At 47.0% G+C, this 124,217-nt stretch overlaps 5 protein-coding genes and 1 non-coding gene across 18 annotated transcripts; 3 read left to right on the top strand and 3 right to left on the bottom strand.

Moving 5' to 3' along the window:
* The first annotated feature begins 1,552 nt into the window (after positions 1-1,552).
* Positions 1,553-49,254, top strand: INPP5B (inositol polyphosphate-5-phosphatase B). 9 transcript variants are annotated; one of them, XM_032361646.1, is made up of 24 exons: positions 1,656-1,665; positions 2,381-2,463; positions 2,855-2,949; positions 4,047-4,144; positions 4,261-4,290; positions 5,116-5,226; positions 9,766-9,906; positions 28,497-28,593; positions 30,380-30,547; positions 31,424-31,525; positions 32,909-33,023; positions 33,364-33,480; positions 34,465-34,652; positions 36,146-36,257; positions 38,678-38,787; positions 39,936-40,071; positions 41,562-41,672; positions 42,598-42,760; positions 43,597-43,832; positions 44,804-44,917; positions 46,388-46,472; positions 46,834-46,961; positions 48,043-48,154; positions 48,403-49,254. In XM_032361646.1, exons 2-24 carry the CDS (start codon positions 2,407-2,409, stop codon positions 48,516-48,518), a joined length of 2,742 nt encoding a protein of 913 aa, XP_032217537.1. In that variant the 5' UTR covers positions 1,656-1,665; positions 2,381-2,406; the 3' UTR covers positions 48,519-49,254. The 9 variants fall into 9 exon arrangements, with proteins under 9 accessions (XP_032217532.1, XP_032217533.1, XP_032217529.1 ...); XM_032361641.1 differs by lacking the exon at positions 4,047-4,144 and having other exon boundaries at positions 1,553-1,665; positions 2,859-2,949; XM_032361642.1 differs by lacking the exon at positions 4,047-4,144 and having other exon boundaries at positions 1,553-1,665; positions 2,862-2,949.
* On the bottom strand, positions 45,658-45,764 carry LOC116568370. Its single transcript, XR_004276581.1, has one exon. It is a non-coding gene; the product is annotated as a U6 spliceosomal RNA (small nuclear RNA).
* Positions 49,255-50,931: 1,677 nt separating the features above from the next.
* MTF1 (metal regulatory transcription factor 1) lies at positions 50,932-93,070 on the top strand. Of its 2 annotated transcripts, none has more exons than XM_032361214.1 (11): positions 50,932-51,017; positions 52,631-53,089; positions 67,787-68,025; positions 69,151-69,282; positions 71,879-71,952; positions 72,405-72,541; positions 77,212-77,286; positions 81,610-81,706; positions 82,427-83,016; positions 85,942-86,005; positions 87,251-93,070. In XM_032361214.1, the coding sequence occupies exons 2-11, from the start codon at positions 52,682-52,684 to the stop codon at positions 87,676-87,678; spliced, it is 2,244 nt and encodes a 747-aa protein (XP_032217105.1). In that variant the 5' UTR covers positions 50,932-51,017; positions 52,631-52,681; the 3' UTR covers positions 87,679-93,070. The 2 variants fall into 2 exon arrangements, with proteins under 2 accessions (XP_032217105.1, XP_032217106.1); XM_032361215.1 differs by having other exon boundaries at positions 85,945-86,005.
* A 122-nt stretch (positions 93,071-93,192) lies between these two features.
* On the bottom strand, positions 93,193-94,437 carry C10H1orf122 (chromosome 10 C1orf122 homolog). Of its 2 annotated transcripts, none has more exons than XM_032361221.1 (3): positions 94,341-94,437; positions 93,914-94,115; positions 93,193-93,666 (listed from the first exon to the last, which is right to left on the bottom strand). In XM_032361221.1, exons 2-3 carry the CDS (start codon positions 93,959-93,961, stop codon positions 93,571-93,573), a joined length of 144 nt encoding a protein of 47 aa, XP_032217112.1. In that variant the 5' UTR covers positions 93,962-94,115; positions 94,341-94,437; the 3' UTR covers positions 93,193-93,570. The 2 variants fall into 2 exon arrangements, with proteins under 2 accessions (XP_032217112.1, XP_032217111.1); XM_032361220.1 differs by having other exon boundaries at positions 94,208-94,347.
* An 8-nt stretch (positions 94,438-94,445) lies between these two features.
* Positions 94,446-98,634, top strand: YRDC (yrdC N6-threonylcarbamoyltransferase domain containing). The gene is made up of 5 exons (XM_032361219.1): positions 94,446-94,858; positions 95,415-95,529; positions 95,653-95,772; positions 97,369-97,511; positions 97,822-98,634. Exons 1-5 carry the CDS (start codon positions 94,467-94,469, stop codon positions 97,880-97,882), a joined length of 831 nt encoding a protein of 276 aa, XP_032217110.1. The 5' UTR covers positions 94,446-94,466; the 3' UTR covers positions 97,883-98,634.
* A 777-nt stretch (positions 98,635-99,411) lies between these two features.
* Positions 99,412-105,019, bottom strand: MANEAL (mannosidase endo-alpha like). Of its 3 annotated transcripts, XM_032361217.1 has the most exons (5): positions 104,293-105,019; positions 102,949-103,058; positions 102,018-102,094; positions 100,919-100,962; positions 100,546-100,685 (listed from the first exon to the last, which is right to left on the bottom strand). In XM_032361217.1, the coding sequence occupies exons 1-5, from the start codon at positions 104,840-104,842 to the stop codon at positions 100,657-100,659; spliced, it is 810 nt and encodes a 269-aa protein (XP_032217108.1). In that variant the 5' UTR covers positions 104,843-105,019; the 3' UTR covers positions 100,546-100,656. The 3 variants fall into 3 exon arrangements, with proteins under 3 accessions (XP_032217107.1, XP_032217109.1, XP_032217108.1); XM_032361216.1 differs by having other exon boundaries at positions 99,412-100,962; positions 104,293-104,980; XM_032361218.1 differs by lacking the exons at positions 102,018-102,094; positions 104,293-105,019 and having other exon boundaries at positions 99,412-100,962; positions 102,949-103,019.
* Between the last annotated feature and the right edge of the window lie 19,198 nt (positions 105,020-124,217).

Raw genomic sequence — 124,217 nt, forward strand, 5'->3', positions numbered from 1 at the left:
CCAAGGGGGCAGGGCCTCAGCACCAGTTCCAGGGAGAGGCTGGGGTTCGTCTGGAAAAACAGAACCTCTCTCCTGACCCCCATCAAATGGGAGGACACCAAAGTCTGGCCCCATCCACCTTTCCCAGACCTTCCTCCCTAGCTTTTGTCATTAAGAGTGGGGACGAATTGGGGTTCCCCTACTTTCCTGGTGACCCCACCCACTTTATCCCTAAGGGTCTGAATCAATTCACTTTCTCCTCATCCCCCACATAACTTTGAAATCAAATTCAAATAAACCTGAGGTCCATTTGAGTTGTGGATTTCTGGCAAAAGGAGACTGGGAAGAAGGCACCATCTGTTTCTGGAAGCTGTTTCCATGTGTAGAATTGGACTGGCCATTAGGGCAGCAACTCCCAGCTTAGTAAAAGAGAAGGGGCACTGGTTGGAGGTCACAGTGGCCACTCCTTCCCCAGGACTGACCGTTTCGTTTGGGTCAAAGCTTAAGAGAAGATGTATTCATTAGGACAGTTCATTAATTCCCTGACTCAGTAAACACAGTCTGCGGACCAACTGTGCCAGAAACCGCACTGGGTGATATGGATAAGACATAACCCTCTCCTCAGGGAGCTTTCAGCTTACAGGGACATAGCCAACAGGGTGAGAGACTCGTCCTGGACTCCCATATCGGAGCTGGCCCCTTTTTTCCATCTGGGGGAAACTCCTTATCCTAGATGCAGAAATCAAGGCCCAAAAGGAGAAAGTGCATACATCAGGGGAGGAGGCTTGAGAGTAATAGGCTGTTTTGAGAGCTGAGGGACTCCCTTCCAAGTCCTCTCTCCTCCCAGAGGTGGGGGAGAGGGAGAAGGAGGAGGATTGGGTCTCTGGGTCTCTTCCTGGCAGGGCCCAGGAACAGGGTAACCCCTTTACAAAGCACACTCACATCCATGGTCTTCCAGCAGTCCCACGAGGCAGGCAGGACCAGGTGCTCCCGTCACGCACACAGAGAGAAAGGAGGAAAGGTGGCAGTGTGTGGCAGGGTCAATGCATGGAAGCTGGAGCGAGACTTTAGCTGAGCCCAGTTTTGCCACTTGCTAGCTGCAGGGCTTTGGTCACGCTGTTTAACCTCTCTGATCTTCAGTTTCTCCACCTGGGAAACTGAGGCGATGGTTCTTCAACAGTGCTGTTCTTCAAGCTAGGACAAGGGAGTTCTGTGGGGAGAAAGCGTTCCAGTCGAGGCCCTGGCCAGCGGGGAAGAGAGGAATTAAGGACGTAATAGAGGAGAAAGAGAAAATGCATTCTTTTTTTCCCTTAAGGAAGATGTGGCTGTCTTCCTTCCCGGCCCTGGGCGGAGAGCTCTGGCCCCAAGACTTAGAGGGCCGGGGTAGAGGTTGGAGCAGTCATTAAGAAAACCTTCCGGAACCGGGAACCCAGCATAGCCCAGGACCTAAGGAGTTAATGGGGGTGGGGAGTGGAGGCGGGGGGGGGGGGGGAAAGGACAAGGTGGGGTGGGGAGGTGGGGGGGAGCTCTCCCCCCAACCAGCACCCCTGTGATTGGTGCGGGCATGCTGGGACTTGCAGGCTGGCTGACCATCTTGTGGCGCAAAGGCTACTGGGAAACGTAGTCCCTCGCCAGCCAGGGCCGCAGTGTCCCACGTACCCAGCCCCAGCGGTGACAACTCAGGAGGTAGGTGACAATTGTTGGGGGCTGGGAGCAGGTGCGGAGCAGGGAAGCCAGGGCAGAGCGGGGCAGGAGGGAGTGGGCAAACTGAGGGCTGAGACCCTTGTCCTGTGGCTGTCACTACTGGACACCCCCCTGGCCTGTGGCTGATGCAATGAGGCCTGCTGGGCGGGCGGGAGGACCAAGGAGCAATGGGATGTTTTTTCCTGTCTCCAACAAAAGAGGAATAGGACTGGGGTCCTTGTCCAGGATGAGACACCTCCCTTCCTGGGAATAGGACATTTCCCCCAAACCCATGCAGACACACCATGGACACCTCCCAGAGAGGTGCCTCCCAGAGAGGACCACTACTGCTCCCCACAAAGGGAGACAGAGCCCTATCCACAGGGGCAGTGGGACTGTGTCTTCCTCTCCAGTAAGGGGACAAGGTGCCCACCTTCCAACTAGTTGACAGGACCCCACTCAGAAACAACTGGATGCCCTTCCAGACAAAGGGTGGTACAACAAATTGTACATCCCTCCAGGGCCAAAGAGATGGCCCCTCCTCCTGGCAACTAAAAGGCCCATCTAAGAAGGAGGAAGAGGATGGTCAGGCCTCCTCTATTCTTTCCCTTTACAAGGGCACCTCTTAGGGAAGGCTGCCCCCCAGCCTTCTGCAGCAGCTCCATCACCTCCTGGATAACATGTTGACCAAAGGGGGCTCCTATCTGCTGCTCTCCAGGGTGTGTCTGCCCAGCAGGGCCCAGCATGGACCAGTCTGTGGCGATCCAGGAGACCCTGGCTGAGGGGGAATACTGCATCATCATATCCTTCCCAGCATGGAGCTCCCAGCCCCAGCACCCACCCTGACCCTGGGCAGTGGAACGGACCTGTCTATGTATCTGTCTGCTCTCCTCCCTCTCTCTGCCATCCGGGAGAAGGAAACCAGTATTTACTAAGTACTTGCTCAGTCCTGGACTCTGCCCTATGCTTTAAATACTCTGTTATCCTCCCAACCTACTATTAATTGGGGGTTATCAGTCCCCATGTCACAGATGAGGAAGAATCAGAGAAGTGAAGTGACTCACCCAAGGTCACACAGCGAATCTGGGTGAGCGATGGAAAGGCAGGGAAGGTGGGCTGGGCTGGGCTGGGCTGGGCTGGCAGAGGCCTGGCCTCGGGTTTTGTTTTGGTTTCCCTTGACCCTACGCAGCAGGCACTACAAGGTGTGCTGTGTGAGGGAGACAGCAGACAGAGCCGCCTCCTGGGACTCGTGCGTCACCGCCCGAAACAAGGTGGCCAGGAACATGCGTAAGTGAGGGGTTTCGTCCTTGCCTGTCAGGCCTCAGGGTTATCCTTCACCATACCCTCCAGCTGGACTTCAGCCATCCCTCTGGGGCCCAGTGTTAAGTCTTAGAGATTAATTATACTAATGATATTTAAATACTTTGAACGTTATACTCTAAGCCCTTCATGTGTATTAGCTTATAAAATCCTCGACAGTCTGATGAAGGAACGCCTCACGCACAGATGACTTTGTGTACTTGCCCGGATCTTGAGCTGCATGGTCTTTCTGCCTGGATTCAAATCCAGGTTTTATTACTTCTGAGCCACATGACTTTTTTCTCTTTTTGTTTTAGGGAGAGAGCATGCGAGCCAGTGGGGTGGGAGAGGGGCAGAGGGAGAGGGCAAGAGAGCATCTCAAACAGGCTCCACAACGTGGAGCCCCACTCAGGGTTCTATCTCTGAGAGTGTGACCTGAGTGTGGCTCAGGGTCACAACATCAAGAGTCGGACGCTTAATCGAATGAGCCACCCACGCCCCTGAGCCCTATGATCTGGAGCAAGCAAACTCTGTCCCTCAGTTTGTCCAGATTAAAGATTAGAGTGGGTTAGTACACGTAACATGTCTCAGACCCTGTGAAGGACACAGAAAGTACCCAGTAAATGTTGCTACTAATGCCTACATATTACACAGAAGCAGAGAGAGAATGAAGACTTCTTATCAAAGGTCTCAGAGCCAGAAAGTGAGCCTCACGGTCTCAGAGCCAGGAGGGAGAGGCATGAGACATTTTCTAATCTACCACCCTCACTTTGCAGATAGCAAAATTGTGGTCAGAGAGGGAAGGGGGCGGCTGAAGTTGTACTGTTGCTGTCACAGGCAATGGCTAGATCACGCATGTGTTTTACACACAAAGCAGGGATGTCCCCCAGATGAGACATGTTCAGCTTCGAGGACCTATCCATAGAATGGTGGTCTCTGATGGGTACCATGGACAGAGAGGCATGAGGACTATGCATCGGTGGGCACCACCGGCACGACCCTAGGGACCAAGGAGGGAATGTGAGCACGTAAGGCTTAAGGGACAGCTAGGGAGCCCTGTCTTCACTGCTGCTTCCTGCCCTCAGTCTCTTCCTGTATACGCACCGGAGGATGGCCATTACGGGGGACGATGTCTCTTTGGACCAGATAGTGCCAGTCTCACGGGATTTTACGCTGGAAGAAGGTGCTACAGGGGCTGGGCGGTATGAGTCCCTCTCCTCTGGGTCCTTGGGTCATGTCTGCCCTTGCAGGGGCTAGGGTGCTCCATGGCTAAGGGCTTTTGCCTTTCCCTCCCCACAGTGTCCCCAGATGGCGAACTCTACATTCTTGGTGAGTGGTCCTTTCAGCGTGAGTCCCAGCTGGGACAGGGGGTAGAGGAGCTGCAGAGAGAAGAGTGGTGTAAAGTAAGAGCATGGTGATGTCCTTCCTGTGGCAAGCAGGACGCTGCAGGATCAGGCCCGCCCACCTCTCTGGCCCGGGTTCCACCATTTCCCTCCTCCTTGCTGTGCTTGGAATCCTCTGGATGGCTTCCATCACCTCGAACATGACACGCTCCCCGCCCCCTCCACCCCCCACCCCACCCCCACCAAGCCCCTGCCCATGCTGTTCCCTCCTCCTGAAAGACCCCACACCTGCTTTCACTTAGCCTACTCATCCTTCGGGGCTTCAGTCCACACTGGGCTTTTTCCAGGAAGGTTGAGTTGAGCCCCCTGAAATTGTCTGAGCTTCACGCATACCCATTCCTTTTTCTCATCTTCGCCGGTCTGTGGCACTCACGGTGATTTAATTATCGCTGGTGAATCTGTTTAATGCTCATCTCCTTGGCTAGACTGCAGTAGTGGGGGCAGTGGTAAGAACAACAGGAATGAACATCTAATCCCTGGTTTTCTTGTGCCAGGCACTGTGCTAGGAGCTTCACAGGCCTCATAGGCTGCTTTCCTCACAACTCTGTGAGGTTATTACTGTTGTCATCCCTAGTTTATGGACGAGGTAATGGAGGCCGAGAGAAATTAAGTAACTTCATATGGGTGAACTGCTTACAGGCCAAAGGAGATTTGGGATCTTGGGGGACTGATTCTCTTCCATTTTGGGACCTCCAGCCTTAGCCCTTGGTTCCTGGAGGCCAAGGGCTCAATTCCCACCTCCCCTGTGTAGGCTCAGATGTGACTGTCCAGCTGGACACGGCGGAGCTCAGCCTCGTGTTCCTGCTGCCCTTCGGTTCGCACACCAGGATGTTTCTCCAAGAAGTTGCCAGGGCCTGTCCAGGTAGGTAAGACCCCAGGTTCTCTGGGGGCGGGGGGTGGGGGCGTTGGCTGGGCACTGACCTACTTGCTGCCAGTTGACTTTCCACCCTTTGGCCACACACTCCACAGTTTCTGTGCCTTCTCAAAGCTGCTGGCAGGAGGCTAGAGTGCCCTCAGGCCACGAACCAAACATGTGTTTGCATTTCTGGTTTCCCATTTCTAGACCCATGTTTTACATCCAGCACAGTCCTCTTTGTCCTCCTGGCTCTGGGCAGGGCTGCACAGGGAAGGCTGTGATTCTGATGCAGAATCTCTTACAAGTTGGCAGTTCAGAAGCTTCTAGAGACCCATCTTCCCTCTCTCTGGCAACCACAGCTGGAACCAAGAGAGGTTGGGTATGTGGGCTCTTCTGCCCTTGAACCCTGCTCTCTCTCCCACTGCAGCTGAGGAACGAGTCTAGCTTTGGCTTAGCAGTGAGACGTTCATGGCTTCTGGGGAAAAATTTGTTTAGAGCAGGATTTCAGCCAGGCAGGGAAAGGAGAGTTTGTACAGAACAGAGGATTAGCCACAGAACATGCAAATCCCAGCCACCAGGTGCTGGCCTTAGGTGTTACCCAATATTGTTACTTGTTTCCTTTCCAGCCAACACCTTGTCTCTGTGGGAATGGGGTGGGGGGCGCCTTCCTTTCATCATGGTCTCACCACAGACACTGACCGTCCAGGGGGTTCCAACTTAGCTACATGGTAGGCCAGGAAGGAGACTGGCTTTTATTTATTTATTTATTTAAAAAGATTTTATTTATTTATTTGACAGAGAGAGAGATCACAAGTAGGCAGAGAGGCAGGCAGGGGCCGGGGGTAGGGGAAGCAGGTTCCCTGCTGAGCAGAGAGCCCAATGCAGAGCTCTATCCCAGGACCGTGAGATCATGACCTGAGCAGAAGGCAGAGGCTCAACCCACTGAGCCACCCAGGCGCCCCAGGAGACTGGCTTTGGGTGCAACCTGGCATACGTGGGAAAAGGAAGTGGAAACAAAATTACGAGCCTTGAATGCCTGGTTAAGGGTTTTGTTGTTGTTGTTGTTGTTGTTGTTGTTGTTTTAAAGATTTTATTTACTTATTTGACAGACAGAGACCACAAGTAGGCAGAGAGGCAGGCACAGAGGGAGGAGGAAGCAGGCTCCCCACTGAGCAGAGAGCCCAATGTGGGGCTCAATCCCAGGACCCTGGGACCATGACCCAACCCGAAGGCAGAGGCCTCAACCCACTGAGCCACCCAGGCGCCCCCCTGGTTAAGGGGTTTAAAGTTTACCCTATGAGCAGGGGGAAATTTGTCTCCAAAGCTTCAACTAATATGGATAACTCATGGTTATCAGTAGTAGATGTAGGAGAGGTAATAGAAGTCCAGTCCGCTATCTGTTGTGCTATGGAGCCTGTAGGAGGGGTCATAATAGTTAATAGCAAAAAGCACGGACCTTGAAGCTACAGAGCCCCTTGCCTTTGAAACCTATCTTTGCGGATCCCTAGCTGTGTGTGACTTGGGGCAAACCACCTTACCTGTCTGAACCTTGACTTGTAGACTTGTGTATGTCAAGAATAGCTCCCTCATGAAGTATGAGAATTAAATAGCATAACACACGTGAGAGTGCCCAGCACACAGTAGGCCTCAGAAACCGGTTCATCCTTCTGTACGAGAGGGTCCATAACTTAGCCAACATTCACTGTTGACGCATGTGTTCGAAACTTTTCATGCATTACACCATTTTCCTTACCACCGCTTCCAAGGTAGGGGTTAGCAATGCCTCCATTTTATAGATTGGGCACCTGAGGCTCAGAGAGGTGTCTTAGGTCACAGCTGGTAAACCATGGAGCCAGGATTAGACAGGACTAGATAGTCTTCTCCAGAGCTTGAGCTCTTTATGGGTTTTGTTTGCTTGTTTTCAATATTTTATTTATTTGAGAGAGAGAGACAGAAAGAGAACACGAGCAGGGGGAAAGGAGGAGCAGAGGTAGAGACACAGGGGGCAGCTGACTCCCCATTGAGCACAAAGCCTGATGCAGGGCTCCACGTGGGGCTCAATCCCATGGCCCTGACATCATGACCCAAGTCAGATACTTAACGTACTGAGCCACCCAGGTGCCCCGAGCTCTTGTGATTTGATGCAGAATCTTTCACGAGTACTTCCTAAGCTCACGCCACTGTATCCCATATGAACGGCTCCATGAAGAAAAACTTTGTTGGGGGAGGTGATGTGTAAGCCGAGAGTGGAAAGATGAATGAGGTTTTTCCAGGCAGGCAACAAGGGGGAAAGGGCTGTCTGAGGGAAGAGAAGGTTGTTGGGTGGGATCCAATGTGGGGTAGGAGGGTGTGGAGGAAGCTGAGCCAGGAGAGGCCAGCACAGACAGCTCAGGGAAGGGTTTTAACTAACCAGCAAAGACCTTGGACTTTGCCCTACAGCTTGTGGGGATCTGTAGGAGTTTGAAACAAAGGAATGGCAAGGTAGGATTTGCGTGTAGGAAAATGTGCCCATTTCCTGGAAAACTGGTGCTGAAGGGGAGAGCAGGGAGGTCAACGGAAGTGTATTGCAGGGGTTCAGGAGTAAAAAACTTAGGCTGGGAGGGGCGCTTGATAGCTCGGTCACTTGGTTTCAACTCTGGTCATGATCTCGGGGCTGGGGAATCAAGCCCCATGTTGGGCTCCACGCTCAGCAGGGAGACTGCTTAAGATTCTCTCTCCCTCTTTCCCTCCTCCCCCCCATAAATAAATCTTAAAAGAAAAAAACCCAAACAAACAAAACTGAGGCTTCGGCTAGGGCCTGGTAATGGGGACAGGGAGCAAAGTGTGCACCGGAGAGTTCAAACTGAAAGGAATGAAGGTTCCCCCCAGGGGGAGTGAGTTCGAGTTGTGTTCACAAATTTACCCCCAGTGTTTGGAACAGTGCTTGGCACTTGGTAGATCCTTCATGGATATATGTTGAATGCAAGAACAGAAATTGAGGCCGGCGTGAAGATGGAGAGAGAGGAGTCGAGGACGACTTCCCTCTTTAAGGCTTAAGTGTGTGTCTATCCACTGTCTTCCCTGTTCGGCCTTCTGGGGCCCACACTTGGGACAACCAGCAGGAACCTGCACTGAATCAATTTCTTCTCTGAGCGGTCATCCCATGTGGACTTCCTCAGGGAGGGGCCCAGAGAAGAGGGGACTCTCACTGCTGAAAGCTCTTGGGTGTCTGTCTACAAGCCCAACCCTTGCATTTTACAGATAACGGGACTGGAGTCCAGGATGAGGTCTGAGGTGAAAGGTGAAAGGAGATAGGTTTTCTCCACCCAGTCCTCGGTGGATAATGGAGAGCACAAAAGGCCAGGGAGTGGAACTACCTTGGTCAAGAAACCACAGCTAGGGAAAAGAAGCAGCTGATGAAATGAACACCTACTATGTCCCGGATATTTTCCTAGACATCTAGACAACCAACCAACCATGTTCTCCTGTTCTTTCTTTTGAGCAATGCTGAAGAGTAGATACCCTGTTTTACAGATGAGTAAACGGACATAGAGAAGGTAAATAACTTACCTAAGCTCATTAATCCATGGAAGTACTATGATGAGATTTGCAACCCCAGGTTCTAACTCATGCCCACGGGGTCCAGAAATTTAGTTCGGATCCCAGCTCCGCTACTTCCGAGTCATGAATGTGAACAGTATGTTTTCTTTCTTTAGGCCTTGACTTTATCATTTGTACAGGGGAGATATGAACCTCCCTTCCCTACTATTCCAAGAGTTTTGTGAGGATCAGATGAGGCGCAGGATGGGTTAACAGTATGTAAATGCTGAAAAGAATTTAAAAGCTGTGTCTGGCAGTGCCACACTGGGACCTGGAACCCAAATGTCTTCAATTATGATGCTCTTGCAAATCCAATTCAGTTCGGTCAGGTATGTGCAGTTTTACAAGACCAGGCAAAAGCGCATAGGAGACCAAAAGCATTTGGGGCTGAGACAGAACTGGGTTTGAGTGAGAGGCAGAACCATTCAAGACTTTCTAGGAAGGAGTGGCAGTCTGATTAAGCAGGAACCAGAAGGCTTGTCATTGAGAGGCCTTGTCTTGAAGGCATGTCCCAGAGCAAGCTCGCTGCTTCCACTTAGAGTGTGTGTTTATTTGGAGTCGTTTACAAGTCGCTGAGGGAGATTATGGGCCATTAAAGCACCCTACCCGCTCCCTACTACTGACCGCTATTTGAATTCCCACTGCCTGACCATAGACTTAAGGTCTCCGAGTTCAGCTGCCATGGCGTAATAGTTCCCTACCTCCTGAAGTTAGTTGTGAGGATAAGGAGTAACACAAAGGGAAGCGCAGGCATTGGCACATAGTGGTGCGGGTCTAGCCTGGAAGGTTTCTTTTGTTTTCACATTTATTATTGCATTTGAATCTGAAACGCCCCGAGTGCGCCGGGAAGCGGGCTTAGAGACCCTCCCGGGAGGCTGAGCGACTTGCTCACCGGCATAGTCATGCAGAGGTGGAACAGGCCCTTCAAGCCCATGGCTCAGCATTCCCTCCATATTCCCGCCACAGGTTTCGACCCTGCGACTCCAGATCCTGAGTTCCTGTGGCTGTCTGGATACAGGTGCACCCGGCCGGAGCTTGAGCCGCCCACGCCATTCGGTTGGAACTCGCCTCCAGGTACCGCGCCGCGGTTCGCCGGAATTGGCGGAGGCAGGTATCCGTCTCGAAACGGCTGGTAGGGATTGGAGGAGATGCGGCTACGGGGGCGGGCACTTTTTCTGTTTAGGGGCGGGGCTATGGAAAAGATCGGCCTTCGATTGGCGGAGGTGACAAGCGGGGTGGGCCCCTCTGAGGGCGGAGCGGGTGGGGCGGTGCGGGCGGCGTGATGAAGAGCTTGAAGAAGCAGGCAGGGAAATGTCCGCCGCCGCCGGCTCTCGAGACTGCGACTCTGCAGGTCTTTGGCGGGCTGTGGGTAGCTGGGCTGGGGCTCGGGGCGGGGAGGGGCGACGGGCCCGGGCCTCGCGCCTCGGGCGCGCACGGTCTGCGGTTTGGCCGGTGGACGCACGGGGCAAAGACCAAGGTCCTGGCCCTTCGGAGGCGGGGACGCTGGGACTGAAGTTCCGTGGGGATAGTATTCTTCGCCGGCGTGGTTGAGGGCAGGCGGATGGCTGTGTGGTGCTCAGGGATCCGGAGGCTGGGGTTGTAGTAAAGCTCCGTTCCTGACTCGCTGTGTGACCTGGGGCCGGTCGCTGCCTCTCTCTGAGCCTCAGTTTCTCCATTCTGACCTTGCGTGTTTGGCTTGTGTTGGTGGTGCGCTCGCCATGACGGAGCTTTCCTTTGGGCGAGGAAGGGTATGTGTATTGGGGCTTCCCGGCTCTCCTGTCGGTCTTCGGCTCGCCCGAAGATAGATGGGGGTGATCGATGGGGGTGTGCACAGATCTGGAGTCCGAGAGAGCCCTGCCTACCCTGGGACTGGAGGCCAGGATGAGATTACAGGTGAAAGGGACTAGATTCTTTAAACCGAGCCCTTACTGGGGAATGTTGTGCAGCACAAAAGGCCAATTGTTGAGCAGGAGGTAGTCTTTTGGAAAGCGAGAGGCCCGGGGCTGAAGTGTGGGTCAATCTGGTGCTTTGGGAGGACCTGCAGACCTGGATTTTCTGTCCAGCTCCTGGATTTTCAGCAAGGGCCCTCTGGTATGTTTTTCTCCTGGGTGTGCCCATGCGCCACCAGTTACGTGTGAGCTCTGGCATGACCACTGGTACCCATTCGTGCCCCTTTTCTCAGCCATTTGCGAAAGATGAAGAGCCTGTCAAGTAGCTGTGTAAGTGTGGCCAGCACTCCACTTGCTCTTATAAGGCTTGGAAACTATGAGGGGCTGGGTGGGGATAGCATGTTGCACAAAGTTTGTAAAATGAGAGGAAATTGGGTGAGCAAAGGACTTCCTTAGTGCTTATGCTTTTCCTTCATTGCAGCTGCTACCAGGCGCAGTTGAGGCACCTGAGGGTGCCGACAGTTTGCATCTTTCTTGGGCTTATCTTGCTTGAACTACTGCTCTTGAGAGGGCTGTTGCTTCAGTTCCCATGACATTCTGGGCTGTGGTGCTGGGGCTGGTGAGAGCCTACAACTGAGAACAGGCCCAGTGGCCACGGAAGGGGGTGGGTCGTGTGTTCTTGGCCAGCACCAGGTTGCTGGAGTTCTTCATTCCCTAAGTGGAGAGAGGTCTTCCAGAAGTCCGGACAGCTCTGAAGGCAGCTTGTCCGCCCATGGGTGATAAATGTGCAGGGATCTCAGAATCTTTCGTTTCCATTCACAGAACAAAACCTAGTCACATGCTGGTGAGGAATTATTGTCAAGGTTTTGGTTTTATTTTTGGTTTAAAATGACTTGGCCCCATCTTTGTACCTACAGTAAGTGGGGTTATGCGATTAATTGCTAAGTTGCTCATGGTAAGATTGGTAAGAGAACACCAAGCCCCTAGTTCTATCTCTCGTCTCTGTTTCCAGAGTTGCTCTGGCCTCAGAGGAGAGTGCCTCTTTGGGCCTCCTCTGGATGTTCTGGATAGCCGGGGGCCCCAAGGGAAACAGGTAGTGGATTGGATTCTTCCGATATGCATATGATCAAAATATCCACTTCCTGATAGTCTGAGGAACCAACCCGAAGCAAAAGGCTGCTTTAAAAATGTTACTCAGGGGCGCCTGGGTGGCTCAGTGGGTTAAGCCGCTGCCTTCGGCTCACGTCATGATCTCAGGGTCCTGGGATGGAGGCCCGCATCGGGCTCTCTGCTCAGCGGGGAGCCTGCTTCCCTCTCTCTCTCTCTGCCTGCCTCTCTGTCTACTTGTGATCTCTCTCTGTCAAATAAATAAATAAAATCTATTAAAAAAAAATGCTACTCAGGAGGCACTTCAGAAGAAACAGGGCTCCCTCAAGGAGCTGACGGTCTAACCGAGGGGTCTGACAGATGTGTTGCTGAAATGTGGGCTGCAGGTGGAGTGGTAGCCTGTTCATCTGATTCTCTTGGGCTAAGAAATTGCACTGGCCTCAGACAAGTAGCCATCACAGGTGGGGACTTTTCTGCTTCACTTATTTGTTCTTCTTGATGAAGCTTTTTCATAAAAAGGAATAAGGACAAATGCCTTCTTAGTCCTATCCAGCAAGTGAAGGTGCTTTTATCCAGAAAGCTCCTTGGGGTATCCTGCATAGGCCTCTGCACTCATCACTGTCCTTCTGTAAAACATTCACCTGCATTTCATCCTGGGCACATGCAAAGACCTGGAGCTGTGTTCTGGAAGATTCTAAGGTATGCACTAGAAAGGGAAAGAACTACTCAGAAGTGCCATAGGGGCTCTTCTGGGCTGATTTAACAAAGTGGTAATAACAAACAAATTTTGGTCTTTTGAAGTGGTTTTCTTATTTCCCTGGTTGATTCAAAATGAGGCAGCTTTGTAGTAACTCAGATTGCAAATGAGATGTGCTGTGAGTATTTTTTCCCCTGGACCCAGGAAACAAAGCATTAAAGTCTGTCTGGCCTGAGAAAGGAAATGAATGCTATTTATATCTCAGGGCAAGCCTAAAGGGTAACCTAGATCACTAGGGTAGAAGCCAGAGAGAATGTTGGAAAAATAACCCCTGGGATGGTCAGTTCCCTCACCCCATCCCCTCTCAGTAAGTAAAATCTCTGTGACCAACATATCCTTTTAGCGTGGAGAAAAGGAATTCTCTTAGATGTTTCTGCAGGTGGGAATATCGCCCATCCTCTCTCTCTGTCTGTGCCTTTGTGGGAAGCTCCACTGGCTTCTAAGCAAATGAGTTTGAATCACCTTGTTTCTTTAAACAAAGAGAACTCTGCTCTTTTTTCTTCCTTCTTTTGTTGATCCCTTCTCTATTTTCCCTCTTTGTCCCATTTAACCTCATGTTCCTTTCCAGAACAGGAGAGCCCCCCCCCACCCCTACTTTTCTTTCCCTCAGAAAACAGTTTCTGTTGGAATTCTACAGTGGGAGTCTAGAGCAAGAGAAGTGACCCACAAACATTCACTTAGAAGTAGAGCTCTGCACAGAAAATTCCTCAGGGACTGAAGGTTCAGGAAGAGAGGCATCAATATTTATTAGAGGGAAGACAGTGTTGGAACATAAAAGTTAGCTGACTTGCATGTTTTCTTTGCTGCTTAAAATATACTGTAACAAATTTGTAGGCTTTACCAGCGATGATGCTTAGGCTAGCCGAAGCTGGCAGAAGCTGGAAGAATGATGAGGATTTGAACAAAGTGTGTGGCTAAGTGGCCTGGATATTTTAATTTTTATTTTCCTTATTTCACCTTGGTATAATATTAGCTGTGTCTCTTGATTTTCCTTTCTTCCATCTATACAAGGAGAGTAAATATTTGTCTCTTAAAAGGTTACCTCTGAATTATTTAGTTAATTTATTTAAAGATTTTGTTTATTTATTTGACCCAGAGAGAGCATGAGCAGGGGAGCAGCAGGCAGAGGGAGAGGGAGAAGCAGACTCCCTGTTGAGTAGGGAGCCCGATGCAGGGCTCAATCCCGGGACCCCGAGATCATGACCTGAGCCAAAGTTAGATGCTTTACCGACTGAGACACTCAGGCGTCCCTTTGTTTATTTACTTATAAATATTTATTTATTTGAGGAGAGGGTCAGAGGAAGAGGGAGGGAGAGAAACTCTGAATTATTTAGAGGTGCTTCCTTTTGGGAAGCACATTCAGGAATTGCAAATGCGCACTTCCCAGAGCTTAGAAACTGGCTGCTCTCTTCAGGGCCTATCCTAGGCTGGTTTCTTCCAGGTAACCCCTCATTATCTTTCTTCTGCTCTCCCTCCTGTTTCCTTCCTGTTAATACAGTCACTAAAAACCTCAGTCATCCTGGACTCTTCCCTCTCCTCTCCTAATAACCACATTCTATCCATTCTTTTTCTGCAATTAAAAATTTTTGGAAAATTAAAAAAAAAATTTTAATCCCATAGTTCATATAAGTAGCCTCTTACCTGAATGAACCCAGTGGCTTCCCTACAAGCCTTCCTAACCTTAAGCCTTCTCCGTAGGGATCTCCTTAGACTCTAACTTTTATCTTACCCTACTATTTTGTATGTGAACTTGAGTGTTTTGCCACTTCCTCGTGTCCACATGGCTGTTCAAGTCCTGCACAGCCTGGCTTCAGCCCCCTGTTATCTTATCTCGTCTTATCTGCCCCAGCTCACCTTCATTTCCTCTTCTTCAAACTTGACTGCTTGTAATTTTTGGATAAAGCCCTATGCGTTTTCATCTTTGTTGACTGATTGTTCAGCTACATTTTTACAAGCTTGAACTTGCTGTCTTAGCATTTTTGCATCCTCTCCCCCTCTCCCCCAAATGCCAGCCAGACTCAGCCTTGCACATCAGTAGGTACTCAAAAAATGTCTGTGACTTTGAGCTATAGCGACCCAGGCAGTTCATCCCCTGAAGTGCTTAGTCACGTGAGCAGCTCCTGCCCCCTTCCTCTCTGAGCATGCTCTGAACTCCTCTTCCCTCCCTTCCTGGTTTGGTCTTGCCACTTCTCTTTTAGCTGTATGGCCAGATGCAGACAGTTCACAGAAGGTCCAGCGAAGGGAGAGTCTGGAGGGAAAAAGTTACGTCATCTGTCCAGTGGTCTGTTACCACTATAACCTATTGCTGTGAAGTGGTTGCACTGGAGTCTTCCTCCTTGAAAGCTGAACTGGGGGGCGCCTGGGTGGCTCAGTCGGTTAGGCATCTGCCTTTGGCTCAGGTCACGATCCTAAGGTCTTGGGATCGAGCTCCCTGCTCAGTGGGAAGCCTGCTTCTCTCTCTCCCTCTGCCTGTGGCTCTGTCTACTTGTGCTATCTCTCTGTCAAATAAATAAATAAAATATTTTAAAAAAAAGAAAAAGAAAGAAAGCTGAACTGGTCATGGTTAGCCCTTGCCAACCCAAGTCGGATTTGCACAGGGTACAGGTTGGAACTTGAATCCAGGGCTTATCGGTTTGTAGGACACAGGATATGTTTTTAGAGATCTCTAAAGGAAGAAAAGAAAAGAAGAGAAAATGAAGAAGCATAGGTATTCAACTTTTTTTTTTTTTCCTAAAGATTTTATTTATTTATTTGACAGACAGAGATCACAAGTAGGCAGAGAGGCAGGCAGACAGCCTGATGCGGGGCTCTATCCCAGGACCGCAGGATCATGACCTGAGCTGAAGACTCACTGAGCCACCCAGGCGCCCCTAGTTATTCAACTTTTAATAAAGTAACCGAACTGTTTGGGTGGCGGTTAGGCTGAAATAGGAAAAATTGATTCTTTCCATTGTTTGTAATGCTGGGTGCCTGTGTTACAGGCTTTTCTCCAGGATTTCCTGCTTTGTGTGCTATTTACATAGCTCCTCCCACTTTTTTTTTTTTTTTTTAATAGACTCCATGCCCCACATGAGGCTCAAACTCAGGACCCCAAGATCAGGAGTCGCTTGCTCTTCCTACAGCCAGCCAGGCGTCCCCTAGCTCCCATTTATCATAGAGTAAAATCCAAGCTCTATATGGCATTCAAAGTCTTAACACCTTGGCTATATATTACTCGTATATATGTATTACTAACAAATCCTTTAAAATAAAAATTTGTTAATAAAAATGTATATGAACTATTATTATTTTCAGTTACCACTTATTAAGTGATTACTGTGGGTCTGTGGGTCTCACATGTGCCATAAAAGTACAGTAAGAGGATATTCATTTCTCAGATGGATAGATTGAGGCTCAGAGAGGATAGGTAACATGCCTGTGATCACTCACTGGTCAGTGACAGACTTGAGAACAGAACTCCAGCTGTCAGTTTGAATATAATGCTTGAGCCCTCATCCTTTCATCTCCCCTAATGCTTCTGAAACAAAATTTTTCCTTCCTACTTATTTATCCTACTTATTATTCCTTTTTTCTGAGGATACCATAATGCCATATCATTGTACTGAAATTGTTTCTTTTGCCAGAAATGTTTTCTGAACTTCACGTTTTTCTGATAGTTAATATAGTTTACTGGTTAAAAGCACAAGCCCTGGACCCAGATTCCCTGGGTTTGACTCCTGGCTGTGCCATTTATTATTTCTGTGTTCTGGGGCAAGTTACTGAAGATCTTTGTATTTACTTTCTGGTCTGTAAAGTGCAGATAATAATAGCACTTACTGCTGGAGTAGCTGTGAAGATTAAATAAATGGAGAGCATTTAAAGCCATGCCTGGCATGTAGTAAGCCCTGAGTACTTGCTATTAATATCATTCACGATAGTGGTTCTATCACTGTCATCATTAACACAGCCTTGACTTGGATTCTGGGTAGTTGGATCTGGATCTGTTTATCTTCCTGTCAGTTGAGGGTATCTCTCTCTCTCTCTCTCTCTCTCTCTTTTAAGATTTTATTTATTTATTAGACAGGAGAGAGATCACAAGTAGGCAGCGAGGCAGGCGGGGGACACAGGCTCCCTGCTCAGCAGGGCTCAATCCAGGACCCTGAGACCACCACCTGAGCCGAATGCAGAGGCTTAACCTACTGAGCCACCCAGGCACCCCAGCTGAGTGTATCCCTTGCCACTATGTGTTGCTGTTGTAGGCTGCGACAGTGCACAGTGTGGCCCCCTGTGTACGCAGTGCAGTGTCACTGATAAGCACTGAACCAGCTCACTCACTGCTGACAGTTTGAATTGTGAGGTATTTTTCTCCCATGGTTTTGCCGGTTCTTCTAGTGTGCTGGAAAAGGAATGCGAAGGCCAGTAGCTAAGAAGATAGGAAGGGTCCTCCCAGACCTGTCTGGTAGATGTTCAGCAAGGGTAGGGCATGGCCTCCACCCAGCACTAACAGCCACACACCCACACACCCGGTGGACGGTGGACACCATAGTAGTACTTTTGCTTTGTTATCCAGACAGACTCATATAGAACTCACCTCTGCAAGTTGACAGTTTGATCGAAGATGTTGTGCTCGTGCTTGCAGAGGGGGAGACTGTGGAGGCAGGCAGATCTGGGCTTTAATGTCACTTGTGCCATTTACTGGCTTTGTTCTGTGTCCTTGGGTGCGTCTGCTCTCTGCTGTGGGCCTCAGTATCCTTATTTGCAAAAAGAAGCCAATAATTGGAAATAACAGAGAAGCACTTAGGAGAATCCATGGCAATTAGAGGGTACTTGATAAATGGTAGGCTTTATGATCAGGGCAGTGGGGGGTGAGGAGTGTCATGGGGGCAAGTGGGAGAGGGAAAAGCACTAACTGTTTCTGCTCATCTGCTGTGTACCAAGCATTGTGCTAGGCTCTTGACCCAGTTAGATTTCATTTGGTTATTCCTTTGGCTTCTCTGTAAGTTCGGTGGTCTCATCTACATTTTGCAAATAAGGAAACAAATTAAGTAACTTGCTTGAGGTTTCATACAAGGTAATGAATGGAGTCAGTGACAAAGCCAGGGCTGTTTTATTCTAAAGCCCAAGACTTCTTTCCCCAAACACTCTAATTTCTCTTAGAAGGCCACACAAGTTCTATGGACAAGAAGGTCTCAAGATGTCAGAGAAATGAGACCAGGGACTAGGGGAGTGGGCCTTGTGAGGGAGAGGGGCTTCCCCCAGAGGCAGGTGTGAGGGTGGCTTACACAATGAACCTGGCCGTATAACCTGGCCGTTGTGGCTGTTTTGATGGGGCTATTTCTTTTTTTTTTTTTTTAAGATTTTATTTATTTATTTGACAGAGAGAAATCACAAGTAGATGGAGAGGCAGGCAGAGAGAGAGAGAGGGAAGCAGGCTCCCTGATGAGCAGAGAGCCCGACGCGGGGCTCGATCCCAGGGTCCTGGGATCATGACCTGAGCCGAAGGCAGAGGCTCAACCCACTGAGCCACCCAGGCGCCCCTGATGGGGCTATTTCTAAGTGGTGGAGCTGTGAGCTGGGGAGGAGGGCCAGTTTGCAAAGGGCCTCATCTGCTAGTCCAGCCAGTTTGTATCTTAACCTGCAGGCAGCAGAGCAGCGCTGAAAGCTTTGGAGCAGGGAGATAGGAAACCAGAATTCAGTCTGGCCACCTCCAGACACAAAGCTGGGTAGGGAGAAGGGAGAAGATCCTGTAGTGGGAGACTCTTGCGGTGACAAGTTGAGGAGAGGTTGGCCTGGGAGAAGGCAGCCTTAGGAACGAGGCCATCAGCTCTGGGGGCCCAGTGAGAGGGTTGAGCGAGGGGGTTGAGTGGATGGCAGGATTGTATCCCCACCAGGCTGGCGGGGACAGGGCAGGTGCAGGTGACAAGGGATAGCTCAGGCAGAGAGGGTCGAGCAGTCCAATGACTGCTTTCCCTGGGACGGATCAACATAGGACGTCGAGTGGAGGTGTAGACGGTGACAGGACTGCGCTCAGGCAGGGCCGGGCAGCTCCGTTTGGAGTGGACTGTGATGATTGAGGATTCTCGTGGAAGAGAAGGAGCGCGACCGTCTGCACGACTTTCTCTGGCAGCCACTCGTGGCTATTTACATTTCATTTAGGTAAATAAGATAAAAATCCAGTTTCTCATTCGCTCTCTGAACATTTCAAATGTTTCAGTGTGGCTAGTGGCTATTGTTTCAGGCAGTGAAGTTGCAGAACATTCCTGCCATCACGGGAAGTTCTGTCGGACTGTGCTGGTCTAGATCTTGGGGAGTTGCTGCTGGTCTAGATCTTGGGGAGTACCTCCAGATAACTAGGGGACTTGTAAGAGGAAATGGAGCAAGAGGGGGAGATAGAAGGGGCAACCGAATTAAGAAATAATGTTGCTGGGGAAAAGAAAAAAGAAAGAATGTTGCTGCCTCACAGACAATTCTGGAAAGAAGTCTGGTACTTGGATTTGGGTTTGAATTTACTGTTTTTTCCTCCTGTGATGTCCTGTTTGAGAAAAAAGCCCCCTCTCCAGGTCAGTGATAGGCCTGGCCACAAGACATTGGCATTGAGACCTTGCCTCCTGTCTTGGTTTTGAAGATTGGGCCTTCAGTAGGTCTGGTTTGGCTTCTAGAGCTCCTTTTGGCCTTGCAGGGAGGGAGAGGCTCTAGTTAACCATAGGAAGAGAAGATGGCAACCATAGAGGGCAGATTCACTGTTATCTCTGGTCAGTGGAGGAGCCTAAGCTTAGAGAAATTAGTGACTAGAAATTAGTGACTTGCCCATAGTCATAGAGCTAATGACTGGCAGAGTCCAAAATGGAATCTGGGTCTTCGATTTCAAAGCCTGTGATAGATGTATATAAATAAAATACACATTGTAGCTAACTTTGAAAGTGCCTATAAGCAAAAAGCAAACGAAGTCCTACCTCTGAGAAATGACAACTCTCGACCCTTTGGTTTCTCCCCTTCCAGGCTCTCCAATGTGTGTACGTATATGTCTGTAAAATGTATAGGTATATTTATAAGCCTGTTTTATATGTGCACATACATATACTCTATTCCTTTCTGATGTGTGTAGCTTTGTCAGGCCATGCCCTTAACTACCATCTTCATTCCCTTATCAGCAGTTCTGAAGTCCTGAGAGCTTCAAAGACTGAAAATTTTTTTTTGCAAGTTTGGCTCAAGCTCATTTTGGCAATAAGACTTGCTTGGACTGACATGAGGCTATTTATAGGCTTTCTTTATCCCACCTCCTATGACTACTCCTGGGTTGCATTGTGGAATTAAAGTGCTCTATTCCTTGGTGTCGCCTCAGACTCTGCTGGGGGTGTTGTATTATAGGCAGCGTAGGTAACATATTAGCTTTCCAAAGTCCCCCAAATGATGGTGCACCTGGCTGGCTCAGTCGGTTGAGCATCTGCCTTCGGCTCAGGTCATGATCCCAGGGTCCTGGGATCGCATCCTGCATTGGGTTCCCTGCTCCATGAGGAACCTGCTTCTCCTTCTCCCTGCCCCCAACTAGTGCACTCTCTCTGTCTCTCTCTCTCTCTGTGTCAAATAAATAAGTAAAAAATCTAAAATAAATAAATTAATAAAATCCCCCGAGTTATGAATTCCAAGGTCACCTGGAATTTGGGTTTCAGATGAGGAATTGGGGGATCTGTTTTAGGCTCTGTTGCTGCTTGGGCTAAGGAAGGGGCCTCCAGGGGCATTGTCATCTGTTTAGCCACGCATGGGAGAGGGGGTGTGGTCTCTAAGCTGTGCAGTGCAATGCACAGAATTTGCAAGAACAACACTTCTGCAGTTTTATACACCAGATCAAGCTGTTACTATGGTTGACCTACTTCTCTGTAGGCTCTTCAGGGACATGGTGTCACTTGTAGGTGTGAAAGATGGTCATCAGGAAAGCACCCAGGGGGCACCTGGGTGGCTCGGTTAAGCGTCTGCTGCCTTTGGCTCAGGTCACGATCCCAGGGTCCTGGGATTGAGACCCAGTCGGGCTCCCTGCTCAGGGGGGAGTCTGCTTCTCCCTCTCCCTCTGCCTGCCACTCCCCTTGCTTGTGTTCTCTCTCTCACTCTGCTCTCTCTCTCAAACAAATAGAAATCTTTAATTAAAAACAAAATTGAATTTAAATAAAAATAAATAAATAAACAAATAACCAGAAATAATGCTGAACTTGCTCTCTGCCCTGTGGCTGTTTGTTCAACGTGTGTCTACTGGCTGCCTGATATGTTCCATAAATTGTGGTGAGCCGAGGGCCACAGAGAAAAAGCAACTCCTGCTCCCGGGAAGCTTGTGGTCTAGCTAAAGAAGGGAGGCAGAAGGAGTTAAACAGTTTTGGTTCCGTTATGACAAATCCCTTGCCAGGGCAAACCCTGGGTGTGTGAAGATACGAGGGCCAGAGAAGACCTTTTGAAGGAGGTGACTCCCGAGCCGAGTCTGCAAGGATGGCTGAAACTCACCCCATGGAGGTGGGATTGGGGGGTGGTTAGGGTCGGGGGTGTGGGTGAGGAGGCAGTGTGCAAAGAGAGAAGTTGTTTTGCTGTGACTCGTTTTGGGGAGGGTGGCAGGAGATGGGGCTGGAAAGGGAGTCTGGGCTGATTACAAAGGTCTTTGTATGTAATACCCTGAGGTTTGGGGTTTATTGCACAGGTGATAGAAGTTATTGTGGGATTTGAGGCACAGGAATGACCTGCTCAGATTTGGGTTTTCTTCAAGATGGTGGCAGAATGGACTGGAGAGGGGGAGATAATGGAGGCGGGGAAGTCACTGAATGTGCTTTCCAGAAACAGTAAGAGCCTAACCTAAGGCATGGCCGTAGGGATAGGGAAGAGGGTCAGATATAAAAATATTCAAGGGAGAGGATTTATAGAACTTGAAGGACAAACATGGGAAGAAAGGAAAAACCCAGATGTCAGCTGTTAGATTGGCTGACAAAGAAATGGAGGTCTGAGGTCGGAAAAAGGGCAGAGTGGGAGTAGGGAAGCAGGAGAGGAGGAAGGACAGGAAGCTGTGGTCAAGAAGGAACCATGGGGCTACATGATGGTAAATTTGGCAAAGAGCCGCTGACAGCCAGCTTCCGTGCTAGATTCAGGGGAGAAGAGATTCCGAGAAGACTGCCTTGTGGCTGGAAATCCCCCAAATCATGCCTTAAAGTTTCCATGCACGGAGTGAGGAATGAAGATGTTCTTGTTCTTGCTGGACTGGGTCCTGCGGCAGACACAGCGATGTAGATCTGCAGAGCGATTTTCAAGTCCCCTTATGGACAGCAGCTGAATCCATCGGGACACGCCACTTGTCCCCAGGAGATGTCCTTTCAATCTGGCTGTTGGTAGGAACCTCCCCCTCAAAACAAGATCCTTAGGAAGCACTGATGCAGGAACAGAGCTCTAACCCTTAGTCCTTAATTTGCCTTGGCCCATCATAAAGCCCCTGAAGTTCCTACTTTGTAGACGAAGAAACTGAGACCCAAAGAAGGAACTTGTCACACAGAAAGATAATGCCACAGCTAGGCTTCAGCTTACGTTTCCTGATACTTGTTCGCATTTAACACTGTAGTAGTTACTAAGCCAGGCGCTGATCAAGATACCTGGGAAAGAGCATGAGGACAAGGCCCCTGCCTTCCAGAGCTTACCTTTCAGGGGGCATAGCCTCCAATAAGCTGAGGAATACTTGCGAGATATGATATCAAATGGTATTAGTACTAAGAGGAATGAGGTAACAGGATTGTGGTTCCCAGATAGTATGCTGTGGCTCCCCGGCGCTGTGCAGGGAATTCACGGTGCGACACGTCAGAGTTGGGACACGGTGTGGGACACATCCCACCGTGGGACATGACAGAGATACCTGTCGTGTCTGCCGTGTCGTGACCTTCTAGCTCAAAGTAGTTCACAGCTTCAACATTAGATGATGCTGTGTTTCTTTTGGTATCTTTGCGAAGCTGGGTTGGGTGGTTGCTGGGATCACAGGCAAGTACCAGGCACAAATCAGTGTGGCACATCATAAGCGGTGTCCCCTTGGATTCCAAGGTTTGAGAGGGTATGCAGTGCCCAACCTGCATAGCCACCTCCTTAGTCGGTAATTCTGATTATTTCAAAGGAAATAGAAATAGTATCTTTTCCTCCTATTTATGGGTATTCATTTTCAAAGTGCTACTTAAGTTGTTAGAGAAGTTAAATAATCAGCGATTTTATTTTGGTCCTAACTACTTGAACAGCACTGGTCAGTACTTCTTTTGGCCTCTAGGCTCTTTGAAAAAAATCTTTGTGGCAGTAAGGGTGCTGTGGACAGAGGAATCTGGAAGCTCTGGAGTAAGGGGATAGAGTGTCGTGGGGTTGGTAGGGTGCTGTTTAGATAGGGTGGCATGGCCTCTGAGATCTGAGCAGAGCCCTGAATGAAATGCAGAGTCACACAGAGATCTGAAGGAAAAGCATTCCAGGCAGAGGGATCCGCAAGCGCAAAGTCTCTGAGTTAGGAGTGAGCTCAGCATGCCCAGGAACAGCAGGAAAGGAGATGTGGCCAGAGAAGACTTGAGTGAGGGAGAGCGCAGTGGATGGGGCCAGCGGGGTGTGGGGGCCAGCTTCGGGAGGGCCTTCTCAACTCTCTCAGGGGACCAGATTTTATTCCGAGGTGTGGGAAGTGTCTTGAAAGTCGTAAGCACCTTCTTTTCACTCTGGCCGCTGTCTAGAAAACTAACGGCAGGAGTGTGTAAGGGTGGAAGTCAAGAACAGTTAGGAAGCTGCTGTGGTGAGAGATTGCAGGTATGTTTCTGAAGGTAGACCTTGGCTGAATTGCTGATGAATTAGCTGTGGGAATCAGGTGAAGAAAGAGGAGTCTCAAGCAAGTCTCAGGTTTCTGTTCCGCGCAGCTGGTCCGGTGATGGTTCTGTCTACCGAGGTGAAGAAGCCTAAGGGGGGCAGCAGCGCAGAACAGTCTGGAGCTCAGGTGAAAGGCTGGAGCATGGGGACTGGGAGTGGTCAGCATGGAGGTGGTGTTTAAAACTGTGAGACTGGGGCGCCTGGGTGGCTCAGTGGGTTAAAGCCTCTGCCTTTGGCTCAGGTCATGATCTCAGGGTCCTGGGATCGAGTCCCCCATCGGGCTCTCTGCTCAGCGGGGAGCCTGCTTCCCCCCACCCGCCCCCAGCGGCGCCTGCCTCTCTACCTACTTGTGATCTCTGTCAAATAATAAAATCTTTAAAACTGTGAGACTAAGTGAGATCACCTAGCCGGGAAAGAGTGTAGCTGGAGAAGCCGTCTCCGGCCAGGGCTTTGCTGGACCATTGGAGTTCTTACGGTTGGCTCTTATGTCCCTTTGACATACCTTATCCTTGTGGGTGTTTTTATTTTTGGAGTTTTTTAAAGTACTTTCTTGTTTTCTGACACTGGAAGATGCTCCGTCTTGTATATTGCCTACCCCAGTCCTAAAATAACCATATCTCAAGGAGCCGCTATTCCTTTTACTGGAGAATGGTATTGGAAACTAAGATTGGGCATTAAAGATTGGTTCTTGCTACTGGTGTGTTCTTGCTTCTAGGCCGTCTTAGCAGATGGCACAAGGAAATGTACATGTGTATACTTAAATATGTGTATCTCTATATTTCTACATGTAACCGTATGTATCTATATTAGGTAGATATGAACTCATGCTGATATCTCCAATTTTAACCCATTACCACATTCTAGCCTCTTCCCCTTGTTTATCTGGAACCTCCCACTCCAGCAATGAGGAACCTGGCTCCCACAATCCACTCTCCATTTTTTTTTTAAGATTTTTTTATTTGACAGAGAGAGATCCCAAGTAGGCAGACAAGCAGGCTCCCCACCGAGCAGAGAGCCCAATATGGGGCTTGGTCCCAGGACCCTGGGATCATGACCTGGGCTGAGGGAAGAGGCTTTAACCCACTGAGCCACCCAGGCGCCCCAACTCGCTCCATTTTCTTTCTTTCTTTTTTTTTTTTTAAAGATTTTATTTATTTATTTGACAGAGAGAGATCACAGTAGGAGAGAGGAAGGGAAGAGATCACAGAGAGAGAGGAAGGGAAGCAGGCCCCCTGCTGAGCAGAGAGCCCGATGTGGGACTCGATCCCAGGACCCTGAGATCATGACCTGAGCCGAAGGCAGCGGCTTAACCCACTGAGCCACCCAGGCGCCCCTCGCTCCATTTTCTTAAGTGTTAAATTCCAGGATCCATGTATAGCGCCGCTTTAGAATTGTTAACCCACGTCTCTGTGGGAGACAGCGTTATCACTTAGAGTAGAGTGCTTAGGAACAGTTCATTTTGCCTTTAGTCTTACAGATTCCACTCATTTCCAAAGCTATTAAAGTCAGCACTTTTTTCCTCTGTCCCCCCTCAGTGAGGCTGTTTCATACATTTGTAATATAGTTAGATTCTTTTGTCATTTTCCACATATCACTCCAGTATCCTTTGATTTTCAAAATGGTTTTTTAAGAATTTGCATACATTACTGTGTGCTATAAAGTTCTGTGGGTTTTGAAGCCTATGGATAGTGTCATGTATCCACCCTTACAGCTTCTCACAGAATAGTTTCACCGCCCTAAAAAGTCCCCTGTGTGTCACTTACTTAATCCTTACCCACCCACTGCTTACCATCTCTAGAGTTTTGCTTTACCGTAGGTTGTGTGATTGGAGTCCTGCAGCGTGGAGCCTCTTCACAATGACTTCTTTCACCTCACATGATGCATTTAAGATTCATTCATGCCTTTTTGTGACTTGGTGGCTCATTTTTTATTGCTGAATAATATTTCATTGTATAGATAAACCATAGTTTGTTTATCCAGTCATTTATTGAAGGACATCTTGGTTGCTTTCAGTTTTTGTGAGTATGAATAAAGCCACTGTAGGGGCGCCTGAGTGGCTCAGTCAGTTAAGCATCTAACTCAGGTTGTCATGTCAGGGTCCTGGGATCCAGCCCTGCACTGGGCTGTGCGCTTAGTGGGGAGTCTGCTTGTTCCTCTCCCTCTTCCTTTGCCCTTCTCCCCCCCTCATGCTCACTCTCTCTCTCAAATAAATAAAATATTTTTTAAAAAATATTTTATTTATTTGACAGAGATCACAAGTAGGCAGAGAGGTAGGCATAGAGAGGAAGGGAAGCAGGCTCCCCCCTGAGCAGAGAGCCTGACTTGGGGCTCGATCCCAGGACTCTGGGATCATGACCTGAGCTGAAGGCAGAGACTTTAACCCACTGAGCCACTCAGGCGCCCCATAAAATCTTTTTTTTTTTAAGTTATGTGCTGGTTTTTATATGGACATAAACCTTCAAATAAAATATCTAGCAGTGTGATTGCTGGATCCTATGGTAAGGCTGTGTTTAGCTTTGTAAGAAACTACTAAACTGCTTGCAAAGTGGCCATTTTCCATTCTTACAGTCAATAAATGAGAATTACTGTTGCTTCACATCCTTGCCAGCAATAGGTATTGTCATCTTTTTGGATTTCAGCCATTTTTAAAGATTTCCCAGTATGCCATACATTAACTCCGGTCCCTTGGTTCTCTAAGCTTTAGAGTTCAGTGAGAGTAAAGCAAGAGAGGTAGAATACAGCTGGGGATTTAGTTCTCAGAAATCATTTGGTGAACCATGGAGTTGTAGAATTCCAGAAACCCTGCCTTTCTTATTTTTGTTGTATGCTGAAGACAATGGGAAGATGCCCTGAGACATTCCAAAAGAAGGCTACAGACTTGAGCTTAGATGTTACATATTTATATAAGACACATAAGGAATCCGTGTGCATCTAATATTTTCCTTTTTTTTTTAAAGATTTTATTCATTTATTTGACAGAACACAAGTAGGCAGAGAGGCAGGGAGTGGGAGAAACAGGCTCTCCACTGAGCTGAGAGCCCAACGTGGGGCTCGATCCCAGGACCCTAGGATCATGACCTGAGCTGAAGGCAGCCACTTAACCGACTGAGCCACCCAGGTGCCCCGCATCCAGTATTTTCTGTTGAATTGTTGAATGATTGAACTGCTTTTTATGTGCTGGGTAACGGAGATGCAGTGATGAATAAATCAGACATAGTTTGTCCTCAGTGAGCTTCCAGTCTAACTGGGGATGAACATGATAATACACAGCAGTTGAGGCTCTAATGAGACGTGCAGGGAGCTGTGGGACACCAGTGGCAGGGTATCTGGCCTGATCTAGGGGGAGTTAGAGATGGCATCTTCGAAGACATGACCCCCGACATGTGGTCTATAGCAGGACTCGGCTAAGTACAGTCCATGAGCCAAGTCCAGCTCACTGCCTTTTTTTTTTTTTTTTTTTTTTTTTTTTTTTTTACAGCCTGGGAGCTAAGAATAGTTTTATAGTTTTCAATGTTTGAAAAGAATTAAAAGAGATTCATATTTTGTGACATGTAAAAATTATGTAATCTTCAGATTTCAGTGTCCATAAATATTTTCCTGGAACAAAGCCATGCTCGTGGCTTCTTTTCGCTGTGACAACAGGGTCAGATCGTTGTGATGGAGACGGTTTGGCCTGCAGAGCCTCAGACATTTATGCTCTGGCCTTTTGCAGAGAAGTTTGCTCACCCCTGGCCCCGGGATGGGTAGGAGTTAGCCGTGTAAAGCAAAATGAAAGAAGGAAGTGGGTTTCTGATGGGATTGTGGTGTAACTGCAGTAACTTTAATAGACTATGGCATTCAAGGGGATGGGAGGCAGAGGACTATGGTGAGACATGCAAGAGGGCAGGTGGGATCCGGACTGAAGGGAGACTTGGCAGCCATACTGGGAGGTTTAAGTTTATTCAATGGGAGGCTTTTAAAAGGTCTTAAGTGATGTGATTAGCCTTCCTTTTTCAAAAAATCCTTTGGCCTCAGTGTAGAAATTGGGTCAGAGATGGTGGGGTAAGAAGGGAGGCCTGGAGATTAGTTTGAAGTCATTCCAGGGAGATGTTGGTAACATGGGTCATAGGGTCACATTGGCCTGTATTGATTTGAGTGGCATTCAGGAAACAAAATTGAAAGGCCTTGGTGATTGGCATTTTGAAATGTCATTATTTTCACATTTCAAATTTGTGTGTGTGTGTGTGTGTGTGTGTTCTAGTTCCTGTGAATGCATGGTCAAAAAATCCATGTTTAGTAATAGTCTTCAGGGCAGAATTCTTTCGTGATGGCTCATGCCTGCAGTGCTCCTTTTAACTTGTATGTTGAAGCAGCCCGGTTCTGTGGCCTCTCCATTCTGTTTTCTGTGGACAAGAGATTTGGCTTTTAAGGAGCAAAGAAGCTATTGGCAGATTACTTTTCCTTTTCAGGTTTATCTTGGTTTAACAACTGTGCCAAAGTATTTATATATTAAAAGTCCTTGGTTTGCTCTTTTGTTTTTGAGGCAATTTATTAACAATGATAGGCTATTCTCTAACACTTAGACCCTCCCTTTCCAGCGTCAGATCTCTGACCATTGGCTCTCTTCTCCTTGAACTTGAAGTTCCACTTGGAGTAAATGGAAATGAGATCACTATCTTATATTTCATAATATGCCATGTTGCCTCCAAAATGCTTACTCACGTGTCAACTATTTGATCCCAGCAATAAACCTGTGAGAAGGGCAGGGCATGTCAAGTCACTGAGACAGAGAGAGGTTGGATGACTTGCTTGAAGTCAGAAGGTCAGTAAATAGTAGAGCCAGTAAAGGAACTTAGGTCTGCAGCTTGCATAGTTTTTATCCTTTCTGTAAGGCATTCCGTCTCTAGGAAAAGGGAGTCGGACCAGCTGAGAGTTACATTTTCAGAAGTTAAGATCTCTGGATGAAATGCTTGTTTTTTTCACCCTCTCTCTTGTGCTCCACAAGGTACCACCATCCACCTTACCTATGCTTTCAAGCATTATGTGTACAACCAGTGATTCGTAGACAACAATTAGAGAAGCTGTGGTCTCTATGTTCAAGTCTGTGTAAGCCTGTTTTCATTCCTTCCCCTTCCCCTTAGGTGCTTCTGACTTTGATGATTCACGGTCAGATAAGAGAGGCCTGCTTGTGCACCCAAGCTCTTGCGCTCAGGATACACCAGACAGCTCACTCACAAGGTAATGCAGCTGTCCATTCATTTGTACGTCCTAGGGCTGCAGTTCTCCTCAACAGAGAACTGAGACCATCGCTGTGCGTGATGTAAGTTGTCCCAGGGTAGCTGGTTTAAGAAATGTTGGATATTCATTGAGCATTTACTGTGTACGCAGGCTCCATGTCTTACCTGGATTATCTTATTTTGACCTAAAAGATAAGTACTATTGTCTACTATGTTCTACCGCTGCAGGTGAAAAGACTTTATATCATTTACACAAGATCCAGAACTAGCAAGTAGCCCATCTAGGATTTGAAACTGGCAATCTAACTCTACCTTAGACATCTAGAAGATTAGAAACATTTTTATTTCTCCCTCACATTCTCTTAGGAGTTTCCTGACTCTGAAGATAATTCTTCTTTTTTTAAAAAATTTTTTAAAAAAATATTTTATTTATTTGAGAGAGAGACAGTGAGAGAGAGCGCGAGAGGGGAGAAGGTCAGAAGTAGAAGCAAGCTCCCTGTGGAGCTGGGAGCCCAATACGGGACTGGATCCCAGGACTCCAGGACCATGACCCAAGCGGAAGGCGGTTGTCCAACCAACTGAGCCACCCAGGCGCCCGATACTTCTTTTTTTCTGTTTTTATTTATTTTTCTTTTTCCTGATGTGCTCTTATATTTAGTCTGTACACCAGTGCCCCCTGCTGCTCATAGCTAGAAACAGCTGGTCAAGATAAAAAAAACTTGATTGTGTCCGTATTTTTATGCACTTAAGCAGAAAGGAACAATCCCTGAACTTTAAGTGTAGCTGGATCTGTCCTGCTCAGTTCACTTGGAGCCTTTTTGGTTACATAGATACATTTTTACATGGCCGTAATTAGTATGGACTTGATAATATGATATCAGATACTTCTGTGGCCAGAAGTTGTTGCAAGTGCTCTATATCTCAATTCATTAAATAATGTTCGGCAAAAGTTTCTTGCACTTTTATTGGGCTTCTGTTAGATAAATATGCCAATTTTAAAATTTTGCTTGACTTTAAATGTTGGCATTTGAATAATTGTCAGTTTGGTTATTAAAACTACATAAATAATCGTGAAATACGAACTTTCATTGCTCCTCTTTTATTCTGGATTATTCCTGTGTGAAAGAGTTACAGTAGAATTTTCAAGTCAAAGGATCTGGGTAGTTTTATAGACTCGTTACATGAGGCAGTAGGGTCTAGAAAGAGTACTGTCACATCTGGTTTCTAGTCCATACTCTGCTGCCATCCAGCTGGGTGGATGGTGCTAGATATTATTTTTCCTATTTGGGAAAGGAAGGGATTAGATCAGAATGTCTTTAAGGCCCCTCTGATCTGAGATCTCTATCAGAAAATCTCCAGATCAGGGGCACCTGGGTGACTCAATGGGTTGAGCCTCTGCCTTCAGCTCAGGTCATGATCTCAGGGTCCTGGGATCAAGCCCCGCTTCGGGCTCTCTGCTCAGCGGGGAGCCTGCTTACCAACCTCTCTCTGCCTGCCTCTCTGCCTACTCTGTCAAATAAATAAATAAAATCTTAAAAAAAAAAAGAAAATCTCTGGACCAATGTGCTATACATTCAACAACACACAAATTTATTTAATTACATACAGATGTAGTGAGTTTGTTTTTGTTTGTTTGTTTGTTTTAGTAAATACATTTGACTTTGGCCTCTGTTCGTCTTCTGTGACTCAGACAATTTGTGTGTGGAAACTTCTAGCTTCATGTTCATGTATTTTGTCATGGGGAATTCATCAGAATGTGATAAAGTTTTGGCTGTTTGTTTTTCTAGACAGAATAAATCCAAGAGTGAAATCACCAACCTGGTCCGCTCCTCCACTATCATGGTATCAGACAAGGCTCACATGTTATCCATGCAGAAGTTCGGGCTACGAGATACAATAGTGAAATCACGTCTCGTGCAGAAAGAAGAGGATTATACCTATATCCAGAACTTCAGGTAGATAACTGGGCAGACTGTTTTCAAAGCAAAATGATCATTCAGCTCTGAAATTTCAGGACTTCACTCCCTACGCTGGATTTGGAAACAGAGCCTTCTGCAGAATCTCACCCGGCATTCTCAAAATGATCATTTCCTTTCACTCTTCATGAGCAGCCATTTATTCTGTCTTTTCTGGCCAGGCATGGTGGTAGGTGTGGTATAGCGGAGTCATACAGCTTACAGATAATTATGGCAGTATTTGAAGAGGTATAAAGGACAGAAGAAGGAACGATATCCTGATATTTGTGTATCTCTTGGTCATTCCGGGCCTTTGAAGGAAGTCATTTAAACTGAAGTTAGTGAAATGAAATTGGTGTTTGGTAATCTTTTTAGACAGGACTACCAAAAGTTAAATGAATAGAGGCTGCAGGATTCTGCTAAATCTTTTTAAATCCGTGCCCGGGGCCTGTAATACCAAGGGACATTGCTTCCAGGCATACAAACAATCCCTTACGGTGAACACTGCAGTTGCTTTCCTTCTGAAGATAATCACCAAGGTACTTTTCCTTTTTCTTTCATTTCCCCAGCACACACAGGCTGAGGAATCATTCTGTGGATTATGGGTCTAATGGCTGCCAAGGCTAAATAGCAATGTTCACAGTAGGCCCATACTATTCGAAGTTACCACAAAAGCAACAACTATCATGATAGACTGCAAGTCACCCTTCAGTGTCACAGTCCTTGGTCGATGTCTGGGGTGACATTGCTCAATGTCTGGAAACGTCTTAAAATTTGTTTCCAGAGAGCCTGAAACTGGGCGGAGTCAGTGTAGGATGCTTTCCCCGTCACATCCATTGTCCTCCCAAGGGACTGATCCGTTCTCTTTGCTGACAGGTTTTTTGTGGGAACATACAACGTGAATGGCCAGTCCCCCAAAGAAGGCCTCCGGCCCTGGCTAAGCCACAGCATTCCGGCCCCAGATGTATACTGTGTGGGGTGAGTGCTTCTCTTCTCAGTTCTGCCTCTCCAGCTCCAGAAAATATAGCTGAGGGGAAGGGACAAGGACATGAATGTATAACTGAGTTCTCACAGCAGGTAAAGGAATTGAAAAATGACCATGTGCTTAGTAACAGCTGCTTCTCTGTTTGATGTTCTTCCTGGAATTAAACAAATTTCTGGCACCATTAAAGCGATGTGCTTGGCATTTAAATGCTGTTATTTTGTGCAGCCCTCTGTTAAAATCGCTACACTCAGACTGACTTATATCACTTAGATGTTCGGGACTTTATTGGTCACAAGGCAAAAATAGCTTTTGCCAGGGAAGTAAGGTTAGCTTTGTTTATTTATTTATTTATTAAAGATTTTTATTTATTTATTTGACAGAGAGAGATCACAAGTAGGCAGAGAGGCAGGCAGAGAGAGAGGAAGGGAAGCAGGCTCCCTGCTGAGCAGAGAGCCTGATGTGGGACTCGATCCCAGGACCCTGAGATCATGACCTGAGCCGAAGGCAGCGGCTTAACCCACTGAGCCACCCAGGCGCCCCTATTTATTTATTTTTAAGATCTTATTTATTTATTTGACAGAGAGAAAGAGCAGAAACAGAAGGGAGGGGCAGAGGGAGAGGGAGAAACAGGCTCCCCGCTGAGCAGGGAGCCTGATGTGGGGCTCCATCTCAGGATCCCGGGATCGTGACCAGAACTGAAGGCAGATGCTTAACCGACTGAGCCACCCAGGCGCCCAAGCTTTATTTATTTTTTTGTTTCAATTTTGTTGAGAGAGAGAGAGAGTGCACAAGTAGGGAGAGGCAGAGGGAGAGAGAGAACCCTAAGCAGGTTCCATGCCTAGCGTGGAGTCTGATGCGAGGCTTGATCTCAGGATCATGACCTGAGGCGAAATCAAGAGTCAGACACTTAACTGACTGGCTTTTTTTTTTTTTAAGGCTCCATCAGTCAGTCATTTTTTTCTTCGGTACATATTATCCTGCTAGCCCTGTCCTGGGCACTGTGAATGGGGAGGGGGGCAACTAAGGAGCCTATATAGTAAAGTGAGAAGGGCCTAGAATTTGGAATTGATCTAGATGTAGGCATGGCCCCCAGTTTGTCATTTGCTGCTTTTGTGAATCAGGGGTCTCAGGGGTACAATGGAGACACTTCTGACCGCTTCCCAGGCTGGTTATGGAGAGGAAGTGGGTGACAGCTCGTCAAAGCGCTGGTAGCTCCTTAGCATTTAGTCCCTTGGTTCCACATATTTATTTCTCTCCCCTCGAGGGCCCTGCGGTTTAGCTGGAAAGTGAGGACACACATAGCTAACCCAATCTGAGGACGTGCTGTCTTGCACATGACTCTTCTCGACTGTCTGACTGCTTGCTGCTTATTATAGGTTCCAGGAGCTTGATCTGAGTAAGGAAGCCTTTTTCTTCCATGATACCCCGAAGGAGGAAGAGTGGTTTAAAGCTGTGTCAGAAGGTCTTCACCCAGATGCCAAGTATGCGAAGGTAAGCGAGGGGTCAGTGACCCTTAATTGTATGTTGCTATGCAAGGAAATTCTGAGACCTGTGACTGTTATCATAAGCCCATCCTAATTCTTCAATTCCAAGTCCCCCAGAAGAGGCGCTCTAGGTAGGAGAGATGCAGGTCTGGGCAGCGGTAGGCTATTTGGGTTATCACAGAGCATGCTTGGTGAGCTGCATAGGTGAGTTCCCTGTGTCCTGCTGTGGAGAAGGAAAACATCGGCGTCATCGGCCGGCTTCGAGACCACTTTTCCTCTGGGATGTATCTTCCTGTTTTCGGTTTCGGGTTCATGCTGTGACGGGAATGTCTGGCTCTGTTGTCCAGGTGAAGCTCGTCCGACTGGTGGGGATTATGCTGCTGTTGTATGTCAAACAGGAACATGCAGCGCACATCTCCGAGGTGGAAGCCGAGACCGTGGGGACCGGAATCATGGGCAGGATGGTGAGTTTGGGGGGTATGCTTGATCCCTAAGGTTTCGATCCTGCCTCTCACGACACTGTGACTGGTGTTTCCCAGTTCGAGGGGACTGGTGTGACAAGATGAATGGTGCCCTTACACAGGGTGAGACAGAGCAGACCACTTAGAAGTAGTAATTTTGTGAGCTGCTGGCTAGTTTGGCACACATCCCTGTCTGTGCCACACCAGAGCCTCCAGCTGATCATGAAATGGTCATTTCACCCATGAAATACATTCCAGAAAACCAAGATAAAGAATGCCGATAATAGGTTTGCAATTTCCTATTCTCGAGGCTCCTGAAGTCCTGCTTTTTTTTTTTTTTTTTTTTTTTTTAAGATTTTGTTTACTTATTTGACAGATAGAGATCACAAGTAGGCAGAGAGGCAGGCAGAGAGAGAGGAAGGGAAGCAGGCTCCCTGCTGAGCAGAGAGCCCGATGTGGGGCTCAATCCCACGACCCTAGGATCATGACCTGAGCCAAAGGCAGAGGCTTTAACCCACTGAGCCACCCAGGCACCCTGAAGTCCTGCTTTTAGGTTCTCCTGCAAGAACTTAGTTTCCTGCAGAGAAGGCCAAGCATGTGGTTTGCCTGTGATATAGTGAAAAGTGGACTCAGCTTTGCCACTGGCTGGTCACTCTGCTTTCTTGGATTTGTTTACCTAGCTGTTAAAATAGACAGTAGGGGTCCTTGGGTGGCTCCATTGCTTAAGCGTCCAATTTTCTATTTCAGCTCCGGTCACAACCCAGGGTCGTGAGATCCAGCGCTGTGTTGGGTTCTGCACTCAGCGGGGAGTCTGCTGGAGATAGTCTCTCTCCCTCTCCCCCTCTAAAAAAAAATTAAATGAAAATACAAACTGCTTCACTTAGCTGTCAGGATGATATTAAAGAGAAAATATGTTGAAAGCATGCAGATTTAAATGGCAGCTATGTTGACGTTGTGAATTGCGTTCTTCCGGGCTCTTTCCCGTAGGGTAACAAAGGAGGCGTGGCCATCAGATTCCAGTTCCACAACACCAGCATCTGCGTAGTGAATTCTCACTTGGCAGCCCACACAGAAGAGTATGAGAGGAGGAACCAGGACTATAAAGACATCTGTTCTCGAATGCAGTTTTGTCAGATTGACCCAGGCCTTCCCCCTCTCACCATCAGCAAACACGAGTGAGTCTGGGCTCAGACCCCAAGTAGTTCACTGCTCCGATGTTGCGGAATTGGGGCCTCTCTGTTTTGTCATGGAGGTGCTTGGGGGAGGCTTTCCACTCCCAGAGTGGGGACTCTAGCCATCGCTAGCTTACATGTGGGTTATGTCTCGTGGAAATGTTCCGTGTCCTAACATACCATCAGGCAGACCTCTAGACTCTTCTTACACATCATTTGTCCCCAGAACACGTATAAGATTTATTTTAATGTGTGTCTGCCTTGGATTAAACCCCACGAGGAAAGCCACCAGACAGCGAGCGTCTCAAGTCCGGGTTTCAGAAGTAGGCTTCAGGATAGTATGGGTCTTTTCTTTCCAAAAGCACATGTAATTGAGATTTGCACTGCAGTGGTCTGCCTTCCCTCTCGAGCCAGCTTTACAAAGCTGCCGTGATAGCTGCTTAGAGCATCTTGTGCTAATCTTTGTTTTCTTTATCTCTAAGATGTTCTATATGTCTCAAGTCAAGGCATGTTAGAATTTCAGACTTGACAGTAACACTCGAAGCGTGTGCCACTTCTTTTAGACAAAGGAAGAAGCCCCTGAGGCCATGGTGTCGGCCGGGGAGTCCCCAGATGCAAGCCTCGCATCCCGCCTGCTGCGGTGGTGGAACGGTCTTGGGCTCACTGGTGTTCTGGAAGCTGACAGGATGGCTTTCCTTCTCCAGGGAACCTAGCAGGGAGTGTGTCTTCCGTTCTGCTGGACTCCCAGCGCCCTAGTTTGGGAGGTGGCCACTCGCATGTCAGTTTGTCCGCTTTGAGCTTGTGGATGCTTTTGTTTTGGTGCGTGTGTCCTGCTGCGCGGGTTCTTTAATGACCTGGCTGCTGGCTTCGGATGGCGTGGTATTGGACCTGGCAGGCTGTGCACTGTCATTCGGGGATGTCCGGGTTACCCTTCTCCCGAAGCAGCGGCTGTGACAAACCACCTGTCCCACTCTGCAGAAAGAGCCAACCAATGATACAGTGGGGGTTAAACCCAGACTCCACTGTACAGGTTGAACTTTGTTTCAGAGGACCTCAGTTCTAGAAACAAAGGCTGAGAGTGTATTTGTGGACTGTCATGTGCATGGAGGCGACATCATGGCATCCTCTGGTTTGGAGTCCCCGAGCAACTGACCTGACTCCCAATATTTGATCTTTTGTGCCTCTTCCCAGGAATGAGGTAAATGGTTGTCTTGCTTTTAGATCTTATTAGGCTATCTTTCCAACCACACAGCGTAAAACGGTCCAGGACAACTCAAGGCTGTTTCTGATGAACCTGGAACAAAAGGTCCCTGAGTAAGCAGCATGTTAGCCGTGACGTGAAATGGGGTGGCAAGAGAAAAGATTTCCCGAACAGCAGAGTCAGTGCCCTCCCAGCTCCCAAGAAGCTGGCCTCAAAGGCCTTCCTTCAGAAGCACGCCGGCTAGGATGGGTAAAGTCCCTCCCCAACCTGTGACCTTTGTGTTCTGTTCTCACAGTGTGATCTTGTGGCTGGGGGACCTCAACTACAGGATAGAAGAGCTGGACGTGGAGACGGTGAAGAACCTCATCGAAGAGAAGGACTTTCAAACCCTGTATGCGTATGATCAGGTACACGTGGCCTCCTGGGCCTTCTTTGGCAGCTGTCCCCCCACTGTGAGCTCGCAGGAAGGCCTGGCTTCCCCACCCTCAGCCTCTTCTTCCTTGATGGGGTTGGCTTCCCCAAGGAGTTACTGACCAGCCTTGTCCCTGGCTGTTCCCCCACCTTCCCCGCCCCCCCACCCCACTGGCTCTTCTCTCCAGGTGCCTCGTCCCCCCTGGGGGTGGCAAGAGCATGTGTGTTCTCTGTCTCAGTCTCTCTCTCTCTCTCTCAACCCCTTTCCCCAGTGCCCATTTATTGATTCATTCCGGTAGGGGCGAAGGGGTACCAAGCTTCTCCTAAAGACACTTGGGATGTTTAAGACAATTTAATTGTTTTCTTGAGTGAGTCTGCCTTGCCCCCTCCTGCTCTCACCAGACTTGTCTAGTGTAAATGAACACTCTTCTTCCTGAACCGCTTTCCTCACGTCCCACAGGAACCAGTTCGGTAAGCTGCGGTTCTCTGCCGCGGTTGGGGTCAGTGTTTCTTGCTCGGAGCATTAGCCATTTCACAGGACAAGAGCCACCTGAGTCTCGCTGATTTTCGTCAGGCTCCCCTTCTCTGTGGGTTTCAAGACTGTTCAAATGGTCAGGGTCGTTCAGAATGTTAAAGTCCCTTTTCATTTTAGTCTGTAGCCCCCTTCTTACTGTCATCAGTCTGGATCTTTCTGTTAACCCTTTTGTCCCCTGGTGCACATCAGTCAAAGGGGAAAAAATATCAACCTTGTTTTATTTATCTTTATGGAATAATCTTTTTTGGACCATTTTTCTTGCCAGTTTCTTTCCTTGGTAAATTACCTTTTTTCCCTCTTTAATCCCTATTTCAGCATTAATCCGGTCTACTCTGTAACTGAGTTTACTGCATCTGTATTCCTGAGTGAGGCATTCTAACTTCCCTGGTGGTTTCATGCCCACTGCCTCTTGGCCTTCTTTTCTATTTCGCCCCTCCCCCAGGTTCATTTATTGATTTTATTTTTAAATTTTTATTTATTATTTTTTTCCTGGTCTTTCTTCAGGTAACAGTACCTGTTCCGTGTGTTCTCTACTTCCCAGATGGTTTTAAGGTCTATACTGATTTAAGAATCATCCTACATTAATATCTCCATTTTTATTATTTCCGTGGGTATTCCCTTAGGAGTTTTTTTTTTTTTAGGAATTCATGTTTTGGGGAATTTGGCAACTGTTGTTCCCTGAGTAGCTGCCCCCTGTCTCCAGTGTTAGCTGAAAGTTCTTCATCAGTCCTCATAGGGCCGAGCTTGGTCCTCCAGGGAGGACACAGGAGCACCTGTGGTTGTTAATCTTGCTGCGAGTGTGATCTGGAGGAAGTCCCTAAAATGAGTATAGTGGGAGGAATGCTGGCTGTTCTCAGAATGTTCCAGACGCCCTTCTAAGTTGACAGTTCTTTCCAACAGTCCTGAGTGCAGATTCTGTTACAAATCCACAATTTGCGAATGGGGGAAGTCAAGGCACAGAGCTTCCCCTAGTTCGTGTAACTTGTTTGATAAACTCCTTTAGAAGATTGTTTAAATTTAATTCATACATGTTTTGGTATACTTCTGCTATTTATTTTTATTTTTTTAAGATTTTATTTATTTATTTGAGAGAGAGAGAGGTCATAGGTAGGCAGAGAGGCAGGCAGAGAGAGAGGGGGAAACAGGCTCCCCACTGAGCAGAGAGCCTGATGGGGGCCTCGATCCCAGACCCTGAGATCATGACCTGAGCTGAAGGCAGAGGCTTAACCCACTGAGCCACCCAGGTGCCTGTTCTGCTATTTATTTTTAGATACCTGGAAGTTCCCCTTTGCTTTTTGGGTAGTATCTTCCCAGACCTTTTTCTGTTGGTACCTGATCCTCTTAGGGACATCTCAGCAAGATGGTACTCAGGCCCCCTGGATACAAATATCCTCTTATAAAAGAGCCTTAAAAATGGTACAACAGGGGCCCCTGGGTGGCTCAGTGGATTAAGCCTCTGCCTGCGGCCTAGGTCATGATCTCAGGGTCTTGGGATCAAGCCTCGCATAGGGCTCTCTGCTCAGCAGGGAGCCTGCTTCTCTCTCTCTCTCTCTCTCTCTGCCTGCCTCTCTGCCTACTTGTGATCTCTGTCTGTCAAATAAATAAATAAAATCTTAAAAAATAATAACAACACACACACACACACACACACACACACACACACACACACACACACAACGGTACAACAGGCAAAGGAATGGTCAGCTCGCTCCCCTTCCTAGGATTTAGCTCTCAAGATCTTACAGGATAGCTTTCTCCTGGGCCTTTCCCTTTGGGTTAGGGTTCAGATTCCAGATTGATTTCCTTTCCTCTGCTAATTCAAGGTTTGACTTTTTTATTCTGAGATGATTTTTTTTTTCCCCCTTCCATCTCTTCTTGTAGCTGAAAACTCAGATGGCTACCAAGGCTGTCTTTGAAGGCTTCATTGAAGGCGAGCTCACATTCCAGCCTACCTATAAGTATGATACTGGCTCCGATGACTGGGATACCAGGTAGGTAGGGGGCTGCTTCTGGGGGGCTGAGCAAATGGAAAACCCCAAATTCAGGGAAGCACTTGTCCCCATTGGCCTACAGAAGGTGATAGGATTCCTGTGACTTCCCCGTGTTTTGTGTTCTGTTCAGACATTTTCTTTGACAGAGAGAGAGAGAGCACAAGTAGACAGAGAGGCAGGTAGACAGAGAGAGAGGGGAAGCAGGCTCCCCACTGAGCAGAGAGCCTGACTCGGGGCTCAATCCAGGACCCGGAGATCATGATCTGAGCCGAAGGCAGAGGCTTAACCCACTGAGCCACCCAGGAGCCCCTGGTCAGACATTTTCTAGCAGCATCTGCTCATTCAGCAGCTCTGTCTTCCTGCATGTTTTCTTTTTGAGTGCCTTAGCCTTTGTTCCCTACTAATTTACTTTCCAGCTATGCTTAGGGGGATAGGATGACTCCAGCCCACTTAGCTTATACTTGGTCATTACATAGGAGTTTATCACTTTTCGTTAGTGCTTCTGGTATGCTTCACATTATTTCATGCACTTGACTTCTGTGACCTCACTTAGTCTTCATCTGCCAGCTGAAAGAGGTGTGATTTATCATCGTCAGCTTCTAGATTGGGGAACTGAGGCAGGCAAAAAGTAAAGAGCCTTCCAAGGGGCGCCTGGCTGGCTCAGGCAGCTCTTGAATCACTCTTGATCTTGGGGTCATGAGTTCAAGCCCCACATTGGGTGTAGCGATTACTTAAAAATAAAATTGTAAAAGAAGAGAAAAAAAGTAAGGTAAAGAGCCTCCCAAGCAGGATAGCCTAGAACCAGGATTATAACTGAGGCGGTAAGAATTGAGAGGCTGTGTCAAGCACCATGTTTTAAGGACCAGGGAGTACTTACTTCCAGTTTGCTTTTTTTCATCTCCTCCCCATAGGAAGGTAAAGAACAGAGATTAATTCTGAACAGCATTTGGCTTGGAGCCCTCACGGCTGTCTTGGGTGATGGGATATGCTATCTCCTGGTGGGCCCGAATCTCTGTGCCTTCTTGGGACCGTGGGGTCACCTGGACTTGAAGGCCCTGCCCGGTCATTCCCCAGCTGCCCCGGGGCACTGGCCAGGCAGTGGGTGTGCTTGCCTGTGTGGGGGCCCCAGTGCGGACTTTGCATTTCAGTGAGAAGTGTCGTGCTCCTGCCTGGTGTGACCGGGTCCTCTGGAAAGGGAAGAACATCACTCAGCTGAGTTACCAGAGCCACATGGGCCTGAAGACCAGTGACCACAAGCCTGTCAGCTCAGTGTTTGACATTGGGGTAGGTGGGCAGCCGACACCCGTCCTGAGCACCCCTATGGGGAATTGGTTCCTATAACGAAGACCACTTTTGTCGTTCTGGTCTCCTCCTCCACCCTGTGTGAGAAAGCTTTTAAAAATTATTTTTAGGGGCACCTGGCTGGCTTAGTCCGTGGAGCATGCAACTCTTGATCTTGGGGTTGTGAGTTCAAGTGTCGCCTTGGGCATAGAGATTACTTAAAAATAAAAAAACCAAAAGAGTTGTTCATATTTAAATTTTAGTCATAATTATTTTGGTATACTTCTATATATTTCTATGTCTGTGCAAGTTCCGCTTTGCTTTTTGGTCTGCATTTTTCCAGGAGTTTTTCTGTGCATTTATAAACAGGGCAGTATTCTATATACAACATAGAGGGTATTTTTTCTTTTCATAAAAGAGATCATATTATACATATTTTTTTTTTTTAAAGATTTCATTTATTTATTTGACAGACAGAGATCACAAGTAGGCAGAGAGGCAGGCAGAGAGAGAAAGGAGAAAGCAGGCTCCCTGACGAGCAGAGAGCCCGATGCTGGGCTCGATCTCAAGACCGTGGGATCATGACTTGAGCTGAAGGCAGAGGCTTTAACCCACTGAACCACCCAGGCACCTCTATACATATTGTTCTGAGAGAATATCTTTTTTTTCTCCTACTGACTATGTCTTAGCAGATCTTTCCATGTCAGTAAAGGTAGAGCTTCCTCCTCCTCCCCTGTCTGCCAACTCTGTATGAGCTTATTTCCCCCACCCTGGCTAATATTGGAGTTGAGTCATCTTAAATTTCTGCCAACCCAGTGAGCTAAAAGAAAGAGATCTTTCATTATTCTAAATCACATTTGTTTGATTTTGCTGGTGAGGTTGAACATCTTCGTTCTTACTATCTCTTCTCCTGTGATTTGTTCCTTTACGTTATCCACTCTCAAGGGTTCGGGTAGAGGCATATCGGAATCTGTGAAGGTGTGAGTAGTTTGAAAAAGGGCCTAATGAATGTTACAGAGTTTTTGTATTGGAAAGTGACAACAATTGTGTTTATGACTCAGAATACAGAAGGGAAAGCCTGACGAAATCTTGGCCATTGGAGCATAGGTTACAAAAACTTGAGAGATGCCATTTGAAATTAAACCCTAGCAGTTTCTCACCACAGGCTGGTGGATAGCAGCAAGTGAATTAGAGCTAGTCACTGGGCATTTTTCTGCCCTAGGGCTGCGAGCCGGCAGAGCTGTCCACCAGGCTTCCACCTCTGTATCTTCTCCCTGCTCATCAGGAAGCAGTTGACTTCCTCACAAGCTCGGCCTCTGGAGGACCCCTCCTGAGTCTGTTGTTAATTGGGTTCTTGGTTAATTAATTAAATCTATTCAGTCTTCACTTTCTGCGTGGCCGCCAACTGTTCTTGCCCGGTGCTGTGCATGTCCTCTTTCCTGAAAAGGAGGAAATGGGCAGAAGGCACTCAGGCTCCGATATTTGCCTCCCAGGTGAAGGTGGTCAACGAAGAACGTTACCGGAAGACTCTGGAGGAGATCGTTCGCTCCCTGGACAAGATGGAAAATGCCAACATTCCTTCCGTGTCCCTTTCTAAGCGAGAGGTAGGAAGGACATGTTAACAATATTGGCAACAGGCTCTATTTATAGAACTTAAATCTCGTCTGTGAGGTTTCAGTATCCAGGAGCCACCTGTCCGATCCCCGGACTCCACAGTCTTTTTGACGTGTGGCCTCTGGTTCCAGGGAGCTGGTTGCTGAGAGGAGTGGGGTTGTTGGTTTAGATTATGTTCTTCTCCTGATCTTCTGAATCAGAAGACTTTAACCTTTGTGGCTCATAGGTTTCACTCACACATGGGCCATTCGTGATTTAAGTGATGGCGCAGAGGAGCCAAAAGGTGTTTTGTTTGGTTTTAGCTGGTCTGTGTTCTTGCAAGGAATGTCTTCCTCCTGATATTTTGCTTTGACCAAGATTAAGTTGAGTCAGAGTTTCTTGGGTACACACAGAGGCAATGGGGGGAGGGCAGGCAGTGTAGACAAGGGATCTGTGGTGGGGGATGTCAAGTTAGGGCAGAAGATTGTTCATGGAAGAGCTACAGCATAGATCATTCCGGATGGACAATACCTGGAAGTCAAGCAAATGGAGATTTATGGTGTGGGTATTTTTTTAGTGCCCTGGGTGTCCAGCTACTTGGAAGGATGTGCTTGGTCTTCAAGTTTGGAGGTGAAATTTATAAAGGGTATTTTGAAAATGGTCTTTGGGCACAGAAGATAGAAGGTTCGAACTTTGATTCCTTTAGGAAATTTATTTATCAAACAACCTAAGTTTTTGGGTTTTGGGGTTAAACACAGACTGCGGGTCTTTCATGGGGCTGTGGCCTTCTAGGGAAATACTTAAAGCAGAAACATGATTTGAAAGAGGCGGTCCTTCATGGTCTTTCCAGAAAGGGCAGAGATTGCCCATTTGGGGTGGCTGGGCAGGTCGCCGAGAAAAGGGCACTGATCCGACTGGTCCCGGGCCTGTTCCCAGTTCTGTTTTCAGAATGTGAAGTACATGCAGTTGCAAGTACAGTCCTTTACAATTCATAATGGACAAGTTCCCTGTCAGTTTGAATTCATCAACAAGCCTGATGAGAAGTCGTACTGTAAGCAGTGGCTGAACGCCAACCCCAGCCGAGGTTTCCTCCTGCCAGGTGAGGCCTCCGTTCCCAGGCTCCCGGCTGCTGGTTTGGGGACTGCTCTACCCCGACTGCTTATATTTCTCCAGTAAGCTCTTTCGGTTTCTGAGTGTTTGCTGTCTGATCTAAACTTCTAAAAGCCCTGTGGGGGAGCCATCCGTACTTAAGGTATAAAACAGGAAGGGGCACGAGGTCAGCCTGGAAAGCTTTCTCAGCCATGTGTGTGTTCCGTAATTTCACAGAAAGAGAAGACAGAAGATGGCGGGGAAGCAGGTGCTGCTCTTGAAGGACTCATTTTCACTGTCTGCCCCACTATAATCAGCTCCCAGCGTCCGCTCTTGTAGGGAAAGATAACGGGGTGGTAATCCAGAAATTCCCTCTGGTCCTGGAATGTACCATTTGTGTCTTTCCCCTAACTTCTTTGCACTCTCTGTTGTGCTGTGTGGCAGAGGGATGAAGCCTCTTTTGAGGACGATTCACAGGCTGCTTCTTGCATTGTATTTTCACCTGGATCAGGTGTCTTCATCTGACCTGTCCCAGGGCAAGCTCTTTGACCCATGCCTTCTGATTGTATTAATAATTCTGACTTGAGCTGTGCTCCTTTGTCCTTGAATTTCATAGCAGTTGCCTCTTCCCATGTTTTTGTGTGTTGTTTTCATGTCCCCACTTGGACTATAAACGCCTTGTCCATGTGTCCTTGGAGTGCCGAGCACATACATACCTGCTGGTTAGCTGATTCCTCTGAATCCCTTTCCCAGCCCTTTGTGCCTGAGCCTTGTGCCTGCTGTCCTCTTTCCCCCTTTCCTCCTGGCCTCCCACCAGCCAACATTACTTTAAATGTTTTTCTTCAGATTCTGCTGTTGAGATTGAATTGGAGCTATTTGTAAATAAGACCACGGCTACAAAGCTCAACTCAGGTGAAGACAAAATCGAAGACATTCTGGTTTTGCACTTGGACAGGGGGAAGGATTACTTCTTGTCTGTGTCTGGGAACTACCTGCCCAGCTGTTTTGGATCTCCCATTCATACACTGTGCTACATGAGGGAACCGATCTTGGAACTGCCACTGGAAACAATTAGAGAGCTGGTAAGTTACATGACGTATGGAAGCATCTAGAACTCTAGCAGCCGAGCCAGTGAAGCAAGATATTCTCAATTTTTTCACATATAATACATTAGAGAAACTCAGCCATGGATAGTAAGATATGAAGTTTCCCAGGCCTGTGATTTTATTCCTTTTTTTGTTTTAATCATGACTTCCTCATCATCCTGACCTAAATTTTCTGAGATGCAAAGGACTTCTGTGGAGACAGTTTGAATCCAAGGGCTCTACTTCAGAACAGATTTATAGTAATATGCATATCCCACCCCCTGCCCCGTTCCAATGGACTTTTTAACTTAGGGACTCTTGGCTTCTATCCTCTCCCTTATATAAGATGAAAACAGAGGCCCAGTAAGGAGAGTGATTGGTCGCAGGTCACGCGGTGAGTTAGCAGTGGACCTGGCTCCTACATTAGAGTTTTTGGACTCCCAAGTCTCTGCCCTTACCGCACCAGACCACACTGTCTCCCTGTTTCTGATAGTGAAATGCTGTTGGCAGGATGTTTTTTCAAAGATGATGATGCATATTTCACCTGATTTATTGAAACTGCTTGTCATAACCCACTCCTAATTCTCAAAAATCACCTTCTGGTACCTTGATTGTGTCACCTAGTTTTGTTTTTTTTGCCTGTAGCATGTTTGCTTAGGGGATTGAAGTGCATCCCTTCCTCTGCAGGTTTGCTGCACCCATTATCGGAGCCAGCCCATCAGAAGGTCCATGGGCGGGCCTTCGTGTTATGCTTTTTCTTTTTTTTTTTTAAAAAGCTTTTATTTATTTAGTTGATAGAGGGAGACACAGGGAGAGAGGGAACACAAGCAGGGGGAGAGGGAGAGGGAGAAGCAGGCTTCCCACTGAGCAGGGAGTCTGATTCAGGGCTCGATCCCAGGACTCAGGGACTGTGACCGGAGCTGAACGCCTGAGCCACCCAGGCGCCTATGCTTTTTATTTCTTTTCAGACTCTGATGCCCCTGCAGACTGAAGATGATGGGGTCCAGTTGGAGAACCCCTTGGGAATTCCCAAAGAGCTCTGGATGATGGTTGATTACCTGTACCAAAATGCTATCCAGCAGGTAGGTGGTAGTTAAGCAATCAGAACTGACTGAAGCCAGACTGCCTTGGGGAAGAACATCAACCCCAAGAACTTCGGGTGTAAGAAGATTTTACCCCAACAAATCCATGGAAAGCTGTCGCTTTCCAAGGGAGTGAGTGGGGTCATGTTTCACACCCCCAGGAGACCTTGCTATTACATAGACCACTTGATTACCCCCCCAAGGGAAGCAGCCTGGCATAGGATGGCCTTCACGGCACAACATGTACCCTTCCCTGGCCTCTGGGGTCCTCCCAGTATAAAGCCATCTGGAGCCTTCTCAGGACATCAGCCTATCCTTTTGAGGAACTCGTGACAGTTTCTGGAAATGGGAGGGGCTAACTCCTTGTTAAGCCAGACAGAGGCAGGAGACCAGATGGAGCCCCCAGGCCATGAGTCATGAGTCCGGATTTCTAGAGTGATTTGAGCCAGCTTCATGAGATCAAATCAGTCTGTATCACTGACTCATTCGTATAGGGAGACTAATAGAAACTGGAGTCTACCACAGCTCTACCGCTTGGGAGCAACATACATTCTTAACGACATGTCTTTTTACTCTACCCTCGCCCACACTTCTTATTACAGTGTCCCCAAATACTATTCTAAGTGTTTAACAGCATTGCCTTAGTTTGTTCTCCCTATAGCTCTCAGATGAAGAACTGAGGTCCAGAAGGATCCGTAACTTGGTCAGGATCCCAAAGCTGATAACTGGGCAGGATGGGGATTTGAACCCAGGGAGTCTAGCTGTAAGGTTACAATCTCACACAGGAGCCATGCTAATCTTCTCTGTGTTGTCCTAATTTTAGTGTATGTGCTGCCAAAGAGAGCAAAGAAGTTACATTCTTTTTTTTTTTTTAAAGATTTTATTTATTTATTTGACAGAGAGACAGAGAGGGAACACAAGCAGGGGGGAGTAGGAGAGGGACAAGCAGGTCTCCTGCTGAGCAGGGAGCCTGATGTGGGACTCGACCCCAGGACCCTGGGATCATGACCTGAGCGAAGGCAGAGGCTTAACGCAGAGCCACCCAGGGGCCCCTGGAAATACTTTTATTGCCGTAATCTTTTTTTCACAAAGCGAGGTGGTGTCTTTTTAACTTTCTCCATCTTATAAATGATATATTTTCTTCACATTTTTCTTTTTCTGGTTAATTCTTCCACAACACTGCAGGAAACCGTTTTCAGTTTTCCCTTACTGTTGTGAGTAGTATTCCCTACCTATTGTTTTATAATAGATGTTTTATCACTTTAAAGACCTGTCCTGGTAGCATGCTTACGAAGGCCACCAGGATGAGCTCCTCACATCAGCCCTAACTTTCCAGATTGTTTACCAGTTGATTCATAGGCCTGACTTCACTGCCCCTTTTTTGCACCTTGGTGGTGATCATATTTCTAGGTCAGGAGATCATGGCTGATTTTCTGAGAATGTAATTATTTGGTGACTTTCTTTTTGCAGGAAGATCTGTTCCAGCAGCCAGGCCTGAGGTCGGAATTCGAGCATATCAGGGACTGTTTGGATACTGGAATGATTGAAAGCCTCTGTATCCTCAGACATTTGTGCGTGCGTGCATGTGTATGTGTGAATATGATTAAGAGGTGAGAGAAAAGAAGGAGTATGATTTTAAGGCTTGAAATCCTATCTTGTGTCCTCAGCTGTCATATTTTTCTTACTTAAAGTTTGCATAGAGAAGACTTCACAACTTTAATCCACCAATATAGCAGGAACTCAGGAGGGCCCAGCTAAGCTGACAAGCAGCTTGGCCCCTTCACCATGTCAGGCTGGCATCCTAGCTCTGAGCAGAGAGCCTTCCTGGGCAGGCAGCACGTCTGGCATGTGCTCACTCCTGGGCCTTTTCCTAACCACGGCATGGCATCGCCAGTTCCTTAACGATGGGCCAAAAGCCGCCAGCAATCATTCCGTAGCTGAAGCCTTGCTGCTTTTCCTGGAGAGCCTGCCAGAGCCTGTCATCTGCTACAGCACCTACCATAACTGCCTGGAATGTTCTGGCAACTACACCGCGAGTAAACAGGTGAGGGGAAGCGTTGAGCGTTCACGTACTGCCGCCGTGGGCTTCACAGGGCCTGAGGGAACAGAGTGGGTGCCGTTCCTCAAATACAGTGTCCTAGCAGCTCAGCTTCATAGCTCTCCTTCCCGAACCTGTTCTTCTCACGTCCCCTTTTCTTTTAGTGGCTTCACCGTGAATTCCAGTGACTCATCCCAGAAACCTGAGTCATTCCTGAGTTGTCCTCTGCTCACCTCCCCCATGCCCAGTTCCCTTGATCTGTCACCTGTCTTCCATTCTCATCCACTCACCTTGGTCCTAAGCTCTGCGTTCTGGCTCTCCCTCCGCTCAATTGTTTCTCATACCGCAATCGGACCACATGCTCTAAAGTCTCATCACGTCACTCTTGGTCAAAAATCACACTTGGCTCTCCATTGCCAATGAATGATTTTCTTAAACAAATAGGCAAGACTTTTAACCGTCTGGCCTAATGGTTCACACATGTAACAGGCCATGGTGGAATAATCTAGAAAACTTGCTAATAATACAGGTTCCAGAGCCTCACCCCACATCCACTGAATTGGAATCTCTTTTGGAATATATCTTGTACAAGCCTCCTAAGTGATAATGATGATACACAGATCGTTGGAGTACTCATCGAGTTCTAGCCTGATCCATCCCTCCAGGCTTAGCACCTGTTCAAGGGGTGTCCTGCTAAAAATTGACTTCTCTGTGTATTCTCTCTCCTTATCTCACTGTGTTCCTTCTCTTGCATTTTTTTATACTTTCTTTTGCCCCAAATGCCCTAGTCCTTACCTCTGCAGGTCCAATTTTGTCTTATATTCAAGACCCAGCTTATAACGTCTTCTATTCCCATAAACCTTTTGAGAGCACATAGTTAAGCTATTGAGCTCTAAATTCACAAAGCACTTGATCTGTGCTTCTCTTTTGACTCTTGTGCCAAGTGGTAAGTGATCGGAGTTTCCTGTGCACAGTCTTACTCATGTCCCTTGGATCATGTACTCAGCTCCTGGAACATAGCACATGTCTGACAAATGATTGAATGAATGAATGAATGAAAGACAAATCCCCGTTCTCCCGCTTTCAGGTCATTTCTACCCTCCCCACATTCCACCAAAATGTCTTCAACTACTTGATGGCATTTCTGCGAGAACTGCTGAAAAAATCAGCAAAAAATCACTTGGATGAGAATATTCTAGGTAAGTAGTCAAGTTTCTGTGGGAAAGATCTCTGTATATTGAGAGACTCATTATGAGAAGTGTGCTGGAGGAAGGTCCCAAGACCACTGCAGTGGAACTAAAATCTCTAGCTCTGGGCCAGGTTTACCCTCACACAGTTTTTTTCCAAGCAGAAAATAATGCTTTCAGGTACTCCTCCCAACTCAACAACACAAGAATTAGTAGCGTTTCTTTTACTGAATCATTTGTCTTCTGTGTGTTTCATGCAGCTAGTGTATTTGGCAGCTTACTGCTTCGAAACCCAGCTCGTCACCAAAAGCCTGACATGGCAGAGAAGAAGAAGGCTCAAGAATTTATTCACCTGTTCCTCTGCAACTCACCCTGAGCCTATCTCCTCTCCTCTTTTACTCGAAGCAGTCAAGTACCAGCCCCACCTGTTTAAGATCAAGAACTACCACAACAAGATGTGAGGCGTCTTGGAAGCAAAAGCGGCAACTGCCTATTTCCTGAGCCCTGACACCACCCCCTACCCCGCCATGGCTGTCACAGTCCTGTCACTCTGAGTTCTGAAGACATGGGGGAAATCCGCCACAATAAAACCGACTGTCAATGTTCAACTTCAGTTATTTAACACAGATCTATTTTTTTAAACTTTAAAGATTTTAAATAACTCTGTTTCTTGTGCTCACTCACTGAAGCCTGCCTTCAGGACATAGTCAGTGCCTTCCCTGTAGCTTGAGCTGGGCTCCCCTTGAACAGATATTTGAACAAACTTTGGGGTCCTAAAGAGAGAATGAATTGGACAGCAAGAATGCGAGTGGAATCTGCTGGATAAACAGATCACAGTCACCCAGATGCTTCCAGGGCTCTAAGGACATGTGTATATATATGTATATAAAAACCCTACCCCCTTTACTACTCAGATGTGGCTAAACAACTCTGGGGCTGGCCACTCAGCCTCTGAGGGCAATACAGTGGCTTAAAAATGAAGGTACCGAAGGAAGTGGTGTTTGGGGAAACAAATGGAATTTTCTGGGTCAATAATCCTCCAAACTGTATATGATGCATCCCCTCTCTCATATATGTAATATATTTTAATGATAAATGTATTTTTAACAGTGGTTGTTTGTATGTTTTAATCTTTTTTTTAAAAGATTTTGAGAGAGAGAGACAGATAGTGACAGAGTATGAGTGGGGAGGAGAGGGAGAAGTGGACTGCCCGCTGAGTGGGGTGCCCTACTCAGGGTTGGATTCCCGGACTGGGGGGATCATGACCTGAGCCAAAGACAGATGCTTAACTGACTGAGCTGCCAGGTGCCCTGTTTCTGTCTCTTAAGAGATGGCTGCTGGACCTTTTGTGGCTTAAGCATTGGGGCAACTGGTCAGGGGACCAAAGAGGCAGTTGTCTGGTGGGTAACAATCACCATTCATAGTTTTCAAGCAAAAGATGTACAGGCATGACCTGAACACCTTAACTCTAATCTAGTTTCAGAGTTGTCCCACTCTGAATATTCTAGAGAAGTAGTTTATGGGAAAATCAGGCAGTGGCTGCTGGGAGGTTCTAACAGATGTAACAGGCATTGAAAAAAGATAGGAGAGGGGCGCCTGGGTGGCATAGTTGGTTGAACATCTGACTTTTTTTTTTTTTTAAAGATTTTATTTATTTATTTGACAGAGAGATCACAAGTAGGCAGGGAGGCAGGCAGAGAGAGGAGGAAGCACGCCCTCCGCGGAGCAGAGAGCCCGATGTGGGGCTCAATCCCAGGACTCTGGGATCATGACCTGAGCCGAAGGCAGAGGCGGCTTTAACCCACTGAGCCACCCAGGCGCCCCTGACTTGGTTTTGGCTCAGATCGTGATCTCAGGGTCATAGGATCGAGCCCCACATCCCACTCGTCACTCCTTGCTCATGGCAGAGTCGGTTTGAGATTCTCTCCCATCTCCTTCTGCCTCTCCCACTCATGTTCCTTCTCTAAAATAAAAAAATAATAATAATTAAAAAAATAAAGAATAAGGAAGGCACGTACGTGCAAAGTCGCCTCTTGGGTTCTGGGACACCAACACTCCTTGGCAGAGTGAAATTTGACTCAGATGCAGGCTGAATGGTCAAAATTTTAAAAAGGGAATGGGAAATAGGTGACGCCGACTGACTGTGGAAGCCGGCAGTCCTCAGCAGGGAAAAAGTTGGAACCAACAGTGAGAGTGAAGGAGTGGGGCGTCCGGTGATAGCGAGTGGGGGGGGGGGGCATGGTGGGAGTGGGGAGAAGCAGCGGCGTCCTCTGGCTGAGTTTGGTTCTGCCATTTGGATCCCATCTTCCTTTCTTGACCCCACCCGCTACGTTAACGTTGGTTAGTCCCAGCTTCTCCTCAACACTAGAGGTAGAAAGCCGGGAAGGTCACAGCATCGCAGGCTCCCCTTTAGGGTCCGAACTGGCATTAGGAGGGCTAACTGAGGTCCTTCCCGTTACAGGTGGGGCTGCCAGGGGTAGGGCGGCAGGCGCAAGCCGGGCTGACGCTACTTTTCCCCTAGTGGTTGTGGAGGTTTGACCCCCTTTCCTCGCGTCTGGCGCCACAACGCGGACGCATCGGCACCCTGCAAACAGCGAACACGGGGGTACTGCTGAGCGCGGGACGAACTTAAGGCCCCACGATCTCTCCGCGGCACCCCGCCCCGCCCCGCCCTTTCTACTCGCCAATTGGAGGCTCGGGCTCCGCCCCCAAACCTCCTAAGCCAATTAGAAGCGCCAAGGAGAGGCGGGGCCAATATCTCCTCCTTCCTCCGGAAAGCGGAAGCGGAAGTGACGTTTAGGGAAGGTGGGGGCAATCATGGTGCCGCTGGGGAGGGGAGAAGCTGCCGCTGCCGCCGTTGCCGGGAGCCGCGGAGGTAAAAGGCGAAACTAGACGCGGCCTGGGCTGGGGGCTTCCCGGGGGGTGCGGGACTTAGGCTCCCTCCTGAAGCATTTCTCAGTAGAGACCCCCGTCTGGTCACCATAGGGACCCCACCCCTCCTCCGTTTCCATAGGGATGGGTATCCAGCCCCCCTTCCCTGTTTCCATGGAGACCCGGACCCTGCCCCTCTTCGCCCGGCTTGGAGACCCCCAGCCTGTCTTCAGATTTTTCTGTGTAGCCCCGTCTGGGGGCTGTACCAGTCAGTTTCCTTTTCCCAGCCTTCTCTCAAGGGTGCTCCGTTTGTACTCCTCGTATGCCACCCTCAAACCTCCTGGTCTTGTTTGTTCCGGACAGTTGGTCTCCGCTTAGCCGCTGATGGTGCCAGGGAAGCCCTGTGGGGCCTCCCGTGCTCTTATCTCTCCTCAGATGCAGCGAAATTTGCATCTACCGGGTTGCGTAAGCCAGAGCAAGGGGTCGGGCCGGTTCCTCCCAGATCTGATCCCTTGGCCTGTCTCTGCTAAATACCTCTCTGTCTCGCCGCCCCACTACGTAAAGGTTCACTTTCTAACCCAGGGCAGAAGAGAAAAAGTGCAAAGCCAGACTGAACACTAAAAGTGATGTGCTGATTATTATTTTTCAGTTCTGTTCTGCCTGCCAAAACCACATTTGTAGAACCTGTATGTTTGCAGTTAAAGGAAAGAGAACTAATCCAGAACAGGAAAGCTTCAGAAAATGTATCTTTCCAAGAGAGTGTGTCTTCCCAAGAGAGTATATCTGCAGGTCTTTAATTCATTTAGCTGACATCTCCTGAACTCTTAGTGTCATTGTATTGTGCTAGGGGCAATAGAAACGAAAATAAGATTCATCATTCCCTCACTGCAGAGAGCACACTATACAGGCATAGGTTCTAGTGGATACCACATTGTTTTAGAAGGTTAACAGATAAAATGATCTTCATTGAATATGCCTGACTAGGGATCTGCCCTCCTACCCAGAAGCTGAAACATCTGTTCTAGGAAGGAGGGAATGAATTCACACTTGTTTTCCCTATAATAATCAGACATCGTGCCTTAACATACATTATCTCTTTCACTCTGCGTAATAACTTTGCGAGAAGTATCTAGCAGTTCCACCTTACTTCTAAGAAAAATGGGACACAGAAAAGTTACTCAAGTAGTAAGTGGCAAAGCTGGGATTTGTGGGTAGATGATCCTGCCTCCAAAATTCTACTTCTGCAATAGACTGCACTGCCCCAGGGTCTAATCTGAAGGATATGTGACTGGAGTTTTCTTACTTTAAGACTTAAAACAACTCAGCCTTGAAGTGGTATGCCGTTTATCCCCTTCAGGAATTGTTTGGTAGTAAGGCAGATTTGGAGGGTCTTAAGAACTGCTACTTACTTCTTCAGTGTTTTGTTTTGTTTTAAGGCATTGCTTATCCTTTAAAATGACTTGATGCTTTCAAAGTTAAATTAAAAAAAAAATTATTCCCAGGGAAGATGATTTTCATTTACTTTGACCTGTTCTTCACGTGAGAGGAAAAATGAGTCTTGTGGTTGCTGAGGAGTTCCCTGGGTTTGACTCTAACTCTAGCTTTGTCCTATTGCAGACAGGTCATTATCTTTCCATTTCTCACAATTGGGCTGAGCACGATTGAACCATGGGGGAACACAGTCCAGACGACAACATCATCTATTTTGAAGCAGAGGAAGATGAGCTGACCCCCGATGACAAGATGCTCAGGTTTGTGGACAAAAACGGACTGGTGCCTTCCTCATCTGGAACTGTTTATGATAGGACAACTGTTCTCATTGAGCAGGACCCTGGCACTTTGGAGGATGAAGATGACGATGGACAGTGTGGAGAACACTTGCCTTTTCTAGTAGGGGGTGAAGAGGGCTTTCACCTAATAGATCATGAAGCAATGTCCCAGGGTTATGTGCAACACATTATCTCACCAGATCAGATTCATTTAACAATAAACCCTGGTTCCACGCCCATGCCAAGAAATATCGAAGGTGCAACTCTCACTCTGCAGTCGGAATGTCCAGAAACGAAACGTAAAGAAGTAAGTAAAACAGTGGGTGAGGGCCCAGTTTCGGTTTGGAGAAAAGTTCTTACCCAACTTGTGTTGGCAGTTTTAGCTGGGGAATAAAGGAGTCCCCGGAATGAGGACCTGCAGTGGCTTTACTTGTCAGCAACACATGTGCTTCATGTTTTGTTCTGACTGCTTTCTGGAACTTTTTAGTTTGTATGGCCACATTGAAATTTGGGAAAGCTAAATTACAATGTTTCAAATTTTCCTTCCCAGATCATAAATAAAATAGAAATCTCACTGAGGTAAGTCCATGTTTTTGATGCTGAAATAACTAGATTTGGCTTATTTCTGGGGTGTGGATAAATGGTTTGTTTTGGAGATGAGTATCTGCCTAGAGTATGCTTTATTTTCATAGTGAATATTTGATGAATAATAAGGCCTCGCTGTCTTCCGTAAAAAATTCAGGCAAGAGACAGTAAATGAGAGTAGGTTATCTAAAATAAGTGTTCATGCTCGTACTTAGCAACAGTGAGTAAGGCAATGTATGTCACGATGGTTGGAAAACTATAAAGCCTTGTACAAATTGTACCGGTGTGGTGATCATTAGCAGAATGAAAGATACGGTTTAAAGGTAGTGATAGACATTATCTAGGAACTGATTACAAGTCCATTAGAAAAAAACAGATAACTGGTAGTCGCAGCGTCAGGGACTCAATGTAAGATGTTACCAGACAGACATAGGGTAAATCATTGAGCAAAGTATTTTTCTCTTATGCTGTAATTAAGGTCTTGGAATTGGAGAATTTTATTATTCGTGCCATATGGCTTTTCCACTGTTAGCCATAGAATCTCAGAGCTGGAAGCAGCCTGAGAGAAACCATCTCGTCCTACCTCCCACCTCAGGCAGGAATTTCTCTACAGCATCTCTGCCATGAGTTCATCCAGGCTCTGCTTGAACACTTGCAGAATGACGAGAGCACGATGTTTCACCACTCAGCCTCCTGCATTTGTTGGCCAGCTCTGATTGTTAGAAAGCTTTTACTTGTATAGAGCCAAAAACCTGCCTTCCTGCAGCCGCTGCCCACCGGTTCTACCTTCCTGAATACAGCAAGTTAAACCTTCCTGTGACAGGATAACAGATATTTAAAGATCATGGCTTTCTCTTTATCCTGTCTTGTACAGGCCGATCGCCTTGATTTACTTAAATATTCCTCTGTGACATTCTTCACTAGTTTCTCCTCAGTCTGGTCACCTTGGCTTATGTGAATTCTAGTTATCCAAAGTCTTCTTAAAATTCACCGTTGAGCACATTCTCCCAAATGTGAGGCAACCAGCACTGAATACTGTGTGATTCTTACCTCCTAATCTGGACACTCTCCTACAGTTGCAGTATAGTTTGTATTTTATTAGCAGTGACATCATACTTACTCTTAGCTTGTACTTGGAAATCTCTAGAATAGTGGTTCTTAACTGAGGGCATTTTTGTTCCCCAAAAGACATTTAATAATGTGTGGAGCCATTTTTGGTCGTCACACTGGGGAAGTGCCACTGGAATCCAGTGGGTGGAGGCCAGTGATTCTATTAAACATTCAACAATGTACAGGACAGCCTCCTGCAACAAAGAATGATCTGGCTCAAAATGTTGATTGGGTGTTTTCCAATAAAACTTCATTTACAAAACAGGCAGTGGGCTAGAGTTGACCCATTGGCTGGAGTGCGCCTACTCCTGGACTAGAACACAGGGCTTAGGAAGTATTGAAAATAAGGATGGAAGGGTAGCAGAGATCCAGATATGGGAGGCAGTGATAACATCCTAAGGGGTTTGGACTGTGTTCTGGAAATAGTGGGAAACCACTGAATGTGTCTGAGCTAAGGAGTGATGTGGTTAGAGTAGCACTTTATGAAATACTACTCTTGTAGCAGTGGTAGCTTGATTGCCCAGTTAGGAGGTAGTCGTAGTTTAGAATAGAGTTTCATTTGGGTGTGATGAAGGATAATGGTCTTGTAAGTGAAAAGAATCCAGAGCTTTTGTTGAACTGCAAGATAACTTTATATTTTATTGGTGTTTGAAGAATGAGCCATGAGTTGGGTACGGTTCAGTGGATTCATCCATTTTTCCAAGTATGTCGGGTTTTTTTCTCTGTCTTAGCTCAGGGACCACACAGAGGATTGTTGGAGCTTCAAGACTTGGATGTTGAGTAGCTAGAGTAAACCGTGGTAGGTGCATGAACAGAGGGCATTCGACTGCCATGTCAGGCTGAGGAGAAAGTGGCGGACTGCACTGCTCGCCTCACCATCTGGGAATAGTGAGATCATGAGAGGAATCAGGAAGAGGAGGAAGTTTGGTGGGCGACTGATGAGCTTCTTTGGAGTATAGTGAATGTATAGTCCTTGAGGAAAAGTAAAGTGAACAAGTTGAGAAGCCCATTGAAAATGTGGATCTGAAGTTGAAAACTAGTTCAGGATTCCCAAAGGGTTCAAACCGTGCATTGGCGGTTTACTCAAGGGAGGAGTCAGAGTTGGTCTGCAAATGTAAAGGCTAAAAAGATAAAGAGGAACCAAAGATCACGTAGTCAAAGAGATGGATAGAATTGGAATACAGTGTTGTGGAAGGCGAGGGAAGACTCTCAGGGAATGGGGCTGTTCCCCTGTGACCCTGCAGAGGGATTGACGGGCGGAAGAGAAGCCATTGGTTCTGCTCTCTCGCACCATGAGAAGACTTTCTGTAGAGCACTGGGGGCTGAAGCCAGATTTCCAGTGATGGAGAAGTGAGTGGGTGGTGAGGAAACCGGAGGCAGGAAGTGTGGTGTGTGTGTGTGTGTGTGTGTGTGTGTGTGTTTTACTATGGTATTTGGAGGAAGAGTGATGAGGTAGTAGCAACTCAAGGGGGATTGAATCATTTCTTTAGCACAGAATATGTGAACATGGCTTAGAGCCTAAACTTGAAGCCATCCTCAGTTAATGATTACTATGTGAAAGTCTTTGAGAACAAATGTTTGGGAAACATTAAGTTAAATCGAGATAGAGGCTTATTACAGAATTTCTCAGAGCTTTTGGTGTGTTAATAACTGCGAAGGAAGGAAATGCGGACTTCTCCAAATACTTTGAACTTGGGAAACCATTTTCACGTGTCATTTCCAGGGTCGGTATTTTTGTGGAACGCATTTTGGGAAATGCTGATCTAGGCAGGAAAGGAGGAGATGGTAGGGAGGGAATGATATTATGCAATCACTTATATGAGCTGTTACTTTGTCACTCCGGGCTCCAGATCTTCCTTGACTCATGGTTTGGTTGTGTTTCAATAAACCAATCAGCAGTTGAAAATATCATGGAAAGTGTGTTGTAGACAGCTAACCTGTTGCTCTCATAGCTTAGCCTAGCCTACCTGAAACGTGCTTAGAACTCTTACATTAGCCTGTAGTTGGGCAGAGTCATCTAACATGGCCAATTTTGTAATACAGTGTTGACCCGCTTATGTAATTGATTGAATACTGTACTGAAAGTGACAAACAATGGCCGTATTGGTACAGAATGGCTAGAAGTATATTGGTTGTTTACCCTTATGATGATGGGACTGACAGGGAACCACAGCTCCCTGCTAGTGCCGAGCAGAAAGTACCCTGCCTCATACTGCTAGACTGGGAGGAATCCAGATTCACAATCTGAAGTACAGTTTCTCCTGGATGTGTATTGCTTCCTCACCACTGTGTGGTTGAACCGTCATAGTTTGGGGACTGTACTTGCAAGACTGGTTTACCATCCATTGATGGCTTTAGGTCTTGAACATCATGTTGAGTAGATAAGGTGAAGGATACCATGAACACTTTGTTCAATCTACTATGGATTTAGCTTGCTGTACTTTCATCCCACCATATTGTTCCAGTCTGTTTGTGAAACCTACATGGAAGAGTCTAGAAACTTTAAAAAAATCAGTTGATACGGAGTTTGTTGGAGATGGAGGGCGCCGCATCAGTGGCTTTTAGTCTTTGAAAATGTTACTGAATGACCAGGCCTTCAGGAGACTTGCCTTCCTGAGGCACCATCTTACCTTAGCTTTTGCTTCAACAGTGGTGGGGATGGGGGTGGGGAGGCACTTAAATCCTTTTAATTGGCCTAAAGAGGGCAATGTTTATGACTGCTTGATAATACTTCTCATGATTTCTGTACCTCCTCTTTTCCCCTTTTTTAAAACCCAGTGTTTTCCTTCCATCTCCATGTCCAGGTGTTACTCTTGAGAAATCAGATTATTTGATAACTAGTTAGTCTTCTTGGCTTCCCAAGCAGCTTATTTTCTGAGTCAGATTTTAGCCTGATTTTCCTGTTTACCCTGGATTGTTCTTTTATTTCCTGTAGTGTGTAGTTGGCTTACCTGTTACTTCACTTTTCCCCTTTTGCTTGTCTTGCGTAAAAATAAACCAACCAGAACTCGGCTACAGATACCGTCTTCTCCTCCTTCCACAGGCCCGCTGGTCATTCTGACTCTAATTTCTTGTATCTTCTTCTCATTCTTGTTGTCTTAACCACCATCCACCTGCGGGTATCTTTTGAGAAGTTTCCGATCAAAATATGTCATTCTACACAAGTCAGCATTCTAAAGGGGGTTGCTCCTTTAATGCCCTGCTCTGGGTTTCTGAGCAGCTGTGTTTCCTTTCGCTGGTTCAGGTAGCCCATGATTTCCCAAACTTTCTTGCATCCCTCCCTTTGCGAGAACCTGCCAGGACTCTCCAGTTACCTGTTCATCCACCTCTGTACGAACCATACTGGTAAACATAATGTACTCCTGTGGCTAGCTGACCCTGCCACTTTTCTGCTCGATAGCTGGCCAGGAAGTATGAAGAAAGCCAGGAACCCTGTACCAGTTATTTCTTCACGCGGCGCCAAAGTATTCCCGTGTGTTGACTGGAAAAGAATATCTTTTTTTTTTTCTACCAAGAAGCCCAGTTACAGAGATGCTTTGTGAATTAGGCTGCTTGCTATATTAGTCAGGGACACTCCAAGAGGAGTTTTGTGGGGGTTTTTTCCTCTTTAGTGTGACAAATTTTAAGTATAAGAATAAAGGGAGAATTTTGGCTGTGGTGTTTTGCAATCGCCCTTTACTTTGGGAGACCTAGTTCCAATTTCATTCCTCATTATCAGCCCCTCAGGCAGTGGAAGGATCCACTCTGACAAACCTGGATATTGCTGACTCTCCCAGAGGGGAGCTACTTGCTTTTAGTCTTCGCATACTGTGATTACATTTCTTCCTAGGCTCCATTCTGAACTCCCACAGAATTGCCATTCAGAACTGGGACTGTTGCTGCTTGAAATTTTGGTGTTAAGGAGCCATTCTCTCTTTCCACAAGCTTTTACTTATGGAGTCCCTACTTTTGTCCAAGATCAGGAAGGACAGAGAAACAGTTCCTGCCCTGAAGGGCTGGGACTCTAGCAGGGAGACTGCCAGAGGCTGTATGTGCAGGATTGGGGGGGAGGGATGTAGGAACCCGGGGCAGGAAGCATTTTCCATTTACCATGGGGAGAAGCCATCTCTGCACTTCCCTGCAAGTCTGTATGCGTGGTGGTAGCTCTCCATAGCCGTTGGCACTTGCGTCATTGAAGCCCCCTGGCCTGGAAGAGGGACAGAGTGGTTTTGTGTACATACTGGTTTTATAGCATGGTGCTTCAGGAATAAACAGATCTCAAATTGACATTTTATATAAGCTGTACCTCTTGGTTATTGTTAACATTTTGGTAGTGTAGGACATTGGAGAAAAAGCCCGAATTTTAATGTTTTTCTCATTTGAAAATCAAGCCTATTCTTGAAATTATTTCTTCTGTGATGTGCAAAGGGATAATTTAGACTTAGGTTCCATCTTTGCTCTGCTTTATTCTGTGTGGCCTTGGGCAAGCTGCTCTGTTTCCTCTTTTGTAAAATTGAAATAAAAATATCCCAGTTGCATTTTGTGAAGATTAGATGAGATTTATTCATATATAAATATACAGCAGTATATGTATAAAACATTGAGCCCAGTGTCTGGTTCACCGTGGTTGTTCAGTGAATGCTCATTTACTCTCTGTTCCTTATGGGCCCACGGGTTCTTAAAGGAGGTTCACAGGTAATCTCCTGTTTAAGAAGAGGTTAAAATGGCCTTCGTTAGGAACTCTTTGGGAAGCATTTTTTTTTCTGAAAACAAGGCGACAGCCTGCAGAATTCCCAGTAACCTCTGATTAGCTGAGCTGTTGTATTAATATCGCTGTGGAATGTGAACCTCTGTTTATAATCAGAAGTTTGTAGTCCTTCTGTGGGGTTCTGTGTGCACCAGCCCTTGCCACAGGTATTCCGCCACCTTTTTAATTGCGAGATAATTGACATGTGACATTTTATTAGTTTCAGATATACAACATAGTGATTCAGTATTTGTGCACACTGAAATGATCCCCACAGTAAGTCTTGTCACCACACATAGTTGCAGTTTTTTTTCTTCCGGTGAGAACCTTTTTTTTTTTTTTAAATTTTTATTTATTTATTTATTTGACAGAGAGAGAGAGATCACAAGTAAGCAGAGAGGCAGGCAGAGAGAGAGGAGAAGCAGGCTCCCCACTGAGCAGAGACCTCCATGTGGGGCTTGATCCCAAGACTCTGAGACCATGACCTGAGCTGAAGGCAGAGACTTAAACCTCTGAGCCACCCAGGCGCCCCTCGGTGAGAACTTTTAAGAACTGTTCTCTCAGCAGCTTTCAGGTGGCACCGTATGATACCATTACCTGCAGTCATCCTGCTGTGTGCTGTATCCCCATGACTTACTTGTTTTATAAGCTGAGGGCCCCTAGAGCTAAGGATCGAGGACTCCAGATATACCGGCTGTGGTGAGAGGGCCAGACAGCCAGCATCCGCGGAGCACCTGCGCAGGGGCTTCAGCATGGCTTGTATGTGATCTTCATAAGAATTTATGAAATAGGTACCGTAGCCCTCATTTTACAGATGAAGAAGACACGCTTAGTGTAGCAGGTGATAAGACATGAGGTTTGAACCAAGGATGTGCTGGATGCCAGAGCCTGTGCTGCTCTAACATAACACACCACCTTTGTAAGGACAGAGGGGAGACAGAGCCACCGAGGCCTGTTAGCCCTGAAACGGGGCAGCAGGAAGGCATTAGTTTTGCGAGTGTAAAAGGCTGAGGTGTGGGAAGTATTGTGTGACTCCAGCTCTGGTGGTAGGCGATGGGAGGCCTGTTGAAGAAATGAGGTCAGTCAAAGCTCTTGAATTTCCACTTTGAGGGGTGCCTCGGTGGCTCAGTGGGTTAAAGCCTCTGCCTTTGGCTCGGGTCATGATCCCGGGGTCCTGGGATCAAGCCTTGCGTCGGGCTCTCTGCTCAGCAGGGAGCCTGCTTCCTCCTCTCTGCTTACTTGTGATCTCTGTCTGTCAAATAAATAAAATCTTAAAAAAAAAAATTTCCACTTTGAGCTCTGTGGTTGCACATTGTACAGTAGAAGAAATGAGATCAGTGACAGCCTGGGAACAGAGTTGGTATCTGGGAGGTGGGTAGGTAGTCTCCAGGGTTGGGGAGGAGGAATGGGCAGCTCCAACAGCCATCAGGAGCAGGCCAGTTGTTGATTTGTGAGAATGTTTGTGCACTGGATGCTCAGGACCAGAGACTCCTCGAGTATGGGGCTGGTGAGGAGGGTCACATCTAGTTCTCTAGATCTCTCATTTCTTTTTCCTCCAGCAGAAACCCAGCCTTTTTATCTTTCTGAAAATTTTTAAGCTTTTGTCTCTTGGAGTCTAGTGTTTAATTTTCTCATTTTTGCTTGTCTCATTTACCTTTCCTTCTCTGATTCTGTTGACTTAACCAGGCAGTCATCTTTGTTAAATATTTCTATATTCTAGAACTACTCAGAACACCTGAGTAAAGCAGTATCAGTTCTCTGAAAGCTCATGCTTCTTGCCCATTATAACATTAGACCCTGTCCTCAGTGAGCCTACCCTGTGCACCCCCACCCCCAGCTCTTTAGCTTAGTAATCAACAAGTGTTAGAGGTCATACAGGAAAGTTAAGGTGATGGCAAGTCTTCAGCTCTTTTAAAGAAATGCAGTCTTTATTATCCAGTGGAATCGTCAGTGACATTAGGTCCATATTATAGACAATGCTAGTTAATTTTGAAGGTGAATTATGTGTCACCTCTTTCTTTAGATTCAGCTTGAGCATAACTTCTTTTGAGAAACCTTTCTCAGTGGCCCCCATGTCTAAGTTAGATTCTTTTCCCCTGTACTTCTGTTTTCACATCCATTATCAGCCCAACTTCTCATACCATATTGGTCTTGTCTCTCTGTTTGATTCTCCTTCTGACATTGAGCTCCTTGAGAGCATGGACTGGTTTTGCTGTATGCCTAGAACCTGGACAATATAATCCCTGCGACATTATTTTTTGAAAGCATGATAAACCTTACTTGTATTTAAATATACCGTATGTTGCAATACCTCTTCTCTGTAACCGTGAAAACTTAAATGTTTTTTGCAACTTCCTGTTCCGATCCAGTTTGAGGAGGTTTAGTTTTCCCTTTTGTGAAATTTAGTGCTATTTAAAAATGATTCTGAAAGACCCAGAATAATGACTTTCATTTATAGCCTCCCTCCTGATGGGGTAAGAGATTACTTGTCTGTTCAGCACATTAGCAGGGAGCAGGCATTGGCTTTGTCAGTGGGCCCGTCTCCCCAACCTTGAAACACAAATACCTTTCCCAGTCTGTGTCCTCTCCCAACTCTCTCTCCTCTCTCTCTCCTCAGCCAGGTTCCTTGAAAGAGTGGTTATATTCATGGTCTTTAGTTCCTTGCTTTCCCCCAACTGTTCAGCCTGTTACATTTTGGCTTCTGGTCCCTCTCCTCCAGTGAAGCTAATCTTGCTGGGGGGGCGCTTATGATCTAGTGAGTTAGGCGAACCCAAAAAATGCTTCAGTAGTCATCTCTGCTACATTTGACCTAGTTGACCATCCTTCCTTTGTCATTTGTCACTCTCTGTCACTACTTTCCTCAGCATTAAGTCTTGCTGGTTTGTGTTTGTGTTTGTGTTATCATTCCTTCATTCATTCAACAAATGTGAATGTGTGCCACTCCTCCACAAGGCCAGCCCCTGAGGCTGTGACCAACACAGATAAAGGCCCTGCTCTCATGGAGCCTGCAGTCCACCACGCGAGTAGCCATTCCTGCATTTAACTCAACAAGTGGTTATTTAGAGCCTCATGTTCTCCACCTACTGCTGTGCCCAGCAACTAAAGAGGTAATGATGTCAAGCAGTTCCTTGAGGAAGGAACTTTTTTTTTTTTTTTTTTTTTTTAAAGATTTTATTTATTTATTTGACAGAGAGAGATCACAAGTAGGCAGAGAGGCAGGCAGAGAGAGAGGAGGAAGCAGGCTCCCCGCCGAGCAGAGAGCCCCATGCGGGACTTGATCCCAGGACCCTGAGACCATGACCCGAGCCGAAGGCAGCGGCTTAACCCACTGAACTTTTAATGGAAGCTTGAGGTGGCCAAGTGGAAATCCTGGACAGGAGTAGGGGTTGGCAGGGCAGGGAGACAGGGAGGGGTGGTTAATGATTGATTGCACAGCTCTTATAAAGTGATCAGCGCAGTCGCATGGTAGGAATGAGAGTCTGCTCTCACCGGCCGCCATCGTTGATGCGCTCCGATGGAGACACACTACTCCTTTATTGCAGCTTCTCCTTCCTGGTCGGTGACTATTTTGAAATCTCTGCCTGGCAGAACTAGAGAGGTTTTCAGTCTTGATGGGAAATTAGGATATAGGCATGAGAGAATAGTTAATAATACAGGCTAAGTGCCACAAGGGAGGTATAGTTTAATATGATTGGAATTCAGAGAAGGGCACTGTCACTTCCACGTGTGTTGATCCTGGAGCACCTTGGAGGTAGTGAGGCCTGAATGGAAGGGAGAGAGAGACTCAGAAAAGCAGAGAAGGAAGCAGGCCTTTTCAGCAGAGAGAACGGGGAGAGAGCAGAGGCAGTGAGTGGGGATTCATTGTGGTGATTAGGGGAAGAGGGTCCTGTTGCCTCTAGGCTCAGACAGAGCCTCCTGCTGGGCTAATGGTGGAGTCACGTGGGGTTATGTGTGGGGAAGCGGAAGAGGACCTGTGGAGGGGTGACTTGACTATCAGGCAAAGGGACTTTAGCATCTGAGCATAGAGGTGGCATGTGGAGAATACCCTTTTAGAACAAATCTGGGAACGACTGGCGTCAGACCTAGGCACTGAGACATGAGAACACCTGGACTGGTAGGTCAGTCACTCAGTTCAGCAATTGTTGATGGAGCACCTCCTGTGTAGCAGCGGGAAGGCTGCCGAACAGAAAGTGAGCGGGCACTTGTGCAAGATTGTGTTGGGGGTTGGACAGATGAGACAGGGAGTGGGAGGGGAGATGGGAGGAGTTAGGGCTCCTCCTTTCCCCACACCCACAGGTTTTAGGGTTTGGCAGACTATGGCCCACGGGCCAAATTGTCTGGATGCCTGTGTGTGTAGAATGGTTTTTACATTTTTAAATGATTTGTTTTAAATCAGAAGGAGGGGCGCCTGGGTGGCTCAGTGGGTTAAGCCGCTGCCTTCGGCTCAGGTCATGATCTCAGGGTCCTGGGATCGAGCCCCGCATCGGGCTCTCTGCTCAGCAGGGAGTCTGCTTCCCTCTCTCTCTCTCTCTCTCTGCCTGCCTCTCCATCTACTTGTGATTTCTCTCTGTAAAAAAAAAAAAAAAATCTTTAAATCAGAAGGAGAATGGTATTTCATGATATATGAGAACTATATGAAATTCAAATCCCCCTGTCCGTAAATAAAGTTTTTCTGGAGCACAGCCTGGCTTGTCCATTCATACATTGTTTATGGCTACTTTCACATAGTAGCAGCAGGGTCGAGTGGTTGGATCAGAGTCTGCATGGCCCACAAAGCCTTAAATATGTACCATTTCGCCCTTGAAACCTTGTACGCCCTTGAACATACCTGTCCTTACCTCAGTCCCTCTCAGTTCTCAAGCTATCTGTGCCTCTTCCCATCTGAGGCTTTTCCCTCCACCAGCCTTTTAAATATTCTTCTCTTCTTTATATTCCTCTCAGGTCCTCAGCTTCTCTTTTTTCCCAGGACCTTTCTTCTTCCAGATGTGCTCAGGACCTACCCTACTCAAAAAAAAGAAGAAAGAAAAAAGGAAAAGAAGGAAGGAAATGGGCATCAGCTCAGAAGCCCACTCTTGCTCCTGCTGTCCATCTGTCATGTCTGCCTCCCATTAACCTTCGATTTATTTACTTTCTTCCAGACCTCGGGCCCCAGTAGTCCATGAAAACTAGACTTGCTAAGCCATTAGGGATTCCTAGTGCTGGATCCAGGATTTCCTGAGTCGCATCTTCCTTACTTTCCCGGACATTTCATGTTTTGATCATTCTTTTTCCCTGAGATCCTTTTTCTGTTGGCTTCTGTGCCATCGTTCTCCTTGGCGACTCTTCCTGTTTTCCCCGCCCCTCTCCCCACTCACCCATAGTGGCTTCTCTTTTACCAGCACCTTACGCATTGGTGACTTAGCGAGGTCTAGCCTTTGTCCTCTTACAAGAGCTGTTATTTTATTGTATGCCTATGATATGCCTGTCACTATATTTAAATGCTTTATGCAAATTATTCCTGGTCCTTACAACAGACCTAAAAAGATAGGTTTTGTTTCCTTCATGTTATAAATAGGGAAAGTGAGGCTTAGTATGCTTAAGTAATTTTCCCAAGATTACATAATAAGTGCAGAACCCGAGCCTGCTTTGGTATATAGGTAAAGTCAGCTATGTGTACCGATGACTCCTGCCATAGGCTTTCCTTTCAGCTTCCAGCCTGTATGTCTATCTACTAGAAATTTCTACCTGGAAGTCCTGGCAGCACTTTACAGCCAACTCATCATCTCTTCTCCACTCTCCATCCATCCCCAACTTGGTGGCATGACCATCTGTTCAGTCATCCAGGCCATACTCTTGACTTCGACTTTGCCCCCCCTCACCCCTTCCGCTCCTCAGTACCCAGTTGCTGCTACTGCCAGTTATTCCTACCCCTTTTTCTGTTCTTTTACTCTTCCAGTCCATCTTCCACTAGGCTGCCAGAAGGATCTCTCATAAACCGCAGATCTGATATGTTGCTCTCTTGGTTGAAATCTGTTGGTGAGCCCCCATTGTTCTACTCTTCTACTCCAGGGCTTGACTAAGGAGAACTCACCTTATTTTTCTAGATCCTTCTCCTTCCAGCCTCTTACATGCTACAGGTATGTTTGTGGTTCCCTGTACCAGCACACCTATTCCTCTTTCCATGCAGTTCCCAAGGTGTCACCTCTTTTTTTTTTTAATCTGAGAGGGGGTTGCAGATGGAGAGGGAAAAGCAGACTTCTTGCCGAGCAGCGAGCCCAATGTGGGACTCAATCTCACATCCCTGAGATCATGACTTGAGCTGAAGTCAGATGCGTAACCTACTGAGCCACCCAGGTGCCCTGTGTCCCCGCGCTTTCTAGAATGCCCTTCTCTTCCTGTTTTATCTGCAGAACACGTTTTCAGTTTATCCCTAAAACAAACTGGCAACTGAAAAAAAAAACCACCTCAAAGAGAGGACCTCAGCTTCTGAGCCTTTACTACTTCCAGTCTTTCCAAGAACAGTTAGGTTTCCCCTTTTTATATTCCCCAGCCCCCTTGGGCAAATATCTGTTGTCCAGTTCAGCACAGTTTGTAATAATTTGTGCACCTCAACCTCCTAAAAATTGGCACTCCTTAAAAGCAGCGAATTTTGTCTGGTTCCTTTGTTTATCTCATATGGTATCTAGCTTGTTTCCTGGGACCTGCTAGTTCAGTAATTGTGCAAGGAATACTAACGGTGTAGCTGGAGATGCGGACTGAGGCTTTGGAGCAAGGTCAGGTCAAAGAATGGAGATGTTGGCAAAAGCTGAAGAGTACAATGTGCTATCACCCTGGTTTGTACGGCGTCACGTCTACCGCGGGTTCTCTCAAATGTTTGATCTCGTTTCGTTCCGCTCCACAGCACCGTGAGACAGGCGGGTCACACATTAATACTCGTTTGAGGGGCGCCTGGGTGGCTCAGTGGGTTAAAGCTTCTGCCTCGGCTCAGGTTATGATCTCCGGGTCCTGGGATCGAACCCCGCTCCCTCCACACACACACACCCCCCCCCCCCCCCCCCCCCGCCCTGCCTCTCTGCCTACTTGTGATCTCTCTCTCTGTCAAATAAATAAATAAAATCTTTAAAAAAAAATACTCATTTGAGAAATAAAGAACTGAGCCTCAGCGAATCAAAATGACCTGCGGAATGTCTGGAACATAAAAGTGTAGGAAATTCAGTCTCCTCCAGCCGCGTATGAGGCTGTTGCCCACTGCATGGGGGCAGGCAGGGGAGGGTCTGGGAGGGGAGCGGTAAGTTCCAGAATAAACCTACACATCACTGGGCAGGGAAAGGCGTGGCTCAGAGGAGGAGAAGATAAAGAGAGCCTGGTGGAACTGCTGTGCTGTGAAGGACAGGTTTTCAGGAGGGGAGGGTGATGGGGGAGGTTTGCAAATAAGGGAAGGCAAATGGCGAAGGATGGAAGGGTCTGGCCACTGGGAAGTGCAAGAGAATAATTTCATGCAGTGAAAGCAGCTTGCCAAGTTGTTAAGGAGTATGTGGGCCTCGAGGGAGATGGAGGCGCACATGTATGCCACCCTCTCAAGAAGTTTGGCGGTGAAAGTGAAACCGAGAGGCTGGCATTTTGAGAAATGTCATATACCAGCAAATACTCTTGAGAAATTCATACAGTATTTTCATTTCGTGGACTTGGAACTTTGCAGTGGAAGCTATGCTAGGGAGATACTGCTTGATGACTGAGTATATTAGTGTCAGGGTGGTTTAGACCCAGTTTTACATTGGTCAGTTCCCGTCAAGGTGGGCTGCCATAAGGCAGGGTTTGTTTTTTGTTTTTTTTTAATTATTCTATTTATTTATTTGACAGACAGAGATCACAAGCAGGCAGAGAGGTAGGCAGAGAGAGAGGAGGAAGCAGGCTCCCCACGGAGCAGAGAGCCCGACGTGGGTCTCCATCCCAGGACCCTGGGATCCTGACCGAGCAGAAGGCAGAGGCTTTAACCCACTGAGCCATCCAGGCGCCCCAAGGCAGGGTTGTTTAATCAAGCCTGAAAACAAAGCCAAGGGATGCCTGGGGGGTGCAGTCAATCAAGCATCCATCTCAGCCCTTGTTTTCAGCTCAGGTCCTGATCTCAGGGTCATGTGATCTCAGGGTCAGGAGATGGAGCCCTGTAGCAGGCTCTGCGCTCAGCGTGGAGTCTGCTTAAGACTCTCTCTGTCCCCACCCCCTGCACACACAGTCTGAGTCTCTCTTTTTCTTTCTAAAATAAATCTTTAAAAAAAAAAAAAAGGCTAAATGTTATTTTGCTGTAGGTGATTGTGACAGTATGGACCCACCTTTAGATGCCGGACGTGTACTAGAGTTGGAAAACCCCTTTCTTATATTCATTTAGAATATTCATCTGTCTATAGGCTTCTCTCATCCTTATGACTTACTCTTTGTTCTGGCGTGATTCGATCAAGGGAAAGATTCCCTTGCTTTGTTGCTAGAGGTGGTTTTCTGATAGGAGCCTCAGTGTGTCGTCCACATTTCTTGGGAGACAGACTCTGGGAGGAGTTAGGCCTTGGGCAGCTCTTTTGTCCTGTTGATGAGGTGTCCTTTGTCTGCCAGGTAAAGCGGTACCAGTGCACCTTTGAGGGCTGTCCCCGCACCTACAGCACAGCAGGCAACCTGCGCACCCATCAGAAGACTCACCGAGGAGAGTACACGTTTGTCTGCAATCAGGAGGGCTGCGGCAAGGCCTTCCTCACCTCCTACAGCCTCAGGATCCATGTGCGAGTGCACACGAAGGAGAAGCCATTTGAGTGCGACGTGCAGGGCTGTGAGAAGGCGTTCAACACGCTGTACAGGTCGGCCTCTTCTCCAGCCCTTGCCCCTGCCCTTGTGATTACAGAGTCCTCTCCTTGCCTAGTGCAGATGGGCACTTCCAGCGCTTGAAAGGGCGCGGCTGGGGGGGCACCTGGGGGCTCAGTCCATTAAGCATCCAACTCTTGGTCTCAGCTCAGATCTTGATCACGGGTCCGTGAGTTGAAGCCCTGTGCTGGGCTTTGTGCTGGGTGTAGCACCTACTTAAAAATAAAATGAAATGCACAGCTGTGCTATCCCAACTGTTTAAAATTCTCTGGAGGAACTAGTTACTTAAAGATTGACCTATATGGAGTTGGTTAAAAAGGACAGTACATTTTATATTCAGATTTGCCTCTCCTGGAGTGACATACTGACCTGGGGATTTTATTTATTTATTTATTTATTGATTTATTGATTTGATTTGATTTTTTCATTTGACAGAGATCACAAGTAGGCAGAGAGGCAGGCAGAGAGAGAGGTAGAAGCAGGCTTCCTGCTGAGCAGAGAGCCCGATGCGGGGCTCGATCCCAGGACCCTGGGATCACGACCTGAGCTGAAGGCAGGGGCTTTAACCCAGTGAGCCACCCAGGCGCCCCTGACCTGGGGATTTTAATACTTGCACTGTTGTTTCCCCTTGGCTTAGGATCTTGTCCAAAGCCTTCTGTCATTTTCTTTCCTTCATCACCTTGAAGTTAACTTTTTTCTACCACACTTTGGCCAGTTCTCTTTTACACTGTTTGTATCAGGAGGCTCCTGTTAGTCTTCAACTTTGGCAAGATCTAACACTTAGGAAGCACTCACCCTGCGCTAAGCACTGTTCTGAGTGCGAATCCTCATAGCACTGATAGTAAGAAGTAGAGAGGTTTACTGGTTGGAGGGCTCTACCCAGTAGGAAGTGGGACCAGGATTTGAGTCCTAGGCAGTTTGGCTGCACAGTCACACTCCTACCACTAGGCTACATACGTCTCTGAATTTCTCTTCAAGCAAGAAAACGGGGGATACTAATATATTAAGGATGTAGGGTTCCCACACCCTGGATCCTGAAGCACATTAAGCTAACGGGGGTGGGGCTCTGTCCTACATTATGCAAATGCCGGAGGGACTTTGTCTCTTGGGCTGTCTCTTAGGCTGAAAGCACATCAGAGGCTTCACACAGGGAAAACGTTTAACTGTGAATCTGAAGGCTGCAGCAAGTACTTCACCACACTCAGCGATCTGAGGAAGCACATCCGAACACATACAGGAGAAAAGCCATTTCGGTGAGTCGAACTGCTCTCTGTTTGTCGCTGACCAGGTTGCAGCTGGATGTCTCCATGGGCCCTGACATTTTTCAAAGCAGAAAGAAAATTCCCTCTGCTAGTTCTTTGGCGGCCACAACCCACTCCTGCATACAGGAGGGGGTGGTGATGGGTTCTAAGAGCATCCTTACTCGGGACCCTAGTGATGGCCTTTCTGCCTCAGGTTTTCCCTTTCTCAACAGGCATTTGTTGAAACTCACTTAAGATGGGAGGCACTTTTATTGGTGCTAGAGAAATACTAAGACACATGCTCTTCTCTTGGGAACGTAGTCTGGTGAGAAAGTACTAAGTAACAGACAGTATGAGAACAAGGTGCATAGATGACTTCAAGCACAGCGGAAGGGAGAGCTGCCTAAAGATCTAGGTGGGTAGGGGAGGAGGTGAGAGGGGAGATGAAGGGTAAGAATGCAGGGTTTTTATTTTGCATGTTGAGTTGTTGCCTTGTAATTCATCTGTATACACACACATAGAGAAGCAACCATTTTTGTTTGTATTTCAGTCTGTATATACCTGTGCCCATGTGTATATTGAACACATCCACGTGTAAATGTGTATGTAATCTTGAAGGAAGGACGTGTATCATTTCCCTTCTTCTCCGCTCACAGCATAGGGTCTGGTTCTGGGCATTCAGTGGGGATTCAAAAACATTTTGAACAAATGTTCAAATTTTGAACAAATGATCATATGACATTTTTAAAATAAGATAATCAGCTTGTAAGGATTCTGCCTAAATACAGTATAGATGTATTACTGAAAATTGTTCATAAACATTGTCTCTGAAGTGTGGCAGGAGAGACTTTACATACATGGCATCGCAATGCTACCTTTCCCCTCTCAAGTCACTCATCTCATCAGGATCCTTAGACTTTGCCCTTGTCTTCAGGGGCAGTCAACTTTTTTTTTTTTTTTTTCAGATTTTATTTATTTACTTGACAGAGCAAGAGAGTACAGACAGGGGGAACAGCAGAGAGAGAGGGAGAAGCAGACTCCCTACCAAGCAGGGAGCCCAGTGCGGGACTCGATGCCAGGACCTTGAGACATGACCTGAGCCGAAGGCAGACACCCAACCATCTGAGCCACCCAGGCACCGCATGGGGCAGTCAACTCTTAAACATCAGCTGAATGGAATTGTGTTTTAAAATTTAAGTTTCAGGACGCCTGGGTGGCTCAGTTGGTTAAGCAGCTGCCTTCGGCTCAGGTCATGATCCCAGTGTCCTGGGATCGAGTCCCACATCGGGCTCCTTGCTTGGCAGGGAGCCTGCTTCTCCCTCTGCCTCTGCCTCTGCCTGCCTCTCTGTCTGCCTATGCTCGCTCGCTCTCTCTCCCTCTATCCCTGACAAATAAATAAATAAAATCTTAAAAAAAAAGAATTTTTTTAAATAAATAAAATAAAATTTAAGTTTCATTCCTGAGCATAGCCCCTCTAACGGCAAGAGTATTTATTTATTTATTTATTTAGTAAGTAAGTAAATAAGCTATATGCCCAACATGGGGCTTGAACTCACAACCCCGAGATCAAGAGTTGCATGCTCTACCGATTGAGCCAACCAGGCACCCCTAAAAGCAAGAGTATTTAGATTCTAGTTGGTTACTCTCCAGATTCTGGGAAGCTTGGGTTACTTTTTTCCCCATAGGGCTGTTGAGGGGACTCTTAATTTTTATTCAATCACATGCGTTTTTGTGATGATTGAAACTGCTAATTTTTCTTGAATATTAGATGGGAATTTAGACACATGATTATATATAATTAAGAAGTAAAACGCTCCAGAGAAGCTTTCTATTTAAAGAAAGAAAATATTTTGGCTTACAAGAAAATGCATTCATTCATATAAATAGTTACTGAATGCTTGCTGTGTGGAAGAACTACAGCAGATAGAAAGGACTACTTGGACCCTGCCCTCAAAGAGTTTCTAATCTAGAACAGATAATGAATGTATACCCTTAAAGATAAAATAAGATTGGAAAGGACAGGTGCGGTAAAAGAAACAACAGAGATAAGTGCCTCAGGAGTTCTCAGGAGGGAGAGATTACTTATAGCTCTGGTTATCAAGAAAGTAAAAGAGAAAAGTAGATCTTGACACTGAAGATTATAACTAAGTCATTAATGGCCATTACACATTATGTGGTCAGTGTAGTTGGGACTGATTTTGTTTTAGTGTTATATTTTAGGCTTCCTGCCTATGTGAGAGCTTCTGTACCCACTATTGACATTCCTACTATTCCACTGGCAGTAGATTTTCTGTATCAGCTCTGATCGTCAATAGAATTCTGTTAAGTAATTCATCAAAAGGCTTTCATTGTCAGAGCTCTCAACATGTGACTAACTTGTAGGACAAGAAATATTTATCCTGGACCATCAGTTCCCTCTGTTCCCAGATCTGTCACTTTTTCCAGAGACCTGTCTTCATTTCCCATCTCTAAAATCAATTTTCTCGATCAGATCTCTGTGTTCTGAACATGTGTTTTAGTTTGAACTTGTATTTATAAGAGATGTTGAAGATAGAAGACGTATTTCCCATATGACTGCTGTTTCTTTTTGCTTAAACAACTTCCTTAGGTGTGATCATGATGGCTGTGGGAAAGCATTTGCAGCAAGCCACCACCTTAAAACTCACGTCCGTACACATACTGGTGAGTTCAGGCTGATTTGTAATTTTTCTTTAACCTTCATCAAGCCGGTAAATATCTGTGTTTCTCTTGGGACTTGTAGAGCTTCCTGGGTGGAGCAAACCTAATCAGCTTAGCCTTCACCTGTAATGTTTGAGTTTCTTTCAGAGTGAAAAAGATCTAAAGGTTGGACTCAGGAATCCAGCCTTAAGTGAAATCAGTGCAGAGATTCTCAGAAGAACCTGTAGTGGGGGTGGGGGGGAATGAATCTTTTCTTTAAACTTGCCAGAGGCAAGCTATGTTTACTCTACATTCAGTTTTAGGACTGGGATGGTAAAGATGTAATTTGTCCAACTTGTAACAACTGTTACCTGAACCTTCACAGGAATATTTACTTCTCTCTGTTAGGGAAAAGTAGATGTCTGAATCGAGTGAAATGACTATGGAAATATTAACACTATTTGTCATTCTTGCAGGTGAAAGACCCTTTTTCTGCCCCAGTAATGGCTGTGAGAAAACATTCAGCACTCAGTACAGTCTCAAAAGTCACATGAAAGGTCACGACAATAAAGGACACTCATACAATGCACTTCCAAATCACAATGGATCAGAGGTGCGTGGTGTTTTGTCTCTTGTTTTGACACAACAGAACAGCAACAGTTGTTTGTGTATCAAAATAAAAGGTCAAAACGTCTTCTCTGTGTATCCGACAGTGAGAGGGAAGAAGTCAGGGTCAAGATCTGTGTCTTTGTGTTGGGATGGTGCAAGCCGGCAATTTCACCAGGCGCCCTGTGCTTCAGCTTTTGATTTGGCTCTGCCACCTTCCCATCAGATACGGTGCAAGAGACACCTTGTAACCAGAGGTCTCACATGGGTCAGCCAGATGCTCTACAAGTCTTATTTTCTCACTTGTGTTTGTGAAACATCTGTACTTGAGTTTGAAACGCAAATTAAAGCTTTGCTTCATACATCTGTTTAATCTGTCACTGGAGAACCAGGCAGAATCTGGAAAGTTTCTTGCCCTTTTGAATTGTCTGTAGGCCAGAAGGTTTGAGAGCCACTGATGGGAGGTACTGAACTGCAGAGCTTTCTTCCGCAGAGTTTTAGACAGTTGGTCTGTTCTTTGCCAAGCCCATCTACTGTATTTTCTTCTCTGCAGCTTCCTTCTGGAGAGGTCTTGGGAGAAATTTGCTGTTTTTACTTCTTCTTCTTCTTCTTTTTTTTTTAAAGATTTTATTTATTTATCTGACAGAGATCACAGGTAGGCAGAGAGGCAGGCAGAGAGAGAGAGAGAGGAAGGGAAGCAGGCTTCCTGCCAAGCAGAGAGCCCAATGCGGGGCTCGATCCCAGAACCCCAGGATCACGATCCGAGCCGAAGGCAGAGGCTTTAACCCACTGAGCCACCCAGGCGCCCCTTCTTCTTCTTCTTCTTTTTTTTTTTTTTTAAGATTTATTTATTTGAGGGGGAGAGAGAGAGAACAAGCACATGGGGAGATGGAGAGAAGCAAACTCCACTGAGTGTGGAGCCTGACACGGGGCTCAGTCTCATAACCCTGAGATCACGACCCGAGCCGAAATCAAGAGTCAGATGTTTAACTGACCAAGCCACCCAGGCACCCCTACTGTTTTTACTTCTAACATATTGGGCACTTAATGTGTATCTGTTAAACCTAGGAAGTAAGTATTATTATTATCTTACTATTTCATAGATAGAGGAACTGAACCACACTGACCTCCTTTTGAAAAATGAGGTTTCTACTTAAAATAGGTAATATCTTTTGGTTTGGGGAGAGACCACATAAATTCTGTGGTTTCCAATTTTTAAACAGCAAAGGATCCCTTCAAACCTATTCTGCCCCTGTATCTTATTAGTAATAATAACTAGCATTTACTGAGTGTTTACCTTGTGCTGCATTCAGTGCTGAGTGCTTTTAAAAACATGGATGGTCTCACTCACGAGCTCTGCAAGGTCAGTACTGTTATTAGCCCCACATTACCGATAATGAAACTTTTGAGGCAAGGAGAAATTAAATGACTTGCTGAGTATCCAAAGCTTGTAATTATTCTGATTTAACAGGCAGTCTGATTCCAGAGCCTGGTTCTTGACCCCTGTGTGGTGAGAGGCAAAATCACATTAGCTGTGAAGGCTGTGGCCTATGGAGCTCAGCTGCCTGAATTCAGATCCAAGCTCTGCTACTGATCAGATGGACACCCTTAGGCAAATGGCTTTTTTGTGCCTCAGTTTCTTCTTCTGGAAAACCAGATAAAAATATTAAGATCTGAGAGTCTTTGTCTACTAAGCTGCCTGTATTAAGTCGTGATCAATCTTCTTGTTCATGTGACAGTCAGAGGACAGTTTAATTGGTGACAGCCCCTAAGCACTGGGACCCCCTGCCCAAACCCCCCCAGTGCATGGTGCTCAGGTCTTGTTTTCTCTGGGTTGCAGCTCATTCCCCAGTAGAGGGAAGCTCCTCTTGTCCCAGGCTTTCAGAGCCATCTAGATTGCCCTGAGTCCTAAATAGAGACCTCCAGCCTGGATCTCTTCCTGAACTCTAGACTGGTACAGACAGTCCCCACTTAGGATGGTTTGATTTTATGGTGTAAAAGTCATACGCATTCAGTACAAACCGTACTTTGAAACTCGATTTGACTCTTGTCCCGGTCTAACAGTAGGCTAGGCTGTATGATCCTGTATGATCCACAGCCCCCTGTCAGCCTGCGATCATCAGGGTAACCAGCTGGTAACGCTTCCAGCTATTCCAGACCCATTCAGCCGGTCTGTTTTTTTTTTCCCGTTCAGTACAGTATTTAGTCGGTTACAGGAGCTAGTCAACACTGTTATAAAATCAGCTTTGTGTTAAATTATTTTGCCTGACTTTAGGCTAACGTAAGTGTTCTGAGCCTGTTTCAGGTAGGTTAGGCTAAGCTGTGATGTTTGGAAGATTAGGTGTTCAGTGCATTTTCGACTTAGGCTGGGTTTATCAGGATATAGCTACACTGTAAGTTGAGAAAGATCAATATTTTCAGCCTCCCTCTTCAACCCAGAAAACATCAGTCTTCTCAAATTTCATATGTCCAAACCTCTTCCACCCATAGGTCCCCACCTTAGTAAATGGTACCTCTGTGTTTTTAGTGACATAGGCTGAAAGTCTTGGAGTCGTTCTTGATACCTCCTTTTTTCCCCTCAGATCCCACACCTGCCAGCAAAATGTCAGCTCTACCATGCGAATAGACATAGAATCTGATCCCTTCTGATAACTTGGTTCAGGCCACTGTCATCTTTTGTCTCAATTACTACAGTAACCACTAAATGATCTTCCTCACAGCTTTCCCCTTCTCCCCACTCCCACTCTGCCCTGACACAGACTGGATTACATATGTCACCCAGAGCAGTCTTTCTTAAACCATAAAGCAAATAATGTCTGTCCTCTGTTCATAACTCTGCAGTAGCTTCTTGCGTCACTTAGAGCAAAAGTCAGTCAGAATCTTACAGTGGCCTACGGAGTCATTTCTCTTGGTCACCTCTCTGGGCTCATTTGCTTCTCTTCCTCTTACTTTAGCTCTCCTGTCCTCTTTGTAGAGAAGAGGGAAGCCCATTCCTGCCTCCGGGCCTCTGTACTTACTATACCCGCTGCTTGGAACACTTTTCCCAGATACGTGCCTGGCTCGTGCTGTCTTTCCTTCAGTATTTGCCCAAATGCCAGCTTATCTAAGAGGCCTCCCATGATTTAATAAGAGGGCATCTCCTGCCCCGGCATTCCTTGTTCCCTTTATCCTCCATAAACTTAGCATCATCTTCGGGGATTTTGTCACACACCCCCACCACAACCCCCAAATGTAAGCTCTCTGGTGGCGGGGACTTGTTTTTGTTCAGTATCGTAGCCCTGGGCCTGGAACAGTGCCTCATACGTAGTAGACGCTCAGTGACTATTTGTTGATTGTATGTATGAATGGAAATATTTGACCCACGAGGTAAGCAGGGTTCCCACTCAAAGTATGTGAATCGCAGCTGGCATTCTAGGAATCCAGAGTTCAGAGTTAGCCTCGGCCGCTGTATTTGGAAGTAAATCTTCAGCACTACTGAGTAAGAATGAGATGCTGGGAACACAGTGATACAGAGGAAGATGGTGTTCCCCTCAGAAGCCCTGGGTTTGTGTTCTGCTAATGAGCTGTGTGATTTTGGACAGTTCACTGCCAGTCTTAGCATTGATTTTCTCATACTTAAGATGGGAATATAAAATACTTGTTCACATGAATAGCAAATCAGGCCATGTGAAATTGCTTTATAAATGAGAAGACCAATTACACAAATACTATTAATTTCATATTATTACAGCTTTTGTTCCTCTGGAGCCCGAGTCATGAGATAATTCTTTTTTTTTTTTTTTTTTTAAAGATTTTATTTATTTATTTGACAGAGAGAAATCACAAGTAGATGGAGAGGCAGGCAGAGAGAGAGAGAGGGAAGCAGGCTTCCTGCCAAGCAGAGAGCCCGATGAAGGACTCGATCCCAGGACCCTGAGATCATGACCCGAGCCGAAGGCAGCGGCTTAACCCACTGAGCCACCCAGGCGCCCCTCATGAGATAATTCTTTTTTTAAAGAGTTTTTTTTTTTTTTTTAAAGATTTTATTTATTCATTTGACACAAAGAGATCACAAGTAGGCAGAGAGGCAGGCAGAGAGAGAGAGAGGAGGAAGCAGGCTCCCTGCAGAGCAGAGAACCCGATGCGGGACTTGATCCCAGGACCCTGAGATCATGACCTGAGCCGAAGGCAGCGGCTTAACCCACTGAGCCACCCAGGCGCCCATGAGATAATTCTTAAACTCATCTATTAACCACCTTTAAGAAATATAAGACAGTCTTCTAAGAATATCAGGATTTTAAAAATTAAAATAATTCACATAGCCCTTTCTTCGAATGGTTTTTACCTTTCCAAGTAACAAATCTTTTTATTTTTTTTATTTTTAAAGATTTTTATTTATTTATTTGACAGACAGAGATCACAAGTAGGCAGAGAGGCAGGCAGAGAGAGAGAGAGGAGAAAGCAGGTTCCCTTCTTGAGCAGATAGCCCAATGCGGGGCTCGATCCCAGGACTCTGAGATCATGACCTGAGCTGAAAGCAGAGGCTTTAACCCAGTGAGCCACCCAGGTGCCCCCCAAGTAACAAATCTTGACATTTGCAATTATAGGGACATTGTGATCAAGTGTTTTATACATGCTATGCTACTATAAATCTTAATTTTTTTTTGTTACTTAATAAGAACTTTTTGTCTTTCACAGGATACAAATCACTCACTTTGTCTGAGTGATTTGAGCCTTCTGTCCACAGATTCTGAACTGCGAGAAAATTCTACAGTAAGTGTACCTGTGATACGGGTATGAGAAAAATAAGTACAAGAATTGAGCACACCCCTTTGGTGGGAAAATTAAGGGAGGCCAGACTTTGGAGTCTTCCAGATTTGGTTGCATCCAGTTGGTTGAGGGCTGTTTTGATTTTATTTCCTGATAGAGCCCTCATGGGAAAGGTTGTACTCTCTGATGTCTAATGTCTTTTGACCCATGTCACTCACTCGATAACCTCTGGCTCCAGAAAATGTCTTTCTTTTATTCACTTAGCAAATACTTACTGAGTGCCTAGTCCATCAGGTAGTGTGCTGGTATGAGCTTGTAGGGGTAAAAAAGTAAGTGTGGTCTGTCCTTGAGGAGTTTAAAATTAGTTCTATATAAGGGGAGAGGCAGAATGCATCAGAACTCCAGTTTGCAGGCTTTCTCAAGCCCTGCTGATGTAACTGGAGTCTGTCTTTGTCTTTCTTTGAGCTCACTCACTGCATTGAGGTCCTGAGGGAGCCTTCTTTCTGAGCCTCTTTTAAAGGACAACCCCACTGTCTCTTGATCTGGTGGCTTCAGTTGACTCTGTGTGGAATTTCCCTGCCATTCCCGTGGCTTGGTGATGTGCCTTGCAGGCCACTGTATGAAGGCCGAGCTTATATCCGTGAGGTTCTGCGCTTTGCTGTGTCACCAACTGGGTTGTTTCGGATGCATTGTTTGATGTTTTTGTATGGTAAATAAACATAGCTTAAGTTAGATTTTCTATGAGTATTTGCCTAAGTAAGAAGGAATCAACATGACGGGAGGTATTTGAGCAGAAATGGGAGGTATTTGAGCAGAAACGGAAAGACTCGGGAGTGCCGTCAGAGTGTGTCAGTGGGGTCCTCTGCGCTTCTGATGCCGGGCTTCTTGGGCCACACCCCAAGCCTACTTCATCAGTATCCTCTGGGAGTGGCATCTGACACTGCGTTTTTTAATCTAAGCACCCCAAGGCTTGGGTTCTTCTGGTGATGGCGGAGTTGCTCTTATCAGACCAACCCCCCATGGAAAACAACTCCATATGCTGGGCAGATGATCAGGAACAGCTACTTGAAGGCATCAAAGGGCAGCCCCCAAACAGGCAGAGGTGAAAGCTCGGAAAAAGGAGCCACACGGACAATGAGTGGCAAAGGCCCTAGATATGTTCTCAAGTTTTACGACTCATCAGCCTCAGGGCAAGCCCCAGGTGACACCAAACAAGATGGCTAAAACTCCGTAAACATGCAGTCTCACTGGCTTGATAACCAGAGGACAGAGCTCAGAGCTACCACAGCAGCACCTGGAAGATGAAGGGGGGATTAGCCTGGAAAGTAAAGAGCCACAAAGTGGGAACCCCAAGCTCTTGTGTATAAACTGGTCACATCTCTAGTTGACACCCGAACTGGGCATGTGTGAGACAGACCCTCTGCAGCCCAGCTGGGGCTGAAGAGCTGGACGAAGAGATGGCTGCTCTCCCCCACAGGGAAGACCGAGTTTGCCATTGGAGCACAGCCGGATCCACAGAATAGTCAAGCCGACAGTCTCTACAACATACCGTTTACAGTGCCCTGGGTAATCCCAAATTAGTACACGTAAGAAAAAGGAAAACATTTTTTTTTTAATAATTCATTTCTTTAAGCAGTCTCTTCACCCAGCATGGGGCTTAATCTCATGACCCCAAGATCAAGAGCCACAGGCTCCACTTACCGAGCTAGCCAGGTGCCCCAGTAAACAAGGCTTTCTGAGTAGCTCCTTCATGCTCAAGGGCTTAAAGGAACATGCTTGTAATAATTGAATAAACAGGAAATCTCAGCAGAGAAATAGAAACTATAAAAAGTGCACCAAATGGAAATTCTGGAACTGAAAATATATCTGAAACAAAAAATGTACTGGATGGGCTTAACAGCAGATTGGAAATGACAGAAGAGAGAACCAGTTAAATTGAAGACAGAGCAATAGAAATGAACCAATCTGAAGAAGAAAGACACTAAATAAGTGATTCATTTGATTTTTATGCCTCTTTGCATTTCAGAGTTAATACTCTAAGATGAAATTTCTATATCAGAGGCCTCGATGCCCTCTGAGTTGGGGAACCTAAGATTTTGGGGTATAATAGCACTTTAATCTCAGAGGTTGTATTAAATGATTTGTTTAGGCGTCTACTCCCTGACCAGGGCCATGATCTAGGATTAAAGAGTTTTCTGGAGCCCTGGGGTCATCAGGTGAGGAATCCTGGTATGGAGGAACATTAAGTACTTGTTAAAAAGAAAAAAAGCCTTTTCTACCACAGTTGACCTTGGCAAGACAGAGGCTCTGTCCCTTGGGGTCAAATTACATAGTGTGCCCTCACCATCCATCATTTATTCCAGAATTGGAAATAGTCTCATTTTTAGTCTTTCATTCTAAGACCACAATTCCTAAAGAAATAGAATTAATTTGCCTTTTTAAAAAATTAATTTGCTTTGTTCTGCTTTAAAAAAATGATGAATTGTTAGTACCAAATGACACATTTTGATGAAGTCCTTCTTTCCTTGGTTTCTGGACAGCCATATGTGTATGTGGGTCCCCGACGTGAGCTTCGATTTGCTTGGATCTTTCGTTAAAGGAGGGTTGAAGTGCCTAGGGAACAGTGCTCTGGACCTCTTGGATCTAGAGCTTCAGGCTCCATCCTGGTCCTAGGGTTCTTTGTCTCTCTGAGCCAGGCCCCAGAGGCTCAGACTATTCTGGTCTCCTCCACTTCGGGGAGCTGCTCGAACTCACTCTGTCCCCTGGGTTTGTATCCTGAAGCCTGGCAGTGGCTGAGTCACAGGCACTTCAGCACTTTTTTTTTTTTTTTTTTAATTTAAAATAGTTTTTATTGAAGTGTAGTATACATACAGAAAAGTACACCAATCACAAATATGCAGCTTAATGAATGATCACAATTCATCACATCGATATAACTAGCACCCAAATCAAGAAATAGAACATTCTCAGCATCCCTGAAGCCTCCCACCCTCCATGCCCACTAACAGCTCTTACCTCTCCCTAAGGATAACTACTATCCCAACTTGGCCCCTCTTGGCTCACGTGGGTGGTTTCATCTGGAGGACCTCTAGGCTGCTGGACAGTTCCACTCACCACACTTGCCCAGGCCCAGAGTGATCCTTCCCCCTGCCAGAAGCAGAGTTGTTACAAAATGACCTTTAAACATAAGTTGGCACGGACGCAAAACATGGCCTGAAGATTGGTTTTGTTTGGCTGTACAGTGCTTTGTTTTCAGTTACTTGCTTTTAATGACAAATAAGATTTCACATGAAAATCCACCTTTCAGACCATTCTTGAGCTCCGGAAGTCCCCAGTCTGCACTTCATAGGGCAGCGTTCCTCCGAAGCCCTTGAGCTGCCGGGGGGTACACGCTCCCCAGTTTGCCCCAACCTCCTGTCCCTGCCGCCCTGGTTTCATGACTTCTGTTACCTGCCTGCTCTTGTGGAGGCACTTGCCTCTGTCCCTCCTGCCCTACCAGCTGTGGGGCGGAGGCGGACTGGAGGGAGAGGAATGCTGTCCCCTCCCCCTCACCACAGAGAAGACTGGAGGTGGCCATTTTATTTGGTGCCTATCAGGAATCAGACCCTTAGGGCATTATATGTTTTTTGGCCCCACCCATTTTATCTTTTTTAAAAATGCCTCTGACGTCGTCTTAATTCTTAATTACAAAGAAACTTGCAGTGACAAACAATAGTGAGTATAAGGTGATAACTACTGTCTCTCATGAAAGGTTTCTTTTATTGCCTGATTCGTTGCCACGCACACCTGTTAGACTTTCATAGGGATTATGTAATGATCTTGAAGGATCTTCACAGTACATTATTATTACATGAGAAGAACAGGTTGCAGGTAATAGATATTATACAATCCCATTTTTAGGTAGGATTTGGTCTTCCTTTAGGGTAGGGGTCAGGAAGCTCCTTTTTTGGAAAGGGCTGGATAGTAAATATTTTTGGCTCTGTGGACCACAGAGTCTCTGACAAAAGTCAGCTGTGCCGTCAGAGCATGAAAGAAGCATGGAAATAAATGAGCAAGCATGCATCATTCCAGTAAAACTTTATTTCCCAAAACGGACACGCAGCCTACAAGTCATAGTTTGTGGACTCCTGTTTGAGAGTATCTGAGGACCCAAATTGTCAGTGTCTGAAGTTTAGGAAACTAGATGTCACCTTGGAAAGGGAGAAGTTGGAAAAAAGAAACATATCAAAAAGATCATTCTAGTTCTGCTTCTGTGTGTTCTGTCCCAGTGAAGAATTGCCTCAGGGTGACAAGCCTCATGTCTCTGTCTGTCTCTGTCAATCACAGGGCCAGGACCTCAGCACAATTTCACCAGCAATCATCTTCGAATCTATGTTCCAGAATTCCGATGACACGGCAATTCAGGAAGATCCTCAACAGACAGGTTTGTGCCATAGTCTCTCTTCCTGCTCACGTCTCGGCACCGGGCAAGGGAGTCGCCCTCGGTGACACACCGCGGCAGGCGCCGTGAAGTAGATTTCAGTTCCCTTGAACAACACATGCATTTGGTGAGGGGTCCAGGAAGTATGAGCCTTTTGTTTGGTTCCATCTTTTTCTCTCCTTCCCTCAGCAAGAGTCTCCTTGAGAGCCTACTTTCCCTAGCCCTTCAAAAGAAGAGGGTCTTCTTCAAAAGCTCTTGTTGGCTTTCAGAAGCAGGAGGAGCTGTGAGCTCGCGCTTCTGAAGCGACACTGTGCTCGCGAGTGGGCAGGATCCTCAAACAGCGTCAGATGCCTAGATCCTTCTGTGTTTGAATGAAAATCTGTCCCTGAAGCTTCACAGCAGTCAGAAAGTGTGTTCGCTGGTTATGCCAAAAGGGGATGTCTAGTCTCTTTAACAGAAAAGCCTTAGAATAATTTTTTTTTTTTTTTTTGACCGTGAAGCCCATACTAGCTCTTCACATATAGAAAGCGAGGTTGGTTGTGAAGCCTAGTGCTTCGGCTGGAGGGGTCATTAAAGGGAACGCAGGAGGCCAGCCTTCTAGGAACGAAGCTCTTGGCTCTAACGGACTTCAGCTATCTTTGGTGTCGCCATGATGACTGTGTTTTTGTGGCTCCTGTAAGGCTTGGGATATGTATATATATTTCTATTTCTTTTTCTTGCCAGCTGCCTTGATTGAAAGTTTTAATGGTGATGCAGAGTCAGTCAGTGATGTTCCGCCATCCACAGGAAATTCAGCATCTTTATCTCTCCCGCTTGTACTGCAGCCTGGCATGTCCGAGCCACCCCAGCCTCTGCTACCAGCCTCAGCACCGTCTGCTCCTCCGCCTGCTCCTTCCCTAGGAACTGGTTCCCGGCAAGCTGCATTTGGCAACCCCTCTGCTCTCTTCCAACCTCCAGAAGTGCCTGTCCCCCACAGCACACAGTTTGCTGCTAATCGTCAAGAGTTTCTCCCGCACCCTCAGGCCCCGCAGCCCATCGTACCGGGACTCTCTGTTGTTGCCGGGGCTGCGGCAGCGGCAGCACCACCAGCCGTGGCGGCACCGCCCCAGTCCCAAAGTACTACTGAGCCCCTGCCGGCCATGGTCCAGACTCTGCCCCTGGGCGCCAACTCTGTCCTGACTCACAACCCCACGATCACCATCACCCCGACGCCCAGCACAGCCATCCTGCAGTCCAGCCTGGTCATGGGAGAACAGAACCTACAGTGGATCTTAAATGGTGCCACCAGTTCACCACAAAACCAGGAACAAATTGTAAGTACTCTGTCTGAACGGATCTGGTGGGGTGAAGTGTCTATATGTAGAGGACATGTTCCCAGGTTTCGCTTCAGAAAGGAACACGGTTATTGTATCGGCCCTGAAACCTGTGATTTGACCTCTCGGCCTTGTCCCCATGAGCAAGTGGTAGAAATCTGGAGAATGCTATGATGCAGATCCGCAGTAGGGAAGCAGAGGAAAAGCCCTCCTGTGCAGCAGGCTCATGAATGAAGATCCCATCTGCAGTGTCACGGCATCCTCTAGGAGAGCAGAGCAGTCAGCAGACTGCAGAGGCCCAAGAACGACTTAGGAAACCGGGTTCTTCTCCAAGGCAGAGTCAGACCCCATCAGGTGGAAAGCACAGCTGTGGCCAGGTCAGACAGAGAATCTGTGCTCCCAGGGCCTCCTTGAGAGCCGGTTTCTACAGTAGTATTCCGTTTCGATGACAAAGGAAATGACTTGGTCACTCAAATATATTTTTGAGGGCCGGGTTTTTTTTTTTTTTTTAATTGTATTTATTTATTTGAAGGAGTGATAAGAGGGAGAGCAAGCGAGCACAGGAGCAGGGGCAGAAGGACAGGGAGGGGGAGAAGCAGGCTCCCCTACTGAGCGGGGGCTCCATCCCAGGACCCCGGGATCGTGACTGGAACCAAAGGCAGACACTTAACTGACTGAGCCCCCCGGGCGCCCCGAGGGCCTGGTATTTACCAGGTACCATGCATGATACTTTTGGGGATACAGAAGAGTGGAAACCATGATCTCTTTTTCATGAAAACTTAACATTTTAGTTAAAGAGGCTAAAATACCTTAAAGTTAACATTACCAGTAGGGAAAGGGCCAAATAATAAAAACGGTAATAAAAAAATAACAGCAGTGATTTATCGAACCCTTACTATGTATAAGGGCTCCCTGTGCTGATTAAGCACTTTTTGAAACTGAAGGTCTGACATGTGCCAGTTGTTACCTTATGTACATTATTCTTAGATTACCTTTTTTTTAGATTTTATTGAACAGGTGGTACAGAGAATTTCTGTGTACTCTCTGGCCATCGGCCCTCGTCCACCACCACCCAGTTTGCTATGCTAGTGACATCTTGCATTAGTCTGGCACATTTGTTACAACTGGTGAATCAGTATCAATATATTACTACTGTCCAAAGTCCATCGTTGACATTAGGGCCTACTCTGTGTGTGTACCGATCTGTGGGTTTTGACAAACGCATGATGTCACGTGTCTCCCATTACTGTATTCAGAGTAGATTCACCACCTTAACACTCCCTATTCTTCACTTATTTATCCGTCCCCCTCTCCCTTAGCACCCACTGATAATTTCAGTCTCTAGATGTCTGTATGTCTGAATGTCACCCACTGTGCTAACTAAGCACTTTTCAGTGCATTGCTCATTTAATCACAGTAATCCTAGGAGGTAGGTATGATTTTACCAATGGAGAGCTGAAGCCCAGAGAAGTTAAGTGACTAGCTCAAGGTCACACACCTCATAAGTGGGAAGGCTGCGATTTGAGCATAGACAGCTTGGTCTCAGAGCCCGTGCTCCTGACTACTACATCGTGCTGCCAGATGAGGGGTGCAGAGGATCGGGGCTTGTTGGGTAGTCATCCAGGGCATGTGAGCCTTGAGTTAAGAGGAGGAAATAGATGGAGAAAACGACGTACTAAGTCGGAGAATGCTAGGGTGGATGTATGATGCCGTTAAACTGGAAGGGTAGTCTGGGGCTAAACAGCGAGACCAGAGTGTTCGGATTCCATCGATCAGGTGCCAGGCCCTCTGGAGGCCACCTGATGCCATGTTTAGAGTGCCAGAGTCACTGGAGAGGCCTTTTTGTTGGTGTCGTAATCCAATCTGCTCCATGTCATTTTTACTTTTTTTTTTTTTCCTGCATCTGCCCTGGGGAGCTGCATGGGGCCGGTGTCATTCCTTTTCCATACAATTCATTTTTATGTATTTAAATATTGGTCTCATTTTTCCACCATTATTTTAGTGTCCGCTCCTATAACTTAGCCAGAAGCTCTCACATTCCTCCTAGAGTCAGCCTAGAGGGACCCTTTCCCCCCCACAAAAGGGATAAAGTACAAAGCCTTTTTAAGGTAACTACTGGAAGAAAGCAGAAATCCTGTAGCCAGTGTAACAGGAAGTGTTACCACAGTGGAAGGGGTGGCCTCTGGGCCTGACTCTGTGGTCCGCCTCATAGAACGTAAATCGCTCATGTTTGCTGTGGGCTCACCATGTCCTGCAGGCTTCACATGCCTCCTCTCATTTCACCTTCATGGGGGCCCTCTGGGAGGTCCTTTGGTTATTATTCCCATTTTACAGATGAGGAAACTGAGACTCTAAGAAAAATCACTTGCCTTCCCTCAATAACTAAGAGGTGGTGGGACTTGAACTTGAGGCCAGAGCCCTCCTTGGAGCTGCTACCCTGTGCAGCTTACAGCACACCTCACGGGGCTCTTCTACCAGTGAGAGGACATCTTAGCCGGTCCTTAGCATGCAGGTTGATCCTTGATGAGACAAAAGAACTTTCCAGCCTCACAGAAGTATTGGGGTGTGGCGGCAGTGGAGGCCTTGTAGGGAAGCTAGCCCTGGGGTTCCCTGTGAGAAGACCCCAGCATAAGCAAAGCAACCTTGGCAGAGCCTTTGGGTGGACAGAACCTACTAGATTGGGTAGCTGGGAGACAGCCAAGTAGTAGGAGACAAAGCCGGCTACACCATCAGCACTGAATGTCAAATAGTGCAGTGACCTCATGTCAGAGCACAAACAAAACATCACTCAGTGCAAAAATCCTTGAACACTGAGGGTTTTCTGTCCTCTTGGATGACCAATACAATCAGGCAGGCTTCAGGTCCTTGGAGATTTGCCATACATGAGTGGCCGTAAATGTGATTTTTTTTTTTCTTCCTCCCCAGCAGCAAGCATCTAAAGTCGAGAAGGTGTTTTTTACCACGGCAGTACCAGTAGCCAGTAGCACAGGTATGTAACTGTGTGGGGGCTTTAAAAGCACGTCAGCTCTCGGGGCCCCTTGAGGCAGATTTCACTGTTGCTTTGCCCCAGTTTTTAAAACCTCACATTTGTCAGATTGTATTGTTCATAAGTTAGCACACTTACGGCGTAAATAACCACACTTAACATTCCTTAGGGAGTAGTGGTTCTCTGCCTCTCAGATACAGCTTTTAAGAGTAACCAGAAGAAAGTATGACTCACAGTTAATGCCGAAGAGGGCAGCTGTTAATTCACTGGATTCTTTTCTAATTACAGTAATGAAGAAATAGCATCTGGGTCAGAGACTCATACAGAGTGAAAAGTTCCTTTTTTTTTTTCCAAACTATCTTATAGATTAAGAAATGGGGCCCTGAAAGATGAATTGACTCCTCTGGAGTCCTTAGAGAGTTTGTGGCCAGAGTCAGGGCCCTGGTTCTCAGGCTCCTGACTTCTATTTTCTTCTCCTGCCTCCCTGGTCTCTCGGTTTTTTTTTTGAGACACACACAGCCTGATTTCGGAGTGTGTGTGTGCAGAGCACACAGACACACACAAAAGAGCGGGGGCATGCGTGAGCGCAAGGCTGGCAGTGTACAGGCCCCCCCCCCCACCGTGTGTGTAAGACTGGGATGCGAGAGTGAGCAAGAGGCTGTCCAGGAGCTTGGTCCTAGACAAGGAGGGCTCAGGCCACACATCTCACGCAGTGTTGAGAGAAGTGCGAAGGGAGGCAGGAGCTCCTGGCACACAGACAGGAAGTTGGTGGGCCGGCTGCCCTGGGCCAGCCCTACGTGGGAGCCTGCGGGCATCCCAGCCTGGCACCCCCAGGAAAGAGGATGAGCTGGGTCTTCAGGAAGAAGAAGAGTAAGTTCTCCAGAAAAGCAGCCCTCTGTGGGGAGTTTAGGCGGAAGGAAGAGCCCAGAGTCCTAGAGGTATGAAGAACATGTCAGGAAAAGGGAGGCATCTGCTGTGGCTGGCATGGAGGGTACCAGGGAGAATGGCCAGAAACAAAGCTGGAGGTACAGGGTCATCTAGATGGTGTAAGTGGCTTTCTGAGGAAAAGGGACTTTGCCTTGGAGGGGATGGGGAGTGTCAGACAGAAGGAAGCCTGGAGCGTGGCATCATCCCTCCCCACGGTTCTTGCCTCTGTGGCTCTCGGCGCTCACCTAGTCTGTACCCCCCCATCCCTCACGCCCCTGCCTGCGGCTACTTGAGGAGCAGTGTCTCTTGCCTCTCTCACAGGGAACTCTGTACAGCAGATTGGCCTCAGTGTTCCTGTGATCATCATCAAACAAGAGGAGGCATGTCAGTGTCAGTGCGCGTGCCGGGACTCTGCCAAGGAGCGGGCGGCGGGCAGGAGGAAGGGCTGTTCTTCCCCACCCCCTGCAGAACCGAGCCCCCAGCCTCCTGACGGGCCCAACCTGAAGCTACCACCACAGACTTTTTCCTCGCCCCCTGACCCCCTGTCGACATCCTCCGCTGTACCCTCTTCCTGTGAGCAAAGCAGACAAGCCGAGACTCCTTCAGACCCTCAGACAGAAACGTTAAGTGCCATGGATGTGTCAGAGTTTTTGTCCCTCCAGAGCCTGGACACCCCGTCCAATCTGATTCCCATTGAAGCACTACTGCAGGGGGAGGAGGAGATGGGCCTGACCAGCTTCTCCAAGTGAAAGGGCCACGTGCGCTCACCTCCAGGAAAGGAGGAGCGAGCGGGAGGCGGATGGGCCGGTGTCTGCCTCACTGGGGGTGGGTCAGCAGTTCAAAGGATGAAGAAATCTACTGTTTGAAATCCTCACCTTTCAGATGTATTTTCTTTAGTCATATCCCAGGAGCATCCATTTTAAGGAACTGATCTTTGGAAAAAAAAAAAAAAAAACCAACAACAAAAAAAAAAACAACAAAAAAAGCTAAGTTATAAATGAACTGTTTGGCTGCACTGTATGTCACTTTTGCTTATTGTCATGTGAACTTGGAAACTAAGGTTACTCGTATGCATAAACATTCGAAATGAAAGGGTGTGGCTTCCATCAGTCTGATGCTGCCCATCACTTGCACTGGGGTCTCTGTGGTTTGGGCAGTGGAGTTCAGTGGGTCGGGTGTTGCTCCTCCCTCCCTGTGTGTCTTTTGAGTCTGAGGCCACAGCTGGCCTGGGAGGCCAGAGCCTGGCTTCATTAGAGGGGGCGATGCCAAGGCAGGTCAGACAGCCGTGAGCCAGACAGGGACTGGGTAAGGTGGTTTTGTTGTTTGCTGTTGGTGTCGGTGGAGCTCAGGGTGGCTGTGGCAGGTGTCACCCAGCAGTGGGTTGCAAAAAGCCTGGCCCGAGGCTGTGTGGGGGATCAGGTTCTTCGGGGGGCCCTGGACGAGCTGTTGACTGCTGTCTGTCAGTGCGTGTGCAGAGCAGGCTCTAGCCACGTCATCCCAGTCTTTGCCTTCCTGGTACTTTGCCTCTCTTGGTTGGCGGCCAGGGCTTGCGGATCGCAGTGAATTTTTCTTGGGGAACCTCCCTGTTTCGTCCTAGAGTGGACATGTGGCTTATGGCCAGTGGCAGGGTGGTGGTCTGCTTGCCTTTAATGGTATTTTCTTCCTCAGAGCAGAAGAGCTGCATTTTGCTTATCGGGAAAAAGTGCAGCTTTAAGGGAGTTTGTTGTTGTTTTGTTTTCTCTTTTAGGTGGCATGTACTTGGCAGGCCAGGTGTCCTGGTTCCAGGTTCTAGCCAGGCTTTTGGTTGCCCCTCCCATCTCTGCCTCTCACCCCTCTGGATTTTGCATACAGTCTAGTGCAGTGCAAAGAAGGATGTGACTTGCTTGGCTTAGTCATGTGATTTCTAAACAAACAAAAAACAAAAACCACAAAACGATGATCTTCTACTCAGGGTAAAACAAAACAAAAATCCCCCTTCCACCAAAAAGCCTGAAATGTTGCAATAAGTTATCTCATTTGGAATGTTTCATTAAGTTGTGTTATAGGAAAAAAATTTTTTTTGATTTGTGTATAGAATTATATCCATCTGTCTGCCTTTGGCTCTAAGTCATTGCCTCTTTAAAATAAAACCTAAAATCCAGTTCACACTAAAATGGAAGGTTTCTCTCAACTGGCTATATTAACATAGTCATGAGTGCTCACCAAGCTCACTGAGCTCAGAAATGAGGCCTGGCCCAGGGTGTAGACTAGGCCTCTGCCTACAAGAGACCGTTCCCTGCCTTGAGCAAGAAAAAGGGGTCCACGAACACAGCTGCTCTCCTGAGTCAACAGTGTCAGGCAGAACGCAGCCATAATTTTGTTGTCTTTTTCCATTCCCTAACGTACAGAGATCTGCATGTGTCACTCTTGTGTTCTCTGAGCTATTACTCAGGGCCAGCCAAGACAGTATCCAGAGCTGATCATTTACCTGGGGGCCCAGAGGCCCTGCCTTTGACAGAATTTCAGGGATGGAGTTGGACGGGAAGGCAGAGGTAGTAAATGTTGTTACTGCCATGAGAAAAGGACTTTCCCTCAGGCAGCTGATGGTTTCTCATTCCAGGAGTCTAGTCCAGAGAATCCATTTCTTCTTGACTTTCTGCACTCCCCTCCCCCAAAGGCTGGTGGGTTCTGGTGACCACTGACTTCAGCAGAAGTTGATAAGGGGAAAGGAATCTTCTATTACCACAGTGGCTTAGTCTTTCTGGAAAATTAGTTGCTGAGTGTGGGTTATCCATGGCTGTCTCGGTCTTGTACCCATAGGAAGCTTTGAGGCTGTTTTTGCTACAACTTCAGACAGAGCAAAGCGACAGGGTCCCAAAGATAGCTCATATCTGAGGTTACAAATGACCTCCCCACATACCCAGTCTGGGGGCACCTGGGAGTCGGTTCCCTGGGAGCTGAGGTGGGAAACCTCCCTGGAAGCCCAGGGAAGGTCATTGGAAGTATCCCTGGTTTCATGATTGCTTCTTTCTAGCTAGCCAGAGCTGTGCTCCTCTTGGGCCTAGCGAGGTCATTGGCTTTTCTGCTCTCCAAAGATTGGGGGTGATGAAGAAGCATCTTTAAACAGTATTTAGGCTGACAGATTTATCTAGTTGAAGTATCTGCCTTTTGAGGGTGACTCAAAATTACAGGGGGACTATCAGAGCCAGTTAGCTTTTGAAAAATCAGGAATGTGCTTAAAATGCTAGTGAGCAATTGTGAAGAGCAGGTTTTTTCCACGGGACAGGCAGTCTTTCCTTCCTCTTCCAGAGCTTTCTCCCTCCTATCACCTCCTGCAAAGCCTGGCCTCTGGTGCCAGGAACCTTCTGGGGGGAGCAGGCTCCTGGCTACAGTGGAGCTAGAACGAGCCTTCATGGAGAATGTGCTGTCCCCAAACCCAGGAATGACCCTGTGGTGAAGTTAGGGAAGAGCTGCAGACTTCGGGCAGGTAAAATCAAGCCTTTTTTATAACCATGGTGACCTTAGCCATTTCCACCTGGTAGGTGTATGCTTCCAGCCCCCGCTGGCATCTCCAGCTCCACCACCCCTTTACAGGGTGTCGTCAGCACCAGGGACTGGAGTTCATGGACTTAGGAAGGGGTAGGAGACCGGCTGGCACCCTCAAGCTGCCTTAGTGATGTGGGCTCTTCCCCAGGAGGTGGCTGGGACATCGAGGGAGAATGGCCCTGCCTATCCTTGGGGGGTGGGCAGTGGTGGGGAGAGGAATCTGGTCAGCCTCAATGGGGCATCGCTTGTTTGGTGACAAGAGTCGGTGTCATTTATTAAATTCCACTCCTTTCCCCTTAGAAGGAGATCATGGTACAAAGCCCAGGAGGGGCCTTAAGGCGTGATGACCTCTCTGTGTAGAAGCCAGGGACTTCTCTCCACCAGCTCTGGGAAAATCAGTAGATGGGAGTTTCACCTTCAGGGTCAAGGCAGTGGGCTGATGGGGATTGTGGAGGGTGTGGGTGGGTTTTCCTGAGAGACTTTGTATAGTATAATGCTGAATGTGTCCAGAGGGATGAGTTTGCAGAACCTCATATTGGTATATTAAAGAAATAATAAAATAAAAAAGCACTTTAGGTTATTTTATCTTTAACCCAATTGCTGCAATTTCTTTTGTGTATATATATATACATATATATACTTTCCACAAAGTTTTATTTTTTGCTCAGAATAAAAATTTAAATTGAGGTGTGAAAAGAAAAGCACTTACCTTGGTGCAATATGTGTAGCTTGACGGTCGTTGTCCCATGTGGCCCTGGCCTGGCCGCGTTTTTCCACTCTGATCAGCCCTGTGCTGGGAGGCTGTCCATAGGGAAACACTATTATGCATTCTCAGCAACTGCTTCAATCTATGCAAGCCTTCCCTGTGTGCCCGAGGGCGCCCCCTCAGGCTCTCTGAAGAACTGCTGCGGGTCCTGTTTTCTTCTGCTGACTGTTGAGGCCCTTTCTCATCACTTCTTGGTCCCTTGCCATCTTGCCCCACCTTCACCATTACAAAGTGATGCCTGAAAGGAAGGAACAGGTTGTTCCTAGTAGAAACCTGGCACCTTCTAGACTTTTCTATTTGTAATCACGTTCATTGTCCGTAATCCTAAAGACTTCTCCAGAGTCACTGAAACCATTGATTTGTGGAACTGCAACAGTATTGCTAGAGTTACATTTTCCTCCACCACCAATCAGAAACATGTCTGGGAGGTTGTGGTGGTAGTGGGGGAGCGGGCAACATGAGCCATTTTCCTACTGCTCCCCTCGCCACCCGTGTTGATTCTTGAAGAAAAAAGGTCTCCAGCCTTCCTTAAATCCAGTAAACAAAGCTGTTAATAATCTTTTTTTACTTTCTTCCTTCCCCCATATTTCCCTTTTGTCTGGGGGGGAGTACCCCCCCATTTTATCTTCAATTCTCAGGCTACAGTAGAATAGAGAAGTTTTGACATAACACTTCAGCCAAAGCAGAAGGATTTCCACAGATCAATATGCAAATGGGCCTGCTGTAACATAGATGGGAAGTTGTCCATTCCCTAATATTAGGGTGGGGGCGGGGGGAGGCAACAAAATGGAATTTTGCATATTTCTGGTTGGTAGTCAGTTTAGCCTGTTTCCTCTTGCAGAGTTTTGGGGGACAGGGAGAGTCCCGAATTTCCTCTCATGCCCCTTGGGGGAAGCGGATGATCACTGTTGGGGCATTTCTCACTGTTATTCCTGTTCCAGAGGGCTTCTCAGTCTGCACTGAAAAATGCAAATTAAACTGGATCTTACGTCAATGTGTACATAGTACAAGCTTTTTTTACTGGAAGCAAAGTTTAAAACCACACACTGCCCTTTTGGTGGTGTGCCTGCTGGCCAAAAATTGGGTGATAATGTAGTGTCACTTTCTCAGCGCAATGCAGTTTCTACTCTTTTTCTTATGGGAAAATTTTTCATAAAACCTTTTTTCACCAAAACCCAGGGGTGTTTTTTGCAATATCCTTGTTATCCTCGTAGTGGTGCCAAGTCAGAGGCCTCTCTTGCCCTTCTCCCACGTCCTTAGGCCTCCCTGAGGCGCCTTTGGTTCAACAGTCTACATCCTTTGTTGTGTTTTGGAGAATGTGGGGGTGGAGGGTCAGAGCTCAAGGTGGCTGTTACCTTTCCCTGTCAACTCTTCCAAGTCCCTTTTTGGGGAAGGTGGCTGGAAACAGGATTTTGCTGAATCCCTGGCTTGCATCTGGCCAGGAAAGGCAAGACCCACAGAGAGCCTTCTTTTTTTGACACACACTAGTAGTCATTGGCCGGAGGTCTTGGTGACAGTTTTTTAAATCTCCAATGGTTTTATTTGGATTATGTGAAAGCCTATCAAAGTTATTGAAGTGTGAAACATGGGAACAACGGACTTCCACCGAGCGATATGAAAACGTTACAGGTTCAGTACTTCCAAAGGAAGAAACCTCCAAACCCAAAAAAGAGTAAATATGAATTTGTATTTTTGAAGAATGTGAAATAATGGTGTTTGCTTAATTGCTCATTTTGTATAAACTTAATATTGTACTTTAAAATATCTGCTAAGAAGTGAAAATTTAACTTTTTGGAATTGAAAAAGCAATATTAAATACTAATGAAATCCTAATTAAATGCTTATTTAAATCTGGTAGTATCTGTGGCATTTCTTCCCAAACCTACCCATGGCTGATGATTTTCCTCTACTTACCACCCCCTCCCCTCCCCAGCTGAGTCTTGGGGGACAGAAAGGAAAGGTCGGTCACCAGGAAAGTCTGCAGGTTTCCTTTTAATCAAGGCTCTGCTAAAAGTGTTTTGTGGGGCTAGGAGCCCCCAAAGCATGAAATGGACATGTAACACCACCTGGATCCCCCAAAGCAGGCCAGACCACTCTGGAGAGCACTGCTGGTCTGTCCAAATCCGGGTAATCAGACAGGGTATTTGTTGGCTACATTTCAAAGCTCAGCACTGCCTTCAGCCAGGATGAAGTGGGAGTGAACCCAGCTGCTAGCAGAGCTGCCACCCCAGGCTGAGAGCCAAGTACCAGCCACTGCCAGTGAAGACTGGCCCCTTTATTGAAGGGAGTTGTTCAGAGTTCAGCCACCAGCCCCGGGAGGGAGAGAAGTCAGGGTGCCCATCAGGGATGCTCAGGGCTCCGCAGCTCCATCGCCAGCATCCTTTGGAAAGCCACCTCTGGCGGAGACAGCTGGCTGGGGAGGTGCTCCGGGTTTGGCTGAGACGTTCTGGTTGGAACAGAAAGGAAAAGTGAGGCTGGGAGGAAAGGCCTTGAGATTAGGCCCCGCAAGGACATGGCCACTTGGCATTTGGATAGCACAACTTTTTCAAAGCCTCTTGCCCAGATGAAAGGAGGTTCAGGGGTAAGTAAGGCGGTGGGGACACTCTTCCACCCTCCAGGGGAAGCTAGGGCTTAGCAAGTCCAGCCACGGGGCAGTTCCCACCTCCCAGGCCCAGCCCGGGGTGGGCACTGACCCCGCCACCAGCCGGCTCCGGGCGCCGGCGGCCCAGCTGCCGCAGCATCTCCTCGCAGGCGGCGATGGTGTCCAGGAGCTGCCGCTGCCGCTGCTCCACCGCGTCCAGCAGCTGCTGGGCGCGCTCATCCCGGGGCGGCTGCGGGGGTGGCCTCCCGCCGAGCCCCAGCCCCGCCTTCCCACGGTCCACGCCGGCAGCCTCCCTGCCCGGGAGAGAGCGAGAGACACACGGTCAGGGCCGGCGCTCGCGCGGGGTCCGAGCCCCTTCCCCCCGCCCCGACGGGCCCCCTCTCACCCCCGTGACCAGTCTGAGCCCGGGCCCCATTCCATCTCCGCCTGCGCGGCCCGACCACCGCCCCCCTTTCGGCCGCCCCCCTCCCCAGCGCTGCGCTAGGGCTCCGCAAAGCTGCGCCCCGCCCCGTCCCCACCGGTCTCCTTCAATCCTCCTGGGGGTCGCGGTCCCTTTAAGTTGCCCGGCGCGGAGGTGGGGCCGAGCCTCCCCGGCCGGAAGCTGACTGGGCGCGTCACTTCCTCCCGGAAGCGGGCCCTGGCGGATGTCTCCGGCGCGTCCGTGCAGGGGGCTGAGGGCCGCGGTGGCTGCCAGCGTGGGGTTGAGCGAGGGGCCGGCGGGCTCCGCCCGGAGGGGCCGCCTCCTCCGCCCGCCGAGCCCCGCTCCGGCGGCGCCGGGGGCCCGGCTGTTCCGGCTCCCAGGGAGCGGGGCCGTGCGGGCCGCAAGCCCGGAGCGCGCCGGCTGGACCGAGGCGCTGCGGGCCGCCGTGGCCGAGCTGCGCGCCGGCGCCGTGGTGGCCGTCCCCACCGACACGCTGTACGGCCTGGCCTGCTCGGCGAGCTGCTCTGCGGCACTGGGCGCTGTGTACCGCCTCAAGGGCCGCAGCGAGGCCAAGCCGCTGGCCGTCTGCCTGGGCCGCGTGGCCGACGTCTACAGGTGAGGCCGCCCCGACCCGGCCCCGCTGGGGGCGGCACCGCGGGAGGGGCTTCCGGTGACAGGCTTGGGAGACTGAGGCGCAGAGAGCGGGAGGGGCTTGTCCAGGCTCACCCAGGAATCCGGAACTGGAAGTGTGTATCGAGCACTTAACGTCTTCCAGTCCCTGAGAGGGGTGCTGGGGCGCAGCGATGAACGAGGCAGACAGGGTCCCTATCCTCCCGGCGATTTTGTGATGATGAGGGGAGGGGGTCGGGACTCCCACGGTTTAAAAACGGCAACAAAGGAAACAAACGCTCTGGGGATGCCTGGAAGAAAATGAAACACGGAGCGTGATAACGGTGCAGCTGTTGTAGTCCCGGAGACCAGAGGCATGTGGGCTCCAAGCCGTGGGTGTTCCTCTGGAGCACTGCCTTCTCAAACTCTTAGGGAGGTGAAGAGGGAAGACAGATCCCATTGTAGTCCCAGGTTCCCATTTTCTGGATCTGTCTACCGTCTGGAATAGGACCAGCAGAGACCCTTCATTCTTGGGTAGATTTGTGCCATCTCTGTTTTTCAGGTACTGCCATGTGAGAGTACCTGAGGGACTCCTGAAGGACTTACTACCAGGACCAGTGACTCTGGTGTTGGAACGCTCAGAGGAGCTCAATAAGGACCTGAATCCCTTTACTCCTGTGAGTCAGAGTTTCTCCTGTGTCCCCAGACTTCTGCCATCTGGCTTTCACTAGGATCCAGGAGAGAGCCATTCCCTACCCCTTCCAGCCTTTCTGACTATCTTCTTTTCCCTTGCCTCATAGCTTGTAGGCATCCGGATTCCTGATCATGCCTTCATACAGGATTTGGTCCAGGTGTTTGGGGGACCACTCGCTCTCACCAGTGCCAACCTGAGCTCCCAGGCCAGTTCTCTGAATGTCGAGGTAAATTACCCAGCCCTCCCTGCAGAAACACCACCAGGCCAGACACAGTTTCCTCTGAGTCAGTAGGGCTGATGGATGGTTCACCGGAGCGCCTTGCAGGAGTTCATCCATTTAGTCTGATGGTGGGAGGTCTGTCCAGTTGGCAGGGGTGGGGTAGCATGGTGGGGGGATCCAAATTAAAGAATCTTGGAAAGGTTTAATTGAAAAGCTTGAGAGGCGAGGGGAAGAATTGGTGTTTTCTTCTTGTTGTCTTTTTAATAATAAGGAACGGCATGGTGAATCTAATTCTTTTGTTCTTTTTGTGGTGGTAGCCGTTGGAAAGTATAGTCAGGTACTAAGTCTTTACAACAGTGCTGTAAAGACAGTTAAGGCTCCAGAAAGTTAAATCACTTGGCCCAGGGACTCCTGACCCTGTTCTCTTCCCTGGCCACTAGCCAGGTCAAAGAATCCATTCTAATTCTGTCTTGACTGCATAGCTTGGAACGAATGACAACACAAAGAAATGACAGTTACAGGGGTGCCTGGTGGCTCAACTGGTTTCTCAGTGCCCTGCCTTTGGCTCAGGTTCTGATCCCAGGGTCCTGGGATCTAGCCCCACATCAGGCTCCCTTTTGGGGAGCCTCCTTCTCCCTCTCCCTCTGCTTGCCACTATCCCTGCTGTGTGCACGTGAGCTCTCTCTCTCAAATAAATAAATAAAATCTTAAAAAAAAAAAGATGTCACTTACCACTTTTCTTCTTCCTGAACTAAAATGTAAAACACAGCACAGTGATGGGGTTTTCCATGTCCAGACCTAGAGAGTGGCTTCAGGGGCCTTAGAAACTGAGAGTCCAGCATCCTGTCTTATTCTGGGACTGCAGGCTTTACCTGGTGGCTATGCCTGAGGCAATGGGGATGGGAGTGGGGGTATTCTTGTCAACACACAGTTGACCTGTCCAGTACAGAAACTGGTGGTTACGCTCCTCCATCCCAAATGCCCAGGCTTAGCCACCACTGCAGGGTTTTTGTGAGTGGTGGTGGCAGGGAGAGTGGGTGATGCTCTAAGCCAGTTAACAGTTCAGACCACGGATTTCGGAGGGGCTATCCTTCCCACAACCCAAGGACTGAGAGCTGGTGTCACGCATGTGCAGAATGCACCCTGCCTTCCTCTCCCTGACCTTACCCAGAGTTCTCCTGAGAGCCAGGAGATGCACTGGATGACATAACTTGCATGCACTGACTCAGAAATTTGGGCAAAAGTTCAGGGTAAAAGCCTACATCTTTGGACATCCACCTAGACCTCCAGTCATCGGACCTGTATGTCTCTGACAGAAGCCCTGTGTGCAAGCTCCTCTTGGCACAGTGAGGTTTTTTTTTTTTTAAAGCTCTAGATAGATGTTCCTTGAAGTGCTAACCTGGGGCAGCTCCGAACCCCATAGGATGCCATGTCCTAGATGCTGACAAACCTTAACTGAAGGAGGTTCCTTCCCTGCTTAGAGGAAGATGCCTCTTGTTTTAGACGTGTGCGGGCTTTGTCTCCTTGTACACGTTGCGTGCACAGGGACATCATTGTGGATGCCAGAGTTGGTGTCCATGATCTTCCTCTCCCTCTTCTCAGGAGTTCCAGGACCTCTGGCCTCAGTTGTCCCTGGTCATTGATGGGGGACCAATTGGGAACGGCCAGAGCCCTGAGTATCGCCTGGGCTCAACTGTGGTTGATTTGTCTGTACCTGGAAAGTTTGGCATCATTCGTCCAGGCTGGTGAGTCTGCTATGGCACGGGGAAGGAATTTGAGGAAGGTTGGAAGGTGGGGAAAAAAAAAAGGCCTTAATAAAATAAGGATTGGCACTCCTACCTTGTCCTGGGTGGGGTGGGCAGGTTTGGAGCAGTGGTGGATGGACTGGGTTTGCTGCCATTTGCTGGCTTTTTGGGGATTTAAAGAATTCATCACGGGTTTGGTGACGAGAGCATATTTAAGACCTGAGGGTTTAGAGGTCACTGATCAGCAGACTCTGGTGGGCTCGGAACTTTGAGAAGTCAGACTTTAACTGCCTCCATTTTTTTTTCTCAGTGCCCTGGAGAGTACTACAGCCATCCTCCAACAGAAGTATGGGCTCCTCCCCTCACACTGATCCTGCTTTTGCATCTTGGGTAGGGGGAAGGCCCAAGGACTGGTGCTGGACACTATGTGTCTGTCCACTGGGGACTGGCACGGCCTCATTGAGAGAGGCCACTGGGGCTGCAGCGTCACTAGTCCTGACTCTTGAAGGCACTGTGTCTTTCTGAATACTGCACACCAAGTCCCAGAAGCTGCTGGTTTCGTCTGATACCTGGTGGGGGAGGTCCTGTTTATTATCTGTGATTTCATGTATCAGCCAAAAGCTGACTTAGAGATTTTGTTTGAGAACATTCCTTAGATGGCCTTGTTCTGATAAGTTTCTTTTGAAAAAAATTTTTTTTGAGAAGTAATTTGAGGAACAGATACGGAATCCAGTCAGAGCCCCCTCTCTGGCAGGTAGTGGCATTTAAGGTCCAAATCAGCCAGAGCACCAGCTGGTTAAGTCTCCAGTGACCAAAGACATGTACTTAGGCACCTGAAGCTGGACCTAGAGAAGGATAAAGACTGTTGAGCCACAGGCCCAACACTGTTTTCTCCAAACCGGAGAGGCTGGTGGTGTGGTGTGCCTTAAGGCCTGGTGGAGAGTCAGCATTCTGGACTAACGGTGGGAAGTGAGCTCACTTGGCAGGGGGTGGGGCTGAGGAAGGCCAAATCAAAAGAATATGGGAAAACATATCTTCACTACTCTTCTCAGCCAGTGGCTTTTTTCCTTATTTATTCATAAAATAAATTATAATGAGTTATGCCTATAATACCTTTATTGAATCCGGTATGTACTCAGAGCCTTTATTCACATGTATGCCAAGTGTTAAACAGAATTACTCTTGGTTATTTGAACCTTGTTTTTCTTTAATAGAAAATGTTTTGTAAATAGTTTATTTTTCTTCTTTTGAATTACTTCCTCAGGGATTAGGATTATAGGGTTAAAGTGTATGAACATCTTTATGGCTCTCATTACAGATTAGCCTTTGAAAGAACTGACCAGGCTGTCATGAATGAGAATTACTGCTCCTGACCCTGAGCTTGCCGTATTTTTAGTATTTTTCAAACCGTGTGTGTGTGAAATGAAGCCTCAGTGTGTCTTGTTTCTGTGAAGTACTGCGGGGCGCCGTGCAGCCCTGTGCTCCTGTCCTGATCTGCCCTGTCCACCATGGCATCCAGTGCCCATTACCTCACGGGAGCTGGGGGTCCCATGGTAATCCGTAGGCCCCACTTCCTCCCCTCCTGCCTTGCACCCTGGTCCCACAAGTGGGATTCAAGCTTGAGCCCATAAAGTAATGCACATATTTCCAAGTAGCTCCTAAACCTTGCCAAGAAGGTGTTCCAGGACCTGCCCTGAGGGCCCCTATAATGAGTAGATTCATTTATTTGTAAATAAGCACTGTTAAATGTCCCCTCTAAACATCTTCTTTATATTCCTGGTTTCTTAAGCAAACTCACTCTTCATTGTGCTGACACTGGCCAGCCCATCTCGTGTCTGTCACGCATTTGAGGGAGGGCTCAGAGTTCAGGAAGGCCTGAAGAGAGTGAAGGAATGCTTACTTGAGAAGATCATGTTATATTTAATTACTACAAATCACAGTAGCACTGAAAATGGCCCCACCGAGTGGGCCTCATTCGGTTTAGGCAGCCGGAGGGAGGGAGGATGTCCTGGTCCTCTCCCTGGAGCTAGATGGTCATCTGGGGAAATGTGGGCTCTGGGGCACAGAGGTATCTTCTTAGAGGAGGAAAAAACTGAACTCCCAGCACTGGAGAAAACGGCAAAAAAAGAAAAACTGCTCAGGTACTAGCTACAAGGCCACGCCAAATAAGGAAAGCTGGATCCTGTAAGCTTCTGGAAGAAAAGAACCTTCCCGTATGAAGTCTCTCCACAGCGCCTAGCACATAGTACGTGCTCCATTAGTATGTGTTGGATGAGTGTACAAATGCTCAGGGTTATTTCCTGATTGTTGTGTTCAAGGGTCTACTGTGGGGCTTCGACCTAAAATTCCCATTTTGGGAAGTCTCAGATATGGTTCCCTCACTTGGAGAAGACAGATGCTATGGGAAGGCCAGAGAGGAAGCAGGGCACCTGCTTGCCCAGAGCCCTGAACCCTCCTGACAGCAGTGACCTGGGGACTGCTATGCACCACCAACCTGCTGAGTTCCAAGCTCAAAGGGATAATTCTAAAGTGTTTCTCCAGGTTCTGGAATGGCCCTGGGCTGAGTCCAGTCACCTGCCAGCCTCTCTGGGTCCCTCTTGGGAGCCCCGCCTTACTTCCCATCCTTACAAAGCACCCCAGTGCCACATGCCTGAGGAGGAAGCTCTGGTCCCCACTGGCCCAGGCTCGATGGGCCACCCAGAGGCGCCCTGCTGCTAACTGGGGAGGCCAGCGAGTGTCTCCCACCACAGCTGAGCCCCACACGGTGACACCTTCCGGGGAGGCCAGGACATCGGCACCTCGTGGCCAGGCTCCTCACATCAGCCACTGCTCCTTCTCTTTGATGAAGTGCTCTGCCCAGCGGCGAGTCAGCTCCAGGTACAGGCTGGGCTGGTGAGGCAGGTAGTCCAGGTACAGACGTGTTGGCGTCTTCTTCGGGATGGCCTTCTCGATCTGGGTGCCCTCGTGCCACTCATTGAAAGACGTGATGGAGACAATCTCAGGCCTCACGGTCAGGGCTGCCTGCAGGGCTGTCTCGTAGTACTTGCCATTGACCCTGTTCCGAGTATTGTGGTTGTTCCAGGGCCGGATGCTGGTGTCAATGTAGCCAGGCCCCACGCTGGGGATGAACATGAGGTTGTTGGCATCACAAAAGCTCTTCACAGCCTTCCAGTTCTGATGGGAGGAGCCGAAGGAGAAACCGTTGGAGGCGAAGTAGGTGTACATGCCGTCAAACCCGGCCGCCAGGATGTCGTGGGTGTGGCCCTCTTCCACCAGCAGCGCGATGAAGACCCCATCGTAGGGGGTGTTGCGGACGGAGTGGGGCCCGTTGGGAGTCAGGAGGTGGGCCCAGGCCTCAGGGGATGTCAGGTAGGAGTCATAGATATAAAAGAGTGGAAGGCTCTTACCCATGCTGTTCTTATAGCGGTAAAACGCACCATGGGAGCCATACCTGAGGAGCAGGAGGGAGAACAACCTGAGCTGGTGGCCGAGGAGGGCGGCAAGCCACGGGTCAGGTCCTTCCTGATGCCCAAGTGTGATTCGGGATCCAGCCCTTCCCCGTGCTTGCACTCTTCGTGCCTCATAGCAAGAACCGAGTTCCCACTCTCCTCTCCCCAGCCTCAACCTCCCTCCATTAAAGCCTCACTTCCAGTCCCACACCACACCAACCCCCTCTCCCATTGGGACTGCAGAGGCAGCCAGCCACTGGGTCTCCAGGCTCCCACTTCTGGTTCCCTATAACCCACTCTCTTTCTAAGGCATGAACCAAAACCGACCACTCCTGACGGAGACGGGCAAGGCCCATCCTACTTGATCTGGCCCTCCCCACCTCCATCCCTGCATTACCCCATCTCCACACATCAGCTACACAGCCTCTTATTCTGCTGTCAAGCTTGTCCCATTATGGGCCGCAGATCTTTGCAGAGCTAACTCCCTTCAGGTGTTAGCTCACACATTCCTCTCCTCAGGCTCCCTTGCCCACCTGTTCTAAAGTCTAGCACCCATTCTCAGGCATGCTGTTAACACAGTTCCCTGCTCTATTCTTTACTATCACTTTCTCATAGCATGTGTCACTATGTGATTTTTCATGTGTAACTACTGTGTGCCTCACTGCAGCGACACGCTAGAACATCACCTTTGCTAGCCCTACCCATGACCATACAGCCAGGGCTCAGGACAGAGCCCGGACACCGGAAGGCACTCAAAATATTTTTTGAATGAATGGATGAAACTGCAAGCGCTGTACAAGGCACTTTCACATATTTTAACTCCCGTAACTCTCATGAGACTCAAAGGTTAAGAGGCTTGCATCAGATCACAGATTGGAGGCTGCAGAACTGGAATTCAAACCCATGTTGCTGACTCCAAGCCTAGTACTGTATTACTGGGAAGGAGCTGCTGAGGACACCGACATTCTTCCCTGGTGTCTCTCGACCTAACCCTCTAAGTCTATCCCCGTCCCCCTTTTTGATCCCCATCAAGATCCAGACTCCATAGCAGCCTTACGTGTCAATGATGTACTTGATGTTGTCATGCAGAGTGATGTCATCCCGGCCCTTGTAGGGTTGGATATGGAAGGCCACCTGGCACAAACAGAGGAGGTACTGGTCAGGTGAGTATCTGCCCACAAGTCACAACCCATAATAAGGCTCATGCTCCACTGGGGCTTAAAGGAGGAGGCTTGGCAACAGTGGGCATAACAGAGATAAAAGCAGCCACTGCCCTTAGGGTCGGAAAAAGAGGGGCAAGAAGCCTGGCCACCTCCCACAGCAGGGCATCTGGGAATCATTCCCATGGGATGGCTAATTGGTTTAGCCATCACTGGATGGCTAATTGGTTTAAGCTTACGTGCCAGCTCTATATGATTGGCACTAGCTATCTGAAACCATGGGAACAAGTGTGCTGAAGCTGTCCGGCGAAGGTGCTCTGATCTGTTAACATGTCAGTGATGGGCTCAGGAACAGGGATGGGGCTCTGCTCTGCTGTTTCTCTTCCTTCACCCCAGGAGAGGGGAATAACTTATTTGGTTCATTTGGGGAAAATAAGTGGACATGTTTAGCTCCACCCCATCATCTTGAAAGTGCACCTGCCTGTCTATACTCCCCTCCTTGAGGCCCAGCACTGCCTCCTACTAGCGATCTGAGATGTTTGGCGATTGCCTGCCATCTATCCAGAGTCAGGGTCTCCACCCTAACCTCTATCACAGTGATACTTATTAAGTCTTCCCATTTCTCCTAAATTTAGTTTTCCCAGTTTCCCCCCCAAAATTCAAGAGAATAAGAGGGACAGGTGCTATTTATTAGAACCGCACCCCCAATACCACACTTGCTGTGTATCTGCCATATGTGGGCTAAAGCCCAAAACTAACCCTATGGGCAAAGAAGGGGAAATCTCCAGAATGGGCCAAAGAGCACCTGACGTATTCTTGGACACTCACCTGGATGTTATACTGATGGGCGGTGTCGAGAATGGCGGGTACCAGGTCATCTGAGGGTTCCCCGTTATCATCAGCCATACCAGGTGGGTACCAGGACAAGACCAGGACGCCTGAGTCACAACATAGAAGCTACTTCAGAGACACACAGTACCCCCGCAACAGAGATGCATTTCCTCCCAGACTGTCTCCAACTGCAAAATGGTTTCTGAATGAAACCTTGAGCAAGGCTCCTGCCAGCTTCCTGCGGATCGAATCCCAGAATCTAGCCTCCCGGAGCTGTCCACGCCCACGGTGCTGAAGCACAGCGCCAGCGGGAACCTTTGCACATCAGGCAGGGAAGGAGCCTGAGAAAAGTCAGGAGGACGCGGGCTTCCGCTTGCAACGGCAAGCAGTAGAACAAAAGGAAATGAGTGGATAATGCCACACCCATCTGGAAGCCACAGTACTCTCTCTGGAGAAGAAGGACACCTCTAAGTTCCCGCAGGGAGAGGAGCCCCATGCAGAAGTCATCTCATGCCTTCCGAGGGAAATAACATTTGTCTCGACGGCCTCTTCAGACTGTAAAATCCTGAGGAATAGCCTCTGTGGTATTTCTCTGTGAATACCTCCCACCATTGTCTCTGTCATTCAAACACACCGCCCCCCTTCACTAACCATCTCTAGATAAATTGAAATGTGTTCTAAAATCCAGGAGAATTCAGTGACACGGTCTGAAAGAAGTGAGCTTCCCCACCCAAGCCTGCCTACAAGAGTCTCCCAGGGGCCTCTTTGCAACCACAATACTTGAAGAAAAGCTCCTGCCGCCCCCCACCCCACCCCCCAATGCAAACAGCTGGGTTCATCATGCAATATGGGCAAACTTTGTTTCTGCAGCCAGCAAGAACTGGAAGGGTTGCTGCCCTATCCTGTATCTGGTGTGAAAGCATTGCCATCCTAGGCATGGCTCCTCTGAACCCCATTCCTACAGAGTCAGAATGCCCAGTCCTCACTTACCCAAGCCTAGAAACCCAAGAGATGAAGACTTTCTCCCTCTCCTTGCTGTCCCTACTTGGGACAGCTCGGAGCAAATGCCTTCTTCCACTGGCCCTCCAGGCAGCTCCGCCCTATGAAAGGGCCCAGCTGTGAGGGGTCAGATGGCAGAGATGGAGGAGTCTTAATACTACAAGGGGGGAGGGCGCCGCGTGGTAAGTGCTGAATGAAAATAGAAGGGAGGGAGTAAGAAGCCAGGCTGAAGGGTGAGTGGGACCAGAGGCCCGGTGACAGGACCAGCGGGAGTTAGGGTGTGAAAACTGAGGAAGGGTGAGACTGGGGAACAGGGCCTCCCGGGGGGTGGGGGGAACTCACCGATGGCGGCTTCCTTGAGCTGGGTCATGTGCTCCCGCAGCACCTCGGGGTCCCGGGAGCTATAGGGCCCCAGCTCCGGGTAGAAGCTGGAGCCCAAGTCGTCTGGGGGACTATGGCGGCCGCGGGGATAGCTGGCCGAGATCTTGGGGTCCCAGTGCGGCACCATGACGTGGTCCCAGTGAATGTAGTGGCCCTCACGCCGCGGGCTCCCGTACCACGAGTAGTAGAAGGCGTGCAGGTCCGAGTAGACGCGCAGACTCTGCCCGGGGGCGGGCTCGGCCTCCGCGGGGGCCGGGCCCGGGGGACTGCCCGGGCCAGCGGTGCGGGGCGGCGGCGGCGGCGGGGGCGGCGCGGCGGGGGCGGCCGGGGCCCGGGCGGCTGGCGCGGGGGCTCCCTCCGGGCGTCGCTCAAAGGGCGCCAGCTCCAGGCCGGGGCCCAGCGCCGGCAGTCCGTCCGGGGCCTTGAGCGTGCGCAGGCCCATGAGGGTGCCGAAGGCGAAGAGCAGCACCAGGAACAGCGCGATGCAGGCGCGGCGCCGCCGCCGGGCCATGGCGGCCCCTGCGCTCCCCGCGGCCCGCCCGGCTACCTCCCCGCCCGCCACGCCATGGCTGCCCGCCCGGCTCCCGCGCGCCGCGCCGCCCGCGCGCGTCCCAGGGAGACGGCGACGCCGAGCGCCAAGCGCCGAGCGCGGCGTGGGCGGCTCCCCGCCTCTCCCCCGCAGTGCGGGCGGGCCCGGCACACTGCGAATGCAGATGGCGCAGACCAAGTGGTCAGGAGCCGAGGGGGGAGTGGACGAGAGGAGAGGCAAAGAGCAGTAGAGCTGCGAGTTCCCGGAGCCAAAGGAGCAGGGGCCTGGTCAAGATGCGCGGCTCGCCGAGCACTTGTCGCCTTTAGGCCCGGGACAGTGGCGTAGAGGCACGCAGTGGGGAAGGCGAATGCCCTCCCTCCGGGGCCCAGGGGAAGGTCGCGGCGGCGGCGCCGGAGGGCGTGGGAGCAGGGCCTGGGTGGGGAAGAATGCGACTGTCCGTGTCCGTCTCTCTCTCCAGGGATCTCCTTGCCGGCTCATCCCTCCTCACGACCACTGACCGCCTCGGTACTGATCTCAGGGACCTCCCTTCTTTGCATTCGGCATCCCCCATCCCTCGGACCCTGTCTCACACCCCAGGCACCCTCTGAAGCTTGCGGCGCCAGGGAAACCCAGGGGTCAGACGTTTCAAACACTGGGCTAGTGCGTGGAAAGACGAGGGAGACGGTGATTTGCACAAAGTCACATGCACCCGGCCTAAGCCCAAGGGTCGGGACTGGCTGGAGGGAGATTTTGTCACTGCCCAGACCGCTGGGTCCGAGGCCCGTTGTCCAGAGCTGTTTGTCCTCGGACAAACTCCTAGAATCGGTGAGCACTAAATGAGAGTTACCCAAAGGCCATTATACAGGGCCCGACAAAGTGAGCACTCAGCCCATGTTGGCATTCTTTCTGGACTCGGCTCCAGAGGGCAGGCCCTGGGTCGTTATTTACCCTTCTAGATTCCTAGACGGCGGCTGCAAGAGCAGGGTCTGACCCTCAGGTCCCAGGGCTGTCTGCTGCCTGACCACCAGTCTCTGGTCTGATAGTCTATAGGCAGTGGTAACTTTTTCACTCGACACTGAGTTCCTACTGTGCATTATTCCTTATTTCATTTATTCAGAAAATAGTTTTGCTTATTGCCTGCCTCCTGCACTGGTCATGAGAACAGCAATCTTGTTTCAGCCGCTGCTCTGGCCCCAGCGTCTATAGCAGAGTTTGGCATAATAGTAAGCACCTGCTTCTTTCTTATGCGAAAGAATTGTAGGAAAACCAGGAAGAGGAGGAGCAAAGTTGGGAAATGTGGGTAGGTCTGGAGCCCAGGAAAGTGAGTTTGAGAGAATTCATAGTAGTAAGTGTGAATTAAGTAGGATGCCTACATTGCCAAGCAGGAGACACCTGATTCAGACTGTCTTATGCAATATGGAAATGTATCATCTCACAGTGCAGGAAATCCAATGGTAGTGCAGGGTGAGAGGATTTCCCGGTTCAACAATGTCATTAGGAACCTGAGACACTTCCGTCTTGCTGTTCTGCTGTGCCAGCCATTGACTTCATACTGAAGCTGGGTCCCCTCATGTCACAGAATGACTGCAGGGACAACTGAGGCAGCATTCTCCCCTTTCCTATCCAACAGGCAACAGTAAGACTGATTTCTCTTTCCCAGAAGTCCTAAGCAAGCTTCTCCTTAAATCTCACCAGTTTGATCTGATTGAGGCCTGTTCCTCCCAAACGAATTGTTGCCAAGGGGGATGAAACTACCATAACTAGTTTAGATTAAATGTTTGGAGAGGTTTAAATGTTGGGGAGAAGACCATGACGTCTGCCATGGAATTAGATGACTCTGGAAATGAATAAGAATGGGAAGAGAAAAAGAGTAAGGCTGGAACTTTCAGGAACCCCAACATTTATGCATTGGGCAGAGGAGGGAGAGCATGTGAGGGAAGCTGAGAAGAATCAGGAAAAAGGAAGCAATGATGTAGTTTTTGGTTTGGGGGGGAATGTTGTTGTGCGTTGATGAGGTCCGGAGCTGACGGCCAAGAAGGAATTCTTGACTTGTCTTTGGAGCAAAATGGTGGTTTTATTAAAGCACAGGGACAGGACCCATGGGCAGAAAGAGCTGCTCCCTGCTGCCCCGGGAATGTGAGGGGCAGTGATTATATACCTTGGAGTTGGGAAAGTAAAACTAAGGGAAGTTCCAAAAGGACTTTCATATGCTGAAGGAGACTTGCAGGATCCTGGAGGAATATTATAATCTGTCTATTTCAAGTATTTGTCAATGGGCTGCAGGTTATAAGGACATTTAATTAATCTACATTTCCTTCTGCCTTTGTTCCCCACATCAGTAAGAGAAGTGAGAGTGGATGCTAAAGGATTTAGAAAATGAGTGGAGCTTTCCCCATCTCTCAGTCCTTCCCCCGTTTCTGGTAATGCCCCGCAATATAATGGTGGCCCTGGAGGCCCTGACACACAACCCAGCTGTATGGTTTGATCCAGGACTAGAACCCTGACCCACAAGGAACCAGTGAGTGTGCCCTGTTTCCCACTGTACCAATCATGGACACCAACCCAAGGGTCATCAATTACAATCCTTCTCTGGGACTTTTCTCTCCGGTGTTGAGGGTAGATTCCATCTTTCTCTCTAAAAATAATACCTTTAGGGAAGGAACAAGAAACAGAGAGGAACTTAGTGGTATTGGATTTGCAATTTCGGTTTTCCTTGAGGCCTGGTTTCAATGTGAAACAGTGAAATAATCTTTTAGTAAATTAACCTTTCGTTCTGAGCAAGATGAATTCATGAAGTCGACTTTGCCGGTTGCCCGTCAGTTTCAAGCAGAGATTGATAAAGGGACTTAGGAACAGGATGGGCATTTGGAAGGTAATCATAGGAAACAAGAACAAGGACTTGAGGAGAATGGGACAAAAAAGAAAGAAGAGTCAAACAAGGGAAGTGTACATTACAGAGGTTGCTGCTACAGCTAATGGGGCTTTGAGTCTGCTTTCTAAGAAGTGTACAAAAGCCTCCCAGAATTGAAAGCTTACAGCTAAAGCAATTATCTACTGGCCCCCGTCATCCATGGGGTGTTTTCCTCAGGGCTTTTAACTTCCTTGCCCTTCTGGTCTCCTTTGTGCCAAGTAGGCTCCCGTGATGTCAGAGAAGGTCCTGAAGGCAGGCATAAAGACAGGCAGACATATCGTAGGCTTGAAAGGGGATGTTGCCAGGTAGAGGTAAGTCCGGGCTTAGCACACCTGTCTGGTCCAGAAAAAAGGACTAGACACTTAGCAGCTTCAAACAGCAGGAGGGTGTACTATCTCACAGTTTCTGGAAGTCAGAAGTCCAGGCACAGTATAGCTCAGTTGGTTTTCTACTTAGTCTCCCAAGACCAGAATCAAAGTGTTGGCAGGACTCTGCTCCTTTGTGGAGGTTTTAGGAATGGATCCGCATCCCAGATGGTTGGCACGGAAGCTCAGTTCTGTGGAATTGTAGAACTCAAGTTCCCACTTCCTTGCTGGCTGTCAGGTGGGGGGTCTTTCTCACCTTCAAGAGTCTGCCTGCATTTCCTGATTTGTGGCTGCCTTCTTCCATTGTCAAAGCCAGCAACGTCAGGCTCAGCCCTCACACACTCAATCTCTCTGACTTCCTCTTCTACTTGTAAGAGCTCCTGTGACACATCAGGCCCCGTTGGATACGCCAGGATAATGTCTCTGTTTTAAGGCCAACTGATTAGTAGCCTTAATCCCAGCTGCAAAGTCCCTTCCTAGCATTAACTATACTAGTATTTGGAGAAAGAGCCCAAGGACAAGAATCTCAGGAGCAGGGACATCAGAATTCTTCTTACCTCGGAAACTGTCGCTGGATTCAAAGCTAGCCAAGGCTCTGTGACTTGTGGCTTCAAGGTTGTCAGCTATACTCACTCTTTCAGAATGAGTTGGGCTGTAAATAAGAAGGGAGATAGCTAAATATGGCTGAAAGCAGTGCTTCTCCAACTTGAACATCATGTCAGTCCTTGGGGGATTTTCTTAAAATGCAGATCCTGACTCAGTGGGTCAGGAATGAGGCCCGAGACTCTGCATTTCTAATAAGATCTCAGTTGGTGCTGATTCTGGTAGTCTCAGACTACATTTTCATCCTTAAAGTATAGTGAGCTTATGACCCCACATATTTTTTTTAAAGATTTTATTTATTTGACAGACAGAGATCACAAGTAAGTGGAGAGGCGGGGGGGTGGGGGGGCGAAGCAGGCCCCCAGCTGAGCAGAGAGCCTGATGTGGGGCTTGATCCCAGGACCCCGGGATCATGACCTGAGCCGAAGGCACAGACTTTAACCCACTGAGCCACCCAGGCACCCCATGATCCCACATTTTGAAGAGTCTTTAGATAGGGTGGTTTTTGAGATGGTTAACCCAGTGTTTCAAAGACACTGGGGCATCACATTGTCTTCTCTAGGTTTCTTTGGCCTTCCCCTCGTGGTTGAAAAAGGAGGGAAGCGATTCCAAGCATCACATTCCCACCTGACAATATCCAGATGCAGAAGAGGAAATGGCTGTCTTATTTTTTCTTTTAGGAAAAGAGGTGACATACCCCAAGGATGTGGAATTAGAATAGCACTGGGAGCAAGAAGACAGGGGAGAGTTGCCTCCAAACTTCTGAGGGGAAATAGCTTTGAACCTAGAATTCTATAACCAATTTAACAAGTGTGAAGGGAGAATAAAGACATTTTTAGGTATCCAAGGTCTCAGGTGTTTTTTTTCCCCCATGCTCTCTTTCCTAGGAAACCACCAAAAGATATAATAAGAAGATAAATTTTAAAAGGTAAGGAGAAACTTGGGATCTAGCAAAAGGGAAATCTAGGGGGCGCCTGGGTGGCTCAGTGGGTTAAATCCTCTTCCTTCGGCTCAGGTCATGATCCCAGGGTTCTGGGATCAAGCCCCGCATCGGGCTCTCTGCTCAGCAGGGAGCCTGCTTCCTCCTCTCTCTCTGCCTGCCTCTCTGCCTACTTGTGATCTCTGTCTGTCAAATAAATAAATAAAATCTAAGACAGAAGAAAAACATGGGGGGAGCCCCAGGTTGACAGCTGGGCAAGTGCAAAGAGCAGTCTGCCCCTATAGGAGTGGAAAGATTCCCCAGGGCAGGTGTGTCCAGGGAATGTCTGAAATTGATAGACATCCTGGGATACAACCCAGTCCCAACTTTCTTCTGTGGCTGTATCATTATTTTAGGTTAAATCACGAGTAGACACATTATATTCAATAATACTTTCCACTATTGAACCAAATGTGAACTATGATTATACTTCCTTTCTTGTATAATTTTTGTTCTCCTGGAATTAGTAATTCTTCTTTTCCCCATTATTTGTTTTATATGTCTTTATTAGTTATTTTTCCTAAACTCTTCAACACACTTATAGAAATCCTTTGAATACTGTTTTCTACACAGTTCCCATATGAAGATGTCTGTCAATCAGTGACTAAGACAGGGTGGTCAAATGATGATAAGGGCTGTAGAGAAAAGTGAGACATGTACATACAGGGGGAGGAGACCCAGGGTAGAGAGATTATGTAAATTTTGTAGGCTGATCAGGGAAGACCTCCCTAGGAGGGTGACCTGAAGGGAGAGGGGAAGGAAACTATGCAGGCATTTGGAGAAAGAGAGTTCCGGGAAGAGAGAGCAGCAAGTTCAAAGTCCTGGCATAGTTCTAGGTACTGAACATACAACAGTGAAAGAGGCAGGTCAGATTCATGCCTTGATGAAGTTTGCATATAATACCGCGGTGACCAGAGCAGCTACCGGGGCAGAGGAGGCCTCTGGCAAGTAGAGGTATCTCCATTTCCTTCTGCCCAGTCTGGTGCAAGGGAATTAAATAAAAGACAGGAATTGGAATGCCTGCTCCTTTACACACACACACACACACACACACACACACACACACACACACCCCTGCTTAAATGACCATTTTGTTCCCCTGATCATGGCTTTGGACCAGTCACAGACCTTTGAACCAAGTTAGACCATCAGATTCCTTCCCCAAGAATTCACCAAAATTGGCTGTAGGGGGGCAAGCGGAAAGGCCATGTAGGCTTAGGGACACAGCAGAAGCCAGAGTAGACATGAGAAGCTAGGTAGACCATGAAAAGCCAACGTCATGGGGAGACCAGAGTTTAAGAGCAGATGCCGTGAGGAGGCTGAGGTGAGCAGTTTGTCTACAAAAAGGAAAATGCACTAACTATGCCCCAGGAAGAAGAAATCAGAGATAATTCGACCTCAGGAGGAAAGAGGAAGAGAGAGCAAGCAAAAGGCCTTTGAAAGAAATCAGCTGCCTCATCTGGCAGCTTTCAGACCTGCTTCGTTTGCCACCAGATAATCCAGTTCATTCTTTGTATGTATTTCCATCACCTGATAAGTCCTCTCTCCTTCACTTGAGTAGATTTAAATATTTCTGTCTGAGGCAGACAGACCGTAGCATGATCCCCATGATTCCTGTTCCCTGGTGTACATTTCTTTCTGAAATCCCTGCCCCCTGCATGTGGGGAGGACCTGTGACTTGCTGCTAACCAGTAGAATAGAGCAAAAGTGAGAAATTCTGTAGATATAATTAAAGTTCCAGATCAGGGAGTCTGAGTTCACTGAAAGGGAGATTATTCTGACTTAATCATGAGAAAGGCCCTTAACACAAGGACTGGGTGCCCCTGAGGTGATAAGAGTCTTGTAGGCCTGAGGAAGTGAGCTGCCACTTTGGGAAGCTCCTATGCCAGGGAGCTTTGGGCAGCCTCCAACCAACAGTGAGCAAAAATCCAGCCGCCTCAGTCCTACAGTCATAAGGACTCATACACTTTGCCCACAAAGTGAAAGAGCTTGGAAGCGAACACTTCCCTAGATGAGCCTCTGATGAGAATGCACCTTGCCAAAACCTTGATTGCCTGCTGTGAGACCCCCGAGCAAAGGACCCACCTAGGCTGTGCTCAGAAGTGCCCCGTGGAAAATGTGAGATATTACTATACATATTCTTTTAAGCTGCCAAGTTTGTGGTAATTTGTTAGTACAGCGTAGGAAAGTAACACACTGTCATTCCAGCCAACTTTGACCACACAAATGGGCTTAAAATTTTTAATCAGGAGGTCCAGTTTCTAATTTAAGCTTTGCAGCAGTTTTCTTGGACCCAGGCAAATGTCTTTCCCTCTCTGGGCCTCAGGTTCCTCATCTGTACAAAGGGCAAGTAGACTAGTGGAGCTCTGATGTCCCTTTCAGATGCAATGTGTTGGATGTTGTCCCTGACCACTGTCCACTTGTGGAGTGGTATATGTTGACTTCATTTTTCTTCTCAGAGGGCTCCAAAGCAAAATTACTGCCCCCATCTGGGGGTGTAAATCCTAACTCATTGTTTGATCTCCCAATTTACCCACAGTCCTTTTGTGAAACCATGCAGCCTCCCCCTCCTGGGCTGATTAATATAAATGTTGGGGGGCGGGTAAGGAGTGAGGAAGGGACTGTATTTGAATCATTGTCTATGGTCTATAGTCAGAACCGCATTGTATGAAGGGATACAACTCTTTCTTTTAACCCTGGATCACCATAGGACCTCTTCCAGGAGTTGTTTTTTTATTTTTATTTTTCCTTCCAGGAGTTTTGAATGAGCTAAGGAAGATATTATGTAGGAGAGAAGGGAAAGAAGAGAGCAAAGGAGAGAGACAGAGACAGAAAGAGACACACAGGAAGAGAGAAATGGATAGATGCTATTTTGTTTTATTTTCATTTTAAGATCTTATTTAAAAAAAAAATAGTCTCTATACCCAACATGGGGCTTGAACTCACAACCACTAGATCAAGAGTCACAGGCTTTACAGACTGAGCCAGCCAGGTGCCCCCAGACAGATGCTATTTTAAAGATAAAACAACTGAGAAATTACTGGGAAGGTAGAAAAAGAATTTTTTTAAAAAAATCTGACTTAAAAAAAAGATTTTATTTATTTGAGAACGAGAGAGAGAGAGAGAGAACATAAGAAGTGCATGGTCAGAGGGAGAAGCAGACCCCCCCTCCCATGCGGGACTCAATCCCAGGACTCCAGGATCATGACCTGAGCCACAGGCAGTTGCATAACCAACTGAGCCACCCAGGCGCCCTAGAAAAAGAATTCGTTACACAATTTTCAAGTAATGTCATACATTAATAAAAGACATACAGTTGACTCTTGAACGACACAATTTGAGCTGCATAGGTCTACTTATTCACGGATTTTTTTTTTCCCCTAATAAATACACTGGAAAACTTTTTGGAGATTTGTGTCCATTTGAAAAAAAAACTCACAGACAAACTGCATAGCTTAGACATATCAAAAAAATTAAAAGTTGGGTATGTCATGTATTCAGAAAACATATGTAGATATTAGTGTATTTTATCATTTACTACCATAAAATATACACACACTTATTATAAAAGTTAAAACTGGGGCACATGGGTGGCTCAGTGGGTAAAAGCCTCTGCCTTCGGCTCAGGTCATGATCTCATGGTCCTGGGATGGAGCCCCGCATCGGGCTCTCTGCTCGGCAGGGAACCTGCTTCCCTTCCTCTCTCTCTGCCTGCTTGTGATCTCTGTCTGCCAAATAAGTAAATAAAAATCTTTAAAAAAAAGAAAGTTAAAACTTGGGGTGCCTGGGTGGCTCAACAGATGGGTGACTGACTCTTGGTTTTAGCCCAGGTCATGACCTCAGGGTTGAGTCTACTTGGGAGTCTTTCTTTCTTTCTTTTTTAAAAATTTATTTATTTATTTTACAGAGAAAGAGAGAATGCAAATGGGAGGAAGGGCAGAGGGAGAGACTCTCAGGCAGATTCTCCCCTGAGCATGGAGCCCATCATGGGACTTGATCTCAGGACACTGAGATCATGACCTGAGCTGAAATCCAGAGTTGGCCACTTAACGTACTGAGCCACCCAGGCTCCCCATATGCTTGAGATTTTTTCCCCCTTCCCTCTCCCTCTGCTCCTCCCCCTGTTTGTGGGCTCTCTCTCTCTCAAATGAATAAACAAAATCTTTTTTTTAAATTAAAACTAATCAAAACTCACACAAACACTTACAGACCATTTGTGACACCAGAGAAATGTAAACAAAGGTAAAGACACAGTATAAATCATAACTGCATAAAATTAACTATGCATGCTGTACCACCCCAATAATTTTGTAGCTGCCTCCTGTCGCAGTGAGCTCAAGTGTTTCAAGTATCTGCTTAAAACAGCATGTGATCGTAGAATAAACTCGTGCTTGCCCAAGGAGAAAGAGGGGTGGGGATGGGTAAAATGTGTAAAGGGGAGTGGGAGACAGAAGCTTCCAGGTATGGAACGAATAAGTCAAAGGGATGAAAGATACAGTATAGGGAATTAGAGTCAATAGTATTGTATTAACATTGTATGGTGATGGGTAGTAGCTACCATTGGGGTGAGCACAGCATCACTATAGAGTTGTGGAACTGCTATGTTGTACACCTGAAACATATGTAACATTGTGTGTCAACTCTACTTCAAGTTTTAAAAAGCAACATGTGATTGATGCTAATCATCTCGGAGTAAGAAATTGGTCTCTCCGGTGGATTGGGTATTGCAGTAGAAAGTGATCTCTGATGGTTCTTGTGTATTTCTTCTGTTTAGGGCAATACTGTAAACTTTGAATATCACCAGGGGACCCAGCCACTAGTGATGCTGGGAGAGCTCCCCAGAAGAAAAGTCATGACATTACAAGAAAAAAGTTGAATTGTTTGATATGTATCGTAGATTGAGGTCTGCCACTATGGTTGCCCTCCATTTCAAGATAAATGAATCCACTGTAAATACTATTGTTAAAAAAAAAAAAAAAGGAAAGGGAATTTGTGGAACAGTCACTGTAGCTGTGCCAGCAAGCCCAAAAACCTTGCATTTCTTGCGAAGTAGCCTTTTTATCTCATATTGAAAAATGCAGCTTTTATGTGAGTGCAGGATTGCTATAAGAAAGTTGTACCTGTAGAGTCTAATATGATTTGAAAAAAGTGAAGTCATTAAATGACAACTTGAAGCAAAAGAAAGGTAAAGGATCTTAAGTTGCAGAATTTAATGCCAGCAAAGGATGGTTTGATAATTTTAGGAAGAGGTTTGGCTTTAAAAATGTCAAGATAAAAGGAGAAGCAGCGTCTGCCAACCAAGAGGCAGCAGACAGGTTCCCAGATGCCATTAGGAAAACCATTGAGAAGAAACGGTATCTGTCTGAACAGGTTTTTAATGTAGATGAAAGCGCCCTATTCTGGGGGATGGGGAAATCCACGAAGGACATTTATTAGTAAGAAAGAGAAGCAAGCGCCAGGACTTGAGGCAGAAAGGGATAGGTCAACTCTACTGTTTTGTGCAAATGCAGTTAGGTTTGTGATCAGGACTGCCTTCCTATATAAAGCTGCTAACCCCTGAGCCTTGAAGGAAAAAGATAAACTGTGGTTGCTAGTCTTTTGACTGTACAGTAAGAAGGCATGGGCAATGAGAACACTTTTTCTGGATTGGTTTCATTGATGCATTGTCAGGAAGTGTCTTGCCAGTAGGACTGCCTTTTGAAGTTCTTTTGATGTTGGACAATGCCCTGGCCACCCCAAATCCTTTGCGTTCAATGCCAAAGGCATCTAAGGGGTGTACTTGCCCCCAAACACAACATCTTGAATTCAGCCTCTACATCAGGAGTCATAAGGACCTTTAAAGTTCATTACACATGGTACCCTACAGAAAGAATTGTTAGTGCTGTGGAAGAGAACCCCAAGGAAGAGAATGTCATGAAAGTCTGGAAGGGGTTACACCACTACAGGTGCCATCCCTGTTATTGAAAAACTGTGAAAGCCATCAAACCCGAAACAATAAATTCCTGGTGGAGAAAACTGTGTCCAGATGTTTTATATAACTTCACAAGATTTACAAGAGAGCCAGTCAAGGAAATCATGAAAAAGATTGTGAACATGGCACGGGAGCCTGGGTGGCTAAGTAGGTTAAGCATCTGCCTTTGACTCAGGTCAGGATCCCAGGGTCCACGGATCGAGCCCTGCATCAGGCTCCCTGCTGAGCAGGGAGCCTGCTTCTCCCTCTCTCCTCTCCCCCTGCTTGTGCTCTCTCTCAGTCTCTCTTTCAAGTAAATAAATAAAATCTTTAAAAAATATATATTGTGAATATGACAAAAAAGGTGCTGCGCGAAGGATTTAAACATATGGATCTTGGAGAAATTCAAGACACCACACCAGAAGAACTAACAGAAGATGACTTGATCCGGATCAATACTTCCAAACCAGGTCCAGACAATGGGGAGGACATAAAAGAAGCAGTACCAAAGACAACAGACAGTAGACAACCTGGCTGAAGGGCTCGATTATCCAAGACCACTTTTGACTTCTTTCATGACATGGATTCTTCGATAATCCCAGCACTGGAACCAAAGCGAATGGTGGAAGAAGGATTAGCGCCCTTCAGAAACATTTTTAGAGACATAAAAAGGCAAAAAAGGGCTAGACAGAAATTACTATGTATTTCCACAAAGTTGCATGGAGTACACCCATCTCTCCTGCATGCCATTCCACTTCCTCCTCCTCTTCCACTTCTGCCACCTCTGAGAAGCAAGACCAAGCCCTCCTCCTCTCCTGCCTACTCAACATGAAGGCCATGAGGATGAAGAGCTTTATGATGACTCACTTCCATTTCATAAATAACAAATAACCATCATGCTACATAGTTAATAAGCTGATCTGTTGTGTGCGTGTGTGTGTCTTTGTGTGAATATCTATTAACTATAAGACAGGAGAGTCTTTTCTCTCCCCTTATCATAGACGTTTTTGGAATGGAGTCATATGCTTGATTTTTGTGTCATTGTCACCATCATCACCTAAGTATCTGTCACATAGAATTCTGCGTGCAAGATTTGTGTGGAAGTGGATAGCCTATCCTTATAGAGTCGTATGACCAGTGATGTTTAATATACAATTAATAAGTGTTCATTTTCCTCATTGTTTTATAACTTTGCTTTCAAAGAATTACATTATTGTACTTCTAATAATATTGTATTTCTGCTCTTATAACTGGAAAAACTGAGTATCAGCCTAAAATAGGTATGTGGGTTTTAAAAAATGTAACAGTGTGTCTAATACTGTCTTATAAATATGACCCTGATACCGTATGCCATAAAAATTTTATAATGATGTATTCATTAGTGTACAGACTAGGCTACCATGAAGCAATCATATTGATTACACTAGACTACCATAAAACAATCATATTGCTGCTTCTTCATTATCAATGCATGAATCATTATACCCGTAAATAAATCTGAATGTCTTTTTCACATTATCTTTTCATGTCTAATGTTAGTAAAACATATCACATCTACAGTGTTTATGTCATATAATAGGATATGGCTGCAGACACTGACAGATGATTCATCTTGTAAACAGACAACATAAACTTACAGTATCAATAAATACAGTACAGTTCTATAAATGTATTTTTTCTTTCTTATGATTTTCTTAATAACATTTCTTTCCTCTAGCTTCTTGTATTGAAAAAATACAGTATATAATACATATCACATACAAAATATGTGTTAATCAACAGTTTGTGTTAGGGCCCCTGGGTGGTGCAGTTGGTTAAGTATCTGACTCTTGGTTTTGACTCAGGTCGTGATCTCAGGGTAGTGGGTTCAAGCCCTACAATGGGCTCCACGCTCAATGAGGAGTCAGCTTGGGACTCTTTCTCTCTTTCCCTCTGCCCCTTCTTCCTCTCTAAAATAAATAAATAAATCTTTAAAAAATACAGTTTGTGTTATTGGTAAGGCTTCTGGTCAATAGGAGGCTCTTAAGTTTCTGGTCAAAAGTTATACACAGATTTTCAGTGGTACAGGGGATGGCATCCCTTATGCCAGTATGTTCAAGGGGTGACTGTATTTTCCTCTAAGGAGCTGGGGAATTCCTGTAACAAATAGTGTGCCCACCAAATATTCCTTGCGTTCCCCTACATTTCCCATTCTCTTTGAAATAGGAACAGAACCATGTGAATGGGCCCAGCCAATGATCTTTGAGCAGAAATGACTTGTGTTACTTCTGAGCTGAGAGAGTTAAGAATTCTGAGTGTCTTGGGCCACCTGGGTGGTTTAGTCAGTTAAGCGTCTGCCTTCAGCTCAGGTCATGATTCCAGGGTCCTGGGATTGAGCCCCGCATCGGGCAGCCTGCCCAGCAAGAAGCCTGCTTCTCACTCTCCCACTCCTCCTACTTGTGCTCTGTGTCAAATATATAAATAAAACATTTTTAAAGATTTTTTTAAATGTATTTGACAGAGAGAGATCACAAGTATGCAGAGGCAGGCAGAGAGAGGTGGCGGCGTTGGGGGGAGGGGCAGGGGAGCAGGCCCCCTGCTGAGCAGAAAGCCCAATGTGGGCCTTGATCCCAGGACCTGAGATCATGACCTGAGCTGATGACAGAAGTTTTAACTCACTGAGCCACCCAGGCACCCTAAATAAAACATTAAAAAAAAAAAAAAAAAGAATTTTGTGGGGCATCTGGGTGGCTCAGTGGGTTAAAGCCTTTGCATTTGGCTCAGGTCATGATCCCAGGGTCTTGGGATTGAGCCCCGCATTGGGCTCTCTGGTCAGCGAGGAGCCTGCTTCCCTTCCTCTCTCTCTCTGTCTGCCTCACGACCTACTTGTACTCTCTCTCTGTCAAATAAAAAAATAAATAATCTTAAAAAAATTTTTTTTGTGTGTCTTATACACCTTCCTCTTCCCCCATCACATGTCCTGATTTTACAGGGTCAACATGTTAAAGCTTCTGTCAGTTTCTTCCCCCTGAGGACTGGGAATGAAACAGAATCCCCACTAAGATACACTGAATAGGTAATGAAAGCTAAAAATAAATTTGTTGAATTAAGTCATGGGAATTTGGGGGGATTTATCTGTTGCAGCAGCAAGCAGTTAATTACACCAAGCGATATTTCTTTCCTTCTTTCTTTCTTTCTTTCTTTCTTTCTTTCTTTCTTTCTTTCTTTCTTTCTTTCTTTCTTTTACTATTTATCTTTATCTTTATTTTTATTCATTTTATTTTTTAATTTAAATTTTAGGTAGTTAACATACAGTGCAATATTGTTTTCTGGAGTAGAATTCAGTGATTCATTACTTACAGACAACACCCAGTGTTCCCCACAATAAGTGCCCTCCTTAATCCCCAACACCCATCTAGCCCATCCCTCACCCACCTTCCTCCTTCAACCGTCAGTTTGTTCTTTATCATTAAGAGCTGCTTACGGTTTGTTTCTCTCTCTCCTTTTCCTCTCCCCTGCCTTCCAGTAAGTTCATCTGTTTTCTTTCTTAAAGTCCACATATGAGTGATAACATACATTATTTGTCTTTCTCTGACTGACTTATTTTGCTTAAATAATACACTCAACCTCTAACCACATTGTTGCAAAGGGCAAGATTTCATTCTTTTTGATGGCCGAGTAATATTCCGTTGTAGATATACAGCATCTTCTTTATCCATTCATCAGTTGATGGACATTTGGGCTATTGTTGATAATGCCGAGTGATACTCTTGTGCTATGTTCATATCACTGGGTACACCTTTTCTTCCATGTTCATTCTTTTGCCCTAATTCTCTTTTCTTGGATTCCCAAGAATCAGTTTTATACTGCAGATGTGGAGTGTGGTGTGATGTGCTTTCATATACTTTAAGGCTATGTTACTAGGTGTAAACAAATTTAGAATTGTTATATCTTCCTAGTTTATTGACATTTTATTCATTACATAGCATCTAATAATGCTTTTTGCCTTAAAGTCTAATTTGTATATTACTTTTGCTTCACTGATTGTCTTTTAGTTACCATTTGTATAATACGTCTTTTCTTTAAAATATCCAAATCCTAATATGTAAGAGGTTTTTAAATATTTGTTTGTTTTTGAGTTTTGTTTGTTTGTTTTAAAGTTTGTTTAGAGAGGTGGTTGTGTAGGGGCAGAGGGAGAGGGAGAGAGAGACTCTTTTTTTTTTTTAAAGATTTTATTTATTTATTTGACAGACAGAGATCACGAGTAGGCAGAGAGGCAGGCAGAGAGAGAGAGAGGAGGAAGCAGGCTCCCCGCTGAGAAGAGAGCCCGATGCGGGACTCGATCCCAGGACCCTGAGATCATGACCTGAGCCGAAGGCAGCGGCTTAACCCACTGAGCCACCCAGGCGCCCGAGAGAGAGACTCTTAAACAGGCTCCATGCCCCACATGGAGCTCAACATGGGACTCGATCTCATGATCTTTAGATCATGACCAAAGCCAAAATCAAGAGTCCAATGCCCAACCAACTCAGCCACCCAGGAACCCCTATATATACAATTTTTTTAATAGCAGTAAAGAGTTGCTTCCTAAAAAACAATTTGACAATTTTTGTTTTTTATAGGGGTATTTACATCACTTACATTTAATAGCAATTTATATGTTTGAGTTTCAAGATATTACAGTATTTGTTTTCTTTTTCTCCCACATGTTCTATGTTCCTTTTTCCTCTCATCTTTTAAACCTCTCATCTTTTTTAGGTGGCTCAGTTGGTTAAGTGTCTGCCTTTGGCTCAGGTCATGATCCCAAGGTCTTGGGATTGAGCCCCGAATCCCATCCAGCTCCTTGCTTGGCAGGGACCCTGTTTCTCCCTCTTCCTCTGTTTGCTGTTCCCCCTGCTTGAGCTTTTTCTCTCTCTCTCAAATAAATAAATAAAGTCTTTTAAAAAAAACTTTTTTGGATTGGTTTTATTATTCCATTATTTTCCTACAGTAGCTTGTTAGTGATATATATATTTATTATTTTTCCATGATTACTATGGTGATTATAGCATGCATTCTTGACTTGTTAAAGTTTAATTTAAATTAATTCTCGGGCGCCTGGGTGGCTCAGTGGGTTAAGCCGCTGCCTTCGACTCAGGTCATGATCTCAGGGTCCTGGGATCGAGTCCCGCATCGGGCTCTCTGCTCGGCAGGGAGCCTGCTTCCTCCTCTCTCTCTCTCTGCCTGCCTCTCTGCCTACTTGTGATCTCTCTCTGTCAAATAAATAAAAATTTAAAAAAAAATCTTTAATTTAAATTAATTCTTAAACCATTTCCTGAACAATGCAAGGATCTTAAAATGCTTTAACTCTATTCACCTGTTTGCCCAGTGTGTACTATTTCTGTGGTGTGGTTCAATTTTACATATGCTTAAAACTCTGCAAGACATTCTTGCTTTATACAGTCATTGCTCATTTACTTTTACCCATATATTTATCTTTTTTTGTTGCTCTTTGTTTCTTCCTGCAGAATCATGCTTCCTTTTGGTGTATTTTCATTCTGCTTGAAAATGTCCCCTTAGTATTTCTTTTAGTGTAGCTCTATGGAGGAATTTTTTTTCCTCAGGTTTTGATTGTGTGAAAACATACATCTTTCTTTCATTTTTGAAGGATATTTTCACTGGGTATAGAATTTTAGATTAACCATATTTTCTTTCAGCACTTTAAAGATACTATTCCATCATTTTCTTGATTTTATTATTTATGCTGGGGAGTCAGTTGTTAGTCTTAATATTCTTCCTTTGAAGGTAATGTGTATTTTTTTCTCACTCAAGCTACTTTTAGGTTTTATTTTCTTTGTCTTTGTTTTTTTTTTTTTTTAGCAGTTTTTTTTTAGCAGTTTTATTATGAGGTGTTTAGGTGTTATTTTCTTTGCATTAATCCTGCTTGGGACTGATGACACTTCTTGCATATATGTCTTGATGTCTTTCATCAGTTTTAGAAATTTTTCAATTATCATCTCTTCAGATATTGCTTCTTTCCCATTCTCTCTTCTGTCTTTCTAATTCCATATATTTAAGCTTATTCAGCATGTCCCGTATGTCTCCTAGTCTCTTATCTATAATTTTCTATTCTTTTCTCTCTCTATGCACTTCACTATGGATATTTTATACTGACCGATCTTCTAGTTCATTAACTCTAGAATTAGTTCTGTCTAATATCACGTTAGATCCATCTATTGGGTGACATACAGTTACTGTATTTTTTTAGTTCTAGGATCTTAACTGCATTCCTTTTTAGAATAACAAATTTGGCGATTAGCTGATATTCTACCACAATCCCAAGCTAATCATTGCTCTTGTATGCAGATCAACCTCATTCAGTTACTCTAATAAAATAGAGTAAATAAAACTAATAAAATATCATTTTTGTTTAAGCCAGTTTTGGTTAGATTTCCAACTACATACAACTGAAAAATCTTAAAAAAAAAAAAAGATATTCTTTATTTATTTATTTGACAGGGAGAGAGAGAGATCACAAGCAGGCAGAGAGGCAGGCAGAGAGAGAGGAGGAAGCAGGCTCCCCGCTGAGCAGAGAGCCCGATGCAGGGCTTGATCCCAGGACCCTGGGATCATGACCTGAGCTGAAGGCAGAGGCTTTATCCCACTGAGTCACCAAGGTGCCCCACAACTGAAAAATCTTACCAAAGTATGGAGATCTCTCTCTTCACCATGTCAAGATGGCTGCTGCAACATCAGGTGTCAGATGCAGACATGACATACGGAAAAGTGAGTTGTTGCCTGTTATGCAATTAAGAAAAAAAGATTTCTTATTTATTTTTTTGAGAGAGAGAGAGGGTGTGAGAGAGGGGAGAGTCAGAGGGAGAAGCAGACTCCCCACGGAGCAGGGGGCCCGATGTGGGGCCAGGACTCCTGGGTCATGACCCCAGCCAAAGGCAGTCACTTAACCAATTGAACCTCCCAGGTGCCCCTATGCAATTCTTTTTATTAGGAGAGAAAACCTTTTCTAGAATCCCTAATTCAGAAGGCCAGGGTTATATCACATACCCATGCCTATGCTAACTCTGACAAATGGAATGGGATGACAACGATTAGCCAATAACAATCTTTATTCATCGAACTTGGAAAGAGGCTCATCTTCTCTGAGCAAAGGACTATGAACATCCAAACAAAATTGGGGTTTCTCAGCAATGAAAAATATGAAGGGGAAAAGATATTGGGTAATCAACAGTGTTTACCTCACTAATGACTATATTCATTTTCTGTAAAATTGTGTGTGTGTGTGTGTGTGTGTGTGCTCATAGAAAGGATCAGGAAGGGTATATATCAATCTGTTAACAGGTTTAAAATTTGAAATGGGATTATGTGGGGGTGGTATATCTTTACTTTTGGATATCTTTATGGATATCTTTAGTTTTTACTTATAAAATTTTTTTAAAACAACTTCATTTTTATAAAGCCCATTTTTTTAAAAGATTTTCTTTCTTTCTTTATTTGACAGAAAGAGAGATAACAAGTAGGCAGAGAGGCAAAGAGAGAGGAGGAAGCAGGATCCCCGCTGAGCAGAGAGCCTGATGCATGCTTCAATCCCAAGACCCCAGGATCATGACCTGAGCAGAAGGCAGAGGCTTAACCCACTGAGCTACCCAGGCACCCTTACTTATAAAATTTTTATGAGTTTATTCTGGTCATTTAAATTTAAAAGGGCTGTTTCGATCTTAAAATGGGCTCATCAGAAATGAAATTAAGATTTTAAAATAAGCCAGAGAAACGTATGTTGACAGATCCCATTCCAAGCCCTGGCCCTTAGTACAGTCACTGAGGTGCCCCTTGCAGGTTTATCCCTACTGGGAATTTGGAGGCACAAGGCTACCAGATCCTGATGCCATCAAATATTTAAACCATCCAACTGCCTCCCCTTAAACTCTCAAAGCAGCCTTCACATCATAAACTGGTTTCCTGTGCAAATTTTTTCCTACAAGGGAAGAATTTGCTGGACATGGCAATGTAAGAATTCTGACTCTCTTGCAGTTCCATTTCTTATTGCGTATTAATTCATTGGGTCTTTGGCTCAGATAGCAGGATCAGAGCTGAGTTAGTTACAATCTACTTTCCAACCCGCCAACACATAGGTTCTTTCTTAATGCTGTTAAAGTCAAGTTTACGATCCTGGACCATGATTAATTCACCAAGGTAAGTGTCACCTCTGAGGCCACTTGGCAGCTGGCCAGCCAGCCTTCCCTCATGACACTCCTGTCTCCTCAAGCACATTGCTTTCAGGCTCTTGTGCTTCCTAACCACATTCATCTCAACAGCCTGTCTCCTTCTTTATCCTTCATTATTTTCCCCTATGACTGTCTCCCTAATTCTACCTCTCTTTCCTCCTATCTCACCACCTAACCTTCCTTTATCCTTTCCTTTTTTCTTTCTGTTTTTCACCTTAATTAACCATGAGGTTAAATAATAAAATATACCAGAACTATGTGCCACATGCCACATGCTGGGCCATACAAATAAATTATATTCTGACTTTGCAATAATTCTGAAATGTGTTCATTCTTATTTCATAGAGG

The sequence above is a fragment of the Mustela erminea genome, chromosome 10 (genome assembly GCF_009829155.1).
Source record: "Mustela erminea isolate mMusErm1 chromosome 10, mMusErm1.Pri, whole genome shotgun sequence".
NCBI lineage: Eukaryota > Metazoa > Chordata > Mammalia > Carnivora > Mustelidae > Mustela > Mustela erminea.

Coding starts and splice junctions, on each gene's coding strand:
- MTF1 (XM_032361214.1), top strand. CDS start 52,682: ATGGGGGAACACAGTCCAGACGACAACATCATCTATTTTGAAGCAGAG. Junction 68,026..69,150: donor GCGTTCAACACGCTGTACAG/GTCGGCCTCTTC, acceptor GCTGTCTCTTAG/GCTGAAAGCACATCAGAGGC. Junction 86,006..87,250: donor ACCAGTAGCCAGTAGCACAG/GTATGTAACTGT, acceptor CCTCTCTCACAG/GGAACTCTGTACAGCAGATT.
- C10H1orf122 (XM_032361220.1), bottom strand. CDS start 94,242: ATGGAATGGGGCCCGGGCTCAGACTGGTCACGGGG. Junction 94,116..94,207: donor GGCTCAGACTGGTCACGGGG/GTGAGAGGGGGC, acceptor TCTCCCGGGCAG/GGAGGCTGCCGGCGTGGACC. Junction 93,667..93,913: donor CGGAGCCGGCTGGTGGCGGG/GTCAGTGCCCAC, acceptor TGTTCCAACCAG/AACGTCTCAGCCAAACCCGG.
- YRDC (XM_032361219.1), top strand. CDS start 94,467: ATGTCTCCGGCGCGTCCGTGCAGGGGGCTGAGGGCCGCGGTGGCTGCC. Junction 95,773..97,368: donor CCAGTTCTCTGAATGTCGAG/GTAAATTACCCA, acceptor CCCTCTTCTCAG/GAGTTCCAGGACCTCTGGCC. Junction 97,512..97,821: donor GGCATCATTCGTCCAGGCTG/GTGAGTCTGCTA, acceptor TTTTTTTCTCAG/TGCCCTGGAGAGTACTACAG.
- MANEAL (XM_032361216.1), bottom strand. CDS start 104,842: ATGGCCCGGCGGCGGCGCCGCGCCTGCATCGCGCTGTTCCTGGTGCTG. Junction 103,059..104,292: donor GCTCAAGGAAGCCGCCATCG/GTGAGTTCCCCC, acceptor GTTGTGACTCAG/GCGTCCTGGTCTTGTCCTGG. Junction 100,963..102,017: donor ATCAAGTACATCATTGACAC/GTAAGGCTGCTA, acceptor CCTGCTCCTCAG/GTATGGCTCCCATGGTGCGT.
- INPP5B (XM_032361646.1), top strand. CDS start 2,407: ATGGACCAGTCTGTGGCGATCCAGGAGACCCTGGCTGAGGGGGAATAC. Junction 2,950..4,046: donor CAAGGTGGCCAGGAACATGC/GTAAGTGAGGGG, acceptor TCCTGCCCTCAG/TCTCTTCCTGTATACGCACC. Junction 33,024..33,363: donor CAGATGCCAAGTATGCGAAG/GTAAGCGAGGGG, acceptor TCTGTTGTCCAG/GTGAAGCTCGTCCGACTGGT.